The 144,179-nt window shown below is 38.8% G+C and overlaps 1 long non-coding RNA gene across 1 annotated transcript; it reads right to left on the reverse strand.

Moving 5' to 3' along the window:
- Nucleotides 1–47,173: 47,173 nt before the first annotated feature.
- On the reverse strand, nucleotides 47,174–107,665 carry LOC127382621 (uncharacterized). The gene is made up of 3 exons (XR_007889006.1): nucleotides 107,528–107,665; nucleotides 86,593–86,695; nucleotides 47,174–47,662 (listed from the first exon to the last, which is right to left on the reverse strand). It is a non-coding gene; the product is annotated as an uncharacterized LOC127382621 (long non-coding RNA).
- Between the last annotated feature and the right edge of the window lie 36,514 nt (nucleotides 107,666–144,179).

Here is a 144,179-nt window from a genome sequence, read left to right on the forward strand (position 1 = left end):
ATGGAAAAAACATCTTTTCCTTCCACTTTCCATGACTCGGTTTCACTCTAGAGTTTCCTCCTCCCCACTGCCTTGTTTCCACTTCACTCTTTCCCTTCAGACTCCTCCCCACCCTCATTGACACAGGTTACATTCAGACTCCTGGGAAGGCAACAAAGCAGCACCAGAGGTGGGGTCAGTGTGTAGTGATCAGTCTCTTCCTGTGTTCCGCTGTGGGCTTTCCTCAGGCCACCGTCCCTTCAGTTGTGTACCTGCTCTGCCATGGAGCACCCATTCCTCTGGCTTTGGTGTTGCCTGTGTTGTTTCTCATTCTTTTGTTCCCTCCTCCTCTGCTGATGGTGCTTTCTGCCGTCTTACGTATGTTCTCACAAAGGCACCACCAAATCAGCTGATGGGCTCAGCTGTGTCCTGCAGGAGGTCTGTTTTGGACTTACTGGTTGTAACTGACACAAGGCAGCTGCTGATCTCTTCCCCCAGAGATCACCCTGCAGCCCTCACCACTGCCAAAACTTTGCCTTTTATATCAAATACATTTGTGAAGAAAATGGACTTTTGTAAGTTGACCATGAGAAAGTTAGACCTATACTTCCATTAATACATTTGATGGAAACATTAATTAGTGTCACAGATGAGAGAAGACCCAAACCACTCCATGTATTATTATCTGTGTGTGCAAGGGTACAAAGAAAGTGCAAGACTTTCCAACCTCCAGACATCTTCTGTCAATGGTAATTCCTTTCCTTCCAAATCACAGTCTCTTTCCCCTAAAGTTCAAGAATTGCTGCAGACTAATGCAAGACATGGTGGCAGTTTCTCAGAACTGGTCGGGTGTGGAAAAAATCTAACTGCCTTACAGAACCTGGTATTTCAATCTCATAAACCCAGTGAAGTTACACATGAAATTGAACTGACTCAAGTCATCAGTGCTGGAAGAATCCTTCTATTTACTTCAGTCCCCAGATCCTGTTATTTTCCTGAATCAACTGCCATGAAGCAACCTCTATATTCAAAATATTCCCCTGGGCCACTTTTTGCTCCATACCTTTACAGGATCCTCTTTCAGCTCCTGTGTGTATACCAGTGGAACTGATTTGACTCGCTATGAGTTCAGTAGGTCTGCCAGTCTCCATGTACTTCAGAGGAGGCTGTGAGTTTGTCTGCTTAAATTTCAAATATGAGAATTATTAGGAAATCTAATACTGTTAGCCTGGTTTATGGTGCAATATCATCCCTAGCTCAAGATCTGGTTAAGTAAAGGAGAGGAAATGAAGACCCATTCCCATCTCCTTTTCAAAACTACAGCATTAGTACTGTTGCAAATAGAGATTATTGCAGCTTTTTAGCTGTGGGAAGAGCAATATAGTGTAAAATCCAGATAGCCCATATATTGGGTGCCCCAAGACAGAACCAATAACTGGTATAAATGCAATCTATATGGCCTTTTGTAATTAGTAATGGAATGCTTGAAATAAATCCAAAGCTTTGCAAGAAGTCAGCTTTCCCTAGAAAACCTGTTTTCAAATGGTATCATACTTCAGCATTCTTCAACTTTGTGAGTTCACAGCATCTGCTGCTTAAATATAACAGCACATATGGCAGCATCATTCTGGAAAGCAATGTAAAAAAAGACTGAAGAAACTATTATGAGGACTGCTGTCATGCTCTTGGGGCACAATTGCAATCTCGTGTTCCCATACGGCACCGCTGGAGAAAGAATGTGAAGTTTTTGTAGGGTAGATAGGGTCAAATACTGTACCATAAACTGACTCAAATGTTCCCTTTTTGTACTTACATTTTATTAGCTCCAAATGAAATACACAATATAATTTAGGTCCTGACTTTTTAGTTGGGACTAATAGAGATGCTTCAAGTTTAGCATGAACATAAGTTCTGTTTAGAAGCCTAAATCAGCATTCATGCAAATCCCAGCAAATGCTGATATTCTATCTCTGGCAATCCAAATGTATAATTAATTTGTAAATCATCATGCACTGCTTTTGCAAACTGGTATCAGCATCTAACTGTTCTGCCACCAGGTAAACATGTGGCTTTTATCAACGAATCTTTTTTTCTGTCTGCCTGCATTATAGTAGAGAGGAGTTGAATCTCTGAAGGGTTAGCACATTCAGATGGAATTCTACTGATGTTTCATTATTGTTGGAGTTTTATAACATGAAAACAATGAGGGTGCAATTATGCCATTCAGGCACAGCCTCTACGCAAAAGCAGAAGTATGCTCAAGAGGTTTATGAAGATACAATTCTTTCATGAATTCCTGGAAATACTATTTCCATCTAGTGACATTAAAGCGTGGTATTATCCCCTCTTGAGCAGATGTATATCTTTGGGACAATGTGGAGGAAGCTGACCCATCTCTCTTTTGCAATTATGAATATCTATGGCCTCTAAACAGGGAAAATGCTTCCTTTCTGTTACTTACCTCCCACAGTAGTTTTCAAGGTTTTGGGGAGCTAGTTTTAAAAGAGGACTGTAAGTAGAGTTCAGTGTCCTGAGTGAGCTGAGCACTGTGAATATTTACAGAAAGAATCTGTCCCTCCTCTTAGTCTGTGGGATCCCATTTGATTTGTTCTGTAAAGGCTGATACCAGTTGTGTCCTGCCACAGAGAATGAGCACACAAAGAAAATAATTAGTAGCAAGTAAACAGTACAAGGAGAGTTACATGATGTAGTCATGTACTTTCTCTGATGTTATTCATCTGTTGAATGACAGTCCTTGTCAAAAGGCATTAGTGAGCTTAGCAAGATTTTTTAAAAGAACTGAGAACCAATGAGGGTTACTGGCAACTGGTTTTCCTTGTTTCTACTTTTTCTCTTGTAAGCAACTTAAAAATACATTTTTCCACTCATTATTAGGTTATTTTTTAGAGTATTACTAAGTAATTTTATAGTAGAAAAAAACATCAGAGCAGCAGAACAGGACTTCATGTAATTACTTACACATTCTTCAAACCACACTGTATGTCCTTGTCTTTCTGCAATAGAATTGCATTAAAAACAACAATCTGCCTGCTGTTGCCTAAAAGAATCCAGATTTTTACCATTACAAATGGCATGTTTGAAGTATGTTTTCTTTAAGATCTATTTCTCTTTTACTGGTCATCCTCAGATAGAATGGATTTGTCTCAAAATGACATTTTTACCTCCATCTGTAACATCGGCTTATTTAGAAACCACAAGTTTATTCCATAGTGTGAGGTCTTGAACTAACATGGTAGGCCTTATTAGCCTGTGAAATAAATTAATTGAAACAATCCATTCTGGAGACTCAGGTTGCACTGTGATTGATCCAAAATTTGGTCTGCTATGCAGAAGACATACAAATAACAATTGTGTTTAAAATACATCTCTCCTAATGATTTCTTTACTTAGACATTATCCTTAGATGAGGCACTCTGAACCTCAAAATTTTAAAGTTATCAGGATAACATCGTGATACCAAAAAAGACTTGTTTGCACACCATCATTCCTGCAGCTGTTGATCACATATGAATAGAGGAGAATGCATTCAGTGTCTGTGTCCTGCTTTGCTATATAAATTAGTACCCACTTGAGTACTTCTCATGAGCAGAGAGCCTAGGACCATTTTTTGAAAATGGAACTGTCTCACCAATTTGTCTTCAAAAGATAGGTCTAGAGCAGTTATTATCACAGCAGAGAACATTTTTGTTTTAACAAGTCAGAGGACATCTCATCATGTCTTAAAAGATCTCAGTATGTTTTTGAGAAATATCAAGAACTGAGAATATTTTAGACCTCTTTTCTCTTTCTCTTTTTTACTACTTCACACCTCCTTCCTTTGATACATGGAGTTTGTTTTTTATGAATACAAAAACAGGAATTTCATGCTGTGACCCAGATTTCTATCCCATCACATACATTTCCCTGTGCATCAAGTTTAAAAGCTAAAAAGACCCAGAATTTTGCATGAAATTGGCAACTTGGATGTTTTTTTCCAACTTTTGGATTTTTTGAAAATGAATAATTTTGCAGCAAAAGAAAAAGCTTTTGGGTAAAATTGTTCCTTTTACAAATAAGGTTTCTATAGAAAAATTTTCAGATAAATGCTGTGTTATGGACAAGGAAAACTAGCTATCTACATAACTAAAGTGCTAAAGGAAGCTTTATCGTCATTCTAGTGTCAAGCTCCTTAATTTCTCAGGGCTTTATTGTGATTAAGTTAAAACCTTGTTACACTCCAGAGCACTCTTCCAGAATAGATAGAGGCTTTGAGACTGGGTTCAACAAGGTAAAGAGATATAAAGCAACTTCAAGCTGCGAGAGCAGAGAAGGCCATAATTTAACACGAAAGAATAATATTTATCCAGTAAGTGATTGTACAGAATGTCTTTTTTAACTGTCCTGCACCTCGATTTTTCCCCTAGCAATGTCTTTTCTTCTAGACTCTTGTTTTGATTTCTTTCCTTCTACTTTCTTAATGGCTGTACTTGTAATCTGTCGTTTGAAACACAGGTTTCAGAAGATGCTATCTTACCTTGTTAGTAATCAGTTCTTCATGACATCTGTGTGTTAAACAACTTTCCTTCTAAAGGATGAGCTCTGCAAAGATTCTCAAGTGATTTTTCAGAAATAGGTGCATGAAATAGCAATCTTAACCTCATACATAAGGCTCTGTGTGATCTTTTCCTAAAAGGCATTGAATGCCTAAAGATGGAACAGAAATTTTGAGATGACTCACATTAGAAGTCTTATTAATCTCTATGTTTAGCTTTAGAACAGAATGTGAACTAAAAAATCTCAGGATTTTCAAGAACTAGAGTCTCTACCTTCAGCCATGAAAGAAAACAAATCAGATTTTGTTTTGACCAAACCATAACAATACATCGTCTTCTTATTTTTAGAGATGGGGAGTCTTCTATGTTTCAAAATAAAATTTCCTTCTGCCTAACACTTCTCTTTGCTTTTCTTTTAGAAAACAAACATCTTTATAGCTTTCTTTAAAAAGCAGTCCTTTCGAGAATAAAAGCTTAGACTTTCATGATATGCCAATTTTCCTAATTTCACTTGGACTATTTCATAATTTTCAAATTTGCAGAAAGAAAGCAGGGTTTAAATCTGTGAGTCAGATGAGAGACTCATAATATAACTGCTAAAGATGCTCAGCAGTTTAGAAGGAACATTAGAATTAGTACAGAAACTGGCCCAAAACTATAACACAACTGCTAAAGATGCTCAGCAGTTTAGATGGAACATTAGAATTTGTACAGAAACTGGCTCAAATCTATAACTTTCCTAATTACCAGATCTTAGCTCTCTACACAAGTCAGATTCTCAGACAATCATACAGTTCTTGTTTTAAGCTTAATCTCTGTTTACCACAAATGTCCTATGTCAGTAACATTGCTTTTTGTATTACACCCATGTACTAAACTGATGAGCACATTGTAAAAATTTAGACAAATAAATTTGCTTCTAAACTAGTTAGATTTTTTTTCTTTTTTTTTAGGCAAAAGACTAAGTATCAAAAAAATTATTGTTTCTTAGAACTACTGGAAACCACACACTGCCAGAGTCCTGAATGCTGCAAGGCTATTAGTGTGAGAATGCCATAGCAGCATTCTGCTAGGAAAGAAATCTACATCCTGCGTGTTTGGGTAATAGTTCTTCCATTAGAGGCAATATTAGAATTTCAGCTTTTGATCTCTCCTTGTGGACCCCTTAAAATCCAAGCTGTGAAACAGCAGCTGATGCTTTACATACTATCACAACAGCCAGCAATATACAATACCAGGGAACAGCATGCAAGAGAAATTAATGATGGGCTGTTAAGGGATATACAGTAACTCACGTTTGCATTACACAACATACAGCAAATTAAAGCTGCCTTTCCTTTGTTGTGCCAGTGATGGAGCAAATAAACATCAAGCAGCAATGCAGAATGGCGCTGAGATGACTTCTAATTGTTACAAAGCCCAGGGAAGGAAAAAAAAAAAAAGAAAAAAAAAAAAGATGTTTTTCTCAATAGCACAGAACCAACTCAGAAAGTTACACTGATCAGTAGGCAGAAAATGAGCTCTGCATCACCTTTGCTAGCCTGAATAATAGCATATGGTACAGAAAGTCCATGACAGGAAAAGCCAGAGGTAGATCGTGAAACACTCTTTCATCAAGTTAACAGTTGCTAAAAGCACAACAGTAACATGATGGTATGTATTCTTTTTGTGTGTGTGATTTTATTACATGGTTAGTACATTTTTAGTATATGGTTAGAAATAAGCAAGAAAATACTTTTTTATTTCATGGAGGCTATCTTGCTTGTGTTTTGTCTTACTGCAGATGAATCCATGTAGCTAGAGGACAAGGACACTGTAAGTACAATGTGGAAAGGATAAATTTGGGGGCTTAGTATTCATTATACAGAATATACCATGGGTTATACAGTGTGCTACATGTGGTATTACAGTTTAACTTTGACAGAAAACATCTAGTAATTTCTGCTTAATATTTTGTTGCTGGGTGCTTTCATGCTGAATACAAATTAAGGAAATTTTCTGTGGATTCTCTATAAAATGTGAGAGCACTTACTTTTTTTTTTTTTCTGAGTGTACTGTCAATTTCTATTGCATGATTATATCTTTAATTAAATCCAGGATCAGACACATAAACTTAATTAATAAAAATATATAAAAAAATCAGATGCTTCTTCACCTAAATCCCAAAACAATACAATCTGTAGCTCTTCTTTAAAGTAAATTAGTGTTTCTTGAGTGACATCTTTTGAAGTCTTTCACACTGACTTGCCTTAGCTTCCCTTCACCTCAACAGATGTATATTTAGCCACAAGTGAAGGTCTTCTCATAGCAATACAAATCTCAGTGAGGAGGCATATGAGTGAAGGAGCTTCAGGACTCAAATAGATGGAAGTGTTATTAGTACTCTTCTTGCTACTATTGTTATTACTATTTCTACAACTATTCTGTATAAAGTTGGTTTTGGTTTTTTTATTTATTTTTTTAAAAGCTAGACAAGCATGTAAGAGCTAAAATTCCTTATAAAGGTTGTGCTGCAACAGCCATGAGACAGAAAATGCAATAATTTCTTCTTTTTTTCTGAACAATGGCACAACATGACCATGAATGAAAAATGTTTTAAGTCTGCCAAATGAGATTTAGAAAATGTTACCATGCCACACCAGGATTTCTGTAAATCATTTTGAAGTCTGAATCAAGTTGAGGAGGAAGTGGATGTGATGCAGTCTTGCATACATGTGTTTTAGCAAAAATTCTGCTCATGTCTATCTGAACTCCTGTATTGCCACTCCATGTTGCTGGACAACACTGGTCATAGTAACACATCACCATACAGCCATGCAAGCAGGGGAGGTAGATTTGTAGCACTATGTAAAGTCCACTACACAGCAGTCAGTCCATAGATGACACCCTTAAGTCAGCTCATAGCACTAGGAGGGTAGCCTGGCTCACTTAATGCGGTCAACCCACACTTGTCCCCAATTCCTTCATTTTGTTTCTCACCAGAAATTGGATACTAAGAGCATTCACATTCCTCCTCCTGATGGAGTTCCTGACAGAGCTACCCAAGGTAGCTGTAAATTAAGCCAACTTTCAGACCAGAAACATTATGGTCACTTGGTGGGGTGTCCCTGAAGCTCATCACCCTGTTTAAGAGGCAGTGCTGATTACCTGGGATTGCCATATTAATAAAATGACAGTTCTTTCAGGTCCAAGAAGGTATCTTCTCACTTAACTGTTTATCTCCTTCTCTGCTACTCCACAAACACATGTTCAGATTAAGGTTATTTAGGGCATCAGGCATAGCCAATATTCTGTTCTCTCCTTAGCAGAAATTAAAGCATCCAGGACATTTTACTGACTGAAACAGTGTGTCTCAAAAGAGCGACAACAGCTGAAACAGTGAGAAAGAGGAAGGCAGGGGTTGAGAATATGAGCTTTTACTTCTATGCCTAAATTGTCAAGTTAATACCTATGTATTACTGTGGATCTGTTCCTTCATGTGTGATCTCCCTGGTCCCTGTTCTTAACCTCTGTCATAGTTGTGCTGGAAAAACTCTTCCCCGAAAACCCTCGTCCATAATTTTTTTTATGTCACATTTATAATCTACCTATCATAGGGTATTTTCATAATTTAGAATTCATAGAAAGATTGAATATATTTTTATGCTGTGTCTAAAGCTCTATGTTTAACGTAAAACCATCAGTTCAATAAATCTGTTAAAATCAGCAATTGACACCATTGCTGCATCAAAAAAATAAAACTATCCCACTCTAAATGATATTCAGACTAAATGATCCTTTTCCTGTTTCAGAGCAGGAATTCAAACCTTATTTGTTCAGGATGTCAAATTGCTGGCAAAGAATACTTGGCTTGGCACGCTCTAAATCCTGTACTTAAATTGAATCTGATACCTTTTGAATGAAAACACTGCCAATTTTTAAGGCATACACAACTGGGATAAGAGACACTAATGGCGTATTACTTAAGGGTGTCACTAATCACAGAAGAAAAGCAAAGCCAGTCAAATTATTTTAAAGTGCTACAGACTGATCTGAGACATTAGGACATTAGGACTGGTTTGGACATGAGGATCTCAGAGTATGGCCACTGTGTAATATCCAGGCATTTATCATGCAGTATAAATGGCTCAAAGCCATACCTTTATCTCCCTCTTCTTGTGGTTCAGTCTTGTTCAATGCCAGGATTCTCTAGGAGCTGCAATAAACTCTCTACTCTTGCTGCTTCCCAATTTAGACATTAACATAAGCAAAAATTATCCAAACAACCTGTGCATGTGCACATACACATACACACTTATTGCTGCACCAAGAACATTTACAGTCATATCCTCAAGTGCTCAAAAAGATGTCAGCTAACATTTTTTTAAGCAAAACATGGAAAAAATACTTAACTTCAAACTTTTGCACTGCCAATACTCTGCATAAGAACTGCATAAGTCCTTTAAAAATCTGTCAACTTGAGTTTTCTGCACAGCCAATGGAAAGAAAAAAGGAATTTTCTGGTGCTGGTTTTCCAATCTCTACTAGATGTCTGTTTGAGGATGAGATTAACTGCAGCCCAGAAGTACCTATTTCCATTGCTTACCAAGGACACGTAGAGGGTGGATGAGGTGAATCCCACTATAAATTTCATGCACTGCAGACATTTATAACTGATAAAATTAATCCCAGCTTTAATGTCTCAGTCCTATGACAGCAGTAAGAAACGGCAATATGGAGGAATGTTTTTTCTCATCTGTCTTTACTTGCTTACTTTTCCAAGTGCTGCTCCTACCTGCATCTCTAGCCATGCCTCCTACTCCACAAGCACATACTTGTCCTAAGGTAAGATTCCTACCTTTAATGATACTAAATGGCTCATATACTTCCATTCCCAGCTCCCTCCCACCTTCGAGGTCTACTTCATTCTCTTTCACAAGGGCTTTCATTTCTGTACCCCTCTTTGTTGTACTTTGCTACCAAATCCTTGATATTGGGCAGTTTTATAAAGAATTTATTTTTTCCTTGTGAACATTAAACTATCTCAGCTACAATAACTTTTGCAGCTTCTCTTAATGTAGCATGAAGTAAATTAATGTAAAGAGAGCCATGGCTAGGTCTATGCATCACTTCAGATGCTGAATAGGCCTTGTGCTGGCTCTGCAAAGTGAAGTTCACCCTTTGGGAGGGATTTCTCTCAAGTCAGAAGAGAACAGAAGGAAACTCTGTTCTCCCTCTCCATCAAACTATATTCCCCTTATAAACAAACTTTGAATGTGAGACGCTCTGTATTGCCAGGGCTTTCAATTTTATCACAAGCCCAAACACAGTGGATTTTTTTCCCCCCTGTTAAATCCCAGCTCCTGGAGTCATATGAATACCAAAGGAATTTCAGTTGTCTTATAAAAAGATTGCATTTCTGGCCCACACAGGCACAGAGGAAACCCTGCAAATGTGACCCCATTGCACCCTAAACACTCAAAACCAGAAGGCAAATAAAAAGAAGCCAAGTACATTCAGTTGCATGATTTTCAGGCCAATCTCATGATTATTTCAAGCCCAATTCAAGATTTTTGGATGGTTTGGGTTGGCAGCACTATAGACTTCATTATAGTTTCAAAGACTATAAAAAGAAAAAAAAGTTTCCAAGCTGTATAATTATCAAAATGATGGAGAGTCTGAAACACAGCAGAAATGACAGGAACACTTGGGCCAGCATTTTCAAATGGGGCCTGATAGAATATGCTTCAGCTATTTCACTGCCACATCCAGACACAGTGGACCTGATTAGCCTAAATATAGCTCTCACTGGAAATCAATTGGCTTAGGCAGGAGTTCAGTGACACAGGTCTTGTTCTTCACAACTGCCAGGGGTGAATTTCACCCTGAGAAAGTCAAACAAGAGGAGGGAAGGATTGCTGACCTTACTCAAACTGTGTCTTGAGAAAGCAATTTGTAAAATGCAAGGACAGAGATTTATGCAAAAACATGTGGAAGTGATTTATGAATTCTATTGAAGGTTTCTGGTATTAAAGCCTGGAAATAAGTGCTACTTCTTTATTTTGGTTGTCAGAAGGGTTGTATTGTGATGTTTCATATTTAAACAGGCATCCTGACTTCCTAAATGCCATTGTCCTTTTTCTCTCCTTTTCTGTTTTCCTGCATTTCCTTGATTTTTCTTCCTGGTAGCCTAAGATTTGGTTAAAAGGCTAGCTTCAGAAACTGCTTATTCTGTATGTTTGGTGAGAGTTTTCACTCTTTCCTTATGTTCAGCGCTGTATCATTCTCCAAGAAGTCTCACTGATTTAACAGGCACCTCCTAATGCCAGTGTGGGCATAATATGGAAGAAGAAAATGAGCGTGAAACACAGGCAAAAAGAGCCAGGAGGTAATTTACGGATGTGATAGGACAAACAAAAGCTTGTAATCTTTCCATGGGTTTTTCCATGGTGACTTATTCCTTCTTTCATTTAAGTTAGTGGGAAAAGTCCTATTAATTTCAGCAGTGGTAGACAATGTTTCATGAAGCCTATAGCCATAATTATGATATTACATTCCTACATAATATATATAATATTCCTATATAATACAATAGTTTCCTAACTATAATAGCATTCTTTTGCCTTAAAATGTAACTCTTACTTCAATAGGACTAATTCTACACTAAAGACCAAATTTGCCAAGGTTTTCATGTGCACTCTAAACTTTAAGCACACAGGCAAGCCCACTGGATTTACATTAAAGAGACTCACCAACCAGTCAGCCCTGGTTGTCACTAAATCGGCACCTCTTTTGATTATTCAAAATAAGGATAAGTGCAGGTAATAATCCCTCAGCCTCATCAGCTCTGCTGCTGTACAACACCAGAAAGTACAACCCACAGCAAAATCATTCTTGGTGGCAACAGCAAGTGAGTAGTTTGTCTATCACCAGTGAGGAAAAAAAATTGAAAGATGTGGGAGTTCCTGACTTTCCAAGGCCAAAGATTTAACATCAGTTATTAATACTGCCTACAGAGGAAAGTCTCTTCACTTATTTATTTATTTGAGGGAAAGGAGGAGGGGGTGAGGGGCTCCTTCAGAAAACCTGCAGGCAGGAGGCCCCACATGGTGGGGGGAGAGAGGGTTATTTCACTTACAGGCGTCCTGGTAGCTATTCTACCTCCTTGAAACATTTTCCTGACAATCTTCAAAAGCAAAGTCCCAATTTGCATTTTTAATACTGAAATGTAATACGCTGTTACCGGGAGACACCCCTGAGTGTTATTACTTATCACTGGGCCATTATAAACAATCATGAAAGATTACAGTTGATCTGCCCGGCCAGATGCATTCTTGAAAACCCAGAAAGAGGGTTAAATGGGAACTAACATATGTAAAAGATTCACAATGCTATATTTCAAATAAGAAACATGTCAGGAGTGGGGAAAAAAAAAAAAAAAAAAAGAAAAAAAAAAGCCAAAGAGCATAGTGGTTAAAGAAAAACTGAAAGAAAAACACATAATTGCTTTTAGTCTGTCATTTCCCCCCACAGAGTAGTAAATAAGAGCTTTGATACATAAAAGCCGTTATCAAACAGTAACAAATTAGTTCTTTGCCATCTGTGATCCACACAAGGGGGGGTGACAGTTATAGGCAAGATTTTAAAATATGAAATCAACTATTTATGAACTGGTTTCAGAGTCTTGCTGTCTACTTTGCCTTTTAAAATGTGGCCACAAGAAAGAGATGGGGTTTTCAAAGCTAACAAAAAACAGCACTTGTGGTTCCACTCTTTAAATGACGCTAATTGCTGGCTGACATTTGTAAACAAGATGTTTCCTTTCCTACCACTGTGTACTATAGCTCAGCATCACTTTCAAGAACAATATCTAATTTGAAAAAAATAAAATAAAATAATGACTCTGACCTTACTAAATCTTATTACTTTGAGCTCCTTCATGTTACACGATTGGCCCATTATTTCATGCTGGATCTACTGCTTCAGACATGTCACAGCTTAGATGGAATTGCTTTTTTGCTTGCTTGCTTGCTTGCTTGCTGGCACACCACACTTTCTTGCTTTCTTATAGCCTTCTTTTCTTTCTCTCTCTTTGTTTTTGTATTTTGGTTTTTTTGGTGGTTTTTTTTTTTTAATATTTCGCTTTCTTTTGCACCTCCTTTTGGAACTCCATAGGTGAACAGTTATTTCAGCTCCTGATTTTAACATGAGAAGCACTGAGTTCTCCATGATGGACAAATTACTATATACTAACTGACAAGTAACCCTAAGTTAATTTAGGAGAAGGAAAAAACAACTCAAAACCACTCATTCTTTACTGATTCATCTAGCATTTGTTCATTTGCTTCATCCCTCTGTGCAGAAGGGTGTTGTTTTGGAGTGAAAGCAATTAAATCTCAGATTGACGGTGGTAGTTTTTTTCTGCTTGGGAAGTGAGCACATTTGAAAAATGAGTTTGAATTGATCCAGGGGTTTTTCCATCTCTTCAGTGGAAGAAACAAAACAGAATGAAAAGGAGACTCCATTACTTAGAAACTGCTGAGAATTACTATTATTATTTTTCAAAAACAATGTTTTTTCTTGCAGTTTGGGGCAGTATGAAAAGAAAAAAAAATGTGTTAACGTTCTGTGGATTGTCGTATTTCATGGGACAATCCAATGCCTTTGCAATATGTCATTTTTAGTTTCAGTGAAATACAATGGACATTTCAGCAGAAATACAAAAGTGAAAAAGGATTGACCATTTATTCCCACAATCCCACACCCATTGACTACATAATCAAGAGCTCTTTCATTTAGATTAAGAGGCTTTGACTGAAAACAGTATATTTCCCTGTTGTCATCAATATCTTCCAAGACAATAAAGTATGTTCATGTGGTAAATCGAAAGGAGTATACAAAGAGACAAATGTAGATGCATCTGTTTAAGTCCTTGAACAGCGGAAGAAGTACACCAGCCTTGAATGCCCTCGGGTTATCTGATAATTGAATTATGTGAATTATATGAAGTTGAATTTCTCACTAAGATTTTGTCATCTGCAGTGGCATTTTTCTGGCCAAATGTAAGCATCTATAATGGCACAATATATGTAAGAGCTGGTTGTCTAAACCCTGTGGAAGCACTTTTATCATACAGCAGTGTAAGATGTACCAGTGAATCTGTGACTGGGACACAGATTGGCAGACAAAGGGCAAATTAGTGGAAAGAGATAGATGCTTCTACCATTATCTACTGCAAACAAAAATAGGTACTAAAAAGAGTAAATAAATTGTCCTCTGTTCTCTTTTCATTAGAAGAGGAGCATGGTTGAGTCCTCAAGTGTAAAAGTGGATGTACAGCACTCAGTGAAATTAATCCTAAGCCTACAGTCTTCAACTGGCATTAGACGGAGTCTAACTGTCCTCAGTCTATAGCAGTAATGGCCAAGAAATTTCACTTCCAGCATTTTTAAAATTTAAATTTGAGGAATTACTTTAATTAATTGCACAATCACTTCACTGGGTTCTGAAAAATGTTCAACCCACATTGTTATGATCCAAGTCTCGGTAGCAGCAGTAGTACAGTAACATCACTATTAAAATATAAAACTTTGAAATCCATTCTGACAACTACATTTTGCTATCATGACATAATTCATCTAAGAGATCATTCTGTTTCTGAGACCATACCTTAACATTTTGCTAGCAAGGTGTAATTTAAATTCACTGCATACCTTGTTGGGATACTTATGACTCAAAACCAAAAATATTGGGTAGGCTGAGATCTCAGCTGGAAGCAATTTATACTGGTGATTTCAGTGCTCCTGGTATCTATAGTGATGCTTCTGAATAGAATATAGTGTGGCATATTCTTGCCTCATTTTTTTTAAAAAACAGGTTTTTAACTTTTCCTCCACTTTCAAGAGTTACCTTGGATTTCTCTAGTAACTCAAGTACAACTCACTTATTCCTGCACTACTATTCATTCTCCATTTCTACAATACTTGACTGTGGCTCTAGTGAGGCAGTAATGATTTTTGCTGGCTTCCAGCTGTTCTTGTTTGGTCTCAGGTGGCCTGGCTACCAGCCTGGACAGCAGTTTTCTACGTCTGTCATAACATTTCTGTTTCTTTTGCCTTTCAGCTGGATTTTGAAATCTGGTATTTGCTTCAGTTCAACAAGCAATTAACATCTGTTCAGGAGTAGGAAGTCTCAGTTCATTTCTTGTATTCACCAATGCAAAGGAGAAATTTTCATCTCTGCACTCAGTTATTTGAATGTATGTAAATGAATAGTAGTATTCAGTAGGACAAAGCCAGCAAAAAGCTTAAACTTGTGCCTAACCAGCACAAGAATAACTGCAGTATCTTCAACATTTTTTGTTATTTTCCTGCTTTAAAATCCCTTTGCTTTTAAGAAAAGTGAATACTTGCAGCTTCTCATACAGAGCAGTTTTCATTTTTTCATATTTTCATTTTGCCAGTAACTAAAGCTTTTTTAGAGAAAGATATGGCAGTAGTTAAGCACCTTGTTCAATACTATTTGTCTTGGTGTCTCAATAGTTTCAAAAGAATTGGAGGAGTAAAACCAGACCGGAGTTAGTCCCTTAGGTATTCTGGCCTATTATCATTATGTTGATGTATATTGTATGTCTTCCATACTTCTATATCATACTTTCATTTGAATTGCTATCATTATAAATATTATGCTAGTTTTGAAATTGTACACAGAAATTTTAATACGTTTCTGAATGAAAGAAAACCTTTTAAAAAATATTGATTCTGTCACTACCTTTTTGGAGTGTTTTGTTATTTATTTTTTTGTTTGTTTGTTTTTTTCAGAAATAAAGATGCATCTTTATTTGACAAATTTATTTAGCCAGAACAAAGCAAAGAAACCACGAGTCATCAGAAGCCCTTTGTCCATAGCAGGTTGTAAATTAAGTCTCTTCAGGTGTCAGAAGTATTAACCTTTGATTCTCCACTGTGACCATGGGATCCTTGGATGAAAACAGAAAAATCAATCATTTTATTAATATGGATTTCCTTGGAAAGGACTTAAGCCACAGCCTTTTTATTCTGGCATATAATGTGTAGCTGATATATCTGGAAGTCTCTAGAAGCCCCTTTGCTTATATAGGCTGCTCTATACAGAGAGACAGAACTGAAAACCAATTTTCAGGAGCACAAATTGATGCTTCATCAAGCGCTTTAAGATTTAATCAGGGTGCCAAGCTGAAGCACGATCATCACTGATGAGAACATACTGAAACTCCTTAATTAATCTGTTATCTGAACCACATGCAGATTGTTATCTGTGAATACGTGATCTGATACAATAACTAAATATATCTTCAAAGAAGCAAGGAATGTCCTAAAAAGTTTTAAAGTAAGCAATCACAGTAAGGAATATGTAATCGCAGTAGTCTTATGTCAGTGATAGTGATGGATTACCAAGTTATTGCTGATATAGGCAATCACTTTCATCACTGCAAAGGTACAAAACTGAACTGGTTTAATCCAGTGTTAAAAGTACTCTCAGGTACCTAAGTAGTCCCTAAGGTGATCCTGTTTGAAACTTCATTGTGTTTCTCCCCTCCACAAATTTACTTACCTGGCATGCAGACCCAAGAGTCCTGAGGAAAGACCTTTTCTGTAAAGGCTTTGAGTACCTCATCCTTTTGCCTGCCTATTGCATGAGGTTGCCTGCACTCTTACTGTTCATTAGCAGCTCTGCAGTCACCCTGGTGTTTCCTTCATTGATATGAAACCTTGTAGAAGCCATTCATACCGACCTCTGCATCTTTCACCAGTTTCCACTTAGACAAGGTCTGACCTTCCTAACTGTCCCAGAGTGCTTCGATGATGCTATATTTCTCCTTGGTTGCCCATCCCTGCTCCCACTTTCCATATCTTCTTTTCTGCTTTTGAATTCACTTTAAGTGCTTGATTCAAACTGGTCTCTTATTCTACATCAGGATAGATTGTTCATGTGTTTTGAGGAAGCTGTATGTAGGTCAAGCTTTAACTTGTTCCTTTGCCCTTCAAGGCACATAGGATCCCACCGAACTTCAGAGATCAGTTATTTCATTTTATAACTTAATCTGTTCGATATGTGAGGTTTAGCAGCTTGGTATCCAAAATTTCTTCAGCCAGTTAACTTACAGCCTGTTCTGAGATATCTGGCATGTTTTCAGGATAAATAAATGAGCTGCATAGACATCTCAATAGGGAGTTGTTTTTTTCCTTAGTTTTCATCATCTAGAGTAAGTTTTCTGTGTGTCATTATTGCTTTAAAATTCTGACAATTTTGAAGCTTTTCTGTGTGGATTTTATATTTGTCATTCTTACATTAAAAAAGTAGAGGACTCTCTTCTGTGCTGCCGAGAGAACCTGCATATGTTTATTAATTCCTCACCATTTAGCATTTCACATGGCAATCGAGAATTAGAAGTTGAATTCCATGTAAAAGGAAAGGCAAAATATTTTAAACAAACTTCAGCTGCCTTATGAACTATTTGGACACATGAGTTTTTCTCCCTCTACACACATGGATAGAAGTTAACCATACGCAGTCATCAGAATCTTATTTCCAGCTTAACAATCTTTCCAACTAGTTAAGTGCATCCTTCTTTAAGTATCTCTGGAGTCTCTTAGAAAGTTCTCACCCTTTCAGTTGGTGAACTCTGGATTCAGGATTTATTATACATTCACCAAATACTCCTTTTCTCCTTCAGATACACTTTTTCTGTCAAGGGAACTATCTTGTCAATAATCCTTTTGTGTGCTTTTGGCAAACCACCTGTTTAGCTATGAGATGCTTTATTTCAGCTAGTCTCTGAGAAACAAACACTAATACTTTCAAATCAAAATGCTAAAAATGTAGTAAGAGTTACAGTCATTTGATTTGAATAGGATCTGGAGATGCATAAAAATGCTGAGCCATGTAGGTAATTTTCACATAAGTATTTAAAGAAGGTACTTATATCTTTTGCACTGTACTTTTTGCAATGCTTTACTGTTTTTTGCTATAAGGAAGACAAATACCACAATGTGAAAAACAGCTGATGTTTATGATTGCTCCCTTTCTTTGAAAAAGTTATTTGTTTCTGTCTTAGAAAAAATATGCTGTAAAGATCCAAAACAGAATGGATTTTTATTCATTACATGACACCAATATAGAATTGTCCCATAAATAGATGTCTTTGTTGACTGTAAGGGGGTAATTCTGAAGTGTTCATGTTTGGGTTCAGTTCAAAAGAGTACTAGTCAGCTTGGATGCTTACCTGAACGCTCTTTTGTTTGAAAATGTAACTGGAAATCTTAAAAGAATCTAAATACTTCCTGCTCTAAAACAAGACTGAAATATCTTTACCACTGTCTTTGTTGTGGTATTTTGGTTCTTAGGTTTCTAGTCTCAGACAGAAACCAGAAGTGGAGAAGCTTGTAAAAAAGTAGAGGAATGGAAAAAAGTTTAACCAAACATTTCAGAACACTCAAAAATGTATGACTGTTTGGAGGTCTGAGGTACACAGTTTAGTGTAGTAACCATTTATCTCTATAAATAATATTAAAAGCTATTCTATTTCAGAGATTTATAAGCCTCTGTGCAGTGTATTATATTATATTTTAAATGTAAATGTATTTGTATATAATTTTAAGTTATATGTAAGAGTGGGGTGCATTATATGTAAATTATATTTATTTCTATTATGTTTTCAATCAGTGTTATATTTGCTACATGAAATGGTGTGGATCACCAAAATATTATTTCACCAGCAACATCCACAGTTACTGTTAGAAAAGAAGACAGAAGAAACATGATGAGAGAACAATATGACTCCAGAAAGGTTTCTAGCTGCCTAGAAGTAAACTTGCTGTATGATGGCAAATTACTGTAGATTTTGGAGCCTGTGCCTTGTCTTTATTCAGTGGACAATGAGCCTGTGTTCCTAGTTCTATCAGACTAACCTAGGAGCACTTGTCTGAGATACGGAGAAAGTGTTAAACAAATAGCTGAAGAAAACAGCAAGTGTAAGGTTTACTGAAACATTGCTCTTTGCTCATAATAAGTTTAGAATGACGTTTACCCAGAAACACACATATTAAGCAATGTTGTGACTTTAGACAAAAAAATTCCCTGGTCTCCAAATAACATATACCCATACATATATAAACACGTGCTTAAGACATTAACATCTATAATAAAAGAAAATAAACTGTAATTGAATTATGTATTAACTAACATAGCAAGCAAGCTCAGCATTTGTGTCCTCTGATGTTTCACAAAGATTGACTCCTCTCTCTACAGAGTTATGTTGTCACTCACCATCCCTTACCATTGTGAAAACAGGATTTTTGACATACTAACAGATTAAATAGTTTATTTTAAAACTACTGGCTTAATTAAAGGAAATATTCATAATCTCCATACTGAAGTGAAATAAATTGTAAGAAATTATAACTCATTCATACATATATTGCCAAATGGCCCCGGGTAAAAGTCCAGTCTTAAAAGCTCAGTAGTGTCAATTTGTTCAGCTTCCCCAAATCTCATATGTCTGATGTTTATCAGCTATTAGTAAATTTAATACTTAGGTCCTTGCAAAGACTTTCTGAGCTTTTGTCACATCAAGGTCCCCTTGGACCAAATTAAACTCTTTGTTTTAATTGTTTACTTATTGTTTTGTCTTTGAAATCAATGAACCAAATACTCAGTTCTTCACCTATGCTGTCTGTAATGTAGTATAACAGGAGACCACTGCAAGCTGATGAAATAGCTGGCATGGTCAGCACAGTCCGTTTGGTCTAGGAAGAGAAGCAGTCTTAGTCTTCTGCAGATTGGTCTTAGTGAGCTGCTGAACAGGGCAAAGCATGAAAAACTATTGCTACTCATTGCTTCCTAACAAATCCTGTCTTTTTGCTCTAAGTGCCCTAGTATTTAAGAGGCTCTGTAGGAGCTGAAAAATCCCTGGAGAAAATGGCCAGGGAAGAGATGTCAGGAAGAATGGCAATTTATTTTAACACCTCAAAACTAAATGATGGAAGCAAAGGAAAGAATGGTGCCAAGTACATAACATGGGGGAACAAGGAAAGGAAAGAGAAAGGAGGAAGTGTTTTTCTTAGAAAGTGCTCTTTGCCTGAAAATTGCTCTCCTTTCATGGCCACACTGGTTCCTCCCAGCCTGTTTCGCTGTTGAGGAGACACAGGAATTTAGAGAGAGTGGTACACTGACATTACAGCATTGTTTGTATATATATACATATATATATATATATATATATGTATATATAAAAGCAAACTTTACCAATACCCCTGTCCTGTGTGCCTTTGGAGGTTCCATGTATGCTTTAACAGAAGTTCACTGTGATGGATCGGGATGAGCAAGACTTCCATGACAAATATAGACATGGCTCCCCAGGCTGTAGGACCATGCTCACCAGGACTTGCTTTGCAGCTCTGCCTGCCTGTCTTCCATGTGAGGGCTCTGGTCAGAACTCTCTTCCCTGTTTTTCAGTCACACTCAGGACAAAGTGATAAAAGGAAATATGCAAAAACTGAAACAAAGGAAGTGCCGTCTGAATACGAGGCAACACTATTTTATTGTGGGGGTGACTGCAACTGGAACAGGTTGTTCAGAGAGGTTGTGGAACTTTTATGCCTGGAAATACTAAAAAGCTGTAGTGACATGGTCCTGTAAGACCAAATGACCTCCAGAAGTCCCTTCCATCCTCAGCCATTCTTTGATAATGTGTGTGAGATGGTCCTTCCTTGGGGCTCCTTGCAACAGAGAGTAAGGTACAGGCTTGACACACACCAGACCCTAGAATTAGGAAGTCCTGAGAAGTCATTTCAGTTCAGACCATTATCCTCCAAGCATTTTCACAGGGACAGCTGAAGCCCATTTCTGTCATTAACAAAACTCTAATGACTAGGATTTTTTCCCCTATGCTCTTTGATGAAAGGTCAAGTTGTAGGGTGGTTGGTGTAGTGAAGAAGGTATTCTTTAGCCTAGCAAGGATAGACATTGTAGTTAATCCTGCTTTCAACTTAATGATCATTGCACTTAAGATTTTACATATTGTTCTTACCCTAAAAGGAATAAGAACAGTTTTTAAAGAAACAACTTTATTGTTCTCCATCTGGCTTGAAATCCAAATTCCTGTCATCAAGAGTTTTTACATATACAGGTGAAAGACTAAATAATATTGATTCTCACTTGCTGTTGCAAAAATACTTTCTAAACCAGGAAATTTTCCCTTTATTCAGCACTTCCACCTCTTTTGGCTGTACTATAATTGTATGGCCTTCTGTGATGTATGACATCTCCCTCTTTTAAAAGATATACCAAAAGATTTCATCTCATGCTCATTTTGAGTTCTTCTCCTTCCTGTACATCTGCTGTTTTATAAAAGTGCCCCAGAAAATTTTAAGTGTAAACGCTATCTTTTTCTTTAGGAGTCTAAGAGACATTCATACCTAATTAATTTCTGGACAAAGTCTAGAAACCATGAGGAGCTCATTGTGTTCAATCAGGAGAAAATTAATAACTGATACAATTTCAAATGTAAAATTCTATTAGGAGTTCAAGTCTCAACATTTCTGCAACATATGTCCCATATTATTGGTTTGTGTTTTACATCTATTGCATGGTTTAGACTTTTTTAAATTTTTGCAATTTTGTACAAGCATAGAAAAATCTGTGGATTATGTAAATTGGGATGTTTTCTATTTAGTCACTGAGGAAAGTCAAAATTGAACTAGATCATTATGTCCAGATCTTTTTTTCTTTCTTTCTTTTTATGACCACTCTTCACACAGCTTATTTACCATTTTCAACTCAGAACCTTGAGTGAATAAATATTACATGGTAATTCATTACTAAAGTGAATATACCTTTGTAATAATTGACATACTATTTCAACCAAGAATTTCTACCACACATATAATTCTTCCATCAGAATATATACAGTTAAAGGAGTCACATGAGTAAAGAAATACAAGGAGAATGTCTCTCTTCTGGTTCTGTTATCAGTGAAAATAAAAATGCTTGGGGTTCGTTTTGGCCTTCAAGATACAAAAGTATGTTTTCAGTCCCTACAGCAGCATCCACATGCATGTAACTAAAAACAAGGTCTCCATCATTATTTGAATTATCATTGGATTTAATTATTTATTTATTTTTAAAAATAATGTAATGGTAGAAAAACTACATCCCTTTTTAATTAATAACAAACTAATATATTTCTCATCTGAATTTAATTACAGTAAGTAAATTAGTTAGAGAGAAAGGATGCTGGACCAGGACCCTTTACTGGGGTAAAAGTTCAGTTTCAATGGGAATCCTAAGGGAAAACTGGACACAGTAAAGTGCCAGGTTGATTGAAAAGTAATTAATTTGAAATGTTTTTGATTAAAAGAGGGACTTTTCAGTGGAAATGACCAAAAGAACTATCAGCCTTTCTGGAGGCTAGAGCTGTTCCAGGAGTTTGTGCAGCATAATGTAGATACTAAATCTTGGCGGCAGAAATCTTTGTGATAGGATTTATTGTTCTTGAGCAGTATATCCCACAATGCCCTTTGACACTGGAGTTTATTTAATAGAATCAGTCCCAGACTCATTCTTTCAGACTCTCTTATTTCATTGCTTTAATGGGTTCTTAGAAGTTCATTTTCTTACCTGTGACTTCTTCACAAATATGAGACAGAAAGGTCTTATTTTATTCACCATCTGTTTATACTCCTTCAGTGTTCCTTTCCTACATTAACTTCCACATCTGGTTCCATACTTTCTATAGCAGACTATGGCCACATCCACTGTCTTCATGACCCCCTCTCCATTTCATTAATTTATCCACAGTAAAAATTTCCAGAGTAACAATGTAACCTGAAGTCTTTTGTGAAGTTTATTCAGTTCTGGTGCTTTGACTTAGAGGTTCTTTCCTCTTTTGCCAGATGAGAAAAACCCAGAATATTTGACTACATCTAGGAGTTACCATGCTAATATCATCCCTGTGTCCCACTTAGAGTGTGAGGTGGGTGCCAAGTGTCATGTGCTGTCCATTGTGGTGGTAGGTTTAAATACACAGGGATTTACCCACAGAAATCTGACTGAATTCTCTGACTCATTTCATGCCGTTCTGAGAATGAACTGTTCTTACACAGCAATGATTTTCCACCCTTGTTAGCTAAGCCAGATTTGCAATGATGGTGGCCTAGGAATAAGTGTGTCTACTATTCCATGACCAGCTAGTTGGAAAGTCATTGTTTCCCTCTCCCACCATCTGCTATAATTGTTTTGGATTCTTTTGACTTTGATCAAACAAGACCATTAAATGTTGTGCAATTTGACTGCTCATGGTTATTCTTTTGAAAGCTTTCCATTTTGTCAGATTTTTATTCTAATCCTCTCTTCTTAAAAGCTAAACAATGATAGCTGCTTGCCACTAACCTGTGCTCCTGTGTGGCTCAACCTAATGTTGCTCATACCGCCTCTGAAAAAATACATGTACTCATGGGTATGAAGCTGAAGTTAGAACATCAGGACCAAGTCTTTGACAGCATAACTTGACTGAAGGCTGTCAGCTGCATCTGCAGAACCCCTGAAACTCAGTCTAACCACTTAATTTCTCCTGAATGGTGTCCATACATTTGAGAGAGCTGCAGACATATTACCTAAGCTCACTATCTGAAGACAGATCACAGAGGTTTCCATCTTGTAACTGATTAGCTCCACCACCAAGGGGGTTTTCCTGACAAAATGTTACTTACAATTTTCTGGTTCAGTCTTTTAATTTTACTTATTTCACGCCACCTCTACTTCTACAGGACAATTTTAACTTCATCTTTTTAAAGCCAGCCTTTTTTCTAGGAAGTTTCAAGGCAAGCAAGGTAACTTTTCATTGCTACTCAAAATATCCAGTATATACTTTTCAGCAGTTCCTCAGTGTTAGATTTCTAAACTTCTCCATTTTCTTTTCAATGCCAAAACAAGTTGCCAGGTGTTTCGGCCTTAGCTGCACTCTAGGTGCCAGCCTTTTTGAAAAACACTGTCTCTAGATGTTGCAATGAGTACTGCAAAGTTCCATGCATACTTCAGAAAATCTGGCGCCTTTTCAGTATCAAGCACAAAAAATCTGATGATGAGATCTTTTGAAAAATTTACCTTCACACATTGCAAAGTATATTCTCCCCCCTCCCCAAAAAGATTTTGGGGAGATGCTGCATGCATCTATCTATCTATCTATCTATCTATCTATCTATCTATCTATCTATCTATCTATCTATCATCTATCATCTATCTATCTATCTATCTATCTATCTATCTATCTATCTATCTATCTATCTATCTATCTACCTACCTACCTACCTACCTACCTACCTACCTACCTATCATTTATCACTCCTACTCTCTCTCTGATCATGTGTGTATATATACATACATATATCTATATATATATAAATAATAGAATTACAGAATGTTAGGGGTTGGAAGGGAGCTCTGGAGATCATAGAGTCCAAGCACCCTGCAAGAGCAGGATCACCTAGGGCAGGTCACACAGAAATATGTCCAGACAGGTCTTGAAAGTCTCTACAACCTCTCTGGGCAGCCTGTTTCAGTTCTCCGTCACCCTTACAGTAAGGAAGTTTTTCCTCACATTGATGTGGAACTTCCTGTATTCCAGAGAGAAAAAGGTATATATGATCTTCTAACCCCTCCATTCAATGTGTATCCAAAAAGTACAGAATGTTTCTTTTCCTCCTCTATCATAGGACAAGGCGGAGAAAAAATAAAGAGTAAAACATTGGTGTTTTCAAAAGAAAAGCAAAAGTAATGAGTTGTAACATCAGGGAAACAGGAAGGAAGGCAGTTTTCCTTTTTCACTCAAAGGTAGAAAAGCTGGTTTTGATACCTGCCACTAGCAAAAACAATAGACAGAAAAAGAAGATGAGAATGAGTAAATTGATAGCTCTGCCTCCGCAGAGCACTCCTAGTCAATACCACTCTTAATCACCTTTTACCTGCAATTAACACCATCTGCAGTGGTTGGATAAATACAGATGACCAAGTTAAAAGGTAATTCCAACTACATTCCTCTTTTTCCCAATGGTAACCAATTTTTCCTACCCTAGTCTGGCACTGTTTTCAGTGATGCTAAAATTTTGTTGGGAAATGAACATTTCTCAGTATATCACAATAATTTGAGATCTCTACCACTTGTAAGTTTTGTGAACGGAATTATATTCCTTCAGCTAGCTCTACACAATGTCAATTAAAGATATGTGTAAGATTTATATTATACACATATATTAATTTAAAACAAAAATATTTTTAACTATTCTTCTTTTGCTTTCTGTAGTTTTTTGAGTGCCTCTTTAACACACCCAAGTGGAATTATCATGGAAATTCATGGAAATATTGTGATAATAAGTTGTATGTTAAAAACATGCTCAAGTAATTTCTAGGTATTATATTTTTAAAAAATAATCTCTTATAATAGGAACAATTTTCACCTTTTTATACAGGAAAATATTACATCTAAGAGCCACAATATATGATCTGAATTAAAATGTATCTATTATGGAGGATTCAAAAAGATTTATTTTGTTGCTGTCTCCAAACCAACGTGTTTGAAAGGAAAACTTAAACATAATATATGGGTCTTTTGTAGACCTCATAGTTTTTGACCCTCAACTTTGAAAACAACATAATTTTATTGGGAAAAGATACCTTTTGAAAAGCGGTACTTTTCAAGTGATGTTGAGGTATTCTCAAAAATAATTAACATTCGCTAATCTCTGCTACAGTTTAAGTCAAAAGATGTATTAACACCATCTATAATATGTGTTGAATTGATTTTATTCAGAGTTTATGAGGAAAAAAAAAGTATCTTTGAAAAAATACAAAAATTGCCTGCTCTGCCAGCCCTTCTACAGAGTGTCTAGCAGGATTGTTATTCATTTTTGCTACTTGGCCCATACAAAGATACTTTGCAAGCCCTTTTTTAACTCATTAACTTTACACAGCTCCATTACACTGAAGAATATTGTACAACTCTTAGTGATGATGACAGAATTTAGGCCAGCAACTAAAGCCTAGTTTCCCATCCCATTAATGTGAAAAACTGCAGTCTATCTTGTACGCTCCTCTCCTTTAACAAATTTGTGTTTGTTCCCATTCAAGCAGATTAGCTCCAAGTATACACAGAAGAGATTATGTTTACTGATAAAAGTGTGATTGTATAATTGGTCTATTATTTTTCTCTGTGAACAGAATTCCTCTTAGTGTTAATAGGACCTGCTAGTACATTGTAGAATTAAACAGACACCAGCATTTTGTACTTACAAATATTTGCTCATCATTTTAAGATCAATAGTATTATATCATAACTCATTGGGAAGAGTGTGTTATAAGTGCCATACTGTGACAATCCACAGAAGATACGACGTGTTACCTCCCTCTCACCCGTGGTCTGAGTGATTCACTGAATCTGTACAGACGTCCTCGTGAGAAAGCCCTGTAGGTGCTTTGTGCAGCTTTTCTACCGAACTCTAGAAATGGACATCATATAGATATGTGATCATCTTTGCATTGGATTTGCATGACAAGGTTTTGGTAGTGGGGTGGCTACAGGAGTGGCTTCTGTACAAAGTTGCTAGATGTTTCTCTTATGTCCAACAAAGCCAACGCCAGGTGACTCCAGGAGACACCCGCTTGCCAAAGCTGAGTCCATCAGCAATAGTGGTAGTGCCTCTGCGTTAACGTATTTAAGAAGGGGAAAAATATGCTGTGCAACAGCAGCCGGAGAGATGAGTGAGAATATGTGATAGAAACAACCCTGCAGACAAAAAGGTCAGTGAAGAAGGAGGGGGAGGAGATGCTCCAGGCACAGATTCCCCTACAGCCCCTGGTGAGGCAGATTGTCCCTCTGCAGCTCATGGAGGTTAACAGTGAAGCAGATATTCACCTGCAGCCAATGGAGAACCCCATGCCAGAGCAGGAGGGTGCCCAAAGGAGGCTGTGACTCTGTGGGAAGCCTGCACTCAAGCAAGCTCCCAGCAGGACCTGTGACACCATGGAGAGAGGAGCCCACACTGAAGCAGGTTTGCTGGCAGAACTTGTGACCTTGTGGGAGATCCACACTGGAGCAGTTTGTGAAGAACTGCAGCCCATGGAAAGGACTCATGTTGGAGAAGTTGGAGGACTGTGTCCTGTGGGAGGGACCCCGTGCTGGAGCAGGAGAAGAGTGTGAAGAGACCTTCCCTTGAGGAGGAAGGAGTGGTGGAAATAACATCTGATCAACTGACAATAACCCCTGTTCCTCATCCCCCTGCACTACTGTGGAGGAGGAGGTAGACAACTCAGGAGTAAAGTTATTATGAGGGGTTTTTTTCTGGAGCTACTGCTACACAGTCTGAAGCCCTCTATCCCAGGAAGTGGCTGGACTACACCTGCTGACGGGAAGTAGACAGTAAGTCTTGTCTTTTTCTTTACTTCTTCATGTGGCCTTTGCTTCTGCTTTATTAAATTGTCTTTATCTTGAAGCACTATTTTTTTCGATCCTACTCTCTCCCCCGCCTCTCCTGCTCAGGAGGGGAGTGAAAGAGTGGCTTGGTGGGCAATTGGTGTCCAGCCAAGGTCAATCCATCACAAGATAATATTATTTTGATGTGATAGTTCCTATTCTTTGAGACTGGTTCATTTTGCAGAGTCATGAAAAGAAAATCCCAACATACAGTTTTAAAGAATCAATAATGAAGTATTTTTGTATAATTCTTCTTATCCCCAAATCATATAAACACACAAACTGCCTCACACATTACAGAAATTCAAGTACCTCAGGGTTGTTATGAGACAAAATTCTTGTCATAGCAACCTCTCATGACTACGTATTGTATCATAATACAGTTTCTAAGCTATTTTAGTCCTTTCCTCCAGGTAAACAGCAGTATTTGTAAAAACAAATCAGTACACTTTCTAGTTTTGAAGTCCAAGGAGTTTAAGCACAGATTTTTAATTAGGAAATCAGTGAAAAAAAGATCAAACCAAAAGAATTTTTAAAGAATTTAGAGCCCACTTCCTTACACACTAAGAGATTATTCTATCCCTTGCATATCTGATGCAGCCTCCTCCTGTACCAGACAAAGGTACCCCTCTCAACTGAATCCCATGGAGCTGCCGTATAGCTCCCATACTCTGATAATGCTAGGTTTTATAGGTTCCAGGGATTTTCTTCCCCCTCCTCTCCCGTTGTGCATGCCAGAGGTCCCCTACTTCCTGTCTCCAGCTGATAGTAGTGAGACGGCAGAGGGTCAGGGAGAAGGGGAGGGGGCCAGTCCCTTGGTGGCAGGGGGGAGCGGGGGGCAGGGGGCTGGCGGTGTCTGACAGCTGAAACAGATGATGCCCCACACCACCTATGTAAACAGAAATGGGCGCTGGGGCTGATGTAGCACAGAGATATGACCCTGCCCATAGAGCCGCTGAGTCTAGACTCCAGATGTGTTCTCACTGTTACCAGGCCAATTCAGATCCAACTGGTAAATATTTCTACCAGATGACAGTGGGCTCAGTTACAGAAATGAGGACAAAGGACAAAAATAGGCAGAAAATTAGTACTGGGCACTATTGCTGCTTAGAAAAATACTCTGCATAGTTTTAGAGATGTTAAGGGGCAATTATTTAAATAGATCGTATACATTCTTTTATTTTCTTACCATGTTCAGCTGAAAAAGTTCCAAGGCAAACTGAAGGCTATTTAGGCAAGTTAGTCACTTAAAATGAACTGAAACAGAGGTCTGTAAAGGATAAAATAAAATTTATACTAGGAGTTTACCATATGGACACAAAGAAATGAGGAAAAAACATAGTGTTGATAACCTCAGGCTGGTAAATACCAGCTTATTAGGAAGTGAGTGCTATGTGATTTATTTTTAGAAATGAGTCAGTATAGAACATGGACACTCTATACAAACAAAACTCAGGAGAGAAACCCCTGTCTGTTGGTATTTCATGTCCCCAAATGTAAAACTGTGACTCCTAGTTCGCGTGGCATTCAGAATGACATCAACTGTGTCAATTATGCAGCAAATGAGCATCACAGATGCAGTCAAGACTCTGACAAGTTTTAGGAGGTTACTGGTTTGCATCTGCCTCAAGGGTGAAGCAACAGAGATCTGCAGTGATCTTGGCTCTTTTCTTATGTCTTTTTCTTCTTACAGGTCATGGAGCAGATCCTCCTGGAAAGTCTGCTAAGGCACATGGAAAATAAAGAGGTGACAGCCAATGTGACTTCACTAAGGGCAAGTCGTGCCTGACCAATCTGGTGGCCTTCTACAACAAAGCTACAGAGATGGTGGATGGTGGCAGAGCAACGGATGTCAGCCAGCCAGATTTTTGCAAGGCATTTGACACTGTCCCACATGATGCCCTGGTCTCCAAACTGACAAGGCATGGATTTGACAGATGGACCACTTGGGGGATAAGAGACTGGCTGGATGGCCACACCTAGAGAGTTGTGGTCAATGGCTCAATGTCCAAATGTGGACATTGGCAGGTGACAAGTGGTGTCCCTCAGGGGTCGGTACTGGGACCAGTGCTGTTTAACATCTTTGTTGGAGACATGGACAGTGGGACTGAGTGTATCCTCAGGAAATTTGCTGGTGATACCAAGCTTTGTGGTGTGGTTGACACCGAAGAGGGAAGGGAGGACATCCAGAGGGACCTTGACAGGCTGGAGAATGAGACCAGTGCCAACCTCATGAAGTTCAACAAGGACAAGTGCAAGGTCCTGGACCTGACTCGGCACAACCCCAGGCACAAATACAGGCTGGGGGAAGAATGGCTAGCGAGCAGTCCTGAGGAGAAGGACTTGGGGGTGGTAGTAGATGAGAAGCTCGACATGAGCCGCCAGTGTGTCCTGGAGCCCAGAGGGCCAACTGCATCCTGGGCTGCATCAAAAGAATCGTGGCCAGCAGAGCCAGGGAGGTGAGAGCCCACCTGGAATATTGTGTACAGCTCTGGTGCCCTGAGCACAAGAAAGATATAGACCTGTTGGAAAGGGTCTAGAGAAGGGCCACCAAGATGATCAAAGGCCTGGAGCATCTCTGCTATGAAGACAGGCTGAAAGAGTTGGGGCTGTTCAGCCTGGAGAAGAGAAGGCTCCAGGGAGACCTTATAGTGGCCTTCCAGTACCTGAAAGGGGCCTACAGAAAAGCTGGGGAGGGGCTTTTCACCGGAGAAGATAGTGGTAGGACAAGGGGTAATGGTTTTAAACTGAGAGAGGAGAGATTTAGGTTAGATATGAGGAAGAAATTCTTCACTATAAGGGCAGTGAGGAACTGGAATGGGTTGCCCAGGGAGGTTGTTGTTGCTCCATCCCTGGACGTTTTTAAGGCCAGGTTGGACAAGGTCTTGTACAACCTGGTCTAGTGGTAGGGATCCCTGCTCATGACAGGAGGGTTGGAACTTGATGATCTTTGAGGTCCCTTCCAACCTTAATGATTCTATGATTATATATATGGTATCATGCCACAAAACCACAGGCAATAGATTTGTCTTTGCAGAGAGTTGCAATCCCAGACAGTGGATGCAAAGGGACAGTAAGCACAGGAGAATATTATCCACATCCTTTATGAAGACATTTATAATTTGGACAGATATTATATGATCCTCTGTTTGATTCCTGTGTTTGCAAGATGATTGCCAATAAGTGATTCATGCAGGAGATACGGAAGCAGAAGATAAGATGATGTAAAATGGTCTTATTTGCTAATACTGATGGGGGAATTTAGGAGTCCTGCTTTTCATATTTTGTTATGAGCCCTCCTAAGATTACTTGTCTGGCTGATGAGTTAGACAAAAATCACTGTATATAGATATAGGTAAGATACGGAGTTTCAGCTATACATGGAAATTGATAAACAAAGATGTTTTTAAAAAATATCTTTCATATAATTGGAAGGTTGTATGAATGTTGTATGAATGTTGAAAGCCATTTATTAGAATAAAGATGTTCTCTTTCATGTTGAACACTTAAAGAATCAGCAGGAAACACCTAACCTTGGGCTTGCAATAGTGTATTTTAGGGGTGTTTTTTCCTGACCCCAGTAACTGGTAGCCAGATAGTTATTTTTATGGCACATACATGTATAGGTAAGCAGAAGAGCACTCTGATCAGCAGAGACTGAAGCCACGCTGTCTATAAAAGCAAAGCTAGAAACGGATTAGGTACTAAAACAATCACATTAAACAAGGAATATCTTAGTTCCTCACTTTTGACTCATAAACCTGCAGTAGAAGATTTGAACTGAAAAAGAAAGACTACCCTAATTTAATTGTTTCTTGAGATGACCTTTTAGACAGTTAATCTTCTAGTTATGTTATAACTGCAACTTCTTCTGTGCATATGGGTGAGGTTGGAAAGGACCTTAAAGATCCTCAGGTTCCAACCTCCCTGCTATGAGCAGGGACACCTCACACTAGACCAGGCTGCACAAAGCCTCATACAAACTGGCCTTCAGCACCTCCAGGGAGGGGGTTTCCACAACCTCCCTAGGCAACCTGTTCCAGCACCTTACTACCTTCATGGCGAAGAATTTCTTCCTACCATCTTTCAGTTTAAAACCACTACCTCTTGTCCCATCACTACCCTCATTGGTGAAAAACCCCTCCCAAGCTTTCCTGTAGGCCCCCTTCAGGTACTGGAAGAGACCAAGTGGGTTTACTTACTAATTGGCTCTCATTGCACCATGTTCCTTGGGTTTTTTGTTTCCCTCTCATCTTCCCATTGTGTTTGAGGAGCTCTAACCAAATGTTAAATATTCCTAAGGGGAAATTTGCAAGCACTGGTACAAAATGGTTTGGCTGACTACTCAGAGAACATTGGTATATACTCTCTGGTGAGCAGTACTGTACTGTGAAATTGCTGCATTTAATTGGGTTACAGCTGCTGATCATTTTGTGCAGCTATACTGGGGTTTACTAACAGATTCTCTGACTTAACACAGTTTCTTTCCTCAAACCCTTTCACCCATATATTGAGTAAAAGAAAGCATAAGTCTGAGGGTATGTGAACCTAGAGGGTAGAGAGACTGAGGCTCTTTATTTGTACAAAATCACAATGCCAAGCTACCTCATACTTGCATGGCAACCACACTTCTAGTATTTATTCACTTAAGGGGTTAACACCAAGTTTCCTGGTACTAAAATATAAAATATTTGGAATGCAAATAAATTAAACATGTAAGCCCAAAGACACTGAGGATACAAGAGAAGTTTTTATTTTGGTGGAGAATAAAGAAGAGTACTGAGCACATCCTATAAGAACAAAAATAACTGTTGGTGTCCTTCACCAGAGGATCTCTTCTCTTCCATCACTGTCTGATCTCAACAGGATCAACGTCTGAGAACTGACCCCATTCTCCACCCTTTTCTCTCCTGAGAAAGCTTTTTTAACAGTGGCTAGCTCTTTGATCTGCTGGCTTCCTGTAGTCATTCACAGCAAGGTTATTCAGCAACTTCACCTCTCCGACCAGGTCAATGAACAATATCACATTGTACTGTCTACAGAATATTAACCTGTAATAGACTCTCATCTCCCACAGCCTGCATCTCAGAAAACCTGCAGACTTCTCAGCCTTCCTCCCCATGAAACATACAAGAATCATCTATTTTTGGCAGTCTTGGAATAGATGAGGACCTTCGTGTCCCAAGAGTGTCCAACTTCAAGAATGGAATGCCACATCCCATATTTTCTGTATTAAGGGAAATGCTAAATGTTTTAAGCCTCAAGCATATTTTTTGCAAAGGTTCACGCCCTTTTTAGTCCAGAAAAAAAAGCCTGGAAATTAAAGGTTGGAAGAAACAGAGACAGAAACCTGTAAGGTAACTTAAAGCTAAGAAGAACAAATGGGAACCAACTGACTGATACCGTAAATACCTTGCCAAGAACATCCAAATAGTTACAGAGGCTATAAATATGATTACATCAGAAAGTAATTATAATGCAAAAAGATAATAATAAACAACATTTTTTCAAGAAAATTTTAACCTAGAATATGGAAGAAGTAATTTTTGCTCCAAGCTAGTGTGGATAGCAATGATGAATAAGATTTTTGAAAAAAAGCCTGAAATACACTCATTGATTTTTTCAGTTCTACATGTAAAATATTTTTGCCCATAAATATTCAATTTGTATCAAGTTTCACACATACTAAGTAAAGATTTTATCTAGGCTGCATGAAAAATTGATTGCTTATTATGATTCCCTTTCCTTCTCCTTTCCCTTTCCCTTTTCCTCTGGTTTTCTCTTTCTCTTTCTCTTTCTCTTTCTCTTTCTCTTTCTCTTTCTCTTTCTCTTTCTCTTTCTCTTTCTCTTTCTTTCCCTTTCCCTTTCCCTTTCCAGACCATGAAACTGTTGGCCTATAGCAGAGAATGAGGATAAGGATTGCATTTCCTGCTTTAATTTTGGGGATTTTTTACTAAATAAATACGATTTTATCCTTTATTTTTCTAATAAAGATAACAGTGTTTAAAAAACAGAGGACAGGTCTGTATGAGTAAATCCATAATTACAAATTATGCAGTGCTGGGAAATGTTCACAAGGGCTGGCAATTGATCACTTATACCAGTAAATTGTCGAAATGGTCCTAGCACATTCCAGTCCAGGCCAACAAGCCCCATCCCAGACAATACCTGGGCATGGTGCAGGAGTAAGCATTGGCCAAGGACCACTCCAATAGGCATTTGGGATGGGGCCATCCTGTTTGGAAGGTAGGAGAACTGAGCAGTGTGAATACCTATAATCTCATTCCAGTTTGCCTCAGTGCCAGAGAACAGCACAAATTATTTGTTAGCATAGGTATAGACTCTGTGTGTACCTGTGCTGTGTTTATCATGGAGTCTTAAAAAGGCAAAATATAAACTGGCAATATCAGGCCATTCAGCAGGATTATGGAAACAACTGTGGTATTTTGTTTCAGGGCTAAAACAGCAGTATCACAAGGAAGAAGATAAACCAACCTTGACTGCTGAGATTCTCATTTATAATCTGTTTTACAGAGGCATAGAGTAGCTGAGGATGGAAGGCACTTTTTGAGACTGTTTAGTCCAACCCCCATACTCAAAGCAAAATCGAGCAGGCTGCCCAGGACCATGTCCAGACAGTTTTGAATAATTTCAAGAAAGAAGATTCTCTGAGCAACCTGTTCCACGGCTCACCCATACTTCTAATAAAAATGTTTCTTATGTCTAAATATAATTTCCTTTCTTTCAATCTGTGCCCATTGCTTCTTATTCTTGAACTGAACACCACTGAGAAGAGTGTGGTCCCAGGCTGATCAGTTCCAGCTCTCTCAGTCTCTCTTAAATTGTCAGATGCTCCAATCCCTTCATCCTGTTCATGGCCCTTCACTGGACAAGTGGTCTGTGTGGTGGGTGAGGAACTGGCTGACAGACCATACCCAGAGGGTGATAGTAAATGGTCCCTCCTCAAACTGGCAACTGGTCACAAGTAGGGTCCCCCAGGGATCCGTATTGGGTGCAATGCTGTTTAATATCACAGAATTACAGAATCATCATGGTCAGAAAGGATCTGTGAGATCACTGAGTCCACCCATCAGCACAAAAAAAACCCAAACCAAAAACCAAAAAAACAACAGACACAACCATGTACACTGCTTGTAGATGTGGCACGTTAGGGCATGCTCTAGTGGATGAGGTTGTGGGATTTTTTGTGAGTGTTTTTTGGTGTAGTGTGTGTTATTCGTGTGTGTTTTGGGTTTTTTTCTGTGTGTTCTGATGGTTGGACTCGGTGATCTCAGAGGTCCTTTCTAGCCATGATTCTGTGACTCAAGTCACTTGAAACCACAGTCCCACTTGTCTGTTGCAATAGTCTATACAAATCATGGAAACCAATTACTGATGTTTACTACTTCACCATCTGCAATTGTCTGGAGCTATGTTAAGCTTGATTAGAGCTTGGATATTTAGAAACTGGTTTATATTTAATCAAATGGTATATAGACATGGTTTTGGTTAATCTTTTCAGTTACTGTTGACAAAGGCACTGCAGGATGTTCAGTATTTTTAAAGTAGAAATATTTTTAATCAAGTACATAGATAGCCTCTAGCAATGTGCAGAATAATTTAGAAATAATCTGAAGGCTGAAAATTTGGTTTACTGACAACATCCGCTTCCGTTCAACTTTTAATTTGGCACATTTCATTAATAATATCAGACTAAAACATTACCACATAACAACTGGGGGATAATTGTCTCTGGATGCCATACTTATAAGGCTCTGTCTTTACTATGGGGATCCCAAAATGTGTCCTGCAGCCCTCATATCCTGATAGGTCAGATTATAAAATCTGCTTAGAGGTCACCATGACTCCGTCCACCAGATTTCATCTTTCCCAGGACCCCAGGTGTGAATACCAGGGGAACCTGGTGGATGCCCAGGTCTTGCCGGGTAAGAAATCACAGTGCAGAGGAATCATGGCTCCAGCTCTGGGAGCTGGGATCTCCAAATATAATTCAACATGTACAATACAAGCAATACCAGATCATTAAGCCCTCTGTCTGTTTCTCTAGATATTCTTCTTTGGCAGTGCTGGAATACCCAGGGTTTCACCGGCAGAGGTGTAACTAACTTCTTGAATCTACCATCAGTACTTCTCCACAGCAAGCAGACTTCCTCAAGGAAGGACAGGGAGGAAGATAAGATATCTAGGACTGCAAACACCACAGAGTGTGTCTCGTGCTCCTACCCACATGGAGTAGAAGTGCACTCAGAGCAGGGGAATGCCTCAGACACTTTGCTACATCTCCAACAGTAAATTAAACAGGGCCAAAGATACTATGCATCATTTTAAAGTCCTGGCACATCCCTGTAATGATTTTGATCTGTGCCTAGCTGGCACCCCTGTTAGGTAATCCCCAGCCATGGTTTAGTGCCAGGGATCATTGTCAGGAGACAGTCCAGCCAAGCTACAGAGTTCAACAACATGAACACCAGCCCTGGTCCTGCTTCGTATCCTACTATATACACAGAAAGTGTAGCAACATCCAGACTTGTTCCACAATATCAGACATTTGCATAAAAGAAAACTTACAGAAATGGCCCCTCATAGAAGATACTGTTAGCAAGACAGAAGATGGTGGGGAAGGATTGCAAGACAATATTAATCTTTTGTTTGTTTGTTTTTCTAAATGCCCTATTTTTCTGTGGTTTTGTGTGGCATTTGTACAACTGGGACATGGTCTTAATTTGGGGTTATTGAAGACTAAAGTAAAAATCATGGTCAAGCAACTGTACTCTAGTAATTCTGGTTTAAGTAATACTGATAGATTTGTCTCTTTCAAGTGAGCATTTGCTCATAGGATGATTCTAAAAATATCTGAAGTCTTTCCAGGTAATACATTTTTTTCTCTCATTTTCCCATTAATTTTTCTTTTATATTGCTCAAAAGTCTCATGTCACATGTCCTTGGGAACATCTTCATTATATGGCAATTGCAACTCCAAGTTAACAGTTATCTTTGTACAAAGGAAAACATAGTTCATTTGCACAAGGAAGGTAATGGAATTTTGCTTGAAGATTAGAAGAGAACATGACAAGGAAATTGCAAGCCTAGTCATTTGGCAACTGGCCAGCCTGAACAGGCTTGACACAAAAAACTGATCTGACTATAACCTGTGAATATTTTATGTTTATGCTTCTCCTGCCTTTGGTAACCATCACTGTATTGTGATCAAGAACTTTCAACAGAAACTGGACACCTGTGTTCTAGGCCCCCTGCAAACATTCAGGCTCCTAAATAGCTAAATAGATTCAGAAGATAAGGAAAAAAAACCCAAAAAACAACAACAAAACTGAGCAGCAAAAGCGTTAATTTGAAAGGGATGTATTCGAAAGGGATATATTCGAAAGTGTGATCATTTGTCTAGCTGAGGAGAGGTCTCCGGATTGGCTTTTTCTACAGCAGTGCTACATCCATTGTAGAGCCTGCCTTCTGAAGCAATCTGAAAATGCTTTAAACAGATTTCAATGATGTGAGGATGGCTCTAGCTCACTGTATTACCACTTCATTCTAATACTGCACTGCAATGATATCTGCAGGATTCATTCACATACACAGATACTGTAAAAAAACACAGATCATTTCCTGCCCCACAAGTTTACAGTTAGCAGTGAATAACTGATATTAATTACTTAACATCCAAAATCATAAGTGAAACATCCTTTTTTGAAAAAAAAAAAAAAAAAAATCCACCATGTGTTCAGGGCTGTTCCAAAAAGAATGGTCTAATTTCCTGCCAAGTGTGATTAAAAGCCCTAAAATGTTATGTCCATTTTATAAAAACAGGCTTGTTCAGTCACATAAAAAATTTGATGATAAAAGTAACTTCTGTTTCAGACTAATAAAAAATTGAATCTGCAAAAGAATCCTCAGTATAAGAAGGAGAACTTACCTGTCACTCTTTTCACATTAAACCATCTTTAATAAAGGTCAGATAAACAAAGTGTAATTTGATGGAGAGTGACACTTTATTCTCTGTTACTGGAAATAACACATTTTTTTAACTGAAGCACTAAAGCATTATCTTCCACATGATGTACATTTATTGGAATCAGTTTATACAGACTCATCTATTAAAAACACATGTAAAGCTGGGTCACACCCAGTATGCTGTTGCATACAACCCTCCAAGAGACATCTGCTTTTGCAACATGCATTTCTGCCAAGTTGTGTGCACATGTGTCATTAGCATGTCCACAGTATCAGTTTCCTGATCTTGTGCTGTTAAACACTCCAGAAGAGGTTTTGGTTTGAAATTTACAATTGCAAAAACTATCATTTCCAGAAGCCCATAGGCAAAAAACTCCGTTTGTCTATGGCTTCACAGACGGAACATATCCTATTACATTCAAGAAACACTGAGTCCAGTAGGGTGTGGTACACAATTAGGCCACACTGTTTTGTTAAAATAATTGTCTAGTGTCTGTCGAACAAAAAAGAAAACCTAAATAATTCCCTGAGACTTGCTGGAGCCAGTGACTCTAATATTAATAAATTTACCAAAAAATCTCAGGATCTGACATCCTGGGTTTCTTTATTGTTGGTTTGTTGCTGTTGTTTTGGGTTTTTTTGACAATTCTTCCTTTTACATTCTCTTGTAGAGAATGGATTACTACATAGTAGTATCTGCTAACAATCTGAGCTCTGGAAAAACATGAGCAACCTCTAAATCCTTAAGGACTGTCTCAGGGCTTTCTTTAAGACGTTCCTGCTTTTATTTAATTTAATTGAGGCTTGTAACAGAACTTCTCTGGAGTGGAGAACAAATTAATTCATGTAACTCTATGCAGGACCTCTCATTTTCCTGTGCTGACTGCTAGCAGAGAGTAAAAACCATATGCATTACTTTTTCCTCCTGTAAGTGGAGTTGTTGAAGCCCTGCAATCACAGTACGTCAACTCAAATTCATACATTGGCATAATGAGAAACTGGATTTGCATCACTCAGGAACTCAGTATAACCTCCCACAATTCCGTTTTTCCCATGATGCAATGTTACAAATAATTGGATAAGACCATAAATTTTTAAGTCACGGGGACTAAAAAAGGCACCATACCAAAGGCATCTGAAAGTTTAAAAGTTAACATCATGATCCCTAGCTTTGCCTCTAAAATGGTTAGGAAGACACCAGCTGACACTTCTCCTGAGCTATGGAAGTTATGTTTGGTACACTGATTTCATAATGCAGGTAGTTACTGCACAATAAGTAGTCACCAAAATGCCATAAAAAACGTGATGTTGCCACTGACATGGGCAGATCTAGGATTTGACACTGACTTCAGTAACTGGTCTTCCAGGATATCTGACAGGTGACAGAGCACTGTAAGGCACCCTACTAGTGCAACACTGTGTGACGATGTGGTTGTCTCACATCAGTGCCTGAATTTCTTTTACAGCTCATTAAAAGCTATAATTTCTCCTGAAAGCCACTAAACAGTGGGTACATACGTGGTAAAGATCTATTTCTTCTTTTATTGACTGAGGAGGATGGTTGGGCACTTATTAAGGAAATACTGCCAATGTTTTAGGTATGTAGATTAGGTGCATTACACCAACCTTAAACTAGTTTCCTCCTCAACACCATTCCACTCACCATTGCGTTTTCAGCATTACTTTTAATGGTGTTTCATTACAGTTCACAGGAGCCTTATTTTCCCTAAGTTTTCCCTGTAATCTTCTGCAATAATAATATCTTTGTAATAATACTAAAAGAAAGAGAGCCAAGATGTTAATGCCAGTACAAAACAAGAAACTATATTCCATTGCACTCTCAAAGGAATTGATAGCTCCTTGTTTTTCTAAGGCATGCTTTCAATGGAATAGGAAGATGGGAAATGGCAGATAAATGGATAAAGGTTGATTATTGCAGGAAGAGAAAATAACAAAAAGTAGCTAGAAAGAGGAAGACTTAAGTCACCTTTCTTACAAGGCTGATGGAGAAAAACAGAAGGATACAGAAAAATTATGAAATGGATGAAAATTTTTTTACAGACTATGTAAGTGTCAGGCAGATATAATATGGATCTAAATATTCCCCTTCAGTGAATATGAACTACTCTAATGAAAGACATGAAGCTTTTAGAACCCTTTAAAACAAAGTTAATTATAACCCTATACTTTTGCTAACCTTTTGTTCTTCAGCATCTTCATTTGGGGAAAAGTTGCAAAGCATTTATCGGGACAGATAGTATCCCTGCAAAGCAGGTCTGGACCTCTCAGTTCAGTGAAGATTTGATTCTTCAGCATTCTCTACATCTTCCAAATGTGCCTGGAGCAGAGGAGGGAGAAAGAGTATTGGATTGAACAGCACTTGGAAGACAAAAGGTTAAAGGTCAAAGCAGAAAGATAGAACTATTTTTCTTGGGAACACACCCATTTTTTACTTGAGAAAAACATTTCCATATTAGTATGATTTGCGATGCCAACCATACTGCTACAAATCCTACTACGACAAATCATTACAAAAGGTCTCCAGTCCTAACATTTCTTAGTTTTTAATATTAAATATGACAGTCACTGTATGACTAGCTTTTTATCCCAGATGCACTTCTGTTTGTAGCAAGAAAGCTGCAATTCAGCTTGCAATAAATATAACCCCTTATAATCAGTGAATCTGGAAATTTTCACTTTAGATGTGATTTATAAAGATTAGATGCTAGACATCATGGTTCATAGGAACGATACAGAAAAGGTAATTATTAGAGCTAATTAAAAATTCACACATCTGGGATTATGGAAAAACACTTCAAGATAACTATTTATCCACCCAAATTGATATCAGACACAGTGAGAGTACAAGAAAGACAGATGGATGCTGTGTTTCTGGGAACATATAAGCTGCTAGCTGGTAAAATGGAAGATCTCTTTTGCTCATATCTCCATTTCTAGTTGGGGAAAAACAGCCCTTAGGTTCCAATATAGAATGACACAAAATGCAAATTGTGCAAATGTAACATGTTGGTGCAATTGAGAAGACCTCACATATGCTGAAGTGACTACAACATGTCATCAGCAGCTCTGGGCATTTGCTTAATGCATTTAATTTAGCACAGTAATTGCTGTATCAGACCAAACAAATTGCCAAGCAATTTCTTACTCTGTGCTTAAAACTAGCTATATTCCTTTATTTTACCATATACTGTTTACTATTTTTATTTCCTTCTTTGGTCTCTTATGTGTTCTTTGTTTTGAGGAAGTTGTCTGTGACACTAGCAAAAAAGTTGACTCTTTGGCACATTCAGATATAGGAAAGTGCTTATTTCTGACTGTGGAGTCTTTTTGGCTGACAAGATTGTCTGGATTGTGATCTGAGTAATCCTGCAGCTTTCCTGCCTAATTTGTTTCTTGACTTAATTTGCTTATCTGTTAGAATCAAATCAATAAGTACATTTTAGCACCACATGAGTCAAGAAAAAGAAATGCTCCAAAGAGACAAAATTTTGTTTCATTCCTATTTATCCCATGAAAACATTTGTGTGACATATTTATGAATAGCTGAAAGTACTGAGTAGTTCTGCAAGTGCCTCATAAGAAGGATCAGTATGTCAAGTCACCTGCTTGAGCTCTCTAGCTGTTTTGCATATTATCACTGTGAAAAACTATGAAAGTACGCCACGGCATATTATGGGTTGAGCAAAGACAGAAAAATAGAAAGTTGACAACCCGAGGAAAAAATAATACTAATACCTGAATCAAAATAATAGAAAAGAATGAGATAAAAAGCAATAGCATAGGAAGCTAATCCTTTGCATACTTACTGGGTTTCACAGGAGCTATCTGCTTGCTTCTCTTTACCATCAATGCAGATGAGATGCCCTAGATCATTAAGATGAGGTAAGTCCATGACTCCTGTCTGCCTTGACTACTGAAGGAGTTGGGACTAGCTCAGAGGTAGCTTCTTTGTGACTAGCACTAACATTTGAGCAGGTTTACCCCACTCAAGCTGCAAAGCCATTCTTATGTTTTCTGTAGGTTTCTCAGCAGAGGAAAGCTTCACAGAAGTTTGAAAGAGCATATGGAAATAGTACTGTGGATTATTATTGTATTTTTTCCTCCATGTATTGAGAGTCCTCAGGAGAAAACAAAAAAATATCAAAAAAGGACATGACAAATATTGATATCAAGTGCTAGGTAAGGCCAGAATTAAATATCTCACCAGCAAATAAGAATGGAGTAGCGAGAACCTGTGAAGGGCTTTGAAGGTTAAGACAGTGATTGATTCAAAATAAAGAGGGATATATCATTTCATTTACACTGTCAAAGCAAAATCTATAGAAATTACCTTTATAACAGAAGGAAGAGGACAGATAAAAAAGGGCAAAACTATATCTCTAAGGTGATGTTAGTATTAATTGAGATTAAAGTTGTTGGAATTAATTCGGAAAGAAGATGTAACAAAAAGTGTCTGGACAAATGTTTTCAGTGTGGAACAACGAGAAAGAACTCACTTTACATACCTTAAAAATGTTCCAGGAAAGCATCCACAAGACCTAGCTATACCCCTGATGGCAGAAGATGGATAACGGCTCAAGTGAAAAACAACACTGAACTGTATCAGTGACGAACAAGATAATGTTATAGTGATGAAGAAAAAAAAAAAAAAGTGGATGCTTAAAGAGGTAGAACTTGGCTTTTACTCAGACTCACCTTTAAAAAGACTTGTAGGCATCCACAAAGACATAGTGTAGTAGCTGAAATGCTTCTGTTGGTAGAACATGAGAGAAATCTGAAGGAGAGCTCTGTCTGTGAGTCATCTGCAAAGAAACAGGAGCTGGTTTTACATGTATTAGTCAGAGAGGCAAAATAGAAGGAAAGGAAAATGAGAAAAAAAGAGTGAGTCTTACTAAAAGATAATCAGTTACTAGAAACTATCAAAGGAAAGACCTGAGGAATTAAAAAGAAAGAAAAAACCAACAGGTGTTTACACCTCACAAGCCAGAGAATGATGGGATTTTAAGGAGGGCCTAGCTGATTATGTCAAAGACATCTAACAAGATTGAGAGAACAGGTTACTTAGGATGAGGTTTGCCTAAGAAGACAGCATTTAAAATATTAGAACAGTGATTTCAACTGAAAGAAATTGGCCCATGCTGGGTTTGGAGAAGAAAAATGGAGTGACAGGATACAGCATACACAGGAGTGAAAAGAAAAGTGGGACAATAACTGGAAAAGGAAATGGAGAAAAGGGTGCATTGCTTTGAAAAGGAGATATTAACACAAGGTTCATAACGATAGCAAGAGATGAGCCATCACTACCCTTATTTCTTCAAGAGAAGACTGAAGGTTCTGTCCCTCTAATCCCATCTGGTCCCTTGCTAACTAATTTCTTTAGTAATAAACCCTGTTTTGTTAGCCATGCTACTTCATCACACTAATAACTAGCAAAGGGACATCCTAGTATTCCAGTGTCATATTTCCAGATTTTTCCTCTCAGAGATCTCAGAGACAGGGCAGTAGGATACTTTTGCCCACAGACTGGCAGTTAGCATTCACTGACAGTTAAATATGTCCCTCTTTTGGGGGTTATATGAATATAACCTGTCCCTGTCCTCCTTCAAGCCAGCAGTGTCTATCCCAGTCAGCAAGGTTCTGGCTCTCTAGCCACAGATGGTCTCTCTGGTAGCATGGCTACTGACTCTGATTTTTATTGATCAGCAGCAGACAAACCTCGCTGTGCACACAAGCTCAACAGCTGCTATTTCTTGAGCAGTTCATAATTCATGCTTTCTAACTTACTTTACCTATAGCACACTAACAGATCTGCACTTAGCTTTTGTTGAAAGTAGAAGAGAGGGCAACAATACTGATGACACAGGAAACCATGAAAGGCAGACAAACATTATGTGAGTGAAAAGGCAAAAGAGTCATGCTGAGGAAAGACCAGGAGATGGTCAAAGCCAAAAAAATCTGAAATAGCCTCTTGTACATGATGAGAGGTGAAAAAGGAAACAAAACTTGAAGACTGAGTCATGTGAGTGGCCCTGAAAGCACTGAATCAAGCAAAACACAGCCAAGGTATGAGATAGGCCATGAATGTGAAAATAAGTGTCAGTGTTGGTGCACAGCAGAAGACTATGAAGGAAGGGAAAACAAGCTGTCAAAATTAACCTGGGATGTAGATGGATAGAACAAGGTAGAGAGCAAAAGACATACACAGAGAAGGATAGAAAGGAGGGAACTTGATGGTATAAATCTATAAATTATGTATAACCTTCAGCACTCTGTTTGAGATTTGGGGGTTGTATCCTACCAGTACTAAAACATAGTACTTTATATTAAGGCACTTTATGCTATGATCTCAGTGCTCTCTCTAGAATATCAAGACTTAACATAGCTTATTATTTTCTGTCCTTCCACCATACATCAAGATGATTGTAAAACTACTCCCTCTTGTTTTTTATTGGTTTTGTTTGTTTGTTTGTTAAATTTTCATAAAGATAACAGGCTTATTAAGTTTCTTTGTTCCTATATTTGTTTCCATGTTACCTCTCTGATATCATTCTCCGCCCAGGGTTAACCTTCAGTACCCTTAGTGTCTGTTCTACCAAATTAAATCTGTGTCTGTCCTAATTCAAAAGCGGCTGAAAATTATTACCATTCTGATGGCTCCTCAGTCCCCTTTTGGAAATGAACTGCGAGCCTGGTCCAACTCCTGGTGGATGGTTCACATCTCCCAAGCACTGATACAGCTGGCACTAATTGGCATCCTCATTCTCAGTTTTAGTAGCCAGGTTAAGCACCAGATTGTGCAATGAATTACTTTCCCACTCCTGAGTATGATCTACCTAGGTCAAAGTTGAAGCAGAATACAGAGACCAGGAAGGAAAGCCCCAGTAATTGCTGCTTTTGCTGTACCTTCTCTGTGACTCAGGTCACCAGGGCTTTTTAATTTCATGATCTCTGAGTTAAATGTACAACGAAGGCACTTAGGAGTTGTCCTTGAAAAACAATTTCTAGACCATTTCTGTAATTCTGCAGTGACTGATAGCAATCCAAATGCTAACACAATAATAGGTTGGCAGAAACATTTTATTACCTTAATTGTGGATGAGAAGTAATTCTGCAAAGAGGGAACTTGTTATCCCACGCTTCAGTGGGATTCTCAGACATATTCGGATAGAAGCCGAGTGCTATAAATGTCAGATGGCGGGTCCCCCAGGCTCCCTGGCAACCTGCATGCGACTAAGAAAGAGGCAACAGCTTGCTTCAAGTATCCTTTGTAGAGATGACATAGTTAGATAAACCCAACAGGGAGTATAGTACGTGGAGGGAGCAGTCTGGTAAGGGGAAACCATTCCCTGTGGGACTGGCTCTATATTGCCACATGAAATGTTCAAAACACTGCTAGCCAGGAAAGTTGAATTTATTGCTTAATGAGCAGAGGACCCGGAAAAGATCATTGACAACTACAGTGTAAACACAGCCACTTAATAGGGTGTTACTGAATGCCAAGAGGAAATTAAAAAAATGTGTCCTATAAGCAGCACTTTCTACCATAGAGAATGTGATTGGAATAAATACAGAACATAGAAAGCAGCTGTAGAGTACAGATGAGATATTAGATATGGTGGAAAGAAGAGAAGAACTTAAATCCAGAGGACGTTTTTTTGTATAATGCCTTGAGTACAAGTCGTGAGAAAGAAATTATGAAGGAAGACAAGTTACCATAACAGCAACAGAGTGACAGAGGTAACGCAAAATGACACTGTGACATTATTAAGAAGCTCAGCAACACACTCAACCTCCATCACAGTGTCATCAGGACAGATGGCAACAATTGGCAAAGACAAGGCACAGCATGTCTGGAAAGCAATAAGAGCCTATAGAAGAAAAAAAAATAATCATATGAGCAGCTATGGAAAACACAAGAGAATAGCACAGATTCTTCTAGAGGTAAAACAACAATTTCCCCTCTGACCTATGCGTATTTGTCATAACCACCTGATAGATATGACGTCATTTCCCACTTTGTCAAAGCTTTGGAAAGAATCAAGACTTTCACAGAAGTCACTGCTATAATTTATCATTCTTGTTAGTACCTGTGAGATCTATTGTGAAGAACTGCACCATGCTAGGCATTTACCTAAATCAGAATTACAAAATGGTCCCTGCAAAATGAGCTTACAAACAAAATGTAGCATGAAACAAAATACTTGGGTGCAGATAGGAGTGAGTATATTGAAAGAGGTTTGTCTTCTAGGAATGTCAGCAAAGCTCATAGAAAAATGACAGAGAGGAAAGCAAAACCATGGAGAGTAATGAAGTACAGTTATTTTTTAATTAAGATCTCACTTTTAAAATTAATGGTCAAATAGATAGGTCAGCCATGGAATGGGTGAAGAGCATGAATGTAAGTAATACTAAACCTCAGATATGAAGTACAGACTTACAGAAGTACAGATATTGTCAAATGTGCAATTTTACCTGTGGTATCTAATAACACAATAAACAAAAGAAGCATATGAGGCGGGGAAAACACTAAGTAAACAACTTGTTGAGTAACAGAAAAAGCACCAGTTCAGCCAGAGATGGTGAAAGCCAAGCAGGACACATGAATCTTGCTCTTCCTGCACCAGCAGTGTCTGTTGTGGAGTCCACTCAATATTGTTAAGCAATATCCCCAAAACCTGAACGTTAACATGTTGAGCTCCCACTGGAGGCAAAAGTTAATCTGCTCTGGCTAATTGAGCTTCTAGAAAAAACTTCATTAAAATCTTCAGCCAGTATGTCAGTGGATACAATAAAGTTGGAGAAGGAAATCTTTCACTAGTCAGTAAGTAGAATTACACAGATTTTATCTAGCCACCTTGTGGCTGGGAAGGGCTATCCACTTATTTTTCTTGGTAGAAATTCATATTGTTTATTTCTGCCTCTGTGCTTTTGCATAAAGACACATCTTGAACATGAGTTAAGGGAAAGGTAGAGAGCAGCAATACATAAAAAAAGCAATGTGAGAAGCTGTATGTGGCACCAGGCCCTGCTGTTCACTTCCATGTGTGTTGGGTATTTGCTTGACCCTTCCCAGCTGTTGTGTACTTCTTGATCCCCCAGATGATATGAGCCCCCTTGCCTGATCAGCTTCCAGATGCTATATTGTTCCCAATTCCTCCCGATCATAAGTCTCAATGCCAACTCAGTTCCAGCTGCCATAACTCTCTTCCTTCCTCACCAGAAAGCTCCCTACCCAGCAGTTCCCCCAAATGTCATAACCTGCCTGACCCTCCCCAGCTGTTGCAATCCTCCTGATCCCACACTGTAAAACCTCTTTGATTTGTCCCTTTTCCAGCTGCTCTGCCCATTACCACTAAAGGCTGTGGGCCAGATCCTATCTCCTTGAAGTGTCCTACAAGTGCAAAAATTTACAATTGTAACTTACAGAGTCCTTGTTGAAACAGTTTTCTTAACAGGATATAAATTTTCAGCCAGATTTCAGACAAACCTTTCTGCTGCAGTAGATTTACAGTGGTAAAAATAGGATTCTATGTAGATTTATTAGCAGCTGGAATATTATATAATTATATTCTGTAATGCATAGTATATTGTATAACACTATATCAATATTATAATAATTAAATAGCACATAAGCAATATATAATGTTAGTATTAGAAGATTATATAAATGCGTAAATGAATGAAATATAGCAATAATATGCACATATTGTATAAGGCAATGGATATACTTAGGGCTTTCTTTTATGTATGGGAAGTGAAGGGACACACTGCACAGAAAACTGAAGATCCCTTCACTTTACTTAAGAGTTGACCCCAAAACATAAGCCTAATTTAATTACCTTTGGGCTTCTTTATCCCATTCTAAGCATCTTTCAAATCCTTCTTAATTTGTGTCCACTTCACATTGTAAAACCAATGCAAAGAAACACTAGCATACAGAGAATCCAGAGGGTCCACAGAGTTTAATGTTGGGTTTGGATTTTTTTTGCATACAGATTATTACGAGTCAAGGAAAAAACCCACAAATTTTTCAAACAAAGCTACTAAATGTATCGGGGGAACAACCCCACTATTTATTTAGATATCTACTGAACATACATTAAAATATCCACAAATCACAGTGAGTTAGGATTTGACATGAGTTGGTGTCTCCAGAACTGCTAAAGAGCTCATTGTACATAATTTGCTATAGTCTTTTAAACTGTTCAGTTATTTATTTAGAGGGAGATAGAAGAAACAAAACAAGACAAAATGTGTTGCTCAGATCACCACTCCTCTGACTCAAATAATCTGTATTGACTACAGGGAGATAGTATCTGCTTTTGATAATAGTCTAAGTCAGCCGTACCCAAAGTAAATGAGCAGTCAATATAGCATGGTCTTCAGGTTTTCAGTACTGGGGCTACTTCACCTCTATTCACAATTTCCTTATTGACCTGCATACACTGTTAAAGGCACTTGGATAGTTTTATCAGCTGTCCTACCATGTTTCTTCTCATTCCACATGCATGTCATGATCCTTAAGCACATGAATTATCTAAGTAATCACTAGTACCACCTATGGCTGGTCCCCAGATGGGTATGTGAGGATTTACTGCAATGTACAGTCCACAGCAGGAACTATTTGCACCAGCAATACCTGTTTGGATAAAGGAATAGTGAATCAGTCCACAGTCTTACAAGCACATCTAAGCCATCATCTAGACTTTATATACATCAGAAGTTTAGCTAAATTGAGTCAACTAAGTCAACTTCTCAATTGAGAAACTAAGTGAAAGGCCTAATGAAGGCAGCAATGCCTTAGTGTCAATTAAGAGGGGCAATTATGGGGAAATATGAAAACCAGATAATATTTATCTTTCAGCAAAAGAGACTTTCAGACACTTTTCATGTATGTCCAGATTAAAATACAATGTTTTCTATCTTATTCCCTAAGAAGGACAAGGGCTAGCCATTAAACGGCTTCATTTAGTTTGTGGGCAGGGTAGCCTTTACCACCTTCATTGTATAAAGAGGATACAATTTCAAGTAGAAGTTCTTCTCAGGAGAAAAAGACTGAAAATGCAAAAATATGCTACAGGTATTCCTTACAGCTGGTAGGTTAAATATCTGTCACAGATCGGCAGATTCTATTAGCAGCAGTACTGTGGAAAGCATTTTTATAGATATGGGAATCTGAGGAGAACTGTAGTTCAAAAATGTAGAGCACATGTAGAAAAATGAATTTTTGCACAAGAGTCAAATGTTAAAAAACTTCTCTTTGTCCTTCAGAGTTTTTGTGTGTATCTATGTGCGTGTAAGAAAGAAGAAGAGAGATCTCAAGTAAATCATACATCCCTGCCTCAGTTCCCAATCATAGAATCATAGAATCATAGAACTATTCAGGTTGGAAAAGACCCTTGGGATCACCAAGTCCAACCATCATCCCTACTCTACAAAGTTCCTAAACCATATCCACCAATACCACATCTAAACGACCCTTAAACACATCCAGTGATGGTGACTCAACCACCTCCCTGGGCAGCCTATTCCAGTGTCTAACCACTCTTTCTGTGAATTTTTTTTCCTAATGTCCAGTCTAAATCTACCCTGTTGCAGCTTGAAGACATTTCCTCTTGTTCTGTTGCTAATTACCTGTGAAAAGAGGCCAGCACTAACCTCTCTAGAATGACCTTTCAGGTAGTTGTAGAGGCTGATGAGGTGTCCCCTCAGTCTCCTCTTTCTCAAACTAAACATTCCTAGCTCCTTCAAGCGTTCTTCATAAGATTTATTCTCTAGGCCCTTCACCAGCTTCATTGCCCTCCTCTGTACTTGCTCCAGCACCTCAATATCTCTCTTGAATTGAGGTGCCAAAAACTGGATGCAATACTCCAGGTGTTCCCTTACCAGTGCTGAGTACAGGGGGACAATCACCTCTCTATTTCTGCTGGTCACACTATTTCTAATACAAGCCAGGATGCCATTGGCTTTCTTGGCCACCTGGGCACACTGCTTGTCTCATATTCAGCTGCTTGTCAATTAGAACCCCCAGGTCCTTTTCTGCCAGACAGCTTTCCAGACACACTTCCCCAAGCCTGTAGCGTTGCATAGGGTTGTTGTGGCCCAAGTGCAGGACCCAGCACTTGGCCTTGCTGAAGCTCATACCATTAACATTAGCATAACAATCCAATCTATCCAAGTCTCTCTGTAGAGCCTCCCTGTGCTCATGCAGATCAACACTCCCACCTAGCTTGGTGTCATCTGCAAACGTACTGATAATACACTCTACGTCCTTATCAAGATCATCAATAAAGATGTTAAACAGAAATGGTCCCAACCCTGAGCCCTGAGGAGCACCTCTTGTGACCAGCTGGATTTGACTCCGTTGACCACCACTCTTTGGGCCTTACTGTCCAGCCAGTACTTGATCCAACAGAATGTATGCACATCCAGGCCGTGAGCAGCCAGGTTTTTTGTGAAAGTCCTATGGGGAACCATGTCAAATGCTTTTTGGAGGTCCAGATAGACAATATCCACAGCCTTTTGCTTGTCCAACAGTTGGGTCATCAGGTTATAAAAGGAGATCAAGTTCATCAGGCAAGACTTGCCTTTCATAAGCCCATGCTGACTGGGCCTGATCCCCTCGTTATCCTCTAGATGTCTTCTAATAACACTCAAAATTATCTGCTCCATGATCTTCCCTGGTACCAAGGTCAGACTGACAGGTCTATAGTTTTCCAGATCCTCCTTTCTGCCTTTCTTATAGATGGGTTTTACATTTGCTACCCTCCAGTCCATTGGGACCTCCCCAGTTAGCCAGGACTTCAGGTAAATAATGAATCACGTCTGCCAACTCTTTCAGCACCCTTGGAGGTAGCCCATCCAATCCCATAGACTTGTGTGCATCTAAATGGTGTAGTATCTTAAAAGAGAAACCCTTGGGTAATTTGTCTTTCTTCGGTATTAAAGAATATCATAAGTACAGAGCAAAATTACTCAGGCTAGAAAATCTTGTCCAGTGTTTGTTCTGCAGAGGAGCAACTTGGGATCTAACTTTTGAAGTGAGAACTATGATGTGTTCTTAAACTGAAATATGTTTGATATACACAAGTAATGAAAGCTTCTTCTGAAGCCCTGAACACTGACAATGAACGGTTCAAAGATAACGGCTGAAGCCAGGTAAGGGCATGGTGAGTGTACCTGACATTGACATGGTGAAGTTGTTCAGCACAAGGGAGAGAAGGAAATGCAGCTCTTTGCTTCTCAAGAGGTATCACTCTGAATGGATTCAGCTCATTTACGCTCAAGGATACATTGCCTGCAAAGGACTTTGCCACCAAAGGGGAGAAATTTCTACAGGCTACCCAAAGTCACATTCAAAACCTGATCTGCAATCCTTTAAAATCACTGGGTTCCTTTTAAAACAAATTCCTGTCGTCTCATGGTACCAATACCCATACTCCATTTCTGTAAACTTTATTAAGAAGCCTACGTTTATGCTTGAAAAATATTAAAAACAGGGATATCAGTATTGTTACTGCCTCTGTTAAAATTAACCTTAACCTTTTGCTTCACCCTCTTCCCATTTTAAAGCAGCCCAGTTCTGTACTCCTTCATTCAGTAACACGGATTGAGGTGATGAAGAGGAAGACAGGCAGCCCAGCAGCACTGAGCATTGGCTCTCCTGTGCCCATGCTGTGAGTGAAATAAAATTGTGCTGACTTAAGGATGCTATTCCACAGCATAACATAGTTTGTAGGAGTTCATCCTGGACTGAACTGTCTGTTTCCAATTCACAAGCCTGCCAGACAACTGCATCTGTCTGGCCTGTCTTAGCAGAAAATGACTGGGACAGCAACTGGCTCTGCTGATGAGTCACTAAAGATGGGACAAATGGGAGCTGATCAGGACAGCAGATCCCCTGCAGTGAGGACTGCAGGCTTGGAGCAACAGGTATCAGTCAGTTGTGGTAGCACATCCTAGTGATTACTGCTAGTGATGAAAGGAAGGGAGGGCAAAGGAAGCCCATAGTTTGACTGAAAGATGATCTTTTCTAAAGAGTATAATTCCATTGGAAATAGGATTCAGTGGTTTTATAAGGGTTTGAACATTAAAATATTTTAAATGCTATTATCTTATCTCACTGACAGGTTTTAAATGTTTGAGACCACCTGCAGAGACAATGAGGCAAACAAGTGTTATATTTGTATACAAATGGCCCTCAACTTTGTCGCTCCATAAGAGTTTCATTAGTTCCTAACAAAATATTGCAGAAGGAAGGTCCAGCATTTTCTGGCAAAAAAAATCCTTAGAGAGAAGTTACACAAGTTATTTCTTTGTCCCTTCAGTGTTCAGGAAGAAAGATGTTTAGCAAGGGAAAGGGCAGTTGTATATGTTTTTTGAAAGATTATTATTGTTGTTCTTGTTGTTACCGTGTTTATTATCACTATTTAGATTTTGCCCCCAAGGTAAACCCCCATCACATTTAGATTATTAGGCCCGTTTGGCCTACACTCCACCAGTTATAAAACCCTTCCTCCTTTGTATATTCAGAACAAGTTTCATGAGAAGTATCTTAGAAACATCTGCCTTCGTTATAATTATATTTCTATTTCAGCTGCACCAAGCTATTTACAGATGAGCCTGTTCATAAAGAGCTTTATAATTAAGCAAACAGAAATATCTTTTTATAGGATGCAGATCTAGGGGTGATAATCACACACAAAATACACAGCAACAGTTTCAAATAGAGTGTTTAATGCTAGAATGCTAGTTATATAGTTAGTGATGTGCTCAATAAAGCCTGACATGTCTTTGTTCTTAAATGTAAGAAAATATGGTCTTTGCTACACAACTGTGTAAACTGCCTTTTTGATATACAAAAGGCCATATATTAAACAAGGTATGGCTTGGACGCTATCATGAAAACAAGCCCTCACATCTTCAGTGAAACATGATTACCAAGCTCTTGGATGGAAAAAGGAGCTGACAGCATATATACAAATTTCAAAAGTGTGATGTATGAGATGTGACCTGATACTTCCACTGAGGGACACCAAAAGACAAAGAAGTGAAATGAGCAAGTATTGGCAGAAGTGAAATTACTGTCTAAGGTCTTTTCACAGTGTGTATGTTCCAGATATGCAACCTTATCTCTTCTGAAGTACATCTTTGTTGCTTACTTCTCTCAAGATTGCAAACTTGCTCTTTTCCATCACTTTCTTAGAATTTTTATAACTGATTATAACCCAACCAGAGCATTTGTAAACTAAACTGCTGTGATACACCATATGAAACCCACATGTGAGCATCATGCCAAAGAAAACCTCACAAACATTAAATTAAACTATACAGAACACCTTGTTTTTCAAAAACAAGGGGGTTTATGTAGGAATTTCTATGGTTTGGGTTTTTTCCTTCTTCACATTTAAATCAGCTAAAATAGATGTCTGAAAGAAGGCAGCAGAAAGCAGGCCTAGATATAACCTAAAGAAACCACTATGAACAGAAACAACGTAAGTAGAATAACATCTTTGCTAAAATTTTTGCCAAAAATCATATGGAATCACTTTAATATATTCCTGGTAAGCTAAATAATCTAATTCTATTTAGATGTTCCTATTAATTTATGCTGTTTTTATACGTTGAACAGATTACAGAAATTCTGGTGAGATATTCCTAGAAGGATTTGAAAGGGAAATACGTGGATGATTTCAGTATTTGTCAATACTGTTCTTAGAAGGGTTACTCATGTTTTCTACTTCAGCTTGGTTTTGCACATTCAACATGGGTGTTCTTCCTCCCTGGAGAAGCTTTCCTTTGTTCTTTGACTGTACAGAGTGCCTCTGAAGGCTGTGCTACAAGTGGGCAATGTAAACACTCTCTTTCATTCATTCAACTACACCACTTCTAAAAGCAGTTTCTTCTTTGCTACACCATGGATTTCAGAAAGTGCTGAGTAGTTCTTTTAACCATGTTAGACAAACAGTCTTAAGGTCAATGATGGGATTACAAAAGTGTTCTGATACATGATTTGTACTGCTATTTAACCTGAAAGGGTCTCACAGTAAACATTCAAAAATTACTTCCTTAATTTCCTTGAAACCAAAGACTTGACTGCAATTAAGCACTGGGTAAACCGTGATATTCCCTTCTTTTCACCATGATGTCAATCAGTGTTTCATTCTTATTTCTCCAGGCTTCTCCATCTGTATCCACCCATTGGCTCTTGCCTTGTATTCCAATTGCAAGTTCTTGGAGAAAGAGATCTTCCTATTCTCTCTGTGCAGTGAAGCATAATGGAGTCAAGAACTGTCACTCTTATGTGCCACAACAATACAAACAACAAATGGGGCAATATTTCTTCATCCACAGAACTGCACAGAACAAGAGATTCAAATAGAGAAATGTATTATGTAAAACAATAATATTGTTCCTCTATTATGTTTTCATGCACTAAAAGCAAGCATGTCCTTTCCGTATCAAATGGTTTCTGGTTTAAATTATGGAGGTAGAAGAAGTATTTCTCAGTGAGGATACAAGGTGTATGATACAAGGTGTAGGTTGCCTACAATGTGGAGAGTAAAATCTCAGATAAAATAATGCCTTAAGGGATTGAGGCTATTAAAAACGTGCTAGAGACCTTATCTCAGATAAGACTGGGCAAGAACCACACAATTTCCTGACAACCAACATGATGAATCCTTGAAGCCTGGCTGAGTGTGTGACACTTAGCTAAGATGTGGGAATGCATGAAATTTGGCAGCCCTGAAATCTCAAGTCTTACACACAGAAAACAAAGAGTATCATTGTTGTCTGTTCCAGGTTCGTTCCAGTTGTAGCTTCCTAGCTTCATTGTCCCTGCCAGACAGACCTCAAATGAACTGATATTTCTGAAATTAGAGCTGCATTTCATTAATTTCTTAGTCTACAACTTGTGAGACTAAGAACATGGTCCTAGGTTTTGTGTGAAATTCCCTACTGGATAAAGTGTGGAAAAAGAAATGTTAAAGAAGAAATTAAAATTGAACTTAGTGATGGTTTCCATCATCTCTCTCCCTCCCCCAGTATGAAGTTGGAAGCAATGTAAATGCAAACATCTGATTCTTCAAGTCTTTACTCCCAGAGGTGCTGGTTCTGGGTTAAGCACTCACTTTTTGGCTCATTCCCAGCTTGCTATCAACTCACATTACTGCACCATTCCAGACCAAAATCCAACTCCACAGAAGAATGTTAAATGCTAGAAAGGGAGGAATTTTAATGTAGTAGCTTTCTATCAGTTCCTTTTGATTGTTGTTGGCAGCTAAATTTACGTAACCACTGGTGAACGTCAGTTACTGGTGACTACTGGATAGTGTTTGCAGCTGAACAAGTAATGGAGATAACTGTGTGCACATCAAGTAGGCTAAAGATTTCATCATAACCACAAAGCTGCAAATAAAGACCTGTTGCTAGCAAGCAATTGATGATTTGCTGATAGAGTGTGTAGGAGACACAAGTGTCAATACTGTAAGTTACTGCTGTCTCGGGGCCAGCAACATGGCAGGACGTTTTAGGTGTTCTCATGTTCTCACATGTCAAATCATCTGCTCCATGCTGTCCTTATGATGTGGTCACAGCCTTATTATAAAACTCTTTGAAGCAACTCAGTGCGGGCTGAATGAAGGAATAACTTGTAGTAGACAAATATAAAGCCTCTTTACTAAGTTATGATGTGTTCTGTGTGGGATATGTTTCATCAGCATATTCATAACCTGCGCCTCTGACAAAACCAAATTTGATTTTCAAGGTGTGAAAGTGTCAAGCTATCATCAAGTCCCATTTTCCCATGCATCAATTTTCTCATATTTATCAGGAGAGGAAAGGCATAAAGCTCCTCAGAATGGGTATGTCCAACTGTGACTGCAAAAGGAAAAGAATGAGAGTTGTAGCTGCCTGTATCAGCCTTTTCCCCACCCACACAAGAGGTTTTCACTTCCTTCTTCATGCAAGAAAAACCTGGCAATACAACATTGCTCCTGATTTCTTGTTATTAGTATCAGAAGAAAGGGGATCCAGTATTCCCATATCTCTTGAAAATACATGAAATCCTAATGACAGAAAAAAAGGTATGGAAGAAATCAGCTTGGACAATGCACATTGTTAACAGCCTATCATCCATGTTATTAATGTACTGCATGTGGTCTCCAATATCAGAACTGTGGGAATGACAGCAGTATTGCAAAAGTAATAATTTTTGTCATATCTAACTCATGGAATGTTGTGAAGACAGTTTTTAAACTATCCCCACCAGAGAAAAATGAGCTAATTAAGGCTTCAGCAGCAGACTTGGAGAAGGTGAGAAGTAGGGAGTCAGAATCTGAGAATGAAAGATAGCCAAGTCAAAATAACTCTTAAACCAAACTTGGCTTATGAGCTGTCAAAACTATGTTGCCATTGGCTAAGAAAAAATCTGTGTTATCAAAATATGTTGCTCTCTATCCAAGGAAACTTAATTTCAAAAGCAGAGAGGGGTAGGAAGAAAATCGCAAAAAGACTGTCACCAAGAAAGGGAAGGATGAACTCAGAAGGGAAGCCCATCAGGCTTCTGCAGTATCTTCAAACCTAGATCCTGAAAAGGTCCAGCATTAAGACCACGAGGTGAGCAGTGGACTGTTGAGACACTGTTTAAGATGAGGGGAACTAAACAAGTAAGAACAGATCTTATGCGTGCATTCTACTGCTGAACTGATGTTTTATATACATTTCGTAAATGTCCTTCCAACTTTTTGCTTAAGAGCTTGACCCATTTCTTGGCTAGAATAAACTTGCACTGCTTTCATTCTTGTGTTTAGTTTAATAGACAAGTCTATGTAAAGCTGGAAAATAGGTTACATCATAATAAAGGATCACTGCAGGCAATATACAGTTAAGCTGAGATGGCCACAGAATAGGTGAGTATAGTAGGATGCAAGGGAGTGTTGCCTTCTTGGCTAAAATGTCACTTCCCCTCTGACATTCAGAGCTCCAGTTTTTTTGGAGGGACTATGCAGGGATCAAACTTCAGGGAGACAGTACATCTGCTCCTATACAACCCATCTCCCTTGCACCACTGCCCCAGCTCCCTTCTCTGGCAGCACTGTAGCATGACAACTGTCAGTCCCCCACAACACTTGCTCTATACTGTGGTCAAAAATTGAGAGAAGTGGTTCTTTTTTCCCCATGGCCAGGCAGACTCAGCCCCTAGTGAACCCTACACATGAGCAACTCATGAGTCAGAGGCAGCCCAAGCCCCAGTGACATCAAAACAGAACAAGCGGTAAGCTTAGAGGACAAGGAAGATGTTGTGGCAAGCGTACATCCAAGACATTGGACAAAGTAGCTTTCCTGGACTTCATTATCGGGTATCCTTTGTGAAAGGATTTATTAATAACAGCTGCATTTGTCCTGCAGAAAATAAAATCCTATTTTATCTATATATATTTGTTTTAAAAGAGCAGAAGGCTATTCAAAGCCGAGTCAATAGTGGCATTACTGGAACTCATTTGGAATGGACAATGTTTGGCCTATTGTGTTAAATTCCTGAGGGTTTGCCTATTTTTGTATCAGATTACAGCTTTATTAGGTACAACTGTTTTTACATTGCATTTTTGTGATTAATGATGCTAAAAGGATTTTGGCATTTCAAATGTTGTACACAAACCTAATGGGCAAAATCTTCTGTAAACTTCTTCTAAGCTTTTGGCAGACTTTCCTTGGGAGCAAATATTAACTCCAGATAGTGTTTATTAGCTTTTATAAAATAATCACTGTAATAGTGGCATGTAATTGCTGGAGGTAAGAGAAAATCCAGGCCAAGAATTAATCAAGTTTGAGCTCCTTAATAGAAACAGGTCAGGAACGATTTATTTCTTGCCCAGTTTGTAACTGAAATAATATAATTTTCCTCTGATTTTTTGTCATATTCCAAGAGTGATTTCATACAAAACATTCCCTGAATAAACTGTGTTCTTAACTAGAGATTGGTCCAAACAGCAAAGTTCAGGACCCACTTTGTATTCTGACAAAATATGAAGGCATTTGGACTTCAGGCTTTGATTTGCACATTACATGGGGTAGAACAAGCAAAACATCCAGATCCGAATCCAGCCCCTCGGCCTTTTTAACACATTGTCCAAAATCTGAATGTTTCCATAGGCAGAATTTCATTTGAGGATGTCCTGTGAGCATCAGATAATTTCAAAGACATCAGAGTCAATATGCCAGACTCATTAAGCTTTTACTCATAATCAGTTAGAAGTTACAGTTGATTTAAAAAAAAAAAAAAAAAAAAAAAAAGAGAAAAACAACAACCCCCCCCCAAAAAAAAAAAACAACACGAAAAGCACCACAGCAGGAGGAATACAACCATGACTTCTTGCATATGGTATCTTTCATGTAATAGGAATAAAATTCTCTGGAAAGTGCCCTCTAGAAAGTCAATGAAGCCTTCCTATCAAACTGCTGTGTGCCAGGTAATTCCTTAAGTAGAAACAGTGCAAAAGCAATCTTTTGACAAGAGTCATGAGGGAGTTGTTAAAGTATGAATATAGACATAACTAAATGTCATTAATATATGCATATGTAAGACAACACCAGGTGCAAAAAGACTGGAAATGCCACAAAAAAAACCCCAGCAAAACAAAACAAACAAACAAAAAAGACATAACCTGTGCTCAGTTCTGTATAAACACCACTATATAGCCTCATAATTTAGGATACTAAGTGAGGTAGATTTATCACTCACTGTTGAGGTTACCTCAGGCACCTCTAATTGCCTCTTTATGTACAGTTCGTCCAGTCTTTTCTTCGAAGTAAAAGCCATAGTGTAGGATGCATGTCAGGAGATGTGATCTCTCAGGCATATCAAGCTGCATCAAGGCATCCAAGTACAGTTTCAACACAGGAGGAAATTCTACTCATTAGCTCAGCTGACATCTCTGCAAAATCAAAGATACCCAAACAAACCTGGAATGTTCTGTGTCCAGCTCTCTTAACTTCCAAAGCAAGGTGGTTGCATCTGAAGTGCTCTCTGGGTAAAGTCAGCTACCCCTGCTGTCTGGAAATTGTCTAGGAGAGTGCCAGTTAGTTCAGGCAAATGACTAGCCTAAAAATTTGACAGCATGGATAACTGAGTTCTGGTACCTGGCTTGGTACTCTGAAGCTGTTTAATTTCTTAGGAAACAAAGAGGCTTCATGTATACAAGCACATACGGGATGTTTTGGTCAGTTTGCTCTGGGAAACAAAGACATCCTTAGTCACAGGCCAGTCCTGGAATGTGCCATTTTTCTGTTTGTAAGAAAAGAGACTTGCCATGGAAGTTTTAAGGCAAGTGTCTCATCGCCAACAGCATGAAGTGCCCTGTCTGTATAAGCAGTAATAAAAAGCACAATTCCCACACTGATGAAATCCATCCACTCTCTAGTGCTAGAATTCATATTTCTGTTTTAAGTGCTCAAAGAAGCTTGTACACTTTTATAATCTGTTGAATATCAGCCATCAATCATATTTAATGTACATAAACACCCCCACACAAAATCTTATGGGATTCTAATTCAAATAAAACCATTAACTATGAGCTTTGAAAGTCCTTTTTTAATCATAAGATTTGCCTTTAGATTTGTCCTGATCAAAGTTATTTCAGTGTTATTATTTTCCTAACCCTAAACTTCTAGCATATTCTGTGAAATCACAATACTGTACAGAGGAGCACTGTAAATGGATAAAGGCTCACAGTTGTTATGCATTACACCATGGAAAGCAGTGTTTCCCACTTCTCAGTACTGGAACTTCACCTAGAAAACCTGTCATTTAGGTGCCTTATGGAGCTCCCCAGCTCCATGGGTGTTAAAGCCTCTTGTATATCTAAACCACTTCTGCTATCAGCTGTGGAAAAGATAGTATTGAAACTAAATATGTAAGCCTGTCCAGACCTGGAGCTCATCCAGCTCCATGTAAATCCATGTAGGTGTCTCTGAACACTGATCTCCAGGGCTCCAATGGAATACAGAGAACAAAATCCCACACTGTCCTAACCCTGTCCAAAGCCAGCACAGGCTGCAGATTAGTCAATTTGCATGGGCCGTATATGTAATGATTGCCCTGCAAGATACACCTCATTGGATAAATGATAGTGATAATTTTTATAATCTTTTATATTGAGTAGTCACTTCAGAGGAGAAAACATGGGCACCTATCTGCTATTCAAAAACATATTCGAGACCCCCTAACGCTTGCATAGGAAGAGGAAAAGAGTAGAAACATTCCCAGGAGCTACTCTTGAGCCTTATTTGTGAAAATATATATCTCTGTCTTTTTACCTTGATTCAAAATCCTAATACAAAACTCAGTGCAGTTCCATGGATGGATCCAGAATCCATTCATCCACATTTTCAACTTAATTTCCCCTCAGAAGAACTGCGGAGTTACAAAACTAAGCTGACTTCTTTGCTGGAAATAAAACCCTAACTGAGATGAGATGAACCTAGTTTTTGCAGGGAGTTCTCATGCAAGCAATTTTTTTTATGGAGGCCCTATAGCTAGAATGAGGAAAGACAGCAAAACTTTCAAAGCTGTTAAGTGGCATTCACTAAAGTCCACAATAACTCAATTGTTTTCAGTGTTCCACAGCAAAATCTTTAACAGGCCTGTGGAGAAACAAAAGGAGTTTTCTTCCTCCGCTTCACAAATTGGCTGACCACAACTGCAGCCTAAGTAAAGAATTTACCTTCAGGTAAGAATCAGTGCAAAATAAATGAAAAATGCAAAAGTTAAAATGGGCCTTCCCTCTTAAGCTGGCCAGCAGAATGAGCTGGCCATTTCGGGCATCAGGACCATGGCAAATGTCAGCGTGTGACAGAGGTACTTGCTTTACCCTGTATGTATCATCATTCAAAGTAATAAGGTCATATGCATACCAAATTAGGGCTCTAGTGAGAACAAATACCATAGATTTTCATTGCTATGAAATTTTATATTATGAATATAAAAATACAGTGCTCACTGTACAGTTGAATAAAGTTAAATACCTCCCTAGAAAATCTTGTATTAACTTGAACAGACATTCATAAAAAAATACAGGTTTCATCCATTTCTGGTCATTTATTGCAGGTTTGTGAAAAAGTAGCTTTTAGTATTAAAATACGTGTCTCAGAAGCAAACGGCTTTCTGACTGCAACAGGCTGCACAGAAGAAGGCACAGAAATGCAGCTCAAAAATACATGTAGGACAAGACAAAGTTTGCTGCAGGTGTAGAGATGTGATCCATCAGGAATGAGAATGTCTCCTTTCAGTTTGGGACCACCTGTGAGACCATTTGGGAGGGATCCTAGAAAGAGCTATACCTTCTGGCATATATACCCCTGCAGCTTCACCACTGGTAAATTACAGAAAAGGAAAAAAAAACTAACTTGGCTTCCAGGCCTTAAGGGAACTGATCTGGACTTGCTGCACAGTGCAAGTCTTGAGCATGTTGTCCAGACTATCATGCTGAGCAGGCTTGTACACCAAGGTCCACACACACACACAGACACATATCAAAGCCATACTCTGAGACTGTGCCAGTTCATTTTGACCAGTCAGGCAGCACTTTCAAGTGTCTCCTTTGCAGCAGTGGTGTCAGATATGTCTGCTTCAGATGTACAGTGAAGTATAGTCTAGCTATATAAATCTAGCTATAATTTTATAATTCCTCATCCAGAAGCATATTATTATTCCAGTGTGACACTCCAGCAAGCAAATGCAGTTGACAAAATCTTTTTCTAAATGTGTATTACCTACATAGCACTGTACATTTTACTGATGATTAAGAATCAAAGTCCTTGCCCCAAGTGGTTCATAATCAAAATGAAAACTACAGGCTTGAGATAGATTATGTGATGTAAGAAGTAAGGCAGTAGGCAAAAAAAATAAGCACATATTTCTTTGTGTTTGACATCTTTTAGAGAATGATGAAAATCAAGATTTCCTAAATAAAAAGAAAGAAAAAAAACCTTACCTATTAAAGCCACAATAGGAAAGCATTTTGGAATCTTGCACATTTCTCAGTTATATTCTTTTGGGGTCTATTTTCATCCATTTTGTGTAGAGCTTTCAGCCTGTGACTGAACTCAAAACAACTAATCTCTCTTTCTGGTTCATGTATATTAGCTCAGTGCTGTTAGGTTTGTTTCTCCAAAACAGCAGGGTGTTGGGATTTTTTAAAGGTTTCCACAGAAATTAAGAGGAGAGGGATATAATACCTTCAACTCAAATTTATTTCTTTTAATTCATTTTATATGCACTTGGGGCCTAAATAACTCAAGAGTAATTACTGAAAAGTAGCCTATTGTGTGGCTTGCACCCCTTTGTGAGCAACTATTGCCTTAACTCCAGATGCAGAGTATTTTGTAACATGACTACACTCCATATTCCCTTTGTGGAGCATACAGACATGCAGTGGATCCATTTTTCACTTGTATGCCAGAACAGCTAACCATATGTGTACAGTTACCCATGTATAAAAAGACCAGCAATCAATTACTACTACTAGAAGTTAGTACAAATCAGGAGACAGACGTAACACCTTACAACTGTCTCTCTGAAGAGTAGTGCCCCATAAGCCTACCCCTATGACAGATTAAAGTTACTCCTGACAACACAATGTAGTCCTTAATATTTTGACTAATAAGTGCCAACCTCTGGAAATGTGGTCTTGAATAACAATAGCAATGACAAGCAAGAAATTTTAAGCATTCATTCAAGTTGCTGGTCTCTGTCCAAATTGTTACCACTCATGGTGTGGCTTAAAAACTTTAATATACACATTTGTTTGAACAGAGTTCACTTTGTGCAGGGCAAACAAGGCATCTCATACAAAAAAATTCCATCAGCTGAACAATATACAGTCATATCGTTGTTACAGGTCTCTGGGGCCTGTGTGAAATACAAATGAATCTGCAAGTGTTATCGGAATAAAAGGGCAGAAATAAGGAAAATCTGGAACCATCCAGCCACATTTCACTGAGCTAGATAACTACATTTTTCCTCTCCATTAGAAGCATCTGGAAAAAAAAAATGAATAAGGTGTGTGGGGAAAAGGGTCATGTCTGAATTTTTTTTCTTTGCTTCAATAAACTGGAAAACTCAGGATCTCGAACAGCTGAGGTTTTTTTTCCTCCTCATTTCAAAGAAAGGGGGCTGGGCTTTTTCCTTGTTAATGTGAAGATTCTAATTTTTTGTCATACAAACACTGACAACTCTTTCTCTTAGAAATTTTTTTATGAACAGAAAGTATTTGTTATGGAGTTAGATTTTAGATAAAAACATTAAACAGTACTATTTCCTGATTTATGTTTTATGTTTAGATCTTCTCTGTACTCATTAAGAAAATGAAATTCTGAATGTAGATTGCATTGTGTAATGTAGATGGACACATCTGGCTGAACACACATGTACACTGTAATGTAGTTTTAAAATCATATTTGCTTAATTAATACATTCAAATGTATACAAAAGACATCAGTATTACACAACCTACCACTCAAAAAAATAGCATACCACAAAATGGGCATTGTCCATCAAACCCTAATTCTCCTTTGGGAGGCATCAGGAGGCAGTGCAAGATGGTATTACTGCACCACCTCCTCTTTTAGCACAGGACCTTAACTCGTTCTTCTCATTCTCCTTGCCTTCTTCACTTAATATGTGATGGTATAAAGTCATGTTCTGTGTATAGCATTATTAATTTTCTTCTCGGCATTATGTCCAGCTGGTCATCACAGTAACTGAATTATTCCTAAACATGAATTAATATACCTGTCTGGCACCTCATTAGAACATAGAATCATACAATCACAGAAGAGTTAAGGTTAGAAGGGACATTAAAGATCATCAGGTTCCAAACTCCCTGCTATGAGCAGAGACACTTCCCACTAGAACAGGTTGCTCAGAGCCCCATCCAGCCTGTCCTTGAACACCTCCAGGGAGGGGGCAAACATGGTTGTTGCTGTTTTTCTTTTTCAAGTTAGGAATAAATAAGATATTAAAGCTAAAATTCTCTATTGAGAAGATTTTGCCAACTGAAGGTCCTAATTTGAGACATCTAGAATCAAATGTCTTAGAATAATAGAAGTTTTAGAGATCTTCATGTATTCAAACACAGCAACAATTAGTATTAGTTGTATATGTTACTGGTTGACATATCTGTAAACCTGTAAAAACATCTTCTGTTAAACTCCCTATGAATAAGGAAGACACACTTAGTGGCCAACAGTAGAACTGTAGGTTTAAATAATGTTTGCTTAGTTACAAAAGATCTCTGATGGAGAACGGTAATCACAGGGTAAAATAGCATGGTGTTGCATCCCTTGTGCCAGAAGGCTATTTGTCTTTCCTGCCACCCCTTGGCTTTTTGTCTGTGCACAATTATAAGACAAAGTCTCTCAGAAAATGTTCTTTACCAACAATCTTCAAGAAAATCCATACCCTGTCTGATTCAGTAAATAAAACAGTGATTCTGAAGCAAAAAATTTAAAAAACTAAATTACGTACTTGTTTAAGAGAAGAGGTGGCAATGTTTTGCTTTTTTTAAAATAAAAGACACAAATACTCTTTAATTAAACATGGTCCATCATACCATATAAATTTTGGAAAAAAAATTCTGTTGATATGGATGCATGTTTCATTTGTAAACACATATTCTATAATCTTCTGAAATTTTTTAATACCAGAAACACAATTACTATTTGAAAATTTGGAACTTTGTAAGAGAGGCAATTGGTTTCTAGTCACCAGTGTTACCAGTTGTCATTATTAATGTATGGAAAGAGACTGAATTAAAGTTACATACATAAACTTAAAAATGGTGTTTCCTTGTCGTATTCACGATGCTAAAATTCTTCCTCTGTCTCACATGTCCCACAGATAAATTACAATTAATAATACTATCAAATGGAACTAAACTGGTTACCAATGTGATCTTTGGCAAATTCACAGTATCAACATTATTCCTTTGAGCCAAACAGGTAAGCAAGCACTACATTAAATTATTATTTTCTGTGTAAATATCATACACATTTAACAAGAGCACTGCAGAGCAAAGGAATATGTAGTTTCACCAAGACTGAGCTAAATCGAACTTTTGGAGGAAAATGTCCTCTCTCATAGAATCATACAAACATTTAGGTTGGAAAAGATCTTAAATGAGTCCAACCGTAAACCTACCACTGCCAAGACCACCACTAAATCATGTCCCTAAGCACTTCCACTCTCATTCCATCCAACCACTCAGCTTTGGGCTATTCTTGCAATCTACTTCTACCTGAAGGCCCTGCAGCAGCACAAGCCAGTGCCTGAACTGAAACCAGGGCTCTAGTTCTCTCCCCAGCTACTCTTCTGGGGAAAAGAAAGGTAGCTGGACATGACAGCCATTTCCTGTGTGCTAAATTGATATCCACTCAGAGAAATATATCTTTTGCTGATGTGTATAGTCCAGGTGCACTTGAAGTGAGTATGTCTACATTATGTCACTCAGTTTAAGAAGAAAGGCCATCAGTGTCTCACTGTGATACTGATGTTTCTCTTTTCTAAGCAGTAGTGTCTTAAGCTTTATAGGTCAGTTTCCTAGTGAATAAGAATTTTAAAAGTCAGGGACAATCCGGGAATATTGTAGCTTGCACATTTACTTCCATGCATGCATGAACACTGAAAGGGTAGAGGCTGAATTGAATATAGCTACTGTACATCTATTCTTCAAGAGTTCTTTCACCATCACCAAAGCCTGGTTGGCAGTAAGCAATTCTGTCTGAAAACTTTAGAGTATCAGAGCAGCATTGAGCAAATCGTTCTTTTGCTCCTATAAGTCCCTCTAATAATGTATCAAACCTTGTACATTTCTTCTCAAAACTGAACATTTGCTCAAACAGAAAAATAACTGGGTAGACTATGTATATAACAGCACCACCTAGCGATGTCCTGAAAGAACCACGTGCTAGTCTAGCACTGGAATTGTAAAATTAAAATTATGTGAGATGGAAGTAATTTAAAGTACTTAAACAATTATGTTAATCTATATAATATCTTGTACATCTTAAATTATTTGTAAATTGCTCCAAAAATAATTATTCTTAGAATGATGTGTTCTTTCAATGGTTCATGAACAAGCTCACAGGAGATGCAGAAATTTTTGGAACAGAATTGAAAGTACTAGGAAGAAGGTTTTTGCATTACTAAGAACTTCACCAATGCTTGAGCTTTTAAAGAGAAGATATACTTTTTTCAATTACTTACTTGAAAATGTACCATTATTGTTTAGATTAAACCCTTGCAGCAAAAAACCTCTGAATGCATTGAAAAAAACATGGAGGGTTAAAGAGAAATGTTGCCTGCTTCCGATCAAAGATGTATTTAAAATAATGTGTATTCCATTAATGTAAAAACTGGTAGGATTGTACACAACACAAAGTCCCTAGGTTGGCAAATATCGCAAGAAATAAACTTTTCCCAAAAAGAAAACCCCACGCACTTTTTTTAATATGTCACAACCCCAAGTATTGAAATATCTTAACTATTCCTTGAGCACTTTTTTTTCTGTCAGTACAAGGAGCTTTTAGTCCATACCTGACTAAATTTGAATGTGAACTTATGGACATAATTATATCTGATGCACAAAACCTTGAGCATAATTAGAACACACAGAATTTAAGTTTCAAAAGGAATCCTTAACCTCCCCTGTTGAAGCCAATGGAAAACCTTCATGAACAAAACTACATTCCAAAAAATGCACATATGTATATGTGTGTGTGTGTATCCATATCCCTGTATATTAACATATATTTTTATTTCCTTGTGTATGCATATATAAGTGTAGGTTGACAGAAGAAATCAAACCCTCTAAAAATGCTGTGGTGATGTTGTGCAAGGGGCTTTGCTTCTCCGAAGTCAAGTATATGCCACAATGTGCTAAAAAGCATAAAACAGTAATTAAGATTATCCTTTTAAAAACCAGAAATGCCTAAACCCTGATTCTCGTTAACAGCAATGCTCTCCTTAACCCTTATCAGAGACCAATCAATCTGCAGCAGAGACAGGCTGCTATTTAAAGCCAGCGGATGGGGCCAGAGCCATGGTAAGTGCAGAGCTGTAGCTGTCACATTCCCAGTCACTGCATTCCCATGCTCAGGACTGAGTCATCCATACTATTTCTTGTGAACAAGGCCATCATCAGTATTACCTCTTGTTTCTTTATCTCTGTTTGGCATCTTCCTGTACATAGATCTCAATTATCCCCCTGCTTTTGTGCATTATTTTAAATGTGTGGGGTTTGTTTTGCTTTAACTTGAAGTTTCAAATCCAATGGAAATGCCTTGAAGTAAGTGGTAAGAGCCAGAGTCTGAGCTGGATCAACAGCAATCTAAAGCACGTACGATGATTTTTCTTTCCTGACAGGATAACCTCTCTTTAATAAGACAAAAGACACAGTTACATCATACCATCAAGCCAGAACAAAGTTGCCTGAACTAATACTGCTCTAAGCTGAAATTTCCTTTAGTTCAGCACAGCACTGTGAAGGGATCCATGGTTCATCTGAAAGAAACAAAACAGAAGCAAGATGGCACTAATTTACATGCCTGCTAATCCCAGATCAACACAGTGCTGACTTTGCTGCCCTACACACAATTGTGAGGCTATCCTGGACCCTGCCAATTCAACCCTACATGCACCATGATTGGGAGTGTGAGCTCCCATGAAATCTTCTCCACTCAGATATCACCCAGTTGTTTTCTTTGATAAAAGAAAAATTATCATCACTATTGCAATCTCCAACTCATTCTGTGGCATCTACAGGAGCAGATCCAGCCTGGCTGATGGTCAGCAATGGCTGTGTGATGCCAGCATTGCTCTTCAACCTACAGCTGAGCACCACAAGGACAGGATGCGGTCCCAGAGCAGTGACTGCTCATGCTGCAGTAACCATAGGGGGTTATAAGAGCTTTGGAGGCAATAAGAGCAACAAAAGGACTAAGAGACACTAATTTTCCTCTGTGATATTGGAACTCAGCATTTGGATACTGGAGACAAAGTAAGAACTGTGTGGAAAGAGGTGTGGGCTCCTGCACTGTGCAGAAACACACCTTTTTTGTTATTTTCCTTCAGGTGACTCACTTCCCCATACTTTGCGAACATTGACATACCTTAATCTATGGTATAGACTGTAAGAATTGCATTTTAGTACTCTAGAGTAAACACAAATCTTAAATGTGGATCTGCATTTTTCTACTATTTTACTGTGGCATTTATCTCACTCATATTCTGTTGTCATCTACATTTTCTACACTCTGTTTTCACAACTCGTTTTCACCTTCCCACATGAAGGATATCTCTGGCAGGGGACATTTATATTGTAAGTAACCCAAACATTTCAGTTCATGCTTACTACACTGAAACTGGCAGTAGTCTTATAGTGATGGGGAGATGCACACCCCTGTGTGGCCTTGAAAACACAATGTGTAGTTCATTAAACTTACCATGCACACGCTCCTGCCATTCTCTACATTTCTATTTACCCATAAAACCTAAACTATTTTGCTCTTCAGAACAAGCTTGAAATGCAAATGAAGGGGTAGATGAGGGCTGATGTCTGTCTGCACATGATTCAATGGTGGCTTCAAGGAAGAGAACTGTCCTATTTTAAGATAGAAGCAAAAAAATCGTTGACTCTTGCCACCTCTTTTGATCAGGGAAGCAGCTTGAATATTATGGCACGACTTTGGATATTTCACTTTGAATTTAAAAAAACAAACCAAACCAAACCAACCAACCAACCAACCAAACAAACAAACAAACAAAAATCCCTGAAGAAACAACAACAAAAAAAATGTAGTGAAAGAACTACAAGAGATTTGGGGTTGGGAATAAGAAGGGCTGATGGGGAAATCCAACAACTCACAGTGCATCAGTGCATGCTTAATAAAAAGGTTTGTTCCTAAGCAAAAGAGAAGTTGCTGTGCTCTGGTTGGAAACTTCCCCTGAGGACCTTCAAGGAAACCCTGGCAGACAAGGTGTGAACTCATGTGGCAGACTCAGTAGATGGCACTCCTGTCCCTGGGTCAACAAAAAGGCTCAGCTTTGGGTTAGAAGGCATTCTTCTAAGGGGGCTGGGGAGAAATCTCTTCTACAATACATAGGGTTCAATATATGTTTATATACAAAACCATATATATTCAACTTGCAAATGTGTGTAAAATGTAAACAGTCTAGGACCCAACTTGCTTGGAGGTTACCTTTGTATGTCCCAGTGTGACCTGTTTCTTCCTAACTCCAGCTGTGCTGGTTGGAGTGACAGATGCTGTGGGTCCTGGCATGGACCAGAGGAGCAGACAGCAGACTGTTATGAGGGGATTTTGTTAAATATTTCTGCTTGCACAGGACAAGAAAAATGTCCTTTAGTTGTCCTGCTTTCTGTTTGAAAATTTAAAATCATCCTCTTGTTTTACCCAGGAGGTGACTGCAACTTCTTGATAGCTAATTCCTGTATTTGTACAGAATTTGTAAAATCTTCTGTGATCTTTAGAAAGAAAAAGTCCATGATGAGTGGGTACTATTAAGTCATACAGAGAAAACAATACATTTTAATCTAGCTAAATCAGTCCTCATGTTAATAATATTAATTTAAACTGCAGTTCCTTCAATATGGATTTTCCATATATTTGACTCTGCTGAACAACATTTTCTTAATACTTGCTGAAGCACCTACAAATCCAAAAACATAGTTCACATACCTCTATGCTATTTTACAGATAAGAGTTTGGAAGAAAACTGTAAAGTGAAATGACAAATAATCTGAAGAGGGAAAAGTAAGAAGATCTAGAAAATAAAGAATTGTTGGAACAGATATTAGAATTTTCCATTGCAAATTATCACCACTAACCGGCTGTCTGGGAAACACTCCAACCTGATGTTGGGTTCTCTTTGATAACGTGGTGTTTCTAAGCAACATTTCGAGTCAGCCCATGTGTACGAGTGGTCAGCCACCATTCTGCAACTTCAAAACATGAATTTCTTTCGTTACATGCAGATCCAATTTGCTGTTTAGTTTTCATATGGAGACTACAGCAGGCTTTTTCAGATGCAATGTTTTCAAAAAAAAGGAAGCTGTGTTAAATATTGTAACACATTTCAACACATGTAGCAGAATGACTAATTTATTCAATACTACATTAATGAACCCCTTTTTTCTTCATAAGCTAAGCAGATGGATATTCAGGTAGCATGTGTTAAAGTTCTCAAGAATTTATGTTCTAATTCTATTCACATAAGCAGCCAAAGGCCCTTCTTACATAAGAATGACAGTGATAACAATTAACTGGTCTCTTCACTCAATATATTTCCACTATAATCCCAGATGAAATATTTTTCAGGACTTAGATCTGCTGAACTAGAATTTCTAAAGTTCATTCCTTCCATATCTTGTCTGTGAAAAAAGATGTGAATTGCAGTCCCTGAGTCCGTAGACTGCCCATCCAGCTTGGATCCATGCTCTGTATGCTTTCAAGTGCAAGGCATTTATAAAGATTAGGTAATTCATTACTTAATTTGGACTCTGTTCCTATCACACCCAAAAGTAATTTTAGCTTGAAATGTAGGGTTTCATATCACTGATAAATAAGGAATAGGCATGTTCCTGTGAAGTGAGAGATAATCAGCTCTGCAACAGACAGGATCTCTCACATTGACAGTAGAAGGCAACTGGACCTGTTCTTGGCTGATGGACATTCAGCTAGACAGAATCCTGCAGACTGCTGGCATGAGGACATGGTGAAGCCATGGGAGATCACTGTGTTCAGTGAAGTTAGGCACTATTTTCTGCATCTTTGCTTGCATCTTAAAGATACTGACTTCAGATTGCTGGCAATGACAATTGCATTCCACACACAGGCAGAAAATATTTTAGATTTCTCTAAAATCATCCTATCAAAATGAATATATTTTATCAACTTAGATCTGGAATATATGCATCCTACCAGTGCTAATTATAACAAGACATATGGTTAAACAGCACTTCAGATTGAGACAGTTTAGGGAATTTCTCTAGCTATCATTTCTTCTTGACACTAGAATATTTCTTGTGGACGTCTGTCAGGATGCAAGTTCCAGCAGTAATGTGGCATACTCAGCTCCTTCTGATTCTTCGGTTCCATGTTGACATAAACCCCAGAGTAGGTGACAGAAAAGTAGCTTGCACCTGGCTCGTGGTTAAAAATAGTGAGCCATTACACTTTGATGATCCTCCATTTTAATGGAACAGACTTTGATAAAAGATGGCAAGTATCCAGAGCAAATTATTATTTCAAGTCTGACTCCCAGGAAAGATAGTAATTGAACTACAGATTAGTTACCAAGAAACAGATCACCTGATACACCTTATCTAAAGATCACCAGAAGTATAGGAAAGGTTGTTGCCTCTGAGATCAGTTGAGAGGAAAGAAAGAGGGAGCAGACAGGACTGAGAAAAACTCAGTCATTCAGACCTGAAACTAGAGAAATGTCATGGACAGAAAACACTGATCCAAGGACAGAAACCATCCAAAGTAAAGAGGAAACTGAAGCAGGAGACTGAATGTGGAAATGTTTTGTCCATCAATGTGTACTTCTAATGCTAGCGGAAGTAAACTGTGATGGGTTTTGCTACCCATCTTTTCACTTCAGCTATCCTGTATCTTTGAGAAGAGAAACTGCAAGTTTATTTTGACCATAATGTGGAGTTCTGGAAAAAGATATATGTGGAGAAGTAAGGGAGGAGGAGATGGACTGTAGGAGTCTTGCCTTTCTGAAACAATAGTAGATAAAACAATATCAAAGAAGTCTGCCAGAAAGAGAGCCATAAGAAAGCTTAAAACATTTAGATATCTTGTAATATTACCCAAACACAGCAGCTTGAAGTGTACAAAGAGAACTGAGTTTTATCAAGGCTGTGACACACACAGTCCTAGAAAAATTAATTCATCTAGCCTGCAGCTATGTGTTTCTTTCTTAACACACTGGCTCCCCTTGTTACAGTCATGAGAATGATTCTGTCATGTGCTTTCCATTTTACAACAGACAGTCTTCACACAGGCCTGAATTTTAGCTGCCTATGTGGATCATGCCAAGGTACCACATATGCAGGGACCTTTTTTACCTTCTCTAAAGCATCTATCATGAACCAAACAATCTGTGGATTCCTTGAGTGCAGTGGGGAAACTATCAAGTGCATCTTGCAGCACTTCACAGCCATAGGGAAACAGAGACAGACAAAGGCTGCAGGCACTGTCCCTCCTTCAGCCTAGCTGCAGGCCCTGAGGACACCTCTCACCAGTGCACCAGTGGAACAGCATTTTATGGCTTTCTCCACCAGTGCCGGCTGAGGTATTTTTCCTCATCATCCTCAGGGCTCCCTGTACCTTCATGGAGAAAAACAGTCTTCTGTGGAGACTTAATGAAACCACTGAAGAGCTGCATCACACAGGCAACATGTCTATCTTTCAGTATGTAGCACAAGCAGAACTTAGGTTACATAGCTATAACACAGAAATCTCATTTAAATGAGATTCCTAAATTCCTAAAATAAAATTTCAAAGCATGTCAATTTGTTTATATCCACTGGGAAAGTTAAAAAAAAACACCAACAAACAACCTTGGAAAATACATGTGGATTTTAAGCAATAAAACTCACAAAATAAATTAATCTCTAGAAAATTCATCACAAAGACACAGAACGAATTCACAGTTGAAGATAGACCTGAAGGAAGTATTTTCAGCATACAATTAATCTATATAAATCAATCTTTATTTATTTTAAGCCAGTGCCGAGTTTTATGAGTTGTGGAGATTGACTACAAATATGTTTGTCACCAAATTTTGTGGAGAGATTTGAGTGACAGGGTGTTCCCATGACTGACCTTGAGAATAACAACGCAAAGGCCAAATCAAAGGTCAGCTAGCACAGTGTCTTTAAATAGCAGTGAAAAGTGGATGGTTAAAGAAAATGTAAGTGCTAGGAAAACTATATGATATTTTGTCTGCTATATCATTCCAGCTTCTAATGCTCTGTAGATAAGTGACTTCATAAGCCAGATGTTGTAACCTTATGGTTAGCACTGCTTGATTTATATTCTGCTCATGGTTTTCACTGGTCAATACATCTGTGGTTCAAGCCATAGGTTAATTTAATTTCCTTCTCTCATGAGCATTTCCATGCTTTCTACCACACAGGCCACTACACTTGAAATAACTTTTACCTATTACTTCATTTGATTCTCTCCATCTTAAAACTCAGCATTGCTCTAGAAAACCTCTGGGAAAGTAGTAATGAAAAGATTAATGAATGGATCTTGCAAATGTTGTGTGTGCTCTAAAGCTTGATCCAAAATTCCATTGCTGACTAAGCAAAAAACAATATTGATTTGAGTCAGATACACACCACTTCCAATGTGATTTTGAGTTGAAAGATGCCAGAAATTCTCAGGGCACTTTAAAACTCAAAAGTCATAGAAATTGGGATTGAACATTAGATACTGTACTGCTGGATTTTGTTCCTTGATTTAATTAAACTGTTAATTTAAGTGGTTAATTGAAGTGTTTTCATTGCAAATACAAATAGTAGTGAATTTGACAATGACATTTGGAATGGTTATTATACAATGTATATCAAAATACTTGTGCCAGTTAACATGTCTGAATAACATTCACAAGTACATAGCCAGAACACAGTTTAGTATCATAGTACCAATAAACAATACAGTCCCTTCTGACAACCTTCATCATTCCCACCAGTCCATGATTATGCCACTGGATACTGTGTAAAGAGATCAGAATATCAAAGGTCCAAGAAGTCATTCAAACCCGTTTGGGTGTTTGATAAACTTGTCTCTTTTCATTGAGTCTGCAAATATGAAAACAAGGGACCCCCTTTCTATACCATGAATGACACCCAAACTTGAAATTCACCAGATAGATGAGTCTTAAAAAACTCTCTCTTGTCTTTAAAAATGGGGTGGAAAGTATACATAATTCATGTCACAACTGTTCAGTCTGGCAGGACTGCCATTTGTAATTTCCCGGTTTTTTTTTCTTCAAAATTTCTTTATCAGATATCATAAGATGAAGCCATTCTTACGGGGACCCTTTTCATTTTCTATACCAGACAGCTACTGATGTCTCAATACAGTTATTTTCTACATCTACGTCCTTTGCACATGTATGCCCCAGCATGTACTTCAACACACTATCCCAAATACCAGCTCTTTTTGTTGGTTCCCATAGCTCCTTTTAAGCTTCCTTATTTTAAGTTGGACTGCACAGCTTGATTATTTTTCCCTGCTCACCTCAGTCTCCACCACAACATTTCCCACCTCTCTTCAGGACCAGCCAGGCTGTAAGCCCTTTGATGGTTCTGCATAGCCTACTATGGGGAGCTTCCTGAGGAGGCTAACAAGCCAGCTAGTCTACCTTCTGCTTTTCCATTCTTCCAGTGAGAAGACTGCAGACAAACCCTCCTCTTACTCTTCTTACTTTCCCTGCACTTAATTGTCCTGTTCTGCTATTCTCCTTCAATCAGCTTTAAAATGTTCATTCCTCCTCCCTTTCCTATCCTGTTCTCCCAGCTCCCAGCTTCTGCCAAAATATGAACTGATGTCCCCATAGGGTCCCCTCACTAGTTAGCTGACTTGTCCAAAGAACCTCTGCAAGCTGGTGACCCTTCCTGCCCCTCTTTTTCCAGTTATTTGATTCAAACCTTCCTAATAAGTTCCAGTTGAGGTGCAAATGCTCAACCACAGGAAATTACACTTTGGTTTATTTGGCATCCCTCTGACAAACACTCCACTACTTCACAGGACCTGTAGAGGGTGAGTCCTTCTAGGATCAGAAAGTTTTCCGAAGTCTTGGTTTGATTACCAAAAATATTTCAGGGTGCAGAATCAAATTTTATTTCTAAAATGTTCCTATTCTTTTAGAAGTCAGGGCATACTTTATTTGAACCTTCCACCTCAGTGATCAAGAGATGTGTCCTAAACACTTTGTGAGAGATACTTGGAGCTCCTTACTTGCATGGAGTCAATCAGACCATGAGCAAGTAGGGCTCGGCACCTTCAGGCTCTCTTTGCAGTGATGAGGTGGTACATGCCCTGACATTACCTTTGAAAACTGCATTGCTTTTCCTGCATGGCATTTAAAATAAAAAAAAAAATAAAATAATAATTCATTGCAGGCTTGGGCCTTCAATGTGCTCAGCATTAAGCACATAAATAGTTTAACTGATGTGAAAGAAATCACCTACATGCCTGCACATGTGATTAAATGCTTTGGTGGATCAGGCCAGAAGGCCGAACGCGTTGCTGAATCAAGCAATGAGCGTGTATATAAACAAGATCTTTACAAACTGACACAAACATGGCACTTGTGTTTCTTTAAGAACCTCACAACTGAGTGCAGCCCTGACTTAAATGCATTGGCTTTAGTAGGAAAAGGCCAACAATTAATTTAGCCTTACTTCTTTTTTTGATGTAAAGACAAACTGCTAAGGTAAAAGTCCGTGGTTCTAATTTTATTAGTTACAGACATGTTTTCACCGGTTGCTATACAATCCCATGTGATGGTTTACAGTATTGACAACATGCAAAATCTTTACAAATATTTGGATTTCTATTTTTACCAAGCCCCGATTGCTTTTATGAAGGATGGTGTTTGTGTTATTGGCCACTGAAGCCTAGCTAAGAACATTGGAACATTATCCTGTGCTGCCCCAGCAAATAATGAACTCTTTTCTAGTCTGTAAAATGTTGATGTGTTGTGGTTTCCTGGAAGGGAGAGAGCAACTAGCTGTGCCTGGACCCACTGGACATGATGTCAGGGTTTTCAGTTTGTATCAGAGAACGTCAAGAGTGTATCAGAGTGCCAGCCCCACCCCCACCCCTGCAGGCATTAGTACAGAATTAGGGAAGCAACCATTATTTTATTTTATTTTACCATTGTGAATGCACCACCCTAAGTAATCTCCAACTGGTATAGCTCCACTAATAGTCAGCCTGTTAGCCACCACTCCATGCACTAGGACACATAACAGTGATGCTTTTGTAACATCAAAAGTAATCAAGGATTTACACATACTATTTTGATCTTGAACCTGTTCCAGTTTTTTAGAAGTTTAATTATTTTTAACAGTTGCCATTACTTTTCTTAAATCTTATAGCACTTTTTTCTTTGGCCCTATTTCTATTTTGAACTGTATCACAATCTTACATGGGGTTAAACTAGTCCTCCCAAAAACCTCCAGGTAAAATTGCCAGAAGTTTAATTTCCTACTTTAATCTGTCATTTATTTTGCACTTGGAGAAGACAGAGCTTCCATTGATTGCAATAAATTCATGTAACTGGGATTACTGGTGTAGGCTAAGAAAACTGGTAAAAAGAAGTGACTATTTTTGTAGATAGCTTCAGAAATATTTCAGCTTCTCTCATGCTTACCTCCTATCTAGAAGCAGAGGATCTGTGTGTCTCAAACCTGCTAGTGTTAATGAGAAAGCTCTGCAAATGTGCTGCGTGTAGCTGGGAAAGGAAGAGACTCTAATGCTCTTGCTTGTTAACATTCTCCTTTTTTTCTGCTCTCTCCAACTCAAATGCTTTCTAGCTGTTTTGCTGGCAGCTTTAGCAACATTAATGCATTCCAAACTAGAAAAGTTTCTACTTTAATATCTTACAACTAGCTCAATATGTACTGACCTCAAACCCAGGATAGTAGTAATTTGATATTGCAGCTCATTATTGTTACTCCCAGCAAGTTTCCCCTTGAAAGTGCCTGATGCTTCCCCCTCCCTCTCACACGCACCCTCCCACCCTCCATTCAGAATTTGTTTTTAATTGTTCAGGAGAGAAATTTCAGACCATGAGCCAACAATATATTTCCAGGGGGTACAAGATATTAATAGAGCTACATTGTGGCCCCATATATTGCAATAAACTCTGCTGTAATTTGTTTACCCACCGTAGACAGTAACTAACATTCAGATAAATGGAGTTGGCGCCTGCAAGATTTATGATATACTTCTGTGCTTAGCAATGTTTAATCAGGGAGTTAAAATATTACAGTGTAAAATCCTTTACAAGCATGCACAAACAGAGAACTACCATTAGAGGCTTGGCAGACGTACTCGGTGTCAAATAGTACCTCCAGACACTCTCAAAACACAAAGAGGAATATTCAAAGCAACTACTAACTGACTAGCATTATTTAAGAACCACGTCAGAGCTCATTTTTTTAGGGGGACTTGCTTTTGAAGTGACAGAATGATAGGCAGGGACAAGTGGGCTTGTCTGCAGAGCCCATCAAGCTGAAAGAAGTTGGGGTGGGTGGAAAGCTTGGCAGTGGGGGGGGAAGGGAGGTGAATTTTGGTCGAAAAGGTGGTAGATGCCTGTCACAGAGCTTAGTGTGTTTGGATAAGACAGGCTAGCATGTGGGGGGATCAGCATGAAGCATCACACCTGGAGGAAAAGACAACTAGCTCCAGCCTCAGTGCCATAAGCCTGGCTCCACAAAGTCTAGCCAACATCTGGAATGGATATCAAGAGACACAGTGCAGCCCTGACTGGCGCTCTACTCTACCTTTGTACTTTTCACTGCAAATTGAAAAGCAAAACAGACATCAAGGATATATTTATATAACTGTCTTCAAACTGCATTTTCTACTCCCATCTGCTGCACATGATAAGTTTCAAGTGTTTTCTAATAAAAAAAGGATTTTTTTTAATTTTTTTTTTTACTCCTTATTCAGTATACAGACTAACTTTTTTTATTATTATTATTCACAGTTCTAAAGGAACAGTAAATATTTTACAGGCAGAGGAAGTGTCAGCACTGCAAGCCTTTCAGCTATGGACATTATTTAACCATGCTGGCTATTAAGCCAAATGTGACAGGGCGTGAGTTCGTGCACGTGCAGATGCCTACATTTGCCTGAGAGTGTAAATGAGCCCGCTCGTGTGCGTTTGGATGTGCATATGTGCTTTGGAGAAGAACATTCCTGAGAGTTTTTCACTTGACTTTCACATCACGTTGTTGTTATGCCTTTCAAAGGGGGAGGGCAGCCCTGTATGTACAAACAGGAGACCCTGTGTTAGACCACTCTTCAGGAGGGATACACCCAAAGAATGTAGCCACCATATCGGACAGGCTCTGTTTTTTCTCTCTGCTCTCCAGTTACATAGCTGATGACCAGATCAGCCTTCTAGTCAGGCTGATTAATTATTAGGAAAAAAACCAGCATGAGAAATGGTTACATTTGACCCTCTGACCATAGGGCACCAAAACAGGCCTGGCCATACATGGCTTTCAGCAGAGGTGTAGGGAACATGGCCTGTTGTGCTCCTTAGCAGTAGCCAGTTCAACTCAGGTATTACAAAATAAATCTGGACCACACGGGCAAAGGCATGTATGAGTAGCTGTGTTCATGAACAGTTATCTGAGGGAGTCTACTTCAACCCATGAGAGACTGTAGGAACCAGAGATACTCATTCAGCCCTAAGAAGTATCTCCCCTTCAGTACAGGAGGATCTATAGGGATTAGTGAGTCTGATCCCTACCTACCTCATTTATGGGAATAAATTAGGGATAGCTGCATTTTTTGGCGTTATACAGGTATAAAATGTTCAGAAAAATGCTCTTTGAGTCCAGTGGTGAAAAGTTTCAAAGACACTAATAACAGGAATAACAGTCTATAGAAACTGGCTTGAACATCAAGACTGATATTTGCTATTACTTGTTGCTCTCATGAGAAAGGAGAATCATACTGGAAAAATCCCCCATTTCTCTCCTTCATATATTAAATTACTATTTTCAGCTTTTTTAGTACTGTGAACAGGAGATGGGGATGTAAAACCTACGATTCTGTTGTGACTGCACCAATTCATCTTATAAACCTAAAGAATTAGTAACATCTCTATCTACTGCTTTGTAAAATACACGTAATTCACTCATTACAGGGAGAACAGGAGGCTTAAATAGTGTTCCTAATTAAGATAATCCTGAATTTTGTGTTGAAAAGTTATTGCTGTGTTATAGCTATTCAGTGAAGCAGAAATATTTTTCTTCTGCGGCATGGGAAACGTTACCTTTATTCCATAAGACATCCTTTGAGGAAAAAAGGTTTTCTTTTTCAAAAAATCTTTTATTTTAGTGAGAAAAATATTTCTTATGTGAATCCCCTCCCCATCATTCCTAATCAGCTCTACTTTTAATATGCTTCAGCTGTCTCAATGAAAAAGCCCAGTAGAACAACAACTACTATATTTATAGCATAGTAAGAATTGTGAGACCCCACAAATTTCAAAAGAGCTAAGAGATGTTCTTAGCCAAACTTTCTAAAGTAATAGCAAAATTAGTGCAATCTGAAAAGTGGACCATTTTGTTGTATCTATTGAAAATCATGATGTGGTAGCTAATGAAATATATTTGTCCTCTTCCATAATATGCAGGCAAATACAACTATCTGGATTCTATCTGCTGCTGTGTTAAGATCAATTATTTTGTTAGGTAATTGGGGTGGTGAGTGGTGGTTTTCAATTTAGGTTGTATCTTCATTGAACCTCCCAAGTTTTATTTGGAAAAAAAAGGGTGTTTATTTGGAAAAAAAATAGGATCTGTGAAGTGAAACTCACAGTGTTGGTAAAGCTGGTGAGAAATCACAAAAAGGAGAAGCTTTTTCTTTGGCTGAAACCAGTCACTCTGTATGAACCAAGCAAATTTCACAGGCAAAAAAAAAAAATAAAAATGTATATATATATATATATATATATATAAATAAAAATTGGTCTCCTTGTTCTGAAAATATGGTTTTCCTTTGAAATATCACTGGCAAATTCAGGCACCTTCCCAACGTAATTTTAGAATTTACTACTTCTGAAGCTATGATCCCAAAAGTAGCATAAGACAAAAGATTTGCATATGCCTTTAATATAGAAACTCTGTGGAAAGTTTAGGCCAGTGTTTGGAGATAAAGAAGGAAGAGCTTTCTTCTTTCCATATCTAGACCATTTCACAGCAGTTCTTGAGATATGCTTTACCATGCATAGCCATTCAAAATAAAATAAGAGTCTGCTTTCTGGAGAGCGGGACATTTCTTGTTGCCATTTAACAGAAGGGATCATAGATCAAAGGAAAAGCTGCCAGGTGGGTCAGAGAGAAACACCAGCATTTCCTGACTCCCCTCGCTTGTTTATAGATAAACACAAGATAGCTACAAAAGTAACAATCTAATGTGTTTGCAAGAGTGAGAAGGAAATAGAATTGAGCAAATCTGAAGAAACAGGAGTATATTTCTGAATGTTGCATTTTTTTAGTTTATTTAATAATAGATGTTTCTATAGTTGTCTTTGTATTTGTATTGTCGCATTTGTTAAATCTGGATGGAAGCAGTTATTCTCTGCAGAAAATCTAAAGAAACCAGAAGATCATCTGTACATAGTTTTTAGTGAGAGGAACAGTCTGCAGCAGACCATGGTGCCAGGTCATCTCATACTACATAGAAAATAAAGAAAATGAGCACTGTAGAGTTAGACATCACATGCTGAAAGGCACTGTCTGTAAATTCAGTATCAAGATTACACTAAAGTCCTAAAATATGCTGAGTGAGGTTCAGTTTCTGAGCTTGTTCCTCCCTCACATTTCATGTGGTATATTTCTCAAGCAGGGAAACTGCTCATTCTCTCTGTTTACCAGTATCTGCCTGATAAAGTAGAACTGAAAACACTGTGTTGTACTGGAACGTGCAGAAATTCAGAGTTCATAACAATTGCTTGCTACAAAAATAAAGGAAGGTCTCTCCTATGAAATCTATGAACTCGAAACAGGGATACAGAACTAGTCATTGCCAATAACTTTAACTTCATTTATCTATATTTGGCAAAAATTGTGCTGCAGCTGGAGATGAAATGCTGAGCTAAATAACTGCAGCGACGTGAGCTCCAAAACAGCAATTACTAAGCTGTTCTGCCTTGTGTAAGAATTTACTTTTATTTATTATATTTAAAGCAACTCTCTAGCTATGTACAGTACAACAAGAACTGCCTGATCAAATAATGCCTGATTGCAAGGCATCTCACTGCCACTGTCAATATAGTTAAGTGTCTAGCAAGGCGAACATGTCTTTCATGAAGACAGAATAAAGCAGCGTGCATAGTAGTAGTTTTACCATTCTTCATACCTTTTTATTGTTTCTAATTGAAAGGAATCAGGCATTTTAAACCTAAACTCAGATTATCACAAATGCTGAATGTATTAGATTTATTTTTCCTATTATTAGAAAAGCTACTGACAGTTTTAAAAGGGGAACGCAATCCCTATTTACTGCTGTTGTGAAAACTGTAGTGGAAACCTCTACCTATAAGGGCTTGGTTGTTTAATCTTTCTTCATGGTTACGAGAACAAAAAAACCTTAGTATTAAACCTGTCGGAGGAACTGCTTACCAACATGATTTCTATCATCTACCCTTTCAAAAAAGAGGGCAAGAAAACTGGGGGTTTTCAGCAGTGTTATTTCTTCCTCCCTGGTGGATGACTGTTCTCAAGTATGAAGCCCAGGTATTGGAAGTGTGGGTGTTCTCCAGTACTATCTAACTTTACACGTCTGCTCCTACAGTGTAGCCTCACCATGGATTCTGTCTCAAGCACAAACAAGTGATACAAGAATATTGAACAATTTTCATCACGTATAAACAACTTCATCTAGGGAAGTGTTGACATTTCTGAGAAAGAAACAGAGAAAATGAAGTTACATACGAATATTCTGCTGGTTGCTCTAGAAAATGGATGTTGATGCCATAAATCTAGTGCATTCCCAAAAAGTAAAATGACAGAAATAATATCACAGTGCCAGAAAAGTTTACTAACTGCCTGGATTCCAATGGTGACATAATTTTTCCAAGATGACATAGTATTATTACTAGTATTCAGTCCCTGAAAGATTGGATTGTGTCCTTGCTTGCCATACTTCTAACTGTTTTGCTTTACTTCCACAAGCAGAAATCCTGATACAGAGCCTTCTCTCAGTTACTTGGTCATTCAGGAGCTTTTCAACCCAAACCAGCAAAAACTCTTAACTATCTTTGTCATTTTCTAGATGGCATGCAGCAGCACTTTTTTGGGACATACTGCCTTTCAGCAACTGGTTTCCAAATATTTAGAGCTAATGGAGCATTGCTGCCATTTAAATTAAACAAAATTACTCTTCATTCTTATACTCTAACTTCTAGTTTAAGGTAATACTGAAAATAATTCTTAATATAGTTCCAAATTTCATCTGCAGGTCACTTTCCATGACTCCACTAATTAACTGCTAGTTATTGATGAGTATGAAATTATTTATTATTGTACACAAAACTGGTAATATTTGTTCCTCATCATCTACATCCTGGAAACAGCTATATCAGAGGAAGCAGCCACGTAGATAACAGTAGGCCATACTGCTTAGTTTCTCACCAACTTCATATAAGGAGAAGCAATGTTAGATTTTTCTGTGCTTAGGGAGTACCAAACTGGCTGCTTATAACTTCTGGGATGTTTCTCTATTTATTTCAAGACACTGAAACCTCCTGGGAGAGGTAGGAGTGGGAGACTTGCTTCTTGTCACTTTCTCTCAAGTTCTGAGCCTGCCTTGTTTAATGGAATAAATTTTAGTCCAGCATTATGCATACAGATACATCTTTTGCTCAGATTTTGTGATTCCAGTCTAGATGTTGTCATTCCACCCTCTGCTAAACTGCTTGATTTCTTGGTGAAAAGGAAAGGAAAGCAAGGCAAAGCAAGCCAAGAAAAAAAGGAATATGTGTCCTGCATGAACCTTCAGAATTCTTGATGGAATTTGTCCACCTTTCACTACTGGATATAGCCTGTTGAAGTTTGACTTCTCTCTTTATTCATTTATGCATACTGTAAGTCACTTAAGCAGTTCCATGGGCACAATGTAGAAATATTTTGGTACATTCATTAACCTACAACTGCATCATGATCTACAAGCCATACTTGTTCTTATAGTAGTTGTAACTAAAGGAGATCTTTCAGAATGGAAACAAGAAATTGCTAAGCACATACATCTAGCAGTCATTTACATCTCTCGACCAGCTCTGTTGCACTGGCTGAGAAACTAATGCCAAACTCCCTCTTAACTTTCTGATGTTCCAGTGTAAGTAGATTGGTGATCAGCTGCTCTTCACAGCCAGGTTCTTACACCTTGAAGGAAATTAAAATCATGCCATGGTTTACTCTTCCTTTGCAGAGTCACTAAGAGATGACAGAGCTACACCTTTCAAGAGCCATCACTTTAAACTCAGCAAATTAAATGAGCTGAAGCATTCCAGCATTTTAAGTACCATCCCTGTTTTCTGTTTTTACATCAGAAAGCTCATATTTACATCAACTTTCTGCTAAAAGAGACTGCACACATACTTCCAGGGTAATCTAACTTGTACCAGAGGCTGCTAGAGATTAACTAATTGGGTGTTACTGATGTTGACACTCTGATATATGGCTCTCTGCTTCTACTTTAATTCCTTATGACCATCACACATGTTGAATGTTTTTTGGGCTGTGGTGCTTCAACATAACATGAAGCAGGAACTACTGCAACATATAATTTACAATGAAGAGTCTATGTTTTACTTTCACATATAACACACACAGAGAAATATTCCTTCTAAAGTAAAGCTTCCTTGTCCATTCAACATACATCACTAATCACCACCACTTAGGCATCTTAAAGAAAATGATGGACCATGCATCAGAAACACTGTCAGGGGAAATGACTGAAACTGAATACATCTGTACAAATTGTGAAGAAACTGCAGGACTGTTACACAAACAACAATAATGGCAGCCATATTTCTTTTCTAAAAATGGAATAATTCCCCTTCATTTACAACAGCTCAGTATGTATGCACCTCTGCAAGTCTTCAAACTAGTCTTTCTGAGTGATTCTGAGGTTCTCAGTCATGGTTCTGTTGTTTTGGAAAGATCAGCAGTTAGTCAAGCACATAACAATATACCAGTGTGACTAACTCCTTGTATTCAGCAGCATAATCACACTGAGGAATCTTCTCCTTCCTAACAAGCTTATTTTCTGTTTGAGGAAGATCTACATGTACACGCATCTCTGATTGTATTTACTCTTTGCTTTGAGATCTGCTTTCCATTATCCAATTCACTAACCTTTCTATCTTATAGTCCATTCTTAGCTATTAAATAGGAAAGATTATGGTGTTGAAACTTGTGTTGGTGTATATGATTACCATGGTAATGAAAACATTTGATATCTTCTTCTTCAAATTCCTGATATGTATTAGCTGCTCTTTGTCTGCAGTACTGTTTTCTTCCTCTTGCCTAGAGTGTCACCTCTTCTGTTGCCAGTTCCTCTGCAGTAGGCTGGACATAAAAGTCTATGTATGTCATCTCCACAACCAATCAGATAAAGATATAAGAAAACACTGAGCCTGCTAAAATATGGAGCTTCTTCTGGAGTGTTAAGCATTTCAGCTGAAAGCCAAGAGGTAAGATAAAGGCAGCCCTCAGTTTGTCCCACTCCTTCCTCAAGCAGACACTCTGCCCTCTTAGAGATGTGCAGCTTCCCATGGGACTCTGACATCTTAGTTTCCTAGGGTGCCTGCAGTGCAGGTAAATTACTGTCACAGCAGTAACGTAATTCCTATTTCCACACTCTTCTAATCTGCCTCTGCCTCATGTTCACTTTGGCTTTTTATGCTTATTTCAAGACAGTAATTCTTTCCTTTTAATGCCAGCTGAGGGCCAGACTCCACCAGCCTCTAATCTTATGGTTTATCATCTCTGTGAAGCCCATGATTTCTTTTGCTTATACCACAGAATTAACTTTTACCTGTTAAAAGAATGACTTGGCTTCATACACAAAAACATCCTGTATATTTCCACTAAGCACAGTGTATTGCTGCTGTTCTAGCATGGCTCTTTTATAAGGGCTACTCAGACACAAAGCAATGAGACACTTCATGTTGGGGGGGGGAAAAAAAAAAAAAAAAAAATCCAAGCAAGCTAAAGTGGTCTGTGCCTTTGACAAGGATGTGCATTATTTATACCTCACAACCTGCAATCATTTAAAAAGACCTGGCAAAATCATATGGGACATCACGAATTGTGGTTTCAGACAAGGAAATAACTGAGCAGCTCATATTCTTTGATGGCAAACCTTTTCTGAAGGGAAACTATGGCCCTAACCTTTCTAAACAAGAAAAAAAACCATGAAGAACAATTTATGAGGCTTATACTAATATGAAGACCTTCAATTTGTATTTCTTTGGTTGGTCTGTTGGGAATTTTTGTTTGTTATACAGATATTTTCTTTCTTTATAGAAAGTGCAATAGTGTTAGAAACAAAGGATACACTGTTGTTAGTAGATCTGGCCTGAATATCATGCAACTAGTGTTAGTTATTAGGTCAGAAATAAAACTTACCCTGTTATTAAATCCACATTCTAGCACAAATACTTTGCTAGTAAGAGAGCACATTTCCTCATATGGCAGACAGGAGCTGTGAAGAGGCTAATAACAGTGGAATCTCATTTATCCTAAAACATTGCATAAAACTGAAGTTGTAATTTTCCTCTGCCTTATTGATATGTTTTCCTTTAAATTCCCATGAGGAGACAGGTGAATCAAGAAAGCTTGAGAATGAAGATTAAGCAGATTTTCTCTCATACACTTCCAGTTAGGTGAAGCAGAGGGATAAAAAAAAAAACACAACAAAACAAAAGCACAGTTATTTTAACTGCAGTTGTTGGAGGAGAAGAAGGAAAAATTTGAGATGGTGCATCTTCATTGACAGACTATTAGTAACTTTTAGTGTGGAGAATAGTGCAATTATGGGACTGGCAAAATGGCTGAGATTAATTGATAAAGATTCATTAGAGAAGGAGGAAAATAGAAAGTAAAGGAATTAAAATCTTGGATAATCCAGGGCATTCCACTGAAGCCATCTGAGCCAGGTATGCAATTTAAAGTGCATAGTTTCCAGTTTTTTGTTTTGTGTATTTTCATACATCGCCTACTAAAGCAGCCATTACTAGCAATGCTATTGATGCTGTGGGCTGATTACACAGCAAATAAAGATCAGGTAAAATAATATACATAATTTGCCAAAAGACATAATTTCAGTAAGCCCAAAATTATTTCTGGATTTGCCCTGAACAAGTGTAATGAGGGTTTGACAGTTAGATGCTGATAGCGCTGCTATCTATCACTCTGGTTTCATACTCTTTTCCGGTAATTGCAGCTCTTCCTGAACACGAGACTGGTTCAGTCCTGTCCTTCACTGAACACAGTTCTGAACCAGTCATAACATAACCTGAAGGTGGTTCTTGCATTTTTCAAGTAAACATCTTAACAGATTGTCAATCAACCTAAACATTAGCTTCCTCCACCTGTTTCTGGTGGTGTTTCACAGTAACTGGTTATTCATCAATCCAGTGAGCAAATCATGGGTTAGCCTGCTGGTTAGGGTATTGCTCTCAGAAACATGACAAGTGGCTTCTCATCCTCCTCCACTGATTAAGTCACTTATGCAATTGAAACACCAATGTCTTAAGACATTTTTACCAGGATATCTCTACCAGATGTCTCACATTTTCTACTATGAGTAAAATGCCAGGATTCAGTCTTCATTAAAGAAAGGGGGGACCGTCTCCCACAGTGAATAAATGTTCAATGTTCAAGACAAAGTATGAGAGGAGGAAGAGGAATAAAAAGGAGGTAGTTATGGAAAGTGACTCTGTCTCAGGTCAAACAGACAACAGTGTGAAAAGTAGGCTTAAAATTCAACCTCCTAGCAGCCAGAACACAGCCTCAGTTACTAGACAGCCTTTCCTGCCCTCACTTCATTTGCTGCTGTTTTTCCTGACTTGCCAGAACACGTTGATCAAGCCAGTCCATGTCACCTGGCTTTAGAGACCAAACATGGGTTGACAAAGTGTCTCTGAGCAACATTTCTGGGCAGTGGACACCCCTCTTCCCCTCATTCTGGGACTGGTTCTGAGATGGTTGAGGTGAAACATCACCCCAGATTGCGTAGTATTTGGCTACGAAGTGGGGCCTAAGGTGATAAAACTAGACTGAAATTAATACATTTCAGATGCTTGAAGTAGACAAGAAGAGCCTCTCTGACCCAGTTGCTCTGTGCAGGACTACACCTATTTGCCTTACAGAGATATCATGACAAACACTGCAGATTGCAAAATCCTCAGGGGAAAAACAAACAAATAAATAAATAAGAATATTAATAAACATTTTCACCAGCTTTGCCGACACATTGAAATTCTGCTATGACTCTTCAGTTATTAACAAACCCGTGATATACTTTTAATGAAGCTTGAGTTAAAAATTGAGCTAAGCTCTTACAACACAGTAACCATCCCTAACAGCTGGCTTTTTTAAAGGCATCCAAGACAAAGAATAGGACATTTTTGAGTGATGCTGACCAAAAAGATGTGCCATCTCTTCATGAATAAGAGAAAGAGAAAAACACTCCACAACTGAGCATACTCACCAGCTGGAAGAGAGCGAAAGGCAGCAGGCAGGTGCAAAAGAGCCATTTTGGGGCTCTAGCTGGTTTTCTCTGTATTCCAAAGGACTGACACCAGAACAGCTTTCTGTGAAAAGAGACAAATGTAGACTTAGTCCAGAAGTGACTAGTCAATGAAAACGGACAGTATCCAAACTCCTGCATTTTTAAGGATTAGGCCCCTCACACACACGTACTGTTTTTCAATATGGTTCTCTGCAATAAAAACTGATTGTTTTCTGAACAGGATGCCAGCTGCTTCCTGTTCATGCTACTAATACATAACACTGCCATTGTATCAAATCAAGGGATCCTCACTCTGATCATCAGCCAGCAGAACAAATGCACTATATTAAGTAAATCCTCATAAAAGGCTACAGCTTCAACTGGTGTAATTCAGCCGAGTCACACTGACTTCAGCAACATTTTACTCCTACTTAGGACCTAATCTGCATTGGAATTTATCTTTCACATGATTAACCAATAACCTGTACACTTACACATAGAAAATACAGTTCTATAGGTTATGCACATAGTATGGATCCCATAGTTAGTCACACTTACTAGTTATGACCCCTCAGGAACATTTGCAACAAAAACATCCACAAACAGCACAAAGCTCCCTGTAGCCTGAGCTGAATATTGCTCTCCTTTGCCACAAAGAAGCATTCTCTGACCTTCTGCAACTCTTGCTGTGAGCATCCCCTTCCCTCCCAAGAGGCGATCTTCTCCAAGTCCTCCCCACTGCCTCTTGCTACATGACTCAAATCTGCTGTTACCATGGTTAATATTTTTGACTTGATTGGCACCACCAGTAATTGAACTGCAGTCTCTTGAGTGCAGCAAGCTCTATTCATTAGCCCCTATTGTGTTAGGACACTGCATCAACTCACATTATTTTTCTGTGTTAACAGAAAAAAATTCAGCCATGAATACAAAGTTATGTTGCCATACAAAATCATGCAGTTTTGCTCTTGGATTAATTTCCTGAAATAAAATATTGTACTTAAATTTTATTTATATCAAGAGCATCTTCATTTCGACTGCATAATATTATGAATATCTAAAACCTGAAATTGCTCAGTATCAGCTTTATAAGTGAAGTTTCAGTTTCATCACCAAATTAGCAAAATATTTGCAGTCTTCTTTCTCCTTTTTCCACTTTAGACATAGTTATACTTTATATAAAGTTGTTGATTTGAGTCTATTGTGACAGAATGCTATATAGGCAATGAAAAGAATCACATAACAGAAGGTTTCCTATATAAGGAACAGGGCAGATAAGCTTCAAACTGCAGCTTCCAACTGCTCATTTAGATCAAGATTTTATATATATAATATATCTTTTTAGTGGATAAGATGGCCCTATAGTATATGTAAGTGAATTAGATCACACAGAAATTACTTTATAAATCTTGGTAATTTTGAGCTGATAGGTTTACTAGAAGTAGCCAATATATGAGAAATATTTGGTACCCTGATCCCATAAAGCCTTCCACAAATTAGTAGACTCTGATATCAAGGAGATGGCCATACCAGCAAGATGTTCCAGACTGATCCTTTTGTTCATCTAACTGCATTTTTACTGCAATATATAACCTCCTGGTTTCATCTTTGCAAAAGTTGTCATGCTTTGTCTGTTTTATTCCTTTTTCCTTTCCCCTTTAGACAGACCCATTAGAGAGGCCTGAGAAATATTGGCCACAAAGATTTTCTTCCCATGGGGAAAAAAAAAAAAAAAAAGGCAAAAAAGTTAAAAGAAACACAGGTGCCCAAAGACAAAGTTCTGCTTTATGCCAGCCTGCCTTGCCATTGTGAGGTGAATCTTGGAAGACTAGGAGTTTGCAGAGCTTCAGGAATGCAAGTTTGTGAAAGGTGAATAGGAAGGAGAGCAAGAGGCACTGTAAGATGCTGACAGTGGACTAACTGTTTCTCATCATAGCTTACTATTAAGTGGAATAAGCTGTTGTTCATGCTCTCAGTGTAAGAGCAGTGCCAAGATTCTCACCTTTCCACAATTTCCACTCTGTGTTGGAAATGCAGTAATATATTCCCAGTATCTTCAGTTACCAGTTTCAGCTGAGTCCACTGCATTATGCAGGGTCAAATAAGTTTACAAGCAGTGAGGCAAGTCACAAAAAGTAGCACATGTTTTGGCAGAGACACGCTCTTACAACACAGAAGTGCAAGAGCAGCCCTGCGAGACATGGTCCTACCGGTGGTTCTGACTTGATTCAGCTCTGTCTGAGAGCTGTCCGTGCTTGGCACATCAGAAAAAAACAGTTGTGTTCCATTTCATAGAAATTATTCTTGAAGCATCCAAAACTGGTGTCACTGTGTGTTCAGATCCTCTTCCGTGACATGTAGATAACAACACTTCTCTTTCCCTTCATCATTGTAAAGCTCACTTAGAATGTGCATGATGTGGGTTTGATAGAGTAGCAGCTGCCAGAAGAAAGCCCATGGCACCATGACACCATTTCTTATCTGGTGTATGCCTGCTTCTGGGACAGCATATGAGAAGCACCATGAGTGACAAATCCAAAGAGACTTTGAAATGCAAAATTAACTAAACCTGCTTCACTCTGATCCAACTCATATTGATTCTCTGATGTCTAATATGCTAGTTGAGCTGACTTGTCATAGAATTCTGGAATGGTTTGTGTTAGAACAGACCTTAAAGATCATCTATTTCCTATCCCCCTCCCATGGGCAGAGGCACCTCCATCTATACCAGGTTGCTCAAAGTCCCATCCAATCTGGCCTTCAACACTTCCAGGAAGGTTACATTCACAACATTCCTGGGCAACCTGTTCCAGTGTCTCACCACCCTCACACTAAAGAATTTCTTACTAATCTTGCACATCTAAAGCTATTTTCTTTCAGTTTGAAACTGTTCCCCTTTATCTTATCACTACATGCCCTTGTAAAAGGTCCCTCCCCAGCTTTCCTGTAGACCCCCTTCAGGTACTAGAAAACTGCTATAAGGTCTCCCTGGAGCCTTCTTTTCTCCAGGCTGAATGATCCCAACTGTCTCAGCCTGTTCTCATAGGAGACATGCTCTAGCCCTCCTCTGGACTTGTTCCAAGAGTTCCATGTCCTTCTTATGTTGGGGGCTCCAGAGCTGGACACACTACTCCAGATGGGGTCACACGAGAGCAGAGGCGGATGATCACAACCCTCAAGCTGCTGGCCATGCTGCAGGTAATGCAGCCCAGACACAGATGGCTTTCTGGCCTTAAATCATACATTGCTGACTCATGTTGAGCTTCTCATCAACCAACACACCTAAGTCCTTCTCCTCAGGGCTGTTGTCAATCCATTTTCTGCCCAACCTGCAATTGTGCTTGGGATTGCCCTAACCCAAGTGCAGGATCTTGCACTTGACCCTAGAGAACTTCATTATGTTGGCAGGGGCCCACTTCTCAAGTCTGTCAAGGTTGCTCTGGATGGCATAATTTCCCTCCAGTTTGTCAACCACTGTTGACAAGCACTGAGGCTGCAATCAATCCCACTGTCCATGTTGCTGACAAAGATCTTAAAGAGCACTGGTCCCAGTACTGACCTTTGAGAACACCACTCATCACTGGTCTCCTTTTGGACACTGAGCTGTTGACCATCCAGCCATAGAGAGGTTCTTTTGAAACTCTTCATACCTTCTCAGATTTATCCTTAGGTTGTCCAAGAAATTTAAAGCCATTAGAGAGAGGACTGTCCAGCAGACAGTAACAAAATACTCATTTCTTAAGAAAACAAGGTTAAAAATAATTATTGATCATCTATCTCATCCAGCAATCTTTGTTCATGTCATTCAATAAATGAGACAGGTATCCTGTGGAAAACTATTCTGTGTGATCATGTAATTCTCCCAGCACATGTGCCAATAGGTATACCTGTAGGCATCAGAATAAGGTACATGGCTCTCAAGATACTGATGCATTCACACTTCTGATTGTCTCTCACAGCTGTAATTTGATTTAAGTTTAATCTTCCCTTGATTTACAGACACATTTCCAGAGCATGGATGCACATGCTCCTGTAGCTTCTTTCTGTTCTTCCACAGCCTCAGCACTATGTGGGATTTGTATCATTAAGTAGTCCCACAACTGGTCATCTCTGGCATGCATTAGCTATTTGTTTCACAATTTACACAGTCCTCTTCACTCTCCTGCTGGGACCATTGCAAGCAAGACTTATGTATGAGCAGACTGGTTATTTTCATGCCCATCAGCTTTCATTCTCTTTGTTGGCCAACATGTCTGCTACATAAATAATCATGGTTTAAGAATAGAGCTAAATTCTATTCCTCTGTTTGATATACTGGACTAACTGCAAATACTCCCAGCTCAGCTTTCTACAGCAGTTTTTAAACAGCACAAAAAACAGATGTGACTCAGAGAGGACACTCATGTAAATACAAAACCACATAATTTTAAGTACAATGTTAAGTCTCAGTAATTCGCACCCATTTGTACTTTATGCTTTGATGGCAACAACCCGGACCTGATAAATACTACTCTGTAAATTTGTATAAAATTGAGTATATTACAGCATCTTAAAATCATAGTCACAGTATAATAATAGAAGTGGTTGTTTCCCTTGAGCACAGTACATACATGCAGATTTTCTAAAGCACCTAAGGAATGTAGGTGCATAAGCACTACTGAAGGTCAGTGGTATTTCCATGGATAAATCCCTAAGGCATGCTGGAATTGGTCCCTTGCAACTACTGATTCAGGTATAAAATTCAGTTATTCATGTATACATTTTAATGTTCACCTTGGATAGAACAGGCAGCATTTGGACTCATCCTGCATCACACCTGCCTGCATACCTTTCCAGTGAGGCAACATGTGTCAGTCAAGTCATCCCTAATAGGAGAGAGAGCATCTGAGTGTGGCTGTGGCTGTTTATTTTTGTTATATTTGGTTCTATTCTCTTGCTTTATGTTCGGCATTTCTCATTCTCAAGCTAATTTTCTCCATGTGTGTTTTGATATACACAGTGTTTTTCTTCTTGGCCACACACTCTTTTCTCTCTGCATCACCAGACTGAATTCAGAACAGATTAGTGACATAGCTGCCTCCCTCTCCAAGCTGTATTTATGATGATGATGGCACTTTGATTAACTCCTTCTTGTTTTCTGACAGAACAGAAGTTAAATGCATTCATTAGCCAGACAGCTTCACTAGGAAAGTTTTTTGAGTTAGAAGTATGTCTATAGTAGCAGAACACTGTCAGGAGCAAAAAAAGTCATAGCCACACAACTCTACACCCCTTACAATTCTCTCCCCGTTCCCATCCAGATTTACTCTGCCTTCAATTCCCAACCACAGAAGCGGGATACCTATCTGGATGGTCTTGCTAAAGCCCCCAATCAGCAGTGACCATTACATTTGAACATCTCTATCCATTACAGCACAATACTCATCAGTGAAGGAGCAAATTCCTCATACACCATGAGGCAATATTATGTCTGCATTACCAAAAGAGAATGCTCCAGAGGCAAACATCAAGTGCTGGGGGGAGAAAGCATGGCAGAAGACTGCACATAAGGTCTTCTCCATGTGAGCCCCCAAGAGATGGCAGATGGGGATACAGCAAAGTGCTGCAGGTGGGCTTCACAGAGAGATGTACAGTGGTCAGCAGCCTCTTGGACACACTGCTCAGTGTTAAGCTTTGGGTTCCAGAGCAAGAAAATGGTCACCTTTTCCCTTCACAAATGTGAGGAATAAATGCAGTGAGTCCAAGTGTATGAGTACTGTTCACTGCACTGACACTGCATAGGCTTTGAAATAGTTTTATTTTAGTATTCAACCAAAAAAAAAATAAATTGAAAGCCATTTTGGTACAATATGATCTTAATGTTTATACCCAGACCTCTGAAGCCATGGGAGGATCGAAGCCTCAGTGTGTGTTTAGGCTCCTTCTCCACTGGAAAGCAGTGAGATTTAATTATTTTGTAGCTGGAAGATACATATCAGTCCCTATAGGAAACTGCAAGTAGTATTGCAAAAGATTAGCCTTATTTGGTTTTGTTTTCTTTTACACAGAGTAACATAGCTGCTGAATCATTATTAATAATTGTTTATGTTACAGTAATGCCTTAAGCAACCCTCCAGTACAAATACTAAAACGGATAAACCCTGAGACATAGCTCCAGCAGAGCAAGGGGGATTTTGTTTTCCCCAGACTCTGAGCCTCTTGCACCTGCAGTTGGGCTGCTCCCCAGGTTACAAAACCACACCCGTTTTGCAGGTCCTGAACTATGTGTGCTACGTGGGGTGCTGCTAAGCAAGTGGTGCTACCATCCTCTAGTCTGCTTCTGAAACCCAGTCACCTCTCAGATCTATAACTCCCCAAGAGATTTCTCAAGGAAAATAAAACAAGTCTGGCATGCACTCAGCTATGTTAGTCAATCTGAGTAATTCCCTAGCTTTGTTATCAAGCACCACACAGCTCCCACTCACCTCAGTAGGTGGGAACTGGCCCTGAGCATTGCCCAATCTATCAATATGATACATGAAGTCTGTCTGGAAGATAAACAAGGGGACATATTGCAGTGACATACGAACCCTTTTCAAGATGTGCATCGTAGGAGATAGACTGCATGATGAACATGTGCAGTATGCCTTTTCCAGCTCGTGCTTCTGAGCTGAACTGTGATGTCCTTGCTCAGGAAAAGGTGCATTTTATCCCACAGATAAAGCTGCCTTCCTTCTGGGTGGCATCTCAGAATTAATTTGTTCAGGGTACTTGACAAGTGTCTAGTGAGAAGAAATTTATAACCCTTTGCCTGATGAGATGTGTTGTCTTTCTGTTCGGGAAGAGGTAAAGAAGTACAATTCTGTTCAGAGATATCACAGAATCACAGAATCTTAGGGGTTGGAAGGGACCTCAAAAGATCATCCAGTCCAAACCCCTGTCAGAGGAGGATCACCCAGAGCACATCACACAGGACTGCATCCAGGCAGGTTTTGAATGTCTCCAGCAAAGGAGACTCCACAACCTCTCTGGGCAGACTGTTCCAGTGCTCTGTCACTCTCACAGTAAAGCAGCTTTTTCTGATGTTTACATGGAACCTCCTATGTTCCAGTTTGCACCTATTGCCCCTTGTCCTATCACTAGACATCACTGAAAAAAGCCTGGCTCTGTCCTCCTGACACTCGCTCTTAATGTATTTGTAAACTTTTATGAGGTCACCCTTCAGTCTCCTCTAAGCTAAAGAGACCCAGCTCCCTCAGCCTTTCCTCATAAGGGAGATGTTCCACTCCCTTAATCATCTTTGTGGCTCTGTGCTGGACTCTTTCAAGCAGTTCCCTGTCCTTCTTGAACTGAGAGGACCAGAACTGGACACAATATTCCAGATGTGGCCTCACCATGGCAGAATAGAGGGGGAGGAGAACCTCTCTTGACCTACTAACCACACCCTTTCTAATACACCCCAGGATGCCATTGGCCTTCTTGGCTACAAGTGCACATTGCTGGCTCATGGTCGTCCTCCTGTCTACTAGGACCCCCAGGTCCCTCTCTCCTACACTGCTCTCCAGCAGGTCAGCCCCCAACCTGTACTGCTACATGGGGTTGTTCTTCCCCAGCTGCAAGACTCTACACTTGCCCTTGTTGAATTTCATCAAGTTTCTCCCTGCCCAACTGTCCAGCCTGTCTAGGTCTTGCTGAATGGCAGCACAGCCTTCTGGTGTGTCAGCCACACCTCCCAGTTTAGTGTCATCAGCAAACTTGCTGAGGGCACACTGTGTTCCCTCATCCAGGTCACTGATGAAAATATTGAACAGCACCGGTCCCAGTACCGACCCCTGAGGGACTCCACTAGTCACAGACCTCCAACTAGATTTTGTCCCATTGACCACAACTCTCTGACTTCTTCCTTTCAACCAGTTCATGACCCACCTCACTACCTGACATCAAGAGCACACTTCTCCAGTTTTTCTACGAGGATGCTGTGGGAGACAGTGTCAAATGCTTTACTAAAATCAAGATGAACCACATCTACCGCTCTACCATCATCTATCCACCTAGTTACTTCCTCATAGAAGGCTATAATGTTGGTCAAAAATGACTTTCCCTTGGTAAAACCATGTTGACTGCTCTTAATGACCCCCTCATCCTCAATATGCCTAGAGATAGTGCCAAGAACAAGTTGTTCCATCACCTTTCCACGGACAGAGTTGAGGCTGACTGGTCTATATTTACCCGGGTCCTCCTTCTTGCCCTTCTTGTAGACTGGAGTGACATTTGCTATCCTCCAGTCCTCAGGCACCTCTCCTGTTGCCCACGACTTACCAAAGATGATGGAGAGTGGCTTAGCAATGACCTCTGCCAGTTCCCTCAGCACCCATGGGTGCAATCCATCCGGACCCATTGGTTTATGGATGTCCAGACTGCTTAACTGATCCCTAACCCAATCCTCATCTACCAAAGCAAACTCCTCCTTCATCCTGACTTTTTCTGGGGCTTTAGGCATCTGGGGCTCCTGGGGAGAGTCTGCAGCAGTAAAGAGAGAGGCAAAGCAGGCATTCAGTACCTCTGCCTTCTTTACATCCTGTCACCAGGGGACCCACCTCATTCAGCAGTGGGCCTATATTGCCTCTAGTGTTAGTTCTATCCGCAATGTGTTTGAAGAAGCCCTTTCTATTGTATTTGACCTCACTAGCAAGGTTTAGTTCCAAGGAGGCCTTAGCTTTCCTTATTGCCTCCCTACATCCTCTGACAACAGTCCTATACTCCTTGCAAGTGGCCAGCCCCTCCTTCCATGATCCATAGATTCTCTTTTTCCACTTGAGTTTGCCCAGCAGTTCCTTGTTTAACCATGTGGGTCTCCTGGCTCCCTTACTTGATTTCCTACCCATTGGGATGCTCTGATCCTGAGCTTGGAAGAAGTGGTCCTTGAATGTTGACCAATTATCTTGAGCCCCTTTACCATCTAGTACCCTGAAATGCGAAGGAAAAGGAGCAAGCCCTGTGGTGTAAAATGGCCCCTGACCCTTCCTGCCTCCTACCAAAGCTAATTGCAAAGGCTGTTTGAATCCACCTCCTTCCATGCTACCCCTCTAATTCACCATCACTTGACGATGAAAGAGCAACCAATACAGGATAATTAAGGCATTAGTAATAATATTATGACAAACAAGTCAGCAGTGATTCAACACCTCCAAACACAGAATGGCCAAAGTGTGCCCATCAGTGCACAGCTGCAGAACAACTCTGGACTTACTATCCTCAGGATAAAGTACGATGGTGGGACATCTCCAGAGGCCTGAAAGATACATAAAGAAAACCTTGTCTCTCCTAGTTGAACTGATCTAGGAACCTTTGCACTCCTTCCACTTTTGAAAAACTCCCTCTTCAAATGTAGCTGAAATTGGAGTTATTAAATCTGCATATACCTGGATTGCAGTATTGCTAAAACCAGTTTATCTAAAGAGAGTAATTTTTTAAATAACTTTTCAAATGATCTAGTCTTCTGTTGTCACTGGTATGTTGTCATATGCTCAAAATTCATTGCAAACATTGATGTTAAACTTGAGTCACCAGGCTGGATAAAACATGTTGACATGGGGAAGATATAGATTCACACAAAATGACCATTTTAATAAATATAGTATACAAATATACTAGTATATGGGTAATAGCTGTGCTAATGAAGAGGCTGGCACTGGCTATACACTTAGACTAAGTCAAAGTATGAATTAAGTAGAATTAAAATGCTATATGCCATATTCCAGCCGCTTTCCTTCACGTTGCTTTTTCCAAGTATATGCTGAGCTTGTACCTGATGTGGTCAGTCCCAGGAACAGGCAGTATCCCATGTCTTGAGACCCCCAACTCTTATCAATGCTGTTATCAGGCTGCCCGCGCTCCCTGATGCTCCCTGAGGCTCATGGTTCTCTAGGAAGGTCGTTTGGGTTGGTGACTCAGAGTCACTCAGGCAGGAGGTCAGTTGGATGTTGTCATGAGGCACAGAGCATCCTGCCTGTCCATAAAATATCCCTGTGCCCTAAAGCATGCAGCTCAACTCCTCAACAGTTTACCTCCTCAGCAGTAGCTAATAGGTCATGCCAGGGCTACCAGAGTGGTACCTGAGTTTAGTCTTACAGAGCTTCAAGGAAAAAGTAACATGGATTGGTAGTGAGTTACTCCTGCTGCAGCTTCATGGCTGCTGCAGTACAGCTGTGTCTATACTATGCTACAACTATACTAACACACAGAGTGGACTAGAGATCTTTTGTAGGCTCTGAACCCAAGTGGTATGGCCCATCCTGCATTCAAACACACTCATGAATCCCTAAAACAGGATAGCCATATCTCAGCTGCTCTCTAGGGGACAGTTCTTGTTATAGGTCCTGTTCCCATCCATTCCCAGATCAGATAACCTGCCATTTAAATTCATTACAACTTTTTGCAAGCAGTTTAGCATGAAGAGTCACATACCAATGCTTGAACATGACACAGGCTGTTTTACCAGCATAGATGTAGACACCCTGTGTCCATATCTGCCCAGCGAGAGAGAAACTCAGGATATCTGCTGTTGTCCTGAGATGCCAACACATAGATGCCTGGGTCTGCTCCACCCAATGTTCCAGGAGCAAGAACTCAAGTTCACTTTATGGCTGTAAAAACACTCCCACATCGTGCTTGAGAAAGCCTGGCTGGTGTGTAAAGATGCAAGTGGTGAGCCAAGAGTTAGAAGGTGACTGACCACTGACTGTGTTGTCCTACTTTGCCACCTGTATCAAAATGCTCTGAAAACAGCAAAAGCACTGGGCTTTCCGCATAATGGCAATAGACACCAGAGCAGCCTAAAGGATTAATGAAACAGAAGGCACAGTTTTGTTACTTTGGTTCTCAGCTTCCCATGCAGCCTTTTAAATCAGCCAGCACAAAATCTGAATGCACTCCCTTTTGCACACAACCACAATACATACAAAAAGGAATACACGATGCAATTTCAAGAGACAATACTAGCTTGAAGAATTTTGTACTATTTCTCTTATAGATGCAATCAATGCCAGTTTTGTGTATCTTTGTACTTGCATGAACAAAATAATTACCAGACTATAGCATTCTGCAGTAACGATCATTAACCGCAGTAGCAATGCTGCAGGCTCTAGGGCCTTATTGTAATCTTCCTCATTTCAGTGTTAAACTACTCTAACTTCATTAGCTTCACTGGAGATTCTCCACTTTACACCTACATAATTGAGAGCAGAATCAAACCTCCACTGCTGTGGAAAAGACTGTGTAGTGCAGCACAATTCAAATAAAATGTAATTAACATGAAATTCTAGATCCATATTGCAATTTGCAGAATTATCACTGTGGGTGCAACATGACTTCCAGCTCCCTCTCTTGTCTGAATTTCGTTAGAAATAAGGCTGCCTGTGTAATATTTTCTCCATAGCAGCAAACAGAGGCATATTTATTTTTCTTCTCCTATTGTTATCTTTTTCTCTTTATAAATCTTTGTCAACAAAGGATTACTGGCTCAACTGAGAGAGGCAGTTAAAGTCAGATACTCACCCGTAATTAGGGAAACTTGGAATCCTTGACAGTGAACACCTGGCTTCTCATTACTACCTGAATTTTATACTTCCAAGTGTTAATCTCTCCTCAGGGTTCGCCTTGGAGTTTCATTCTGGTATTCAATGAAACTATCAGGTTTTCCAGGCACTGACACCTTTGAAATGTTTTCCACATGGGAACCAATATGAAACATGTGTGATTATTGCTGATTTCTCTGTGTTGATTTCTATTATGGTAGCGCCCTGGAAAACTAGTACAGACAGCAGTAATAAAATCTTTCATTGAATGACTTTATACAGCAGGAAGTGTTGTGTTTAAAGGGGCTGGTTTGGAAGGAGGGGAGGGGTCTGCTATGATGAATGGTGTTATCATTATTATAGCTTGGTTTAAAGGATTCTAAGAACTTCTTGCACATTTTTTTTAGCCTTCAGAGTAAGTCTTACTAGCACTTTTTTCCTCTTAAAAGCTGGCACTGCTGCCATTCCTCATAGTTGTACGTGAAATACATGGACTAGATGGAAGCTGGGAATGGACTGAGCATGAACTCCCACCTAACACTACATGGCTACAGTTCAGGAAGATTATTATAATTTCCTTTACTGGGTGCAGAGTTTTCTTGATTTCCCAACACTTACCAGCCTTATGGGCAGGAAAGTTTTCTCATTCTTAAGAGATCAAATGTTCTCAGAACTTTGTACTTTTACTCCAGACACCAGAAAACCCAGGCATAAGGATATCTTTGGGGTTTACCTTCTGTTAACCAGAAGGACTTATTGTCCTCTGCCCGAATAAGAGTTATTTAAAGCACTCCAGGTCCAAAGCTCTTATTGAGTATTGCAAGGTACTAGGGGTGATAAGAAATCAAAGTAATCTGAAAGAAGAAAAGCAAAGCTAGGAGTTCCCATGGAGCTAACAATCACTCAGGAACATGGAATCAAGTGGCTTTTACACAATAGTTTGTTTGCTTTCTGAAAGCACTGGGTGCCACTGAGAAGGAAAACAACCAGGTTGTCTGAACTCTATCAGGTCCAAGCTCTAATGCAATTGACAATTTTGAAGTTATCAATTAATTCAGGAAGAGCAGACCATGAAATTTTCTTACACAGTAAGTACTCCACTCAGTGAAAGAAAATATGTAAGACTTGTTTGAGATCTGACAGGGGAAAAACAGAAGTAAATCAGTGGGAGATCTTGGGACTGATCGAAGCCTGAGTGTCCAATTTAGAAGTATTTTGCTTATAAAAGAGCATGGTGACTGAATCACAGAAGAAGAAACACAGAAGACAACTGAGAAACTCCAAATTAACCTATGTTAAGCTTTATGTGTGAAAAGATTAAATGAATGAAAAATGCAAAATTTAATTTAAATGTCAGAAAATCAAAGGTATTGATCAAAGTGGTTTTTGTCTTGCAGTTCAGGAATAAAAAGTGGAAAACTCAGTTGCCTACTGCACTTCCCTTACATGGTTCAACTCAGACTCTGATGTCTATTGTGTCACAGATGCTCAAAAACAGGAATGTCAATAAGTTCCAGCAGAAAAAAAGAGTTTGTTATTCCTAGGTGGGCACAAGAAGTTTCATGTCCCTATTCACCAGAACTCAGTTTCATTTGAAACCAACCATAGACCATGTCTCACCACTGCCAGAGGACACCTGACAAATTTTCCCTGGAGAATAAGAATTTCTTCCTTCATTTGCACAGTTATGATTTGAATTCTGGGCCCTGGGAGAGAGGGATGCATATACTTTGGAGGAGGCTACACAATCTTGCTATCAGAATTGGAATGCAAGCACGTTTCCCCAGATCCTTAGTGAGGTCCTAGATGCATAGCATTTCCCAAATTCCTTGGGGATATCCAATAATCCTTACCAGTCTCCTGGTCGCTTGGGGAGCAGCTGCAGAGCGCTGCCTCCTACTCAGCAGAGAAAAATATACTGTATCTTCATGAATAAATGCTTCAGATTATTCATAACATTCAAAAAAAATCCCAAGTCTGTGCCATAGCGACAGTGCACATTATGCACATATATGTGTAAGTAGTGAAGGAAAAATTTAACCCAGATCCTTCTCCCCTCATCAGTTTTTCAGTCTCCATTGACTTTTTCAATTCCTGCACTAACCTCCCTCCCCTCAATTCCCTACAGCATGTTTTCTCTCTCTGTTATAATATCCTTCCTGTCTTTGCATCCAATTTTATGCAAATGTAGGTTACCTGGAGTGACAATTACATAACTGAAAATGGACTAATACAATGGTCCTGCACTACACCATGAGACTGAAAGCATAGTTGATCACAACCTATTCTGCTGGGATCATTTCTGGGCATTTAGCTGCATGTTCTGCAGTTCTTGTCTTCCTTCCCCACATCCGACTATTTCCCTTCCACTTACGTGTGTCAGGAATGAACTGTCTCAGAGGCTATAGGGCAGACTCATGCAATAGCCCAGCTGTCTGAGACTGGTGACTTGCATCACAGTGTGTGCTCTGTCACATGAGTGACATGATGCCAGCTACCCAGCATGCAATATTCATTGATTGAATTGTATCTGCATATATTTTGTTATATCTGTCATTTTATACTTCTGTGAGTCCCCATTTCTTCTGACATTATAGGCAGTATAGTTCTCAATTTTCTGTTAAGAAAAACATCTGCAGAATAGGTGATGGACAACACTGCAGCCTTGCCTCCTGCCATGAGTTGGTGAATATGCCCCAATACAGTGGTCAAATTCTGGTCACTGATGAAGTTACAAAGAAAGTTGTTGGGCTGTGAAATGTTTCTGTGAATTTACCTCATCTGTTTTCACAAGATGAGGAGCCCTGAGGAACTGCTGATCTTAACAACCATGATTTGACCAACTTTGGCTCAAGGGATTTAGTGATGAACCACCTTTAACTTGCCTGTCACCCAAGAGGAAAGAGGTACAGAAAAATCTCAAAAAGGGAAAAAATGGTGCTCAAGATGTGGAATCACTACCTTATGCAGAAAGCAGCAGAAGTATCAAAAAAGAGACAAAGAACTTGATTCCAGCCTAAATGGTATATCAAAGGAATAAGGAAAAGGCAAAGAAATGTACATAGGATTTAGCACATTTATCTTGTGCTAGTAAGTAAGGAACAAGAGTTCAAGAAACAGGAACAGAACCCTCTGAAAAGGTATTATTAAATATATCCATGCTCTACCGAATACTTACAATTTAAAACAGTGTGCTCACATACTTGCCAATAGTGATTTCTAGGAAAACATGTTTAAATTTGGGAAGTCTAAAGAGTTGGTGTTTTGTTTAGTGGAGGGAACAAAAACAAATGTTGTTTTGGATGAGCACAAATGTTTCATTTTGTGTTTTTTTAAATTCAGTCAACAACAAAAGATACTTTATTGTTAGCTTCACTTTTGAGTCAAGCATATACACAAGAAAACAAAAAAACAGAGATTTATGTTGTCCTCTGTTGCACTGGAGAAACCCGAGGGGAAACTATGTTTGACAGGCAAAAAAAGAAAACAGGAATGAAATAACTAATTTTAAAATCTGTAGCAGGGTTAAAATGATGGGGAATGAATGACTACGAACCTCAGAAGCTAAGGACTTCCATCTTTAGGTATGCTGGTGCTTCTATTATGAGCCCGCACATCAAATATAACTACAGAGAAGAAATTGATTTCCTATTTTATGACTTTTTAAAGGCACATTAATGTTCTACATAACCGAGTACTTGCACAGTACTTTTATTATGTGAAATACCATTAATTTCAATGGGAGTTTGTGTCATATGGTAATGATGTCATTAAGCAGGGCTGTTAAACTCATTGGGCTATATAACATCCTGAATTACACCTGTACACCCTACTCCCTCCAGTCAGAATGCCCTATTCCACACCTCTGTACCTGAGCCATACAGCGTGCCCCTGCTTCTCCTGGCTAGCAGGGGCTGAACACCAAACCTCTGCAGCTGCAGCTAATGACTAACAGGTAGGAAATTTTGAGACAGCCCATGCTATATCCATCTGCACAAGAACAAGATTTGTCCAAAAGCCACCTACAGACCTTTATTTCCTGTGTGGCTGTGCCATGGGTTGGAATGACTGTGCTCCATTTATCACTTTATCTTAAAATGTCACAGGTTTATTCTCACAACACCTTTGTGAAGATGAAAAAGAGCAGTTTAATTCCCAGAGTAGAACTGATGCAAACACAGAAGATACGATCTGTATGCACCAAATTCTTCCAGCAGCCTGAGCCCTGAACAGCATCTTGGCTAGAGGCTGCTTTCCAGACCCATTACTGCTGTAACTAGTAAGGACATCAGTATATAACATGTTTTATAGGTAATTATTTCCATCTCAGTCCATGGACAATAACCTGCATGTTCACATTTGCAATTCTTTGTCCCCTTAATGTTCAGGGATTAAATTGCATTTTCAGGAAAAGCTTGAAATAATGGGTGGTGAGTAAACTGCACCGCCTTTGAAGTAGCTCCAAGAGGTATTGTGCTCAGCATCACTCCTCTGAGCCATGTGTGGAGTCAAGAGTTGGGTTCGATGATCCTTGTGAATCCCTGCCAACTGGTGGTATTTTATAACTATGTGAAAATACAGCCCCATCCTTAGCTTTCCACTTGACCTAGAGGCAGCATGACACAATGGACCAGGAATCAGCAAGGACCTGGTATGAAGGAAGCTCTTTCCATTTTCACTTCATGGTTTGCAGCCCAAATCATCTCTTTGACTTTTACCTCTGTCCTTTGTTCTCTTTCCAGATAAGAAGCTTTTCTTTAGGATAGCTCCTTCCAGTCCCATTTAAGTCAATATGACTTTTGTTAATAACTTCAGCAGAAGCAAGATCAAACTCTTTGTTTTTCTTCTATTTTATTTTTTTGTTGTTGGTATCTAGTTTGGATTGCAGTTGCACTGATTGACAACTCCACTACAACTTCATTGAAGTGCTGCCCCAATCAGTAATCTACTTTGGTGTCCTAATTAACTAGAGTCAAATTTGAACTGAATTACTTTTCTCAAAGATCTTTTAGGGTGACTGTCAATCCAAAGGTAAAGACTTCCATAAAAATGCTGCTGCTTTTTATTTCTTACAATTACTTTAGATAAAGATATTTTTCTTCATCTCTTACCTCTCAGTACTTGCATTTTCTTATTTCATATTCCCTTCTATTTTCTTTTTTCATTTTTAATATATTCTTTTCTCCCTCTTATTTTTTAATTAGCCTTCTATTCAAATTTAATTATTTTTGTCTCTTTCAGCTAACTCCCGTCTCACACTGTACACTATCTCACCACCCTCTTTAACAAAGCTCTGTCTCTCAGCTTCACCTGCCTCTTTTAAGTCTCAAGACTCTAATTTATTTTTTGCATTTCTAATCCCCCCAAATAGTTCCTTTTTAACTCATGAGTTTCCATCCCAGACACAGGGCCTAGGTTTCTCCCCTGTTGCTTCCTTCCCATCAGTGCAATGCAGTAGGTCTGAAATCAGCAGCACCAAATCTGCACCTTTCCAGCACAGCAAAGAATCAGGCCCACAAAACAAAGCCAGTAAAGAAAACCGAGATATTTTCCTGGGCAAAACTGGGATGTTGAACAGACTGAGAAACAACTGTTCAAAGTATTACAAATAATGGGAAAATTTTTCACGTTCCTGATCCCAGGAAGGTGGAAGAGCATTGCATAAGCAGTTAATAAATGTTCCTTGTCTTTCTCCTCTCCTTACCAACATTTCTTTCCCCACTCCACTTCTTCCTACAAAATTCACATATGCTGTCTCTCTTGAGCACAGATTCTGATCTTGTTTTTACTGCTTTTACATTGACTTCACTGCACTAATTTCTGTTTCATTTCTCTTGAGTTACCCAAGGTTAAGCAAGAGCAGATTTGGGCTCTCTCTTGGGCTGGGATTTTCTCTTTTTTTCCTTTTACTTTTTAAATTAGTGTCCCAGCTGATCTTAAACAGCTGGCTTTTTTCATTTCATGAGTAGCTTAAGTCTGCACTCTCCAACAGGATACAGCAGTTATCAGTTAATGAGATGACTTGTACCCTTGTCCACACTTGCATCACTACGGCTGCTTAAATGAGCTGGTGTGCTGCAACTGAGAATTAAACCACCTCTTTCAATCCTGCATGCACTGCAGCACAAGCTACTCACTCCAGCAACCACAGAAGCAATTGCAGTCCTGGGAAAGTCAAGATGAGCAAAAACCGTTGTGCATTAAAGGTAAAGCAACTTCATCAGTGGAAAAATGAAAAGAGGAACACATCCTCTGCCTGCTGTTCAGATACTGCTGAAATCCCCTACCTGGTGGTTTTTGTGAGTTTTTTTCCCAAATGTACATTATTTTGTGTTTTTTCACATCCTTTTCTAGTTCACCCACCCATGTTTCATTTTGAAAAGGTGCACTGTGAACATGCCAGGGTTAAGAAGGACACTCCAACATTCATATCTGTGGACTTCACCATTCCAACTCTGTGCACATGCAGTATAGGAACCATACTACAGAAAACCGAGAAAATCCCTGGTGTTAGAATGTTATCTTTGGGGCTTCGTACTTCTACGGTGAGGTAACACCTTGGTATGCTGAATCCTGAAGAAAGGCTATTTTTATAATAATACTACGTTTGCTGACTCTACAAGGAAATCACAAATGTTGGGACATGGGTCCAGATTATTTAATCCAAGTGTTGGTCCCATGCTGAAGGATATTCACCTATAAATGACGACCTGGTCATTTCAGCTGGGTAGTTGAAGATAATTCCATACATCTTTCATTTGTTATTGATTACAGAAACACAAGCAAATTATTTCAGCCCTAGAGCTAACTGGGTTCAGATATACCCTTTTCTTTCTACGCAGACTGCATGAACAAAGATGCCTTAAGGAAGCACTGGAAATTGGGATCCATTTCGCAGTGCAAAGGTATACTTTGTTCAGAGAACCTAAATTAGTTGTTCCATTTCCATATTGCAGAGAAAAAAATTAATAACATTTCTTCATATGTGGAGGCAGCATTTGCACCAAGGTAATTATACTTGCCAAAATGCAGCAAAAGCCTCAGTTACTGAATACTTTTGCTGTTATCCAATGCAAAATTTATGTATTATACTGCCACTCTGGCTTGATGGTAACTGAGGTCCATCAGTTAATCAACTGTGTGCAGCACCAAAATAGTACTGAAAGGACAAAACTATGTCTGCCCTGGCAACCTCATGAACTACTTTCCCATCCCTTCCATGTTACACTTGTGTAAGCTCTACACATAGGCAGCAAGTTTTCAAGCTTAGAAAGGCTTAGAAAATAAAACCCACACCAAAACAAAAACCCCATTGTGTACTTTCTGATTAATTTTTTTAATGCACCTGAAGCAATAACAAGAGCAGTAATGATATTCTTCATAGAGCCTGTCCCTTAATATGTGCCATAATTAGAGAAAACTTGGATCCCAACAGACATGGTCTCTAAAAACTCAAGGGATTGGGAGTGTGTGAAAAGGAAGGGGGTGAGGCCATTAAATGTAGCCAAGGCACCTCTGCTTCTCCCTCTCAGCACAGACCAATGCAAATATGTGCTTTGAAAATTAACACAGCTAGGAAGGAAACATCCCACAGGGAGAATCAATACTGAGCAAAGGATAATGGGAACCCTGTGCAAGCAGCTGTGATCTACCCTCTGAATATTAGCACCTGTCGAGGACAGCAATCAATGTTGGTCAATGGGCAGCTCTCCTTACAGCTCAATTCACATAATGATAGTTAGCTGGAACCCATGTGGCGACACCCCATGCTGCCAAATGGTGTCCCTTTCTTCCTCAACGTGGACAAACAATGAAGTCCCAAAATAACGGGCACTGTTCTTTTTAACCTTTCCCCTCCCCTGCTTTGGCCTTTTTGCAGTACATAAGGATCCATAGAATCCACAGCTAGAAATTAAGCTACTCAGCTTAATTTCAGAATATGTTCTGCCACATAGTCAAGGCATGACAGGCACTTTGATTCGGCCATAATAAGGAATTTGGACTTAACCATTTTGTTTGATATCATGTGTGGGGAACGGACCATGTCTGCCTTGTATTTTATGATTATTATTAAAGAACCTTATTTATGATCCTTTCAAGGACAGTGGAATAGCAAAACTGCAGATTCTCAGAGCAGGTTGCAATTCAAGTTATTCTCTTTGCAGGAAATGACCTTTATGTCTGCCTATAGCTAAGTTGCATCACTGAAGACCATTCTTGTCATAGCCTTTGTGCATGTCTCCATACAGTCACACTGTAAAAGGAGAAAAAGTTGATATAAGCAAAGAGTTGTGATGTTTTCATAAAGTCCACTGGGCAGAATGAGGAATTAGTCCCATGTGGTCAGCAGCAGGTGACCTTCTTGTTTCTGGTGCAAGTGAAAGCAAACAATATTACAATGTGTTTAGAAGTATGCCATTCTGACCCATGACTGTGTGACTCTGCCTAATAGCCTTCAAACTTCGTTGCGCTTCAGTATCCTGAGACACTGTGAAATACAAGCAGAAAGCTGGACTCTAGAGACATCAAAGCCTCACTCCACTAAAAGCCATGTGACTATTCACATGTTCAAAATTAAAAGTGTGCTTTGTTACACTGGGGTCTGTAAGTCTGCTCTAAAGACTAAAAGCCAGAATAATGTCTCCAGAATTTGCAGGAAGCCATACTTGCCACCAAAAATTATTTCGGATCTTGCACTTCCCTGTCCCATGCTCTCAACATAGTAATATCCAGTTTCCCACTACAGAACCTGGTATCATTAGCAAACACAGAAATGCAGACTGAGCTTACTGAGATGCCAACTAGGGCTCTGAAAGGTAGACAGCTGAGCAGTGTACTGGAAAATGCCCAGATATATTTAAACTGGCACAATCCAGTTCACTACATTCTGAACTGATGCCAAAAGTTCAGGGGCATTGCTAGCACATCTTACATAAGGGACACACGTTCCTGCCATCTACTCCTGGTACTGAGACACCCAAGCAGAGGAGGGCAGAGGATACCCTAGAGTGTTCTTTCAGACTTGACACAGATTTTCGTTTTGTCACGTTCTTAGCATGTGTGTTTATTTTCCTTGAATATTCAAACATTTGGAGCTTTACAGTTGCCAGAGCTTATGAAAAGTGCATATTTAGCTCAAAGAGTTCCCAGATGTGAATTTCAAAATGACACTGTGTTGATTAGCTATAGAAGGCAGCCAGTCAAAGAGCAGAAACAGCAACACGTGACTTGGCATTCCCCAGCCAGCCAGAAAATAGTCACCCACTTAATTTTTCATGAATTTTCCAAAATCTGGGCATAGAGCAAAAGTTAAAGGCATGAACAGGTTTCTGTTTCCTGTTCCACACCTAATGTCTTACTCTATCATCACTGCTATTTCACCTCCTCCTGTTGGGAATGGTTTAGAAGACCTGTGGAGTCACTCGAAAGCAGTGGCCAGGACTTCAAGGTTCCACCATCTCTGAAGTTATCCTGCCATGGAGACACCTGGGGCTCTGCACCACTTCTGGAGGAAAAAAAATTAAATTAGAATGAAAAGTATTTATTTTCTCTTAATGTTATTCATTGTTTGCAGCTGATCATTCATCACCACAGGTCACTCCTTTGAATGATTCATGAGGGGACAGCTGTTCCCAGGGCCAAGGGTCCTGAGCTGCTCATGCCATGCAAGGCATCTTCAGGCTGGTTATGTGAGAAGGTGAGCACCTGAGAAGTGCTGAGGCCTGTCCAGCTTAAAAAGTTTCATTTTTTTTCAAATTAAGGCAAGGTAGAATGCACCCTAACAGTGCAAGGGGAAAAGGAGTGGATAAGTAGGATGTGCATAGAAATAAAAGGTTATTCAGGTAAACAATAAGCCAGACTTTAAGGAGAGGTAGTATAAGCCTGATCACTGAGATTCAGTGTCTTGCACGAGATTCTTCTAGGTTCTGCAAAATGTATGCATAAAACACACAAAACTTTATTCAAATGTTGACATGTTCTGCAGATATTCTTTGATTTATTTCCTATTTCTTAAGAAAAGGTCTATACTTAAAATGCAGACACTGCAAATGACACAGTAAAGCAAGATTTCCTATCCATTTCTGGTTTGCTTTTGAGTCTTGTCTTTATATAATAAGCTTTATGTCTCACAGTTTCAAGCATGGCATGTGTAGCACTTTCTACTGCAGACAGAACTAAACTTCTCCTAATGAGGCTTTCCAGATCTAAATTAACAGTGACGTAAAAATAATATCTTTCTCCTTTCTTTACTATTACCTCAGCAGAAGGAGAAAAGCATCAAATAACATTTTCAAATCTATGCAAAAAGCACAGTTGGTCGTACTGTATTAGTTATTATTACAAATCAGCTTCTTTTTTTTTTCAAAAATAGTTACAATTTTGCCTTAAGAAAATAGGAATCTGGCAGAAGAACTGGAGTGGCAATTTCTTCCCTCTGTAGATGTTGCACAAATCAGGAACATATCTTATGCCTTTTTCCTCTCTCTTGTGTCCTTGTCTTTTTAAAGAAAAGAGAAATTACTTCCAGGATCATATTCTACTAGCAATTTTAGGAAATCCCTTGACTTCAGCAGTTGCACTGAAGAAACAGTAGTGATACTCTTTCAAGCTTCACATCAAAATAAGATTGAATTACCAAAATCTGATGCTATTCTTAATAAACAGCAAATATGCTTAGAATTTAAGAGAAAACACTACGTAGAATTGGGGTTTCAAACTCTAAAACCATTTTGATTGAAAAAAGCATCACAGATAGACATTTCAAAAAATCATTCCTAACTGGAAAGTCTCTAAGTCTACTGACCAGGTTTGGAATACACATATCTCTCCTTTCTTTAGGGAAGAGTAGTTTACACCAATGCAGAATGGAATTACTTTTTCTTAAACACACAGCTTGTGTGTTAGATATCTCTGTTCTATTTGGATACTGCTTGGTCTCAGCCTTTTTCTGACCTTTCACTCATTCCACCACAGATTCAATCTATAAATTATTCAGGGTTATTTATACCACAATTATTGCTTATACATAAGTGGGCAAGGGAAAAAATTGTTTGTAAATGCAGGAGGGCAAATTAAAATAAAATTAATTTCAGCTGCAATGCTGGAATTCTTTACTGTGTCTTCATAAGACATGTACAAACCACATAGTCTGCAGAGAACAAGGTTACAAGTCGCACATCATACATACACTGGAATTACATAGTTTGAGGTAGACCTCTCTGGTGCCAGAGCCAAACTCTGTTCTCAATCTCTGGAGGCAATAGGCTTGTGTTGATAAAAGGTTGCAGAATTTTACTTTAAATCAGTAAGCAGGCACACCGGACATAAAGCAACAGGCCTCTGCAGACATATGTCCTTGATCAGATATTACTTGCATATGGATATAATTCTTAGCTACAGAAGAAAGCCTTCTGCTGGCTGCAGAAAGACCAGGACTATCTCTAGGCAGACAACCGTTCAGCAGCTCCCTGGAAGCAGCAGTGGTCACATTTGCTGTAATGGAAGAGAAGCATGAGATGATTTCCCAGAGGGAGAGGCAATATGTAGAGCCACCTTTTTCCCCATGAACAGCAGTTGGTGCAGTTCAGCCTCCTCACCATGTAGACCTGTGGCACCAACACTATCGTACCTGCCTGCAGCCCTGAGAATCAGTCATACAGATCTCTGCTTCACAGATTTCAGCTTGCTTCAGATAACATTTTCCAATGACAAAAGTCCAAAAGAATGAGCAACAAAAGCACTATTCATTTCATAAACAAGCTGTTACAGGATTCTTTCTTTTGATATAAAAACCTCTATTAATTGTCTTAAGCTCATGTTTCTTTAATGAGGATCAATTTCAATGATATGGTGAGAGAAGACCAAATTTGTACAAAACAGTAGAATCCTTGAAACTTAAACAAGGCCAATTCCTTCAAGTACAGTGTGGCTGTAATACAACATGTCTCTCCTCTTCTCAGTATCCTTCAGTTTCCAACTGTGTGCAAAACATGATACTATTATCTGTAGGAAGAAAAACAAAGAGAGAAAGAGTGGATGGTTGTCTGGAACAAATTAGTGCTGTAAAGGTGAGGCATAACCAAGCTCAGAAAACACTAACTTTAGGTATGTTGTGTATGCCCATGCTGGTCACTCTCTGGGAAACTTAATTTTTTCTGAATTCTTTAAGTCTTATATCCTGTATCCTCAGTAGTGAAGATCTGACTCAAGCTGAGCTCTACCAGATTCAAACATACTATATTTCAACTGTTATTTGGCTCATAATTAACACCTTCCATTACTTCTCATTATTTAATATTGCAAAGATTTTTAATGATGAAGATAAAATTTTGCTTCTGGATAGCACATATCTGCAGGTTTGTATGCACTCTATTGAAAACAAATAGAACTGAGCATCAAAGAAATTAAGATCATAAATGGATTTGTCAGCAGAGGTGAGGTTAGATCCCTCAATTTTCCACCTTGCCCCTGGATCACTCTGCCAGTAGTACACAAAATCATAGAAAGAAAACAACCAGCCTGATTGTAGACCCCTGTGCTCAGGACTGACCTGTTTTCCAGTGTTCTTGGGTGAACTAAGAGAGATTCTCCAGGTGGTGTCTCAAGTGAAAAGTGATGAAGCAGAAAAAAAATTAAAAAATCCTGTGCATGTAAGGGACATGAATGGAAATTCTTTAAACCAGTTAGCACAGCAGTGTGTTCATACTGACATAGGAAATATCTGTGGACTTAAAGTATTTTTCTGTGATGCTTAATAAACATGATATCTACGACAGACTAAAAACCTGAAAGGTCAGGTTTTCTTAAAGTATCATTCACTATGACTTTTTCATCACAATGCTTGCATTTGTGTTCCCACAATGAAGGGTACTTTCTTACCCTTACTGAGCACAGTAAATATTTGAGACCGAACTGAAATGATTCATTCAGGCAAATGCATATCTCAGAAGAAAATCCAGCTGCATGAAGGCAGGTTAGAAAGGGAATGATTTTGCAGGCACTGTCATTCACTTCCTAAAATATCACTTATCTTTGTGAAGAACTTGTCCAATAATAATTCCAGAGTCTTTTTCCATATTACTGGTAGGCTTCTGTGTATATGTTTATACCCAAACTGTCCTCTGAATATTCAGTCATTCACAGAGATGTGTGTGTGCCATGGCTCTTTTAAAGACCACTAATTCCTGCAGGAGAACTAACCCCACTGCCTACTAGCCTACTGCCAGACATCACTGTGGAAGACAAAACCTCACCACGGCAAATAGATTCTGAAACTACTTCAGATCCATTCTCCTGTTGTGAATATGCCCTCTTTGTTAAGAGGCAAAGAAAACTGCAAAGCAGAGGTTGGACTAAATTACTTTCTAAGGTCACTTCAAACCTGAATTTTCCTTTGATCCTATGACAGGTGGCAATGTGGTACATGAGACAGATACTGGTCCTACTGCATAAACCTGAGGATTTACTGTCTATTAATACTAAGCTGTTGTTACAGTTCTGCCATCTGATGTGAGGTGCTGCATGAACTGGCATCCTGATCATGCGAATTGCCTTCTGCTAATATGCTTTTCCACATAAAATACTAATATATTTGAATATATTTTTATATTTTATAAATTATAAATAATATCATTCATTATATAGGTCCACACAACAAAATCCAGTGAAGACAGAGTGAGCTAAAATGAAACCCAAGCAACTCTGGCAATTTAGCAATGTTTGTGCACTGTACTACATCCTTTCAGCAGAAGCCCACACATGAAGATAAAGCATGAAGTGCCTTTCCTGGGGCTTTATGCAACAAGGGCTGCACTGCCAAGAGTAGCACAGCTCTCAGTCACATTCAGCAGTTGTGCAACACTGATTTGGAGTAATATTAGAATGGAACCCCCCTCAACGACAAAAATAGGGCTGACAAAGTTGTGGAAGAAGCCAACGCTTAACAACAGATAGAGCACGTGGTGAAAGGGAATGCTGTTTGGAGTGTACCATAAGATAAGATTACACTCATGGAGCATTGCTGTTTGCAGGAAGATAGCTGTTACCCCTCCAACACAGGCACACTCACACATTGTAATGAAGCACAGATTAACAGCTATGTTATTCCTGCAGATTCAAAGGGCTGTTGGGGTAGACTAGAAGGCTGTGGGGTGGTTATCCTACTGCTAACAGTGCTGAAGAGTTGCCTCACTTCACTTGAGAGAAGGAATTCCAGTGCTACACTAACAGAAGTGCTTGAAGAGCCACTTTTCCTACCTGTGCTGTGCATGAACACAGACCTCAGATATTAACTATTTAAAGTTATTTCAGTAAACAGCTCCATTACCTGGAGTCAGTGGCTGGGCACTCAAAATCCACTGAGTGATTCAAAGCATGCACAATTCAATGGAAAGACATGCTCTGACTCCCACCCTGACTCACATGGTCTGAGGATCAGGCTCTTAGAGTCCACACGTGACTAGTAATTTTTAAATTATTACAATGAAAGGAAAGACTGCCTTTTTAATGCCCAAGCACAACAGCTGCAATGTCATTGGGGTTGTGCTCTGAGATGCTCCTAGACTGCAGCCCAAATAAGAGTCCTAATGATACTTTTAAAATATGTAAAGCACTTCTTTTATATGCAATTACAAGTCTGTCTGGGCACATCATCTGTTTGTCCAGACAGACAGAATTAGAATTAATGAACCAGATTCAACTCTGGTTTGCCCAATGGGCAGCTACAGTAAAGGCAGTGAAACTACACCGTGTGTAAATAGGGGGGAACTTTGATTAAGTTACTTTGTTTATGACAATTAGATAACACCTTCTTACTCCAGTGGATCTCCAGGTTCTCTGAAAAGTGATGCACTACACACGTTCTGCTTTATTTACGTGCATCTACTGTTTAACCATTCTTAACCAATAGCTTCAGAAAGCTCATACAACAATAAAAGTTGTTATCAAAGCTACAGAAAGAGCTGGGGAAGCAGACCACAATTACTTGCACAGAGATGTGGATGGTATGAAGGCACCTCACCTCTAGTACTGTAAAAACACCTTTGGAGCTTCTAAAGGACACATTTGATGATGGTCTTGTCTTGTTATCATAGACATAAGACAGCTTCCCTGGCATAGTGTCCCAGAGATGACATTTTGAGTCACTCAGAGTTGACACTAAATTATGGTGTGAAGGTGTATTACTGATTCAAAGAACTGAACTTTTAGTTGCAGTAAGTGTTGTGTATCATAATTATGTTATTGATTATGTTATATATGGCAATTGTTATATGTGGTAATTGATGTGGTACAAAAAATATATCTAATGTTAAACAAGTAATAAAATATAGACCAGGTTATTGTCTTCGATTAAGGGTAAACAAAATTAGTTTATTGTTTTGCAATGCAGTTCACAAAAGGGAACAACTGAGGTCCTGCAACATGTTATTATTGACATCTCAAAGGAAGCAATGACCTAAGAGCAACATGAATGAAAATAGTGATGATTGACAAAATTGTAATAACTGAGTGTATCAGTGGGAGGTGAATTAGAAACAGACGAATGAAGCAGCATTAGTTCCAGCAATTCTCCCATATTTCTCCTGCGCTTATATTAGACCAGTGCAAACACAGCAGCATCCCAGACAATATCTGGTGTATCCTAAGATCATAATTGTTGTCCCTCATATATATTCAGCTTTTGTGAGTTCTTCTACAGAGGGTGAGGTGTTATGCAGAAAAATATAAGCCTGTCTAAAGATCTTCCAGTCTGAAAAACAATCCACCACTAATTTATAAACCCGCAAAGGTAAAAAAGGAACTGCTTTATCCCAAAATTCTTATCTTTTTGTAGACAATGTCCTGCATGGAGCATACAAAGCAAGAGAACCTAATGAATGATACCTGCTTGTTAGCACTCCGCACACTCAGAGGCAGGTATTTCCACATACTAATAGGCTCATTAAAATCTGAAGACCAGGGAAGTTTTTAGCTCTTCACCATTTTGGCCTTTCACTTGGTTTTACCCAGAAAAGACAATTGTCTGTTTTCTTTCAGTGACAGTTCCTGCAATTAAAATAAGATTTGGAGAACAGCACAGGATAGAGAAAAAGGAGGTTAATGTCAAAGTCCTGAGAAAATTTAGGAGGCCTCAGCTGCTCATTAGGCAACATCAGGTGAATAAGGGAGCTATACCTTAGGGACAAACAACGAATCAAGTATGACACTCCATCTTACCGGATGGAGGAGGCCCCTGGGACCTGGCAGCATAGCCCTTGATGGTAGAGACTTCAGTGAAAATGTATAGAAGACAGCATATGGTTATGCCATCTGACTTCTTACTATACTTTAAAGGACAGAGGTCTGGTAATATCATGGGGTTACAATGCAACAGCAGCACTTGCATATGTGCTTCTCTTGCAGTGAAAACTTCAGTTTCCTTCATACACCTATCAGGCTGTTTGTGTCTGATTGACTACAGCAAGTGACTTCGGCAGGGCAGCATACAGCCCCGAGGAGGAAGGGCTATAACATATTAATGTAAGAATGTAGTTGATTACAATATAAGCCACTGAAAGGGAGCTGGCTATAGCACAAGAGGGGAAGAATGCGGCCGTCTGCAGGGTGCCGCCAAGAGAATGCATCTATCTATACCTACAAGCGTGCGGCTGCCTGCAGGCAGCTGTCATGCAACCGGAGTGCTCTGGTAGGGTTGTCACCTATCAAACCATCGCACCCCCAGTTATTGGGGGTTTAAATACACCTCCCCTCTACCGTGTTTGTCTCCAGCAAGGGAGGAGGAGGAGAAAGGGGTCTCACTGGCTTTGATTAAAAGTTTCTGAGTCTCCACTTTGACAGAAAGTTTTGTCCTTCAAAGCATAAATGTCATTTGATTCTTGTATTCATTATTAAGAATCTGATTTGTTTTTAATAACCCTTCTGCTATATATATATGAACACCCTGGATATTATAATCTAAAAAAATCCCTAAGGGTAATATATTTTGAAATAAATATACAGTCTGGGATTTTTTGAAGAGTGGACAGCAACCAGATGAGATGGATTTTCTATATCTGGCGTGTCATAAGAGCACCCTGAAATGCATGTTTTGTTTTCTTCTACTGATCTGAACAAGTAACATTTAAGTAATAGAGCATTTCAAAAAACAGATCTAAATAAACTCTTAATAAAGAACAACCCATCCTGCAATCAGACCCGTCAGACCCGTCCCGTCTGAAAGCCAAAGAGTCCACCTGCTCTGAGCTGACTGCTATATTTATATATGTATCAGACCGCGATTTACCAGTTACACTCCGCCCTTCGTTAATGGAGTTCAGTCCTGCATGGTCTCAGGAAGGATACTTAGGATGACTCTGCACAAGGCTGCAGCCAGTCTCTCCATCTGGTACAGCATGCCTTCCCACGCCCAGCTCCCCTTTGGAGTGATCGGCCCTTCCAGGCATCTGTTTCCTCCTTGTTGGTGGAGCAGCCCAGTCCCTTTCAACTCTTATATACCCTTTCCAGACCTCCTGTCCTGAAGCCTTTGCATGCAAGTGTTATCTCGCCTCTCTTTCCTCAGTACCAATACATGGGAATCCATTTAAACATCTCAGGTTGGAGCTTTTGATATTGCTCTCCATTTACATGGATCAAGTAAGCTGAGCTTTTTTCCTCTTCAATTGTATGAGTTATTAGTATGTGAATGTTTTGTCCCTTTCTTCCCCTAAAAAAGAAAGCTTAAAATGTTATTTGCTTTGGATTCTGAGAAGTACAAACTCAACCACATGGCAGACACATGTGAATCCATATGCTAGCATGTCTGTAAAGCCGAGAGATTAAAGCCTGAAGCTCCTATTAAATGCTCTCCTTTTTTTCTTGCGTGCAACATTTTTAGATTGAGCTCTAAATGTTCACCAACTCATGAATATTTTTGAACCAGCTCTGTTCACTGTAATAAATCATGCTGCTTGTGTGTTAGTTTAGTGACAGATAGTTACCTGAAAACTTCTAACATAAAATGGTTTATGGCCATCTGAGGGGAAAAAAATCTGTAATCTTTGCCTGACTGCTGGAACAGTATGACAAGAGGAAACATACTGTATTCAAGCCCCACAGCATGCCAACTTTCTTTCTTTCTTCTAGAAATGGACAGAACTGAAAGGAAAATGACTGCTGGCATATTGTGGAAGTACTTCCAAGTTTGTAAAGGCTCCAGTGATAGATGCAAACACAGACAAAAACCTTCATAGGAACCGAAAAGTTTTGCAAAGAATGCTGAATAATATCCTATGAAGGAAACAAAGCTATCACAGTTATTCTTTCCAACAAAAAGAAACAGACCCTCTCTAGGCTTATGTTCCAGAGTCAGATTTATTGTATTTGCTAAACTAAATATAGTTTTAAAGAATGTTATTCACACAGTAAAAAGCACATATCATATTTAAAGCAATGCAAAGAAACCTTTTCTTCCTTTAGAGATCTCAAATACAAGGATTGCCTTGTCTCCTTGAAAGTTGCCTACCTTGAATTACCTGACACTACCACAGTGCGTGAGCATGTAAACAGGCAGTTGGCTGTCAAGTTACCCTGCATGAATTGCTCTGTGATAGCAGCTTGTATGTATGCTTCCACACACTCATAAAAGCAGGACACTGTGATATATCTGATCCCTAATGGCCATAAAACTCAACCCTTGAATTAAAGATCTCACTGGGATGGGGAAAAAAGTTGTCTGCCATCCAGGTGAAGAATGAGAAGGAAACTACTCATGGACAGTTAGCAGAGAGATACTGTCCTTCCCCATGACATTGACTGAGCAGCAGCAATGTTTTCTGGAGTCATCATTAGATGTCTCAGATCATGTACCACACCAGCCCTGTGCTAACGAAAACAGAGACACAGGGCTGTTAATTCTTTCCCCGTCAATCCTTTAATCTTGAATTAGTTCTAAAAACTGACAAGTTCTTTGTAGAATAGGTGTTCTCCTAGTTCTGGAGAAATATGAAATTTCATTCCTTTGGAACAGAAGTGTTGAAAGGTAATGAAAAAAAATTTCCTCCCACCGCTGGATAGAAATGCATTAACATAACACAGAATTCTGTAGCTATGCTAATAAACTGTGTTTCTTTTCTTAATTAGAAGTAAATCAGATCATAGTTATACTATCATCATTAATATGACATCATCACTCTGAATATTTCAGCTTTTGGCTCAGAGTAAGACCTGAGAAAGATTTCTTGTAGGGAGGAAATAAATTCTACTGTCAATTTTAATGATCAAAGTCAGCAAATCCAGACTTTTTTTTTTTTTTTTTTTTCTGATTTTCAGTAAGATCTGGACATAAACTTCCATTGATGCCTCTGAAAATATTAAGCTGAATAGCTCAGCCAAGAGTGAAATTTTGCTCAGTAAATCTAGAGAACACCACCAACATCAGTGGTAAGGATGAAGGGTAATTACAGTCCCAGCTGCCAAATTCACCTCAGTTGCAAGTAATCATGATTTGCACTGGAATTAGGAGTTGGAGGAGGCACAAACATTGTGAAAATCAAGCCATTTTTACTAAATGGTAAAACATGGACAAAAGCACTTAATCTGTGTTTGAAATTCTTCACCTCAATGACTAGGGAAGGTCACAGAGTAAATCTGTGTAGGAATGTGAATGACAGCAAGAACATCTTGCTCCCCAACAAGCAGACCATGACTTCTCTTGTTAAAAATATCATAGAGTACCTTGGTCTCTACACAGATTAGTACTTTTCATCTTTTATAATTAGATAACAGTAACAACAAACTCTGCATAATTACCATAATTTTACTGATACTGTTTACATAAAGTTACATTTGGAGTAAAAATACCTTTGTTTATTAAAATATTATTATACTATTATACCATTGCTATTTGTTAAACTATCCAATTGGTATTGGTTTATATGCATCTGACAAACTCATGTATTAAAGTAGCCCCTTCATTAGAAAGTGATTATTTACAGTGTAAAAGCAGAGAAGCGCAGTATTCTACCATCACCTGAAGTTCTCAAGAAACCTCTGCAAGGACAACAGAAGACACAGGTCTCTGCAGCTGCAGCACTTCATTCCTGACCCCCAGGCCTCTGTAATTCCAAGTTCTTTCCTTGGAGGCACTCTCCCAAAGCACTGCCATTCAGCCCTCCAAGCAAGTCCTTAAGCCAGCCCTACAAGAGCCGTAGCACACACTTGCTGTTCTAATTTGGAGAAAACTCCATCCTGGAGTGTTCATTATAGGAAATCACAGAATCACAGAATCTTAGGGGTTGGAAGGCACCTCAAAAGATCATCTAGTCCAACTCCCCTGCCAGAGCAGGATCCCCTAGAGTAGGTTACACAGGACTGCATCCAGGCAGGTTTTGAATGTCTCCAGCAAAGGAGACTCCACAACCTCTCTGGGCAGACTGTTCCAGTGCTCTGTCACTCTCACAGTAAAGAAGTTTTTTCTGATGGTTACATGGAACCTCCTATGTTCCAGCTTGCACCTATTGCCCCTAGTCCTATCACTGGACATCACAGAAAAAAGCCTGGCTCTGTCCTCCTGACACTCACCCTTAACATATTTGTAAACATTGATGAGGTCACCCCTCAGTCTCCTCTTCTCCAAACTAAAGAGACCCAGCTGCCTCAGCCTTTCCTCATAAGGCAGATGTTCCACTCCCTTAATCATCTTTGTGCCTCTGTGCTGGACTCTTTCAAGCAGTTCCCTGTCTTGAACTGAGGGGCCTAGAACTGGACACAGTATTCCAGATGCAGCCTCACCAATGCAGAATAGAGGGGGAGGAGAACCTCTCTTGATCTACTAACCACACCCTTTTCTAATACACCCCAGGAAATAAGAAGGCAAGATACTAAAGGCAAAAAATAGAGCTCCATGAAGTCACCTACCATTCTTAGCATCAAAAGCCTGTTTGGGCCATTTTCATATTACACCACTAAACATGACAATCAAATAAGAAATGGCAGGTCAAATCAAAGAGATTTCCTAGGGAGAAAAAAAAACGATCAGATTTAATGTTTTGCAAAGCTTTTGGCTCAGTGGCCATCACTCAACATTTCTCTCAGACCATTCTTCACACTTACCAGAAAATATGTATTTATTCAATTTCTTGCTTGCAAGAGCCTGGGGCCAGTTCTGAAATAGGTTTCTTGGCCTTACAAAGCAACTACTGTCTTACAGACAATCACAGAGAAAACTTCAGTCCAGAGCATCTTATTGTGCTCATAATTGTGGTATCTGACCACCTTGAAGGGTAGATTACTTGAAAAAAGTAGGTAAAGATTAATCAATTAAGGAATTAAGTAAACACACCTGGACTTTCTCTTCAGCACACACTGGTGATCAGCGACCTGGATCTAATCTCTTCCCTTCAGTGAAGCATAAATTCAGCAGGGATTTGGATCTCAATCCAGATTTGAAAGTTAGATATTTAACAGGCTAAAAACTAAGTTCATGATCTGCAGACCTTTGGAATTCAAGCAAGAATATGGCTGAGAACAATGCTATCTCCTTTCTAAATTAGCCTCCTCTAATTTTCTCAGCTTGCCAGCTTCAACCTGCCTAAGAACCAGTCACCATAGAGAGCAACACGTTTACCTGTTACTGACAGTCTTTGCTTTGTATTCTCACTGTTCCTTCTTACTAGTCCAGAGGTAACACATTGATTTTTAAGGGAGAGGGAAGAGAAAAAGAAAAAGGACCAAACTAAATTGCTTTTCCCTGAATCATCTGACTACATTACGTCCCTACAGTAGCTGAGCTAATTGCTCTTACCCTACAAGTCTATATTCCCATTTCATCTTTGCTGGCTATTTTCTAACCTCATTTCCTATCAGTTTCCCAGAAGTAGCACTCCACCACTTAAAGCAGTGTTCTCTTTCCTTGAAGAAGAGGCAAAGTACCTTGGAGCTCCTCCAGAGTGAGTTTTAAGGACCTGAAATGCAAAGTTCAATAGCACTATTCCTTATTCTCATGTTTCCACACATCTTATGGGTCCAAATGGAAACCATCCCATTCTACTTATACAGCAACTAATTCAGGAAAATTCAGGAGGAAGAGTCAGGAAAGGAGGGAAAATATACCAAAGGTCGAATTCATTTATTGTGATGTCTTATAGTAAGCTTAATCAATATAGACCTGTTCTCCTGCAGTTGTCTTTATACAGTGCTGTCACACAGCTCCTAGCCACAGAAACTAGGAGTATTTCTCAAGCGCACTCCAATTATTGTTAGCAGATGGAAAATAGCCAAGAAAAAAGCCTCCTCATTTGCCAAACTCCAGAATTTTCCTCAGCTACCTACAAAGTCAGGTATGCTATGATAGGGAAGATCCTTCAGACAGTTTTCCACAATTTCAAATGCAGTCATAGTGAAATCAATACACGAAACATAGAAATATATGTAAACCTTCCATAACATCAACCTTACTGCTCCCTTTTCAGGTACATTTGTCAGGATGGGATTGAAAGCAATCAGCACATCAGCATGAAGATGTCTTTACTTTCACTGCACATTTGCCTTTCCTTTTGTATACAGAGAAAAAAAAAAAGTATAGTTTATCTGTAAAATGTTCAGATTATTATCTTCAGACTAAATGTTGTGCAGATTACGTGCAAAAAGGAGGAGACAATCAGTTTTCTTTTTATACTCTGGCTCAATATAATTTAGTCAGATGCTGACTAGTTATTTTTTGGCAACTAAATTTGTTTTTTTTCCCTTTTTTGTTTCTGGCTTTATATAGGGCTGTATTGATTTTAGCATCATAGTGATTTGTTAAGGACCACATTTATTAGATTTTAAACACCAGGCCCAGGATCTGGTTCTGATGAGCAATCTTGGGCACACAAAATCTTTAATGAAGAACAGATTAAAAGATATGTAAACCTAAGGTTAAGAAGATGATCATTACATCCAGAAAAAAATACAATATAAGATATTATAATAATAATAACAATAATAATGATGATAATAATAATAAATTGTCTTCCTTATTTGGAAATAAATATCTAGTAAAATATATTAAAATCTTCAATGAAATGAAATAATGTGTTCTTCAGCTTGCACCTCCTCCTATTATGAACATCCTAAGAAGCTACCAAAAAGAGCACCAATGTAAGTTTTCCATTTTTCAGCTATCATAAATTTTTAGTGCCATCTTGCAGGACAAGAAAAGTGGAGAGAGTGTTTCCATGAAGTTATTGCAATTGTGTAAGAATTCAATAGCCTGCACGGGTGAAATCAGTCAATTTTACTCAGACATGTCTGGCTAATAATTATTCAGAGTAATATTCTTTCTACCAATGGAGTGTGCGAGTGTGTGACATCCTGTTCCGATGTGACTAGTTGAGTACAAATGTGTCGTATAAAATTCATCCGTGGTTGTAGCTGCTGTAAATCTGACTACCACAAAATGGCAGTCGCCCTTCCGAAACTCAAGCAAACAATGCCAGTGGAGTGCTTCACAAAATGTTCCCCCCCATCAGGACAAAGTCCCTCATAAAGCACAAAGAACAGGTGTGCATGTGAGCTAAGTTGTCTCTATTGTTTTATAACAAGCCCCCTCCTTTTTTTCAGCCCTGTGTCCATTAAATGCAATTTAATGGGATCATCAGAGCTTGAAAGGGCAGATCAAACAGCACTGAGAATCCCAGCTGCACAGGACCCAATTCAGAGTGAACATTAACCTCAGCATACAACAATAATTTATTCTACTCAAGACAGGAAGATGCTCTATTTCTGTCTTGCATGTTGGTCTCATTGTTTTTTTCCTCCTGAAACAAAGTCACACAGGTATATATATGGGATAAACTACAGCAATTTATGTATGTGCATCTATGCGCATATATATGTGGCACAAAGATTTGTATATCTCTCTCACAGTTAATTTTAGATGTCCTCAGGGCCCAACCAATATCTCAGAAGCCCTTCCAGAGGAGCGGGTTATTTCTATTATTGTTTTACAGTTTAGCTGAAGGAAAAGAAACCTCGGTAAACACAATGACTCTACAAGATCATATTCATGTCTTTGTGGTACTGCAGCTAAAACCTGATGGCTCAGGCTGAGGATTGTGCTGCAGGCACTTATTTTAGGCAGAAGATGGTGGTTACTGACCATATTTTAAAGGTAAACAGAGAAACAGTGTTGTGTTGGGGGTTTCCTTTCCTTTTTAGCACACGGTAAGCTAAAAGCTCTCAAGCAGTGCTCTTGCAAGCCTCAGAAGATGAGAGATGTGCACAGAACAATTTGCCTCCCAGTCAGATAGGTTGTACCTTGGCTGATAGCTATATGTATGATATATATCTCTCCAATTCACAGTATATTTCTTCCTGACATTTTTTTCACTATATGTAATGTATAGTGGTACAAACTTCAAAAGGTGGTCAAGAACCAGAACCTGCAACTGTCATTAGTGTAAAAGAAGGCAATGATAAGGGATTAGTGTCTACTATGCTTGTTACACAAATTATTAAATTATGTACCAGAGAGGCAACTGCTATTTTAACTAGTAGTGACATGGCTAGTATTTAAACAGTAGCATTGCTATTTCTACACCCATCACTACAGACACACAGGAAAAGGTCAACTCCAGAAGACGGGTCATGGAAGAAATGCAATGGCCAAAGTACAGACTTAAACTGTTGGGTCTCTTTCTTTCTTCCTGTGCTTTGCTCTGTACCAGATTGTGCTACATAAAACATTTTGCTTGTTTTGATTTTTCCAAAGCACTGAAGTTTATTTTGGATCAGTGAGGTGAGAAACCTTTGAAAGGCTCATGAGACTCCCTAAGCCCAGGAGTCCAGTGTTTGCACCTGTCAGGATCACGGTTTCCTTCAACAGATTGATAATTTGGAAATTTAGCAGACACATTACTGCATTTATTTCCTTCTCTGCCTTCACAAAGAAAAAAAAAACACAACAAAACAATAACAAGGGCTGCAGCAAACTCAGTCTGCTTTGCACAGTCCCCCAGGTAACAGCAGTTAGCTTGTCTTGGAGAATGTTAGAAGGATTAAAAGACTATATACATATTTTAAAAAATAAAAAAATAATTAAAAAATGGGGTTACTCTAAGGAAAACAATGGTTGCTTGTGTGGTTGTTTAAAACTTCACAGTCACATTAAGAGCTTAATTACTTTTTAGTTAAGGTTTTAGGTTCTACTGAGGAAGACAACTATAAAGAAACAAAACTAATTAATGCAAAATATTCAGAGTCAGGGAGCACAAAAAATTCTTGCAATATCCATTTTCCTTAGACACATTTAAATTAGTGAAAGGTACATCTAATAACATCAGACAGATTTCTTCTTCTAAAGTATTGCAACAGTGCTTCTTTCCTCCATTCTTCCTCCCCGTTACAAATAGATCCACTATTTAAATTCCTTCTACATACAACTATTCACAAAACAGAAAGTGAACAGGTCCTGGGATCGGAACATTTGCAGATGGCACAGATCACTGCTACAGAAAGGTACAAACAGACTTTAAACTGGAGGTCAACAGTTTAGAAGCTCCTAAGCTCATTAGCAGTCTAAGTCCCATAGATAAGCCCCACTTTGAAAAGTAAGCAAATAAGAATTCAGCAAATTCTTCACCAAAAAAGGGTATTAGGCTCGGCTCCTATGTCGCTTCTAGAATTCAAGTATTCCAGAAACCAGCTGAATAAATGGCTTAAACTTTGCCATTTTACAGAAACCTGTGTCTGCAGTCACAAACCATATTGGAAGGTAATATTGGGTACTTATATGAGCCTTCATATACCTACATGCTTTTTAGAATATAGACCTGTGGCCCCAAAGTATCTAAACTTGACCTACAGCAGCTCATCATCTCAGAATTACATTTGTGCTGAGCCAGATCATCCAGCTTTCACATTAGTTTATGCTGACAGTGCAGGAAAAAACAGCTGCACAGTAATGGAGACTCCTGTCCTACATTTCTATTTCTATCTAGCCCAAAGGAATCATAAGAGGATGACCACACCAATCATAAACAATCCAAATGTATCTTGATGCATACTATGAAGTTGGATGAATGTTGCACTAAAGAAGGTTGTGTCTATTTTTCAAAAAAGAAACCATGAATGAAATGGCTTTGTGCTTTGTGAATATTCAGTAGTTAGGTTGCGCTGTTAACATGTTCAAAGGAAGCACAGGTGCATTAAAACATTTACAAGCAGATTTGTGCTAATGTTGATGGAGGTAACATTCTCACATCTTGACAACCTTTTGTCAAAATTTCATTTACCCAAATCAGGGGACAATGTTATGTGTACTACTTAATCACTCTAATACAACATGTAACATCTGAGGTAAAAAGATATGAAAGCGAAACACATTTCATTGATTGTTAAGCAAGAAAAAAGTAATAAGACAATTACCAAGTATCCTATACCACACATAGGAAATTCATAGGTGAAACATGAATATTCCCTGGAGCTAGTTGATATTTTCTCAACTCATGACAGTGGTATGGAGGACCCCAGCAAATTATCTTTACTTTTTATATTTACACTGGATACTGAAAGCAGTAACATGCAGAGACAGTCTCAATCTCAAGGAGCCTTATGTCCAAAATGGGCAAACAAGGTGAATAGTAAGATGGAGCCAATGTAGACGCAGCGTGTAGATGCTCACACTAAATCATGTCTCAGAGTCATATCCCCAACACTGTGGAGATGCAGTGTAGAGGATGGCTATCCCCAGCTCTGCTAGGCATGGTAAATAGTCCCAGGATGGGTCATGGGCCAGGAAGCAGGAAGGACCCCACACCCAGCACAGTGTGCCATAGGTAATTGTCAATCAGGGACAAACAGAGAGAGGATAGAAAACTCCTCCAGCTCCTTTTCCTCTGCTAAATCTGTGCCTAGATAATTCACAAAGAAGTGAAACTATTTGTCCTGGTGGTCCAGCTACAAAGCTAGGAAATTTCAGGCTTCCCAGCTCTCAACACATTGTGCTTTACTTTAAAGCTTATTTCTTCAAAGTGCACTTTTAAATTAATGGCACAGCTAAAACCTAACTCACAGCTTGTAATCTATTAACAGGTCAACCAGTTCTAGCACCATCATTCCATCCCATCCATCTTTCCATCCAGAAAAGAAGTGGGTTTTTTTTAAATAAAAAATTACATTCCTCTGTACCTCCTGCCTTTGAATACATCATCTCTAACAACAGTGAGAGGAAAGCTCAGTGTGAAAGGCTGCAGAACTTAGCAATAGGCTTTCATGAAGTGTGAGCCCTGCATTCATCTGTGCTGGCCTATGTTTCATCTGGGATTTATGCAGAGATGTATGTAAACTACACTCACTCCTGAGGAACTTGTCCAATTTTAATTGGAATCAGCAAGAAGCCTTGGAGAATTGGGTATGGGTGAGTCTTCTGAAAACGTGTTTTTGCTAAAGAAAGAAAACTAACATGGCAAACTGGCATCTTAGTAAAATATGAACCATGTAGCATTTTACTTCTTAAGTCACACATTTCATACTGCCTACCAGCTTTTAAAGGTCAAATATGTAAACTTAAAAAAGTGTGTATGAGTGTATACTAGTTGCAAAGCTCTTTTTTTGTCAGTTATATGAAGCAATAACCCATGAAATATAGTCGATAACTCATGGGCACAGTTCTCCATGCCTGCAAACATTTAAAATTGCACTTGTGTTACATAAAAGATTTATAATGATCTCACCCACAAATATAAATTTTATATCCCACATACGAGAAAAAGACCTAGAAGCAGAAGCAGTGAACAGCTGAATATGAACACAGTGTCATAAATTCTTAACACTTACATCTCTTTAACTACCAGACGTATATGTGACCAGTTTCAATTTAATTTATGAGACTTTGTGATAGAACCAGAATTACCTCCTCGGAACTTAAATTTTAAAACACAGTCGATACAATTATGTCCCTACTATGACATCAGTTGAGGCAAATGGGATTGCGGTCCCTGGAAGGTCCCTGAGCCACACTGCATGTCCAGGGTCAGACAACTGTAGCTGAATGGGCTCCATCAAATTATAGTGAAGATCCTACACAGTATTGTGACTATTTCTCATGCAGTTAAGTACTAGAGTCACCTCATCTCCATCACTCCATCACCTCCCCCTTACATTTACACAACTCAGTCTTTGTCATATTTTACACGTATTTAGACAGTTTTGTCTGGACTGGAGTTTTTAGTGGCAGTTATCTGAAAGGAAAGGATAGCTGGGAAGGGACTGGAAGATAGGAAACAGCACCAACCAAGAGGACAGGGAATGATGTAAGATGACATGCTCAATCATACTTCCTCAGACACGACTTGAACAGTTTGTGTCTATCAGATGCTGTAAGTTAAAAAAGCTTGTATTCCAAAATGCAATGTTACCTTTCTCCCACAACAGTATAGTTTCAATCTGGTATGCATGGTAAAAAAAATAAATCTGAATTTCACCTACATGGATCTCAAAACCCCAAGACAAGCCCTGATATCTGACAAGACAACAGAAATGTTTATTTTCTTGGACATAGAGATTGAATTTTATTTTGAATCTGGCAAGAGGAAAATTTCTTAAATACCCTGGGGGTTCAGAGTTTGCCTCAGAGCTCTCTCTCTGTGCACCTGTTAGAAGTTTGATTATTTATTTTTTTCCTCTACTGTACATACTGCCAGCTTGCAAACCTAACAAATAAAAAACTTCTGTATTTTTCCTGTAACCTCATCAGGAAAAAAAAGGAGGAAGAAAACGTTTTACCACCTAAGCTTTTTGCTTCCATTTTACCTTACATTGCACTTGTTCTTACACGTGGAAAATAACAGTCCCTTGTGTTGCCTATGTGTATGTATTTGAAGGCAAAATATTATGTCACAGTGTGAAGTTTTAATATTGTGCCTATTAAAACATAAAAACTAGCTCAATATAGAAAAAGACATGGTGAGATCAAGCTGCAGATGTATCCCCAAAATTACTCAGTAAGGAGGATGTTTTAGTCCCACTTATCTTTAAATGTGTGTTATAACTAAAGTATATTTTTTTTGGTTTTGAAGGATAATGTATTTGATAATAGTTGATGGCTACATCATCTGAAGGGGTAAAATGTTTTTCATTTCATTTTAAAAACTTTAAAACACTTATATTTTCTTAACGAGAAGATCATTGACCAAATAAGGAGCCAAAACTTCTAATGACTGACAGGTTTATGATATTTATTAGTTACTTGTTGATATTTTAGTCAAGCTAATTGAGAATCATTAGAGACCAACACAGTGGCCAATATGAAATGGAATAGTGGTCTGAGTTTCTTGCATAAAATCGTTGCTATAACTGTAGTCAGTCCTGGATCAAAAAGTAATGCTAAATTAACAAAATGCTCATAGTAATTCACAAAGCATTTTAGAAAGCAACAGAGATAATTGTTAGATGTTCTGTAATAAAGAATATGAAATTACTACAGGCACCACCAAAAAGTGGTGTCAGAACTGGGATCTGAGGAGATGGTCTGTGGTTTGTAGAGATGCCCAGGGGGAAAAAAAGCAAAGCCACGTGACAGGACAGCAATGAGGAGCTTGCAGAGCCCTTGGCCTCAGCATAAAGTGGTTAATATCAAGAGCTCTTCAGTCTCTGAGGGGAAGCCCTCTCCACACCACACGGAAATCACCACACTACCCAAATACTAGGAGTATTGTTTCTGGTTAAGAAAACATCTCTGTTTCTGAGAGAAGCAATAGAATCAATATGTAGTCAAGAGTTGCATGAAGAAGCAAACATTTTAAGGGTATATAATATTATTTTTTGCTTAAAAAAAGAAGTAACATCATCACCCAAAATATCTCACCTCTCCAAGAAGGTAAATTGGGGTCAAGGTGCTGAAGAAATCCCACTGGAAATCTGACTTATTGCTTTCAGTGGGATCTTTCACACAGACTAAATTTGGGCTACAATGATACTCCACTTATCCAGCCAAGATATGCACATGGATTTGGAAGCTCTTCTAATTTTCTGCAAAAATTTATGATTACTTTTTTACCTCCAGCTAAGATGAAAAGAAGAGGCTGAAGCAAGAAGAAATAGAGTTGTTTGTGTAGTCAGCACATGTCACTGACCCATGTAATGTTCTGAGTGAGGCTTCTGTTCCAACAACAGAGATTAAATTCTCCTTCTGTTTTCAGTTTCATCACAAAACTGTTAGAAATTCAACCTTTATTGAGAGTAGAACTGTAAGATTTTTATATGCTTAGAATCATAAAATGGTTTGGGTTAGAAGGGACATTAAAGATCTTCTAGTTTCAACCCCCATGCATGGACAGGGACACCTCCCACCAGATCAGGTTGCTCCAAGCCCCATCCAACCTGGCCTTGAACACTTCCAGGGATGAGGCCTCCACAACTTTCCTTGGCAACCTGTTCCAGTGTCTCACCACCCTCACACTAAAGAATTTTTTCCTTATATCTAATCTAAATCTACTCTCTTCCAGTTTAAAGCTATTACCCCTTGTTCCATCACTACATGCCTTTGTATAAAGTCTGTCCCCAGCTTTCTTGTAGGCCCCCTATTTAGTCTTCCTCTCCTGACACCTTGGATGTTAAATTTTCCATTGCCTTTTCTAAAACAGAGTGACCCATAGGATGCAGAAAAGGACAGGTATTTATATCCTACAGGCAGGGACACAGCTTGCATTTGCACTGGTGCATCAGCTTCTAACTAAAAGTGAATATGAAATCCTCAGAGGCCAAGGAGAGGGCAGAAGGATAACCTTTTCTTAAATCAGTGGTCTGGAGAAAGTTGAGTAAGATCTTTCTAAGCTTTTAGTTCTTCATGATAAAATATAATTAGTGATATTTGTAGGGCCTTTTCCAAAAAGTCTTTCAAATGTGGAAGACCCAATACCATCGTTCTCACTTACACTCATTTCCACTTCTATCAGGGGTTTGGGAGAGGGGGACAATATGACCATATTCAGGTAGCCTGTAACAGAATAACTTCAAATGCCACAGCATATAGAGCATCTGTCTTTAAAGGAGTGGATGAAGCTTCATTACTTACTGCTGTCACATCCTGAGTCTCAGTTCTTTCAGTGGGAAACAGCAGCCATGGCAGGCCAAACTGGACAACAGCTGTAGACAGTCTGAAGAGCATCTCTTATGCCTGCAGTCAGGATTTATTCAAGAAATTTTGTATGTGCCAGTGTAAAATTAATGGATATCAGAAAGGCTCTGAAACTGTAAATATTAGGATTATAAGAGCTAAATAGTTAGCAACTGAGTCACACCAAAAGTGCAGTTGCTTATGCGCACACTACAATTTCAGTAGTGGATCCTAAATCTGCCCTGCTGTAATGACAAAAATATTCTGTCTAGTTTTTCAGAATATTTTTAAATTGTCATCAACATTTATCTACCCAGATAAAAACAAGTATTCATCTTAGCACCCTGATTACAGGTAGTAGAACAGCTATGGAGCTGCAGAAGACAAATAGCCAAACACAGTTTTGCAATGCTGAAGCAGATGTTACAATTTGCTCCCTTTTCTTGGCCGCATAATATTCCTGTTCGTGCAGTGAGAAGTTTAAACTGAACTAGCCACCACTTTGTCCTCAAAAGAACAACATATAATTTTATAGATGATTGTTTGACACCCTAGGTACAAAACTTCCCAGTTAAGAGCAGAGGAAATGTATTAACATCCATTTTACTGTTTACAGCTCTGCAAATTTCAGCTGGAAAATCATACAAGCCATTTGTCATCCAATGTAGAATGTATTGTTAGCTTCTTAATAGTCCCCAAATTCTGGTAGGCATTGTCCATTTACAGAGGTAAGGTAGATTTTAAGGTAGATTTTAATATAAATAATATACCCTTTTTCCATTAGACATGAGGCATCATATAACTGGAAGTATTGAAGGGATGGCAGACCCTTGTTGACCTAAAATATGACTGTAGGTGTATGGGCCAGCATCTCAGCCAACAATCAGAAAGCAATAAAGGACACCAGAGGTGGTGATGATGAAATTCATGGGATGTTGGTTCTAGTCCTGGCCCTGATGCTGGCTTAACTTCTCTTCAACAAAACTGAAAAAGGAAGCTAAAATGTTGCACCCTCTGCAAAGTACAAGGAGTTCTGTGAGCAAGAAACAATTAAGAAGAGCAAGAAATAATCCTTTTTTCAGAACAATAACTGCATAGCCACTAGAGCATTTTGAGTCACATGGACTTTCACGTATCATTTGAACAGCTAACAAATTCACAGAGCAGCTATCCCCTGGAGAAATGACTTTAGTTATCACATTGCTCCTGGACACCATGGGGATTTCTAAAAGCAGCCAGTACAGGGTAGGTCACCAGCATCCTCACAGTCTGACCAAAGAGCAGGTGCACACATAATTCTGAAGTGACACTAGAGCATGTGTATGTAATGCTGTTCTTGACCACACTACCATTGGTTTTTTTGCTTCTAATGATCTTTTTTCTTTTCTAGAAGCTTCAGTCTTTCCTTCCTTCCTCCTCAACTTGTCACAGTATGGAGGTTTCAAAACCACAAGGAGAACACTGTTGGGGTGGGAATAAACCACAGCTGAAAAGGTAAGGGTTTTGATTTTGCTTGTTTAACCATACAATCACAAATAGGGGGGGGGGGGGGGGGGGGGGGGGGAGGGGGGGGGAAAGGGTCTTAGACATACCTGAGAATTTGCATTTTCACAAATGCTTTTCTTCACTTTCCCACATGCACAGCAGGCATCCAACTATGTTTCACTTCTCTACCCTTCAGCATGTGAGGAGCAGTAAACCAGTCTTGCTGTTCTTCAAATGAATGGGTAGACCCACTAGCATTAGTCAGACCTTGGCTAATGTAGACCAGGAGATAATAAAAGTCCATGCAATTTACTGCAAGTTTAATGAAACATAGTCACACTAAAGAAGTGCTACTTCTTTCCTTTTACCAAGTGCACACATTTTATTACACAATCATCCGTGCCCGAGCCATTAATCCCACCAACTTTCTGGACCACAGCCTCAACAGACATCTCCCACACAGCTAATGAATATCTTCTAGACAACATTCCTTTTATTGGCACCCATAAAAGTCCTAGCCTATTTGCCTTGCAAAAATTACATCTTTATTGGCTGTGTATGCTTCATTTAGTTAATTAAGAAGTAACCAGCAACAGCTCTGGCTTATTGTGATTTTGAGAATTTAGTCTGGGTCCACTTCCAGTGCTTTAACACATCAGTTTAGCATTATTTTTTTCCTGTAGGTTTTCCCATAGCCTACAACAATGACTAATAATAATTTACTCCTATTTCTTTCTAGACTGTGCACTGGGCATGTCTTCCAAAACCATGACAAGAGAAAGTCTATGCTTTCCAGAAGCTCATGATACAAACTAGAATAATAATAATAATAATAATAATAATAATAATAATAATAATAATAATAATAATAATAATAATAGTAATAATAATAATAATGGGAAGTAAAAATTGATGAAACATTGAGTGATAATGTGACCTACCCACCATGCTACATGCAGCCTATGGAAGGGGCACAGAAGTCAGAAAAGGAAATTTATTAATTTTTTTTTCTGTTTTCTGTGTAAATAGGTATCAAATGAAGTTAAATTCATTTTAAATTCTGTAAAGAAATTCATAGTGCTGTATGTTAAAAGCAGTGAGCATGTTTTAGGCATTAAAGATCATTCATTTGGTGGGGTTTTTTCCTTCCATATTGAGTTTGTTCACACCTCTGAGTACTCACATATTGATGGTCACACAAGCCTAGTAACAAAGCTCAACCTTATTGAGCTTTAGTGGTGTTCATTCCATAAACAAGAGAAAGATGATTGAACTAAACAGTCACTCTTGATGGTCATTTGTGATTAGTACACAATGTCCTTCCAGGATCTGGCCTCCATGAAGCTCACTCCTCTCCTTCGGGCACAGTGCCAGGTGCATTCATCACCTGGAAGCCAGTGCCAGCAACAGGGGGCAAAATGCCTGTTTGTGGCAGGGATGCTTGTAGCATAGCAGGACCCATGCAGGATGAAAGTTGATCTACCTCTTCCTCAGGTGCTTCCACAGGGCACTGGTTAACAGGAAAATACTTGTGATTGAAAGATGTTTCCTGATAGCACAGAAAAAAATACTGCTGTGATTCTGTGACATTGCAGGCACCTGTAACTATACTTTTAGTGGCTTTTCCAGTTTGTATCTCACTTAATGTGAAATGAGGGGCCATTTTCTATCCCTGTCAAGCCTATATTAGGACAATTGCCTGTTAGGCAGATGACTGTTTTGCAGATTCTTCTTGAACACAGGTAATATATGCTGTATAAAATCCTTTCCACTTTGCACAGGCTAATCTTCTTATAAAAAGGTTCTTTGTGCAAGACCCATGTGGCAGAGGCAGAAGACATGGGGCACATTCAAAGCTCTCCTCTAAAACATACAGTCCGTGGTGTGCTGCACTATCCTTCCCAGCCCATTTTAGGCTGATGAGTTTTGCCATGTAGAAAGAATCCACAGACTTCCAGTATATTGATGTTTTTTCTTATTATTACCTCCCTTAAAAAAAAATGTACATTCATTAACTCCAGCGAAGGATCTCCATGCCTTAAATTGTCCTTGACTTGCTTTTGGAAAGAAAGAACAAAACCCAATAATGGCTTTTCTTGCCTGCTTTACATTACATTTAGAATATTTTGTTGAAATATTGCACTGAGCAGGAAGCCTCTCCCTGTCCCCTGTGGGTATTTCTAATGCATTGATATACATGCTCAAGAAAGATTTGTGTTCTGCATGGACCACAGCTTCAAAAATAGTAGCAGTTCTGCAGTACAAAAGGTGCATTGCTCTGAGGGAATGTTCTGCAGTCAGTCTGATGACTTCTGTGACCTTTGCCAGAGATGAAGAAGATCATAAGACCTATGCATTGCCCTCTCAGTCCCCAGCCTCAGAGCTGTGGATGTCTTGGTGAAAGCTGTAGCTGTATTTCCCTTGCAGCAATTGCTGTCTGACACAAAAGATGACTTTTATGACAGAGCCAGACTAGCCACACAATACCAAATCAGTGCAGTGTCGGATAAAAGTTTTAGACTGATAGCTGTGGTCTGATAATTGCACACTTAAAATATTTCCTGAACTTACCGTGAGAAAAAACAGGTCTAAAAATAGATATTCCTGTTGCAGTGTTCTGTAGTTTTAAAAGGAAACACAGAAATCCCAGCAATCAATGATTGTGCATTGGGAGTGAAATCTGCCTAAGATTGAAGAAGAACAGCTAAGACATCTGGATTGTTTGCTAAACTCTGCCACAGGTTTCCTGTATGTCCTGGAGCTAACCGCTTAAACTGCAGGAAACTGTTCAGCAGCTGCAGCTTGCAGTACACTTTGGAGCCCTGGACCTTCAGTCACCCAGAATGGGGATCTACCTGGGACACACTAGGGCTCTCTTCTGGCCTTCAGGTAAAGAGGGGGTTTCATCCACCAGTAGAACTTGGAGTGAAAGCAAAGAAATCATCCAGCACCCGGGAAAAGTATATCTTAGCTTTTGGAGGGTAATGACCTCCTTTAAGAGTAAAAGATAGATGGGAGAAAAGATGGGGAAGGAAATACAAGATAGAAAGTAGGAAAAACGGAGAAACCTCCAACCCCAGTAGGTCCTAAAATCTTGAAAGTCTTCAGGTTAAAAAACTGTAAAATACAAAGAATTATTGTCTCCCTAAACATAAGGTCCTGCTGTGCCTTTGTGAGCTGTATCAAAGAAAGGCTGCATAAGCTGAAACAGGTCAGGAAACCAATGATAAACAGCAGCTTGGGGGGCTGAAAAATTACAAGCAATAAGAATACTCCCTCAGAAATTGCCCTTCATTCATTTTCTTGCTTGAACTGTGCCCCCAAATTCTATAAGCAGTCTGGGCAACATGTCTTACATTCTGACATTTCTAAACTTTAACTGACAGAGAGCAGAAATGTCACTGGAAAAAGGAGCATCAACAGTACAGAGAGGAACACAGGCAATTAGGCCTTCACCCAGACACATTTCCCCAAGCAAGTAGGCTCAATGAAGTCAGAAATGTTGCTTGAGCAGGGTCTAAGACCCCAGTGCAGAAAGCATTTAAACACATGCTTTTGATTTGAAAAAGACTTGACCAGATACTTAAAGTTAAGTGCAGTTTGATGAACTGAGTCTTGATGAATGGTTGCAGGATCAGACCTTTACACCACTCAACTCAAAGCTGCTTTGAAATACTCTTTCCTTCCACATTTATAAAGCTCCCTTCTAGAAACATCCCTACTCAATATAAACCTTGCTTATTTTCCTTTACAGTGGCATTGAATCCTGAAATTAAATTAATTAATCACTAATTTTCACTCTGTAAAAATGTGTTGACACAAGGAGTATAATAAACAGTGGTTGGGTCAGATAAATAGTGAAGCATTTACCTGACCCTGAGCCATTATTATAATTAGCTCCTTCTGACACATTACAATTCGTTCTTCCATCTGCCACTCACTGAACATCCAAAAGGGCATCTACACAACAGCACCAGCTCACAGTCCCAGGCACACTTGGGAAGACATGTTTTCTGTCCTATAAACAGCATAGCAGAATGCAGTGTTAAGTCTTTCTAAGGCTTTAAGCACTGTGGGAATGGCTGTTATTTCAACTTGCTCGTTTTGTGGGGTTTTTAAGGCACTGTTTTACAGGAGAACTGGACATTTCAGAGTTCTGTTGGAGCAAACAACAAACTTCAGCATCTCAGAAACAACAACAGCAACAAATATCCAGGACTCATACAGAATTGCACCTGCAGTGGAATCCTACAAGCCAACTATGTATTGTGCCTATTGCCCCTTGTCATGAGTTTCCTCCTATTTGAATATTTGGCAATATTTTGCATGGAAAAAAAAATAATTTAAAGAAGATTATCAGCTGTTCTGAGTTTTTAAGTCAAATGCCAGATCTTTCCAATTTTCATTATAAAATACAAACAGGTTATTTTTATAATACGAAGAATTCTGGGTTGCCTCTTTTTTTTTTCATTTAAACAAAGGAACACATGATGTCATGGACAAACAAATATTGTGTTAGTTTGTTTCTAATAACAGACACATTTTTTAAAGTTAGGATAACAGGAAAAAAACAAGATAAAAGGAAAAAAGATGAAGTTAGTGTTGAATGAATTAATAGCAGGCAGGTGGCTGGGTGGGTGTCATGGCAGATAAACACTGAGATGAAGCCAAGGTAATTATAATTATAATCTGGCTAGTAATGCTTTCAGCTGAGGGTGTATAAAAACCTCCGTAAGTTAATACTGAGATGTTCAGATCAACCTCCTTCTTAGCAGCTCTCCCAAAACACAATCTCATATATTGAAACACACATTTTATGCATTTTTATTTTCTGAGCATTTCAGTTAGTATTTTTAAGAGGCCTTTTCTGTTTTCACTTGTGCTCAACCAACTTTCCACTCTCCTCGTGTAATCCTGGAAAACATGAGTATGTAATGAGACAAGACTCTCCTGACCTCCATGTTTTGCTGGACAGAATTCACCCCTTTTTATCATTCTCTTTCACAGGCTTTCTCTCCCCACTGTGCTATTCACTGGGGTATAAAATGCTCAGGCAAACAGAAGTCAATGGCAGATGTGTCGGCAGCATTTCTTTCTGTAATTTTACTAAATGGATGTAGCCCATAAAAGCAGCCTTAATTAATGGAAACATTTTAAAGGCACTTATAATGAGCAGGGAAAACAACAGTTGCCAAAAGCAAACTTTATTAACAAAGTATGTTTAAAAATTATTTTCCTGAGCTGACAAAAGATTTAATGTACTCAGTAACTAAGAGAGGGATCTCTTTATTCAAATAAAATAAATAAATAAATAAATTTAAAGGACTCAGGTTAGGGGCATGTTTTGTTTTCTGAAGGATGAAAGTGAGCCAGGACAGTTTTCTTGCTCCTGTGTGACACAGGGGAAATGCTTTGACTGTGTCTCAAGGGTCTTTTATTACTTAGAGATCTGAACCTGGAAGGTGATGAGTGCTCTCAGCTCTCAACATCAATGTCACCCAGTCCTTCATGCAGCTTCAACAGGATCTGAGGGAACACCACATCTTGCAGCAGATGTTTCCCCCATAGAGCATCTTCTCTGGAGCACCCTATTTTCAGGAACACTAGGGCCTTGATCCAGAGTTGGCAGAGCTCTTAAGTGCATGCTTAAGCATAGCCTTAACCAAACACAACTTCAACAGGATTTAGCTACATGTCTAAAAAATAATATTTAACTTATTTACCTTCTTGAAAGAAACAGCATACTATTTTATTTTTTTGTGAAAGATGTGACAATGTGTCCTTTGTGTAGATACTAAGTAATAATTTTAAAAAAATATATATAGTGCTTAATATATTCTCAGCAGGTAAATAACCTGGTCAAATCCCCCTGTCATTTTCTAAAGCCACCCCAATGTATTTTTGCCTACATGCACTTTGCATTGTTTTGTTGTGGCAGGGATGCCCATGGAGAAGCTGAATCAGTCCCATGTTCTTGCTTCATCAAAGGAAATGGCTTTCTTTAGGAAAATGCCCCCTCACACACCATCTGACACTGGCTTTCCAATCAAATATAAAAAGTAAAAGCAAACTGTCCCCACCATCTGTGACAAAGTCCCTTTAATTCTTCAAACACTTCTCTGTAAAATGCAACTATTAGTAACAGCCATACATTTTGCTACATTTGTACATTAGAGTTGCTTTCTTTCATTCTTGATTGAGACAGAATTGTTGTATTATTAATCCAGAGAAGTTCTGTGTCCTTTTTAATTCCAGAATAATGAAACTCATTGGAACTTGGCGGCATTCAGTCCTGCTGACTAATCATTGGCACTGGTTAATGGCAATTTTTAATCAAATCTTATTATTAAATCAGAATATAAAGGATTTAGAAAATGCAAGGTTGCAGCTAGAGGTCATTAGTCATGAGCACAAGAAGTAATCAATACAATTATGGTTGCTCAAATTGTGTTGGATGGGCCAGGTGGTGCAGTGTGATAATGCGTTACCCTTTCACCTCTGGTGTCCTGCCTGTATCACAGATAACAGCAAATCTGCTGGCTTCCATCTAGTCTCTGGATGCTTGAACATGCAGAAACTATTAAAAGGAATTCAACCAAAAGGGATAAATTCAATTTTTAGTCACACTGGTGTAAATTTTCAGTGGATTTATCCCAGATTCACATTTGTCCGCTGCAATTTATTTAGCCGTTTCTTTTTTAAAACTAAGAATTTATACTGGATGAGCTGGAAATGCTCACTTTACAAAGCCATCAAGAGTCTAACCTGCTGTTATTCACTGTTGAGCAAGTATGAAGCAACTGAAATTAAGTCATTGTGGATTTACATTGATTTACAAGTGTAGAGCTGGATTGCTGAGTAGTTCCTTTTCATTATTAGAATGTGAGACTAAGTTTGCCTTATTTTGTTTGGTTTCAGAATGTATTTAAGGAAGGATCCTCAGAAAGAAAAAAAGGACTAGGAAAGTCCTGAAAAAACTGAGAGTGTGAGTAGCAGGTGAAGCTACAACCAACCTGTGAAAAAGCTGCACTGCATCTTAATAAATGAATTTTCCATCTCATACTGTTGTTAACTCAATGGCATTAGAAAAGTTTACACCAGCTGTGAATCTGGCCCTACTGGCAAGTGTTCAAGCAAAAAATATTACTATCCACAAACATTCACATTCCAAAAGACATGCTTTTATTTATCTCCTTTTAACAAAATGATTGGCTCAACTCCAAATTAGGCATTTTTTTTAAGGATTTCACACATGCCAGGACAAGGGGAGCTGGTCTCCCAACCCTCTGAGTGGGGAATGTGGAAAAAAGCTTGGTTACTGGAAGAGGCTGATGTGTGGGGCAGCAGTATTAACTTCACTGAGAATTTCAAAATTTCCTTAAATACTTACTTTGGAGATCATTTGCTCTTACAAAAATGTCATCAGTTTCACTTTGTGTCACTGTATTCCTTGCACTAATCTACACATCCACCCTCTAATGCAAACAAAGGAAATTCCAACACTGCAAAAATGCTGTGTTCATATGAAGGTGAGATTTCATTATGAGAGTCTGACTGAGAAAAAAAAAAAATAGACCATCCTGAATTTTAATATTTTTTTTTGAAACAGTGAAAATATCTCCTTTGTAATGCCTGATGTTTCCTCCCGTGTTCCTTCATGTATGCATGAAAAAAAAAAAATAATGAAAAAAAAAATCACACAGCAAGCTAACTACCAACCATATAACATAATTGCTTTTGGAAATATTGTACTTGAAGACATTTTCATGTCAGCTGTATGTGTTCGGGTGTCATCATAACATGGTGTTTACACCAGATTAATACCATATGCTGTGTGGGAATTATGTCAGGATATAAATGGAAATACAGTAAAATATCTGAAATTTGGGAGTGTGTTAGAGTCTGATTTCTTTCAAAGTGCTGCTAATCAGGAAGAACATAAGTTTGAATAACATTACTTTTGATTTACACTGGTATAGCGCAGATAAAACCCAGTTCCAGCTGCCTTTACGTTTCATTAAACAAGTGTTAAAATTATCACCAATTAAAACTGTTTTTACATGCTTTTAGTGGACCTGTGACCTCATTAAAGCAGCCAGGAGTGCTGCTACAAAACTATGGTGAGTCCTCAGATCTGATGAGAATAATATTTTGGCTTTTTTTCTCCCAAAATGATGCCACTTTTCCGTGTCTCCTCTAGGCCTCTTGCGAATCCTGTCAACACATTTTAGCTCAAAGATGAAAGCACTTCTTTAATCTGCATTTTACTCACTACGTAAGTAATTTGACAGTTGTTGAGCAGGTCAGGAATAGGAATGAATGTACACAAAAGTGGGAGATAAGGGATGAGAAAAATGAGGCAGAAGGAAGTCTAAACAGAAAGTAGAGTGAAAAATAGATGAGAAAGGCAAATTAAGGAGCAGAGCCTGAGTATCAAAGCCAGTAAAATCCAAGGAAGCTTTCCACTGCATCTCTGCAGATCGGACGCACCTTTCTTTTACAGTCAGGCTGCCAAAAATTAGGCAAACATCTGACCCTTCAGCCAGCTCCTTAAAGTCACTCTCGACTTCTTCTGAACAGACTGCATTACTCAGGTTAGCAGATCAGAAAAAAGAAAAGTACTAGAAAATGCTCACACTTAAAGCCCTGAGTTTAAATAACAACATTGCATTATTGCATGTATAACATTATATGAGAAGCTTTCAGAAAATTACAGTATGTGAGAAGATTTCAAAAGTAAAGGATAATCCCTCAAAAAGTAGAATACAGGTCTAAAGATTAGGTTCATTTTAGAGTGGAAAAGCATACTGTAGGATCACAGCTGCTTGTGTAAGGAGTAAAGTCTCTGCAAGGTATTCTGTGGCATGTTTCCCTGTGCTGCAGTAAGTTCTCCCCTGTATTTCCATTAAGATTCAGTATGTATTCATGTCATTCACTTTAAAATTACCAAACTCTCTTAGAGATGACAGATTGCCATTTTGATTAAAAGTTTAAGGGTATGCTGTTAATTTGACCTTGATTCATATAGTGAGTAGGACGTGATATCTTTTGTGCTAATCTAGTCCTAGATTAATCTAGATTAATATATATACACATATAAATACATTCACACATACATAAATATATGTATATATAAAAAACTCTCTTGGAGGATTGAATGTAGAAGGAGGGTATTAACTCTCTCTTTGCACAGGACCTATTAATATGAAAATTACTGTAATATGATTAACTGCTCCTCTTAACACCAAAGAGAGTGAGTCTTGTGAGATTATTTTCCAAGATGATAACATTTCCCTATCCAGTTTGTAACCCTAGGGAAAACTGAAAAAATATGGATTTTGATTTGAACAATAATGAAATGATAAGTGATATAGCTTTGCTGTCTTATAATGACTATATTAATTTGCAAGCTGTAGTGCTAAACCAGAATAGAGGTGCTCGAGGAGATATGCCTGTTATCTAGGCAACAGTTAATATGATGAAAATGCTATTTAGAAGCAGCTTGATGCTTTTATCATAAATATAACTTTAATTCCTTGAGAATCTCCATAAAGTCCAGGTAAAATGTAATAAACACAACATAATCTGAAAGGGAAGACTGTCATTTATAAACATTCCCAATATTAGTTATGGATCTTTCAAAGTTTAAAAGCACTTTCTGTAAGAGAATCTATCCTATATATTCCATCCTATATTACTTCCTCAGTTTAGAAAAATGACTTAACTGTGATAAAGAGATTCAATTTTTACCTTTTGCATGCTTTTGAGGAAGCATGGCAGACCTTATCTATTAATTTGCTAGGGACAATTTCCCTTCAATGGTGCTCTTTTCCCCAAAAGTGAAAAAAATCTTCTCAATTTTAATTTTAGTGTAGGAAAGAAGTACCCCACAAGCAAATGACAAAATGAAACTATATACAGACTGATGTTTTATCCCCAGATTGAAAGTGCAAAGCTTCTGTGAACGCAATGCTCTTACCATTGTCAGAATTTTATATTCCTGATATTTATATACGACTCATCTGAAGGAGTCTTTTTATTTGCTGGTGTGGCTGTACTATACAGATTTCACGTCATATTCACTGAAGCTAAATTTAAATTGGCAAGAGCATAAGGCACATCCAATTTTTCTATAAAAATTGCCTAACTTCAGCTTTTGGAAAACAATATTTTAAAAGTTTCTTGTAGGTCAGCCTAGTGGCCTGAGAAATGTAGGACTGAACAAAGCAATAAACATAGGACTATACTGAGTTACCCATAATATATAGTTCAGACCACAGCTAGAGCCTGCCTTGTCTGGCTTCTCCATGACACTCATGTTTTGTCCTATCTTATGTTGAAGACACTGGCACACTCTACACACGTCTTCATTCAGGTAGAAGATGCCAGAATGAAGCAGGATGAGAATGAGAAGTGTCCTATACATGCTGCACTATATCAAACTTGTAGTGCGCTATAAAGGGTTGTTCTCATTCACAAGCCACTGTTCACAGTGTTTTATTCCTGAGGATCCACTTCACGGTAGCATCTAACATAAGCTAACAGGCTGATGTTCATGAAGGGGCATTTAAGACAGCGTTGTTAGCAGGTTGGTCCTGTGTGGTTGCACGCAGAGAGGCATTTTTCCTTGATTTTCTTACAAAGTGCTTAGTGAACTTTAGGTCTAGGCATTGCGGGAAGAACAGTCCAGGAGTTATTCTCAGATGTTGTCTGCAACAGGCTGAAGGATGTGATGTTGCTACGAGATTTGTAGGCAAGTGTGGTGTCACAAAATACTTAGCAGTACCATAGAGGTAAATGAAGATTTGCTAAAGGATGAGGAACATTTAAACCCTTCTCGGTAAGAACAAATGGCAACCTTGTTTCTCAAAGAGGGACTGGCTCTCCTAGTCCTGCTTGAAAGAAATAGAGAGCAGTGGGGTTTACTGGTAAGCTTCAAAGAATGTGTTCTGATGCAGTAAATTATTACAATTATTTCTCCACATTCCAGTGGCATCAAAATTTGCTGCCACATGTAGAAATGGAGTTCCAGCTCTGAAGAAGAAAACCACAGGGAGAAAAAAAATAGGGACAATGGATTTAAAATGCATGTACTCTGTTTACTTTGTTTAAAGTAAATTTAAAGCACCTCCAACTGTCCATCAGTCAAATCAGCAGTTAGCTTATACTCACTGAGAGCATGTGTCTCACTAGATGAGATACTCCCTTTTTACTATTGACATAAGCAACAACTCTAACAAGGAGGTGTCTTCCCTTTTATGTATTCCAAATGTTGACGTGATAGTCATAAATTTCTGTATCACCCAACAGAAAAGCCTTCACTGCTTTCTCCTGAGACAGAATGGACAGAAAAGGACTGGGAATCAGAGGCAATCTGGAGGATATTCTCCCCAAACCGGTATTTTCCTTTAAACACTCTCTCCTGGGTTAGGGGAGCAGGAAGTAAGGGCTTTTTTGTTCAGCTTTGGTGTGCACAAAGTCTTAGTTTCTATGCAGATTGCAGGATGTTGTGGCGTTGGCTATGTCAATATTGTCTGAGTGCATTCTTAAACCCTGTAGCTCTGGGCAGGTAGAATTCTGTCTGTAGCTAAATGATAAGGCTGTATCTGCTATAAATATAATAACATCATCCACACACATGTACAGAGGGCTACAAAAGAGTGATGAGACATCTCGTTTTGCCAAATATAGAACCTAATGAAAAAATAACCGACTCTACAGTTTTGCTCTTGAGACTTTTAATCTTTGAGATTTTGAGTTCAAGCTCATTTCAGCTCAGAAAATTCAGAGGTTTATTACATTATTCAGTTCTTTCTTCCTTGACTAAAATCCTAGGGCATGAATTAATTACAAATAAGAATCTTGGCACAGGTTTCAATTTAAAGAGAAACGTTTTTCTTCTGCTAACATTACATCTTCTCATCAGGAGATTCAGTGATGGGACAAATTTAAATTACAAGAAACACAATCACACTAGAAAAGTTTGTAAAAAACCTCATTTTCTTCTAAAGTGTAGAATACTTGGCAAAAACTCACTCGTAGCAGGGCTCTTTCAACACTGCTATTAGAATATAAGTGACCATTTTAGTTTAGGTTTATGCAAAAAAATAATCCATTGTCACTTACATGTACTGCCAATTTCTTAGTTGTTTTAAATCACCATTATTCCAGGTTGGTGGAGTAACAAGGTTGTACGTCCAGCTCAGGATTTGGGTCCCGTTTTCTATTAATTCTGATACAGGGTAGCTGGATGAAATTCTGTGGCCTGTGTTTTACAGGTAGTTAGTCTAGATGTTCTAATGGTCCCTCTTCTCCCTTTAGAATCTATGATTCTAATGAAAATTATGTGTATGTATCAAGGGGAAAATATGCTTGCTTACTGCACAAAATTCTTGTGCCTCATTTCACAAAAAACCTAGATACCTGACTATTTCTTAAGCCAAGATTTCTTTTCACAGTATCGGTAATTATATTACAAACAGTATTTAGCACATGAAATTAATAAATCTTTTACTTCTTCATTTACACCAGTTTCCCATATTGTATTAGTAACCACACATTAGCTAATCAGCAGGTTGAGGGGAAAGCTGCCAAAAGCCGATCTGATAATTGGCAGCAGTCAAACAATCATAGCAGGAAACTTTACACTTCCTGCAGACAAGGCTACTGATGAAGACAATGCTGAGATACAACTTTAGGGGGGAAAAAAAAATTAGGATGTTTAGGTCTTTCATGTTTAATGATCTCTTGGAAAACTGGATTCACATCTCACAGAGAGATACAGGTGTTTTGCACAGAAATAATATAGATAACCACCCAACACTGGTGAAAGGAAGCCTGGTAATCTAATTATCATCTAAAAACATTAATGAGATTTGTCCTCTGACAAATTTCACAAGCCATTTTAAACACCTTTTCTATCTGTTGAACTCTATTTATGGTACAGTTATTACTGCAATAAATGAGTGCTTGCCACATTTCTCGGCCCAAAATTCCTCTGAGGTAAATAAATATCAACAAATCCATCCTACAGGAAGGAATTTTAAACACACATCAGCTGAGTTTTAGACACACCCAACACTTTAGGTACTTCAAATAGGATTTAAACCAAAATTCAATATTCTAACCTTCCACTCATTTATTGCCTAGCCTTGGCACCATTCAAAGTCCTTCAAGTGTTTAAACTCAAGTTTCCCAAGGCCCCAGAGGGATTGTCCTAGGCACAGACTGAAATACTTCAGTTTTTACAGTATGAAGATGTTGAGAATCCAAAGAAGCTTTGACCTTGAGCATTATCCACAGCTTGGCATCTTTGATTTATCCAAGTCAAAAGCATTCTTGCTAATGTTTTACATCAAATATCCCTCTGATTAAATACAATAACAATGGCTCAGAAAAGCAGCGCTGAAGGTCTCTCACTTCTGCTCACACCTAGCTGACTCGGTCTCTCTGGG

This window comes from Apus apus, chromosome 3 (genome assembly GCF_020740795.1).
Source record: "Apus apus isolate bApuApu2 chromosome 3, bApuApu2.pri.cur, whole genome shotgun sequence".
Taxonomy (NCBI): Eukaryota; Metazoa; Chordata; class Aves; order Apodiformes; family Apodidae; genus Apus; species Apus apus.